Source organism: Aotus nancymaae, unplaced genomic scaffold (assembly GCF_030222135.1).
Source record: "Aotus nancymaae isolate 86718 unplaced genomic scaffold, 86718_ANA_hifiasm-v0.15.2.pri h1tg000039l, whole genome shotgun sequence".
Lineage (NCBI taxonomy): Eukaryota > Metazoa > Chordata > Mammalia > Primates > Aotidae > Aotus > Aotus nancymaae.
This window is the reverse complement of record NW_026988453.1, coordinates 2,123,580-2,267,758: the sequence shown is the minus strand read 5'-3', so window position 1 is coordinate 2,267,758 and position 144,179 is coordinate 2,123,580. Positions and strand designations below refer to the sequence as shown.

The 144,179-nt window shown below is 35.4% G+C and overlaps 2 long non-coding RNA genes and 1 pseudogene across 2 annotated transcripts; all 3 read right to left on the bottom strand.

Annotated features, from left to right (window-relative positions):
- Positions 1-15,829: 15,829 nt before the first annotated feature.
- On the bottom strand, positions 15,830-15,948 carry LOC135268232 (5S ribosomal RNA; annotated as a pseudogene).
- Positions 15,949-26,676: 10,728 nt separating this feature from the next.
- On the bottom strand, positions 26,677-85,587 carry LOC135268212 (uncharacterized). The gene is made up of 3 exons (XR_010336482.1): positions 85,255-85,587; positions 61,677-61,793; positions 26,677-26,869 (listed from the first exon to the last, which is right to left on the bottom strand). It is a non-coding gene; the product is annotated as an uncharacterized LOC135268212 (long non-coding RNA).
- An 11,181-nt stretch (positions 85,588-96,768) lies between these two features.
- Positions 96,769-141,127, bottom strand: LOC105722020 (uncharacterized). The gene is made up of 4 exons (XR_001108466.2): positions 141,033-141,127; positions 128,271-128,436; positions 99,840-99,884; positions 96,769-96,848 (listed from the first exon to the last, which is right to left on the bottom strand). It is a non-coding gene; the product is annotated as an uncharacterized LOC105722020 (long non-coding RNA).
- Positions 141,128-144,179: the final 3,052 nt, after the last annotated feature.

The following is a 144,179-nucleotide window of genomic DNA, read 5'->3' as shown; positions in this document are numbered from 1 at the left end:
TTGTTGAAGCATTTACTCATGTAAATCAAATAAATAATTATTTAATCATAAAATTTTAGAAAGTATAAAATGTAGGTGGGTATTTTTTTTGATAAGGAGTCTTTGATGACTCCTTACTTGCCAACAAACAGACTCAAGTGACAATAAATAACTTGTTACCAATCTTCTTTTTCATTTTGCAAGACTGATAGACAAATTGGGAGGTCAAAAATACCAGTTTAATTGAATGCCAACATTTGTCTTTTAGACTGTGGCTGTGAAGAAATCATTAAAAAATGGAAACAGCATAAATTAGAAAAGCTTATAGGGCTAGATTTGCTTCTGATTTCCCGTCTGATCTTCGAAGGTCTCAGCCAGTTTGTTTCCCAGTTTTCTTTCCTACAAATTGAGAGTATGAGACATGATATCTACGGCCCCCGCCCGTGCTAATTTTATGGAATTCTGCATATTAAAATAATGGAGCATTAACAAAACATGCACAAAATATAGACTAGAAGAATGAATAATACACGTAACTATATGTGCGTAATTATTCTACTAGGAAAATTGTATAAACTGATTAGATTTCTTAGCTGTAAGTTTTTAAATACATTGATCATTTCATATATTGCTCATTTTTTAGAAATATCACTGATCTGTAAAAAAAACAGAATAAAAATATCCATTCAACAGAGAAGTGAAAGTAAAAAATTAAGTTTCTACTCATTCCTTTCACTAGTAATCATATCAGAATCCCAAGATATGCCAAATCTTACATTAATATGCTTGCCCTCAAAATTTACTAATTCTTTCAAAACAGCTTCTTGGATTTGTTTCTTGACTTTATGTGTTTAGACCCTGTGCATTTTCAAAAGAACACAATGCAGATGATGAAAACAGATAGAAAGTAATAAGATAAAAGAAAGTAAAAGTAGAGCAAGTGTGAAATGAGTTTATTGAGCCATTGTAGGAACTTTCTCTATCTTGTACGGCCATTCCGTTTCTCATCACTAAATCTGCAAAAAAACAATGAAAACGATATTCAACAGACATTGAATATTAAGTTTTAACTGTATGTATATTAGGCACTTGGCTAAGAACTTGACACAGGCTACCTTGTTTGGTCCTTATTGTAACAGTAGTAGTTAAATAGTATTATCTCCCCATAATGACTAAACTGAGTTAGAGTATGTATTTTATCTACAGTTCTGAAGCTACAAGAGGCATACTTTAAACTCAGATTTTTCTGATGCCAAAGCTTGCACTCCTAACCTTTTCATATCCTGCTTCTCCTCAAAGTCTCTTATAGACAATGACATCTTATTGCAAACCTCTTTGTGCCTATTGCCCAGTACACGATAAGCACATAGTGAGAAGAGAGAAGCCTAACACAGGATAGGTAGCTTTAGAGATTTAATGTTCTCACTATAAAAAGATAACTAACATTATGACATTTTGGACAAAAACATATGCTAATATGTGTAGTAATTGCTATTTAAAAAGCAGTGCTGTCTGCATGATAGGACATCTCAGCCCTCATTCCTGAAACAATGGATGAAAGGAGTATGCAGACACAGGTATTTTGCCTGTGAGCACGGCTAGGGAGGTTTTGCAAAGCTTTGGGGAAGAATGAGCTGAAGGCAGCTGTTCTTACCTTGAGGCAAATGGCAAAGGGCGGATAACAAGGGAGTACAAAGGAATTTATCTAGATAAGTTTGTTTGTTTCTCTGGAAACCAATCTTTGATCATACTTGTGCAGGACTGCTCCCTACTCCTGGGTGGTGGTTGGGGGGTGGGGTGGTTGACAATGTTAGTTACCCACAAATAGTGTTTGTTCCAGGCCTTTGTCCTTAAATCTGTACTAAATAAATGCGAGGGTTTGGCTTATCAGGAGCACTTTCTCCTTGGTGGACTAAGCCATGCAGTTCCCTAGATTCAGTCACAGGCAAAATATGACAAAGGCCTGTAGCAAACACCATTTGTGAGTAATTAATATTGTTGACCCCTCCCCCTAGAATAGGGTGCAGTCTTGCTCAGGGATGATCAAAAGTTGATTTTCAGAGAAATAGATAAACAAACTTATATAGATAAATTCCTTGCACTCTCTTGTTATCTGCCCTTTACCATTTGCCTCAGGGTAAGAACAGCTGCTTTCGGCTCATTCTTCCCTAAAGCTTTGCAAAACCTCCTGGCCTTCCAAGAAGGTTTGCCTCTTTCCTTATAATTTTTCCCACCACCCTGAGCAATCGCCTACAGTGTCCCATTTGTTTGTGTCATTTTTTTATTTCCTTAATCAACACTCTGTAAGTCTTGTTGTAGAGGTCTTTGACCTGCCTGGTTAGCAGTACTTCTAGGTATTTTATTCTTTTTGTGACTGTTGTGAATAAGGTTGTGTTCTTGCTTCGGCTTTCATCTTGGATCTTGTTGGTGTATACAAATGCTACTGATTTTTGTTGTACATTGATTTCATATCCCGAAAATTTGCTCTATTTGTTTATCAGATCTAGGAACTTTGAAGCAGAAACTATGGGTTTTTCTGGGTATAAAATCATATCATCTGCAAACAGAGGTAGCTTGATTTATATTGCCTTTTATTTATTTTTCTTGCCTGACTGCTCTGGCTAGGAATTCCAGTAATATGTTGAATAGGAATGGTGAGAGTGGGCGTCCTTGTCTTGTTCTGGTTCGCAAGGCGGATGCTTCTAGCTTTTGCCCATTCAGGATGATGTTGGCTATAGGCGTGTCATAGGTTGCTCTTATTATTTTGAGGTGTGTTCCTTCAATGCCTAGTTTGTTGAGGGTTTTTTACTTGAAGGAATGTTGTATTTTATTGAAAGCCTTTTCTACATCTGTTGAGAGCTTCTGCACAGCGAAAGAAACTATCAACAAAGTAAACTGACAAGTTACAGCATGAGAGAAAAATAAATGCAGACTATGTATCTGACAAAGGTCTAATATCCCAAATCTGTAAGAAACTTAAGCAAATTTACAAGCAAAAAACAAATCATCCCATGAAAAAGTGGGCAAAGTCTGTGAACAGACAATTTTCAAAAGAAGACATGCATGTGGCCAACAAGCATATAAAACACTCGACATCACTAAACATTTCATTATAGAAATGCAAATCAAAATCACAGTAAGATACCATCTCACGCCAGTCAAAATGGCTACTATTAAAGAGAAAAAACAAACAAACAAACAAAAAACACACAGATGCTGGTGAGATCGCAGAGAAAAGAGAATACTTATACACTTCTGGTGGGAATATAGATTAGTTCAGTCATTGTGGAAAGCAGTGTGGCAATTTCTCAAAGAACTTAAAAGAAAACTACCATTCAACCCAGCAATCCCATTATTGGGTATATGCATAATGGAATATAAATCATTCTATCATAAAGACATATGCATGTGTATGTTCTTTGCAACACTATTCACAATAGCAATAGCAAAGACATGGAATCAACCTAAATTTCTATCAATGGCACACTGTATAAAGAAAATGTGGTACATATACACCATGGAATACTATGTAGCCATAAAAAAGAATGAGATCATATCCTTTGCAGCAACATGAATGGAGCTGAAGGCCATTATCCTAAGCGAAAGAATTCAGGAACAGAAAGTAAATACTGCATGTTCTCACGTGTAAGTGGGAGTTAACCATTGAGAACACATGGACACAAAGAAAAGGACGACAGGGGCCTACTTGAAGGTGGAGGGTGTCTGATGGGAGAGGATTGAAAAACTGTCTATCAGGTACTATGCTTACGACCTGGGAGATTTAATAATATGTGCACCAAACTCCTGTGACATCCAGTTTACCTGTATAACAAACCTATACATTTACTCTTGAACCTGAAGTAAAGTTAAAATAAAGGAAAGTTGAAGGATGGCAAAGATATTCCACATGAATGGCAACCAAATAGAGTAGGGGTATCCATATTTATATCAGAAAAAATGAATGTTAACTCAAGAGCTGTAATAAAAGACAAAGAAGACATTGTATAATGATGAAAGGATCAATTCAATAGGGATATACAGTTGTGAATATATATGCAGCCGACATTGGAACAGGCTAAATATAAGAAGCAAACACTGATAGAACTGAAGAGAAAAATAGATGGCAACATAATAATAGCAGGAGATTTTAATAACCCATATTCTATAATAGACTGACATCCAGAATTAAGATCAGTAAGAAAAAGGGCTTGAAAATACTAAAAACCAAATAGACTTAACAGACACCTACAGAATATTCTACCCAAGAGCAGCAGAATACATATTCTTCTCAAGTACACATGCAATACTCTACAGGAAACATCATGTTAGGTCCACAAAAGAAGTTCGAAATCATATGAATCCTTTTCTTTCTTTCTTTCTTTCTTTCTTTCTTTCTTTCTTTCTTTCTTTCTTTCTTTCTTTCTCTTTCTTTCTTTCTTTCTTTCTTTCTTTCTTTCTTTCTTTCTTTCTTTCTTTCTTTCTTTTTCTTTCTTCTTTCTTTCTCTCTTTCTTTTTTTTGAGATAGAGTCTTGCTCTGTCACTAGGTGCCAGGGTGGAGTGCAGTGGCACAAGCTTGGCTCACTGCAACCTCCACCTCCTGGATTCAAGCAATGCTCCTTCCTCAGCCTCCCACGTAGCTGGGATTACAGGTGTATGCCACCATGCACAGCTAATTTTTGTATTTTTTAGTAGAGACAGGTTTTCACCATGCTGACCAGGATGGTCTCAATCTCCTGACCTTGTGATCCACCCGCCTCAGCCTCCCAAAGTGCTGGGATTACAGGTGACAGCCGCTGTGCCCGGCCCTGTGAATTCTTTTCTGACCACAGTGGAATGAAATTTGAGTTTAATAGCCAAAGGAATACTTGTAAATTCACAAATAGATGGGAGTTAAACAACACAATCTTGAGAAAGAATGCATCATAGAAGAAAACAAAAGAAAATTTAGAGGACATCTTGAGGCAAATGAAAAAGAAAACACAACATAACAACAAGAACAGCAAAAGCAATCCTAAGAGTGTAGCTTATAGCAATTAACATCTACATTAAAATTAAACACTTCAAGTAAACAACCTAACTTTACAACTCTACAAACTACAAAAAAGACAAGCTAAACTCTTAGTTATCAGAAAGAAGGAAATAATAAAAATCACAGTGGAAATAGCCAAAATAGAAAATAGAGTAAGAATAGAAGAAAACTCAATGAAATAAGTTACTTTAAAAATCAACAAACTGACAAACCTTTCACTATGCTAGGAAATAAAGAAGACTCAAATAAAGTTAGAAATGAAAGAGGTACCAGCAAAATAAAATTGATTATTAGAGCATACTCTGAACCATTATACACCAATAAATTGCATAATAGAGAAGAAATAGATAAATTCCTAGAAACATACAACATACCAAGACTGAATCATAAAAAAATAGCAAATCTGAGCAGTATAACTAGAAAGGAGGTTGAATCCATAATCAAAGCTGCCCAACTAAGAAAAATCAGGACCAGATGGCTTCACTGGTGAATTCTACCAGATATTTAAAAAGGAGTTAACACCAAACCTTTGCAAACACTTTCAAAAATCTTAGAGAAAAGAACAATTGCAAACTCATTTTATGAGGCCAGTATAACCCTCATACCAAAGCCAGAAAAAGACACTTCATAAAAGAAAATTACAGGTTAATATCCCTGATGGGTACAATGCAAAGTCTTTAATAAAATGCTAGCAAACCTAATTCAACAGCACATTAAAATGATCATACACCGTGACAAAGTGGAATTTATCTCTGGAATGCAAGGATGTTTCACCATAAGAAAATCAGTTAATGTGATACATCACATTAACAGATCAAAGGAAAAAAAGCACATGATTGTTTAAATAGGTGCAGCAAAAGCATTTGACACAATTTAACACCCTTTTATAATTAAAAACATTCAGCAAACTTGAAATAGGATGAAAAGCTTGACATAATAAAGGTCACATATAAACAGCCCACAGCTAAAAGCATACTCAATGGTAGAAAACTAAAAGTTTTTCTTCTAAGATCAGGAACAAGAAAAGAATGTGCACATTTGTCATTTCAATTTAACATAACACTGGAAGTCCTAACATGATTAATCAGAGAGAAAAAAAAAGAAGTAAAAGATATCCAAATTAGAAAGGAAAAATTATCTCTGTTCATAGATGACATCATCTGACATGTACAAAACCTTAAAGACTTCATTAAAATACTGTTAGAATTAATAAACAAATTCAGTAAAGTTGCAGGATGCAAAGTTAATATGCAAATTCAGTTATATTTCTACACAATAACAATGAACAATTTGAAAATGAATTTAAGAAAATAATTCCATTTACAATAGCATCAAAATAATAAAATACTTAGGAATAAACTTAACTAAGAAGGTGAAGGTCTTATACACCGAAAATTACAAAACCTTGATCCAATAAATTAAAGAAGACACAAATACATAGAAAGATATTTGTATTCATTGATTGGAAGACTTAAGAGTGTTAAAATCCAATCCCTAGCAATCAAAATCCCAATGGCAATGTTTACAGAAATAGAAAAAAACAAATCTAAAATTTGCATGGACCCACAAAGGACTTCAAATAGCCAAAGCAATCTTGAAAAGAAGAACAAAACTGGAGGCCTCACACTGCCTGGTTTTAAAACATATCACTAAGCTACAGTAATCAAAACATTATGGTACTCACATAAGGATAGACATATAGACAATGGAACAAAGGGCCCAGAAATAAACCCATGCATATATATATATTCATACACACACACATATACATACACTCATAGCAAAACAATCTTTGACAAGGATGCCATGAAAACACAATGGAGAAAGGATCATCTCTCAATAAATGCTGTTGGAAAACATGTAAATAAATGAAATTGGACCTTTATCATAGACCCACACCTAAATCAATTTAAAAATGGCTTAAATGCTTAAATTTCAACCTGAAACTGTAACACTTCTAAAGCAAAATATAGGGAGCAATTTCATGGCATTGGTCTTGACAATGATTTATTGGATATAACACCAAAGCACAGACAACAAAAACAAAGGCAGACAAGTGGAGCTGCATCAAACTAAAACCCTTCTGCACAGCAAGAGAAACAATCAATAGAGTGAAAGGGCAACCTACAAAATAATGCAACATACAAAATATTGCAAAACACATACTTGATTAATAGCCATAATATATAAGTAACTTCTACAGCTCAATAGCAAAATGTCTCCAAATATCTTAATGTTAAAATGAGCAAAGAACTTCAATAGAAGTCCTAAGAAGACTTTGTATGTCCTTCTCCAAAGAAGATATACAAATGGCCAACAAGTATATAAAAAGATTTTCAGGCCAGGTGCAGTGGCTCATGCCTGTAATCCCAGCACTTTGGGAGGCCAAGGCAGGCAGATCCTGAGGTCAGGAGTTCAAGACCAGTCTGGCTAACAGTGAAACCCCATCTCTACTTAAAAAAAAAAAAAAGTAGCCAGGTGTGGTGGCAGGCACCTGTAATCCCAACTACTTGGGAGGCTGAGGTAGGAGAATCACTTGAACCTGGGAGGCAGAGGTTGCAATGAGCCGAGATCATGCCACTGCACTCCAACTCTGGGTGACAGAGCATGACTCTGACTCAATAAATAAATAAATAAATAAATAATTCATCAAGAAATTGCAAATTAAAACTACATTGAAATATCATTTCACACCTGGTAGGATGGCCATTATCACAAAAACAAAAAGAAATCAACCAACCTGAAAATAACGAATGTTATCAAAACTGTAGAGAAACTGGAACCTTTGTACATTGCTGGTGGAAATGTAAAATGATGTGACCGCTATGGAAATAGTATGAAAGTGCCTCAAAAAATAAAAAAATAGAAATATGATATGATCCAATGATCCTGTTTGTGGATATTTATTCAAAAGAATTGAAATCAGGCTCTTGAATAAATATTTACATTCCCATGTTCACTTTAGCATTATTTAAAATAGCTAAGATGTGGAAGCGATGTAAATGTCCATTGATACATGAATGGATAAAGAAAATGTGGTATTCACATAAAATTATGGAGCCTTAAAAATGAAAGAAATCCTATTATCTGTGATTACATGGATGAACCCTGAGGCTATTGTGCTAAGTGAAAGAATCCAGGCACAAAAGGACAAATACTGCACAATTTCATTTATTTGTGTTTGTATGTGTATATTGAAAGCAGTTGATGCCACAGAAGCAGAAAATAGAAGGGTGGTTTCCAGGGGCTGAGGGGAGGAGGAAATGGGGACTTTCTGTTCAATGCATATCAAGTTTCAGTTATGCAAGATGAAATGGTTCTAGAAGGGATCTTTTGTACAACATTGTACATACTGTTAGCAATAATGTACTGTACACTTAAAAATTTTGTCAGGGTGTCCAAGCTTGGTGGCTCATGCCTGTAATCCCAGCACTTTGAGAGGCCAAGGCAGGCAGATTACGAGGTCAAGAGATTCAGATCATCCTGGAAAACATGGTGAAACCCCATCACACTAAAAACACAAAAATTAGCTGAGCCTGGTGGCGCATGCCTGTAGTCCCACCTACTTGGGAGGCTGAGGCAAGAGAATCGCTTGGACCTGGGAGGTGCAGGTTGCAGTGAGCCGAGATTGCGCCACTGCACACACCAGCCTGGCAACAGAGCGAAATTCCGTCTAAAGAAAGAAGATCAGAAGGTCTCATGTTATGACTTTATTACAACAAAAAATGCACATTATTACCTGTAAGCCTTATTCTTTGCAATTTATTCTAAATTTGCCTGTTCTTTGTGAAGTTCAGCTTAACCTGCTTCCTAAGAGTGAACAGTCCTAGAAACTTGGTAGAGGAATGTTATTGTCATTATTAACAAAATGAGGAAACTGTTCTGGTGTGACTGGGCAATAAGCTCGGGAGAGCTTGATTGTATAGAATTTTGTGTGGTTGTTAATTATGATGTTGAAATGTACAAATATCCTCTGTCTTTTTTCATTTTGACCCTTAGACCCTCTGAATTTTCTCTATTTTACTCTCAGTGCCGTGACTAATATCTGGGGCCCATTATTGGATTTTGGCTCTGGATGCACCCCCTGCACTCTGGGCAGAGTTGGGAATTGCTGGAAACTGTTAATTCCTAGACATCTTTGCCAGGTAGTTTACCTTTAATATTTTGCCCATGAAAGGCAGAGGGCAACTGGAAGTCAGAGGAAAGGAACAATGACCCCGTCCCTGCGTTTTAGCTTCTGACAGTGCCCCTCATCGAAATGGCAGGGCCGCTATGGAAATAGGATGAAGGGCATGCAGAGCAGCCACCTCCAGCTGCAGTCTCCAGACTCTTCTGGGTCTCCCGCTGCCCGCCACAAGGAATCCCCTCGTGGGGACTAGCAGTAGTTGGCCTTGGCAGTTGGAGGTGCTGTTGTGGTTTCCCCCTTCTCGGAGATTTGAAATACATTCTACCCGCTCCATAGAGTGTCTCTCCATAGGTCCAAGCGCAGACCCCCCAGATCCATCCTCTAAGCTCCCATGTTCTGGTAATCCCGTTCTTCCCTCAGATTTTATGCTCTTTTGACTCTTCACTACCTGTGTAAACAATTTTCTGTATTAAGTCACTTTCTTTTCTTTCTTTCTTTCTGTTTTTTAATAGTGCAGATGCAGAGAAGGGGGTTCAACATTGACTGAGCCTCCCTTGAAAGGAATTTGTTACACCTTGCCCAACAGGTTATACCCCGATGTGAACAAGGATGCAGCTCCTTGGAACGTGCACACAGAATCCTCCTAATTTGCATCAATGCATTGATTTATATCTAAGGGCAGTATTTATCCAGAAATGATCACCCAATTCCCACCAATTTTCTGGAGCTGAACATTCATGCTCTCACTTATATGTTAAGTCAATTGTGGGAATGGGTTGCAGCGGTATTAAAACCTCTGTAAGAATATCACAGGTATCCACGAGAAAATTTTAAATTGATTTTCCTTTGTGAAGTAAATTGGTTATTTTCCTTTTCAAATGAAACCAGGTAAAAGTTGGCATTGCCTTAATTTGGTAGAGTCACAACATAAATTCTTCCCTAACACAGTCATTCACAAGTCCTAATCATTTCCTCCTATTCTGAATCTAATCAAGTTCACCCACTGTCAAAGGATGTCCATGCTCAACTCAAAGTTCAAAGTTGGCTCATAATTTTTACAAACTTCAAAGCAGAAAGTATGTATTCTTTGGAACTCGATAGATGTAGGGTTAAATCTCTGCTGTTACAGTCAGTAGTTGCTTAATTTCTTTAAGGCCGTTTCTTCATCTGAAGACTGGAGATAAACTGCCTACCTAGTAGGGTCAAGTGAGGATTAAATGAGGTAATGTCCATAATGCATGAGCAGCCTGCTTAACAAAGAACAGAAGAGCTTAAGAAAGCTTATGATAGCTCTTACTATTTTTTCCTCTCTTGTGTGACTTTAAGTGAGTTCTTTAACTTTGCTTTTTACCTTTTAAGACTCAGAGTTGTGCAAATGAAATGAGATACACAAGAGGAACTTTTTTTGGAATGGGTTAAACTGTGTACGTGTAATCATAAACACACCTTATTCATTCTTATCATTGCCTCTTTCGATACATTCTGTTAAAGTTTTCTTCCTTTTCCAAGTCCAGGGCAAATTGCATAGCCATACATAGACTTTCAGATGTCTAGAAAGAGCAGTGCTGAAGGTCCAGTCTTTCAACTGATTTAAATCACTTTTTCTTCTCCGAATTCCTAGAGGCCTCAGGCTGGTGAACTGTAGAGAGGTGGACTGGGAGGGATGATGCTCTGCATCTTCACCTTCTGTCATAGGCTTTGTATTAGTCAGGGTTCTCTAGGGGGACAGAACTAATGGAACATATATATATTCCATTTTATATATATATACACATATATATTCCATTATATATACTCATATACATATTCCATTATGTATATATTCATATATATTCCATTACATATATTCACATATATATTCCATTATATATATATTCATATATATGCTCCATTATATATATATTTATATATATTCCATTATATATATTCATATACATATTCCATTATATATATATTCATATACATATTCCATTATATATTCATATATATTCCATTACATATATTCACATATATATTCCATTATATATATATTCATATATATATTCCATTATATATATTCACATATATTCCATTATATATATATTCATACATATATATTCCATTATATATATATATATTCATATATATAGAGAGAGAGAGAGAGGAGTTTATTAACTCAAATGATCACAAGTTCACACAACAGGCTGTCTGCGGGCTAAGGAGCAAGAAGAGTCAGTCTGAGTTCCTAAACTGAAGAACTTAGAGTCTGATGTTTGAGGGCAGGAAGCATCCAGCACGGGGGAAAGATGTAGACCGGAAGGCTAGGCCACTCTCTCTTTTCACATTTTTCTGCCTGCTTATATTCTAATGGCACTGGCAGCTGATTAGATGGTGCCCACCCAGATGAAGGGTGGGTCTGCCTACCCCAGCCCACTGACTCAAATATTAATCTCCTTTGTCAACACCCTCACAGACACACCGAGGATCAATACTTTGTATCCTTCAGTCCAATCAAGTCGACACTCAGTATTAACAATCACAGACTTCTACTCTGCCTCCTTCCTCGCTTGCAGTCAGGGATGAAAGGATGCCACTGGGCAGTGTAGATGTCATCTGGCTTTTGTATCTTTTGTTGTATGCTCAATTGCATTGCCTTTGCAACTGCCTTACATGAGTAGTTCTGAGGCAAATTAAGAAAGAGAGCAAATTCTATTTGGGGACTAAGATTGGGTTTTAAACGGCCTATGTATCAAGAAGTAGATGGGTTCTTTAGTGCCCTTGTAATCTGCAAAAGTGCTCATCAAGTCATTCTCTCGCCCTGAAGCCTACCATTCAGGAGAAAATAGTGTGCATGCTATGAAACACAACTTAAGCAAAATCTCTAGAGTGGCTTAACACAATGCATATTTATTCTCTTAACGTTCTGAAATCCAGAAGTTCAAAATTATTTTCATCGGCTGAAGCAAACACTGGCAGGGCAGCGACCCTTCTGGAGGCTTTACACAAGTATCCATTTCTTGCCTCTTGAGTTTTTGGTGCTGTGTCATTCCTTGGCTTGTGGTTGAATCACTTCAACCTCTGCCTCTGTGGTCACGTGGCCTTCTCTGCGTGATACTTTCTTTTGCTTCCTTCTTATGAGGACATTTGTGATCCCATTTAGGATTCACCCAGATTATTTAGATAATATTCCCATCTCAAGATCTCTTACTCAATTACATCTGCAAAGACCCTTTTTCCATATAAAGGTAACATTGATGGATTCCGGGGATTAAGACCTGGATATCTTTGGGAATAGTTTTTCATCTCGCCATGAACCTCAAAGGTAATGTGAATACAGTTTATATCAAACTCAGCAATTCCTGCTTCTCTTTGGAACTCGTCTCTAGAGTCATCTGGCTTCAGAGTCCAACCAGAATCAATACTTATGAGAACACCCTTGGTTATTCTGGTCCACACTCATCATACTCTCTTGCATAATCCAGGTCTGGATTTAAATTCCAGTCATTTAGTATCTTCCCAAACTTGGGCTACTTATTGAACTTTATAATCTGTGAAATAGGGCAATGTTACTAGCCTCGCTGGATTATTTTACAGATTAAAAAAGAAAGAATATAGGGAGTTAAGAATTAACTCTTGAATATGATAAGTGCTCAGTGTATTTTGATCTTTTTTCCATATATTAATCAAATAATGCCTCTCATTGCAGACTTCATGAGATCAGTCTGTTTCTGTAAATTATTTTTTATCTTTCCAATATGTGCTTCTTTGTTTTCCCACCATGATAGCACACTGCTGATGTAAAAACATCATTGAGAACCAACTGATGAATATCAGAGCATTATCTCCCCACAAAAGGATAATTCAGAGTTTGTAAACAATGATGTTTATGGAAAATGCTGCTTTGATTACAATTTTTTCCTTTCTGCTTTTTTTTTTTTTAAGCAGGGACCTGTTAAGAAAAATTATTCCAAGTTTTAATATTTCAAATTACATAGGATATTACATAGTTGAATCAAATTACATCTTTGCACATCTTGACTGATTCATTCATTTTGAAATATTACTTTAAAATCATGAAAATACAATAATAATTCTCATTCCAGTTTCTTTGATATTTTATCAAAGTCAATATCTGTTTTCAGTCTGTGGCAGTATTTGATTTTTTTTTATCATGATTTAGTTCTTCTATTTTTAAGGATACATTTATCATCACATCACATTGTCAGAAGCATCATAAGAAACATTGTTAAGAACTGCATGACCGAGTACTTCTTTTAAGATATAATTCCTTCACAGCAAGCTCTAGATTTTAACATCATTTAGTAGAGTTAGCAGTATCTTTTGGCCATTTAATACGGAGGTATAAGATATTTGCACTAACTTACATATTTCGTAGAGGCACCATTCAGTGAATATTTTGAAACCAAACGTGTGTAACATCACCTAAACCAAGAAAGAGGATGTGGCCAGTGTGTCAGAAAACCCCACTTATGCCAACTCCAGTTACTATTCTCCACCCCAAGAGTGACACTTACCATTTCTAAAACCATAGATGTTGCATGCCTCTCACCTTTATCAAAATAAAATTAATCATTGACTAATTTTATTACTTTTAATTGATTTAATTAAAACAAAATGACATATCTATTTTGTTGTGTGTGCCTTCCTGTTCAACATCACGCTTGGTGTATTTAGAACTGTTTTTGCACACGGTTGTAATCAGTTCCTCCTTATTGACATGTATTTCGCTAGAATTATGAACATACTAGTACAGGAATTTTGGTAAACATGTGTGTGCATTTCTATTGGGTATATCCCTAGAATTTGAATTGCTAGGCTGTAAGGTATGCATGTATTTAGCTTTAGAAGACACTGCCAAACAGCTTTCTCTGAGGCTGTACTAAACTACCTCTCATGCCAACAGTGTATGAAACTTGCAATTGCTATAGATCCTCACCAGCACCTGGTATTGCCTGTCTGTTCTCATGATAACAACTCTGGTGAGGAAGTACAAGTATCACATTGTGGTTTTAACCTGCATTTTGTCAATGAGTAATAAATATGAGTAACTTTCTCTGTACTTATTGACAGTTTTAATGTATTTTATGTGAATTGTTTAAGTATTTTGTGCATTTTACCATTAGATTTTCTATCCTTTCCTTATTAGTTTTCAGGTGTCCTTTACAGAGTCTAGATATGATTTTATTTTTTTTGTGGGGTAAATTTTTTGTAGTTATATTCCTTTTTTATTCATTTAATGTTATCATTAGATGAACAGAAGTTATCGATTTTTTTTTTTGCTTTAGTTTAAAGCTATTCATGTTCTGTTTCTGAAATCTTGGGCTAGTGTAAAGTCATGAAGATGATTGCCCATGTTTTCATCTAAAGCCATTATTGTTTTACTTTAACCGCATAGACCACAGTCAATTTTAATTGATTTTTGTGACTTGGATGAGCAGAGATTACGATACTTATTTTTCTCAAGTAATCCATTGATGCAGCAACTTCATTGGAAAAACTACATGTTGCCCACTACACAACAGTGTTACTTTTGTGATAAATTAGGTTGGCATATATATGGGTAAAGAGTGGGGGTTGGGGAGGTTGGAGAGGGAATAATATGGGGAGAAATGCCAGATATAGGTGACGGGGATGGAGGCAGCAAACCACCTTGCCATGTAAGTACCTATGCAACAACCCTGCATGATCTGCACATGTACCCCAGAACCTAAAGTACAATTAAACAAAACTGTTTCTCAGTGAATATATCAAACACACAATAGAAAATTAAAGAGAATAGTATAATAATTCCATACTATCAATCACACAGCTTCAATGATTATCAGCTCATGGACTCTTCATATACAAGCACTCACTTCTCTTCACAATCCCAGAGATCACATTATTTCATCCATTGGTATTTCAGTATATCTTTCTCTCTGAAAGATAAGCTCTTTTTTAATAACATTCTGTAATATTGTATTATCATACCTAAAAACTAACAATCACTTAATATTATAAAATGTCCACTTAGTGTTCAATTTCTGAGTCTCATACATTTGTAAGGAGCTGTTTATTCAAATTAGAATTAAAAATGTTTGTAAGCTGGGGCAACATAGTGAGAGACCCCATCTCTTAAAAAAAAAACTGGCCGGGTATGGTGGCATGCACCTGTGGTCCCTGCTACTCCAGAGGCTGAGGCAGTGGGATCGCTGGAGCCCAGAATTTTGAAGCTGCAGTGAGGTATGACTGAGCCACTGCACTCCAGCCTGGGCTGTTAACAGAGTGAGAGATCCCAGCTCTTAAAAAGAAAATGCTTATACATTGTAATTGGTTAATAGGTCTCTTCACTCTCTTCTAATCACTACATTATTCCCTCCCTTTCTTGGATGTGTGTGTGTGTGTGTGTGTGTGTGTGTTTGTGTTCGTGATGCATTTTTAAGAAGCTGGTTCATTCGTTTAGTAGGGTAGTCCACATTTTGGATTTTGTTGTATTATTCAATGATTGCTTCCTATTGGAATAAGACTTTTTTAAAAAACATATTGATTTCTAGGTACTGAAACAAAGCAACGGTTACTTCATTATCACCAAAGTGGAGTACCAGCTGAAGTTTGTTCTAATAATACCTAATGCTTATGTAGGAAATACACCTATTTTTGTAAACAGTTCATCTAAGTAAAAATCCTTCATGGGTTTGTTTGTTTTTATTTTTTAAAGCCTACAGCACCCAGTATTCCTAGGTGGTCTCCCATCCAACTACTAACCAGGCCAGACCCTGCTTAGCTTCCAAGATCAGACGAGATCGGGCACGTTCAGGGTGGTGTAGCTGTAGACTCCTTAATAGGTTTTGTATACACTGTCCAAGGGCATCTTAACTCTAGCACTATTGACACTTGGGGCTGGCTGATTCTGTGTTGTAGGAGGATGTCCTACACTTGGTAGGATGTTTAACGGTATCCTGGCCTCTTTTTTTTTTTTTTTTTTTTTTTTTTTGAGACAGAGTTTTGCTCTTGGTACCCAGGCTGGAGTGCAATGGCGCGATCTCAGTTCAGGGCAACCTCCACCTCCTGGGTTCAGGCAATTCTCCTGCCTCAGCCTCCTGAGTAGCTGGGATTACAGGCATGCGCCACCGTGCCCAGCTAATTTTTTGTATTTTTAGTAGAGATGGGGTTTCACCATGTTGACCAAGATGGTCTCCATCTCTTGACCTTGTGATCCACCCGCCTCGGCCTCCCAAAATGCTGGGATTACAGGAGTGAGCCACCGCGCCTGGCCCTTGGCCTCTTTACTCTAGATGCCAGTAGCAACCCCCAGTTGTGAACCTATAAAACACTTACTGTCATTCACCCACTGTTTGCCACTTTTCATCCCTGTTCTTTATATTTTCTCACCTTGATCTGTTATAAGTTCCTTGAGAACAGGAGCAGTGTCTTAACGATAGAATTGGGGTTATTGATCATTTTTCTGCCCGCCCCCCCATATGGTGCTTCTGAGGACCAAAAGAGATAATCCTCAAAAAAAATCCCTTTGAGCACTTCGTAGCGCCCTGGTAAAAGTGTTGGACATTTTTAGATCCTAGTATTGGTTTTGCCTCAACATTTCCTGCAGTGTTGTGCTCAGTCTACTGCTATTGACTCCTCCATTTCAAACCAAGCATTTTTGTGTAGTCAGCAATGTTTTCCCATTAATTCTTCTTTCCTTCTTCACACAAATCAACCAACATTTTCCTCTTGACTTAATTCCCACAGTTTCAAGTTACAGCTTTCCCAGCCTCATGTCTCAGCTTCTCACACACTAATCTTTCTGTGTTTCCCACAGTCAACCTCCCTATTTCTACTCCATTTACCTACACTCCCACCATTCTCTCCACAAATACCCTCCCACGCCATTTCTTCTAATTTATGTCTTCCTCTTCTTCTCTATCTTAATAACATTTTCTCTGCTAATTCCTAAAAATCTGTTGATGTATTCCCTTTTGTGTTTCCTAAGCTTATAAGATCATTTTTTTTACTACATTGTTATTTTTAAAATTATTGAGTGTCAAAGCACAAAAAATAAAATTTAAAAAGTTAAATAAAGCATAGGTCCTGCTCTTGAGGATCTTGGGGAAGAGACAATGGATAAAATAACTTCTGTGCCAAGAGGTTTCCTCTAATGGTGTTGTAAGACTCATAGATGAAGCAAAAAATTTTGCTTTGAATAGGTAAATTATTTCAAAAAAGTGGTGCTTCTATTTTGTTTTAAAAGGTGTTAACTGAGGAAGAAATAGGGAAAAGGATTCTAGGCCTGGAAAAGATCACAACTCTCTCTTGGTTTGAAGAGTGTTCCTTAAGATGGATGCATAGAGTCTCTGAAGTTGAGTGCCTAGAATTTTATTCTGTGTATGCTACTTCATTGGTATATTTTAGTCATAAATCTTATACACTCGTCCATTTGGATTGAAATCTCCAACAGAGGTTGGGCTGTAATTGGCATGAAATACCAGACTAATCCATTCACCAATATTTTGAATAAGCATGGCACTGATAACATGCCCCAGGTTCTGAAAGTCCGGCAGGGCAGCACATCACCCTTTTCAGTTGTCTCCAGAAAGAACAAAGAATAGGTCACTTTTCCTGTCCAAAAATAGTCAGCATGCTATCGCGGGCGACTGATTTTAATTTCAAAACAAAAAAGATAGCCACATAGAATTCTCTTTCATACTGGCCATTTTTAATGAAGAAGAGATTTCAATTCAATGAATATATAAGACAGTCTAATTGCCTTTTTCTCCGTGGTTGTGGTCAGCACAAGAGAGAAAATGTCTCCATTTTGTTTATTTCTTGCTACTCTTTCCCTTTCTCTTCCCACTCCTACTCTTCTTCCTCTCTGTTCTCTTTCTTCTTTTCTTCCTCTCTTTTTCTTCCTTCTTTCTTTCCTCATTTTTCCTTTCAAATCAGAGATCCTATCTAGATGACAGTTGAGATCCTCCTGGCTGGAAGGAATTTGTGTGTGTGTGTGTGTGTGTGTGTGTGTGTGTGTGTGTGTGTTGCCTATCATGGTTTGGGAGGAAATGCTGAGAAAACACACTCGAGCCTGTCAGAAAGGCCTGAGTATGCCCTAAGTCTTCTAATTTTTCCATTAATTTCATAATGAAAAATAGACAGCCTTTTATTTATAAGTTGATATGCAAAGGGAGAAACAGTTTGTTTTCATCCGTTTGCTCTTCTCTGCGCGATTAGTAGGGCTGATGTGCCTATTCCTGCTGCAGATGCTTGCTCGATAGCTCCTGAGTGGCTTGGCTGATTTTCAGGAGTTTCGGGGATACTCTTATTCTACCACGAGTGAGTTTACACTGCTAGTTGATTTGAGAAACATACATCACGTTTAAGGGCAGAATAAAACTTCCTCTTTTGTCAAGTTACAAAAGCAGCCAATCCTTACTGGCTGTACTACTCTTTGGGGAGCCAATGCCAGGCAAATGTATTCTTTCTGTCCGTTGTGATAAGTAAATCTACACAGTGAAATGTCCCCAGGAAGATCTGCCCATATTGCACATATTGTATAATTGTCTTCTTTTTTTTTGTGATTCTTTCTTGTTCCTGCTTCTCCCCTTCATATTGGCATTAAGGTTTTCTAACTAATCTCTCTCTCTCTGACTTGGTGTTGGGGTTCATTGCTAACAGAGGGTCATGATCCCCATCCCAGGCTGTTTATCGCCACATGACTTAAACAAATCACTGATAAGTATACTCACAACATTATAATCCCTTACAAAATACTCACAACAAAAATAATTTAAATATTGGATAAAATGTTGAAAGATCATTTTGTATGCTTTCACCAGCTGACTGAGAGACAAAAGTCATAGAGGAGGAAATTCCAAGTCTTGCTAAAGATTACTCTGCAAAAGATAAATCTTTTCTTAAGTCAGAATACAGCATTCTATACTTCGTGAAAAACTCTTACCAAGTTAAAATTCCCAATTCATTTTGTGTGTAGCTTGACCTTCCTTGTTAATGTCACGACAGGCATCTATTACACTAAATTGATAGCTTGAAAAGTTCTGGATCAACATCAGGCAAACAAGAACAGGAATAGACTTTATGTAAGGGCTTGAAGGAGAGACCATCACAGTCTGGCCTTCCCTTTCTCTCCCCAGCAGTTCTAATCACATGGTATAAATACATGACCACAGAATCTAAATACATGACTTGGTAGGAGCATTTCTGTGTAAAGTCTGTGGTCACAGGGACAGATGGCAAAACTTCCAATTGCATCAGCTCTCTCCTTGCTACTCAAGAAAAGGCGCATGTTTCTTGTAAAACATGCTTTCATCCTGCTGGGGCAGAGACTGAAGAATGGCTGGAAATCGCTTTTCCGAGTTGTCAGGGTCCCAAGAATGGCATAGGTAGACTTTTTGCCCTTCTGTGCTTATTGTTAGCACCTAACAAGAATCAAAGTTTGAAAACTTGGCAGCTTCAAAAAATGTCTTAAGTTGCTTTTCAACTCTACTTTCTTTTTCTATGCCTGAAGTGGAAAGAAAGTAGCTGGAAGTAAAATACTGCATTAAAATTTTTATACCTTAGTGAATTTTAATATATTCTACTTATATGGACATTTTTTAAATGAAATGATTATTAGGGAAAATATATGCTGAAACATCTTCAAAACACTTGCACTTACATTTTTTCACATAGATACTAAACTAAAAAAATTTAATATGAATTTGTTGAATACAAACTAAGAGCTGATGTGTTCAGAGATAACACTTGAAACAGTGTCAAGGTTATAGGACATAATCCAGATGTATGTCATCATTTACAAAAGCAACTCCAAAATTATCTTGAAAATTACAAATTTGGTGGGTTATTTTTAGTGTCAGCCAAGAGGAAAACCCAGGGTTTGTACCATAACAGCAGTGCTTAGTTTTCGTGAGTCTGGAATGTAGTCATCAACACAGCTGAAAATAGGCAACAGCATCAGTGTGTGCTAGAACAGAGACGGCATTGCAGTCGGTGTGTGTGGACAAAGACTAATTCTTGGTATTGTTGGAAGGAGTGACTGCCACATCACAAACTGCTACTGTTCAAACTTCTCAGAAGCTGCATGCAAAGGAAAATAAATAAAACAACCACCCAGCAAAAACTGTACACAATACCACTTCAATTTCAATGGCATCCCATCATTTGACCAGGATAAATAGGTTTCATATTTATAAGTGTCCACATTTTTAGATTCAATCTATGAAACCAAATATTCTTTAACTAATAGGATAAGATGATGTCTCTTTAGAGGGGAAAAAAAAACTACTTGAGCTTTTATTTTTACCTGAAAGAAAGCTTTGGAAACTCTGGGAGTAAAGCAAATGAACACAGCACATTGATTTGTTTTCTTGTGAAAGTAAAAGTCAGGGGGACTGAACAGCTACAGCATGGCTGAAGAAAGCCTTTAATCTATTATGGAACTAAGATGTGGTCATGTTTTCTCCTCAGGCAGCTACATTCAGTGAAGCTGGGAATCTTTTTGCTAAGGCAGGAGGAAATAATCTTGAGGGAGTGCATTGTCAATAATCAGAATTCTGTAGGACTAAGAGGCTAGCTATGCGCCGTGGAAACTGAAAATGCCTTTGACTATGATGCCACTTACACATCGAACACCTCCTAACATTCTCCTTTTCCCGAGAAAGAGGGGAGGTCAGCAACACTCAGCTTTAACAAAGGCCTTTTGAAGCAGATGGAGCTGAGGTTGTGGCCACGGACCAGCCCTGGCTGTGATCAAGCCTGTTTTAAATACGCTCGTCTCTTGGAATGCTTGGTTGTTGGAGGTAAAACAGTGAGGTCACAGATATATAAAGAAATATAATAAATATAAAACAGGAATGATTTGATTCTGTTTTGTATCAGTAAAAATGTAAATCTAAATTATGCATAGCGAAAGAGATTATTCTGAGAAAAAATAAAAGAAAATGAGAAAAGAAGAAATTGAGAAAATATAGCTTGGCTTGCAATACACATACCCAGGTTCCTGCTTAGCGCTTTTCAGTACGTTATCTCATTCAGCCACTTAATTGTCATCATATCTTTAATCTAATTATTAAGCCAATATTTAGCAAATAAAAAACTCAGAAAGGCTAAGCAAATGGCCCAAAGTCAGACACATAGATAAATATAATATGAGAAATATAAAACAAAACTATGAATATAAGAAATGAAAGGGTAAAGTTGGCTTCAAATGTCAAAAAAAGGAATATTAGAATTATTATGAATCAAATATACCTCTAAGACATTGAGTAAGGAAAGACTGACTATGTTAAGTTTATGAAGAGAGATTGAATTTAAAATTGGAAAATAGTTGGCAGAATGTTGAGGAAAAGCATGAAAATTTAAGGTAAGACTTTCTAGAACACATAAACCAGGACTCTTCAGAAAGTGACTATTGGTGTCATGCTCAGAAAAGAACTAGTCTCCAGACCCAAGACACAGATGCTACATATGGTATCCCTTAAAATGGAAGAATTTAAAACGTTAAATTCTCCAGTGCCTTTATTGAAGATTTACCTGAAATCTTACCCATTTAACAAAATTGCTATATTATTATCTCTTAATATTTATTTGTAAATGAAAATTGAAATATTTAGTCTTGAGTTTTGTCAAGTAAAATGTGGTGAAACTGGCAGCCCAGTTACTTGTAAACATTTTAAAAATAGCTTGGGAATGGATTTGAAATTGTTAGGTATGCCTTGCTGACTCCTTTCTGGTTATTCCTCCTACTAATTTGGTGCCACTAATTGCTGTAGGCTTCTATTATTAAAATGTGGTTAGTGAAAACGGTTATGAGTTATGTCCACATTTTGCCTTTGAGATTGTAGACAGTGAATCTCAGTAGATTATAAAGGGTAGTTTTAATAATCCGGCTGCTGTCATAGTGAAGCTGTTTCTCATGACTTGCATCCACATGTGGACAGATTTTTTTTTAAAGAATAAGCTGAAAAAACTTAAAATCATTTTCAAGAGTTTCAGAAAGGTTGATAAAATGACAAGAGTGATAAGAATTTGGTAGCTAAACTCTTTCTCTGGTCTGGATACTCATTTCACTACTGCTATGAAATTATCCCTTACTTTCTTGTTCTTTACTTTTATTTGTCCATTATCTTATTTTCTAACTAGTCTGAAATCATTTTAAATGTTTTGTAGGCTGCACCGTGCTTTCTACATAAGTATGTCATCAAATACAAGAAAAAGAATTCTGAAGATTAACGATAGAGTGAAAATGGCTTATTCTCTGTATCCATTTAAAAGGGAATGTTATGATCTATTTCAATGTTATGTACAAAATAATAAACTAAAATTGGAACTTGTTTCAAAATCAGATTATAAAATTTAAAGACTGTGAAAAAGATGCCAAATGCATAAAAGTTTTAAAATTCACAGCAAATTTATAGCTTCATTTTGAAGTCAATGAATTGTGAATCTATGTATGTTGAAATAATGAAGAAATAACTTATTCAAGGAGATGTCTAGAAAATGTCCACTGATTACAAGCTCAGGGTAACTACATGAGAAAATAGAAAAATAAATACAATATAGTAGTCAGAAGAAAATGAAAAACACCAATACTTTGGATGCCTCGGATTCACTTCCTGTTCATATCTCTGTTTTAAAATCAATCTGAGAGCATGGAAAAGTATGCAAAGACTTGCTTTGGTGTGCAAAAGACAAAATCTCAGTGATGTCAGTAACTACCACATACTTAGAGTGAGGACGATAAAGGGTGGGAGGGAAAAATTGGGCTGCAATCAAAATGAACCACTGAAGAGGCTGTACATGCTTCTCAGATTTCAAGTAGTTCTAATTCTGAGGAATGAGATGACACCTAGACTAGTTGTATTGGTAAGTTCAGAATCACTCTACATTTATTATCCATACACCTGTATTTTCAGAAGAGTTCAAAGCTAAAAATTCTAGAAAACAGAAAAGAATGAATGTTATGAAGAGTCAGGAAAATACTGTGCTTTCTGCCACGATGAAAGAATGGCTTAATTAATGACAGAAATTAGCTTTAATTAATCATCTATTAGCTATATTGCAGATTTCAGTTCTGTTTAAATCTCCATGATATAGTGACTGAGGTTAATGCAAGAAAATTGCACATGCTGAACTCCTTTCTTGCAGTAAAGTGATGAAAAGAGATATGAGTCAATTACTGAGAATTTTAAAATTTTGATAAATGGTTATTTGCATCTAATATTGAAATGCAGCAATTTAACCATAAACTGAATATTCAAAGCAAGGAGGCAATTGATCTGAGAACTCAGCAACATACATTGGTTATTTTCAGATTTCTACAGTGTGATAGGGGAAAATGTCTGACTGGTGTTAAAGACAGAATAATGAGGCCTCGGAGTGTACAAATCACTGAAACAAGCAAAAGAATCTTGTATCAAAAAATAGATGGAAACTTGACAGGTAAGCACTAACGAAAATCTGGTTTATATGAGGACAATGTATTTGAGTTCTGCTGGTTTGGCAAATGAGAAAGGTTAAATGGGAATACTTTTAGTTTTTGGCCATCTGATCCAAGTAATGATCATTTTAAAAATCACAGTGATCAACATTCCATAAACAAAAGTCAGTACTAGATCACTAGGCATATTAAAAAATGTAGAATTAGTTCAACTCAGCATCACTACCTAAAAGGTAATCAAATACAGTTAGAATTAAGTTTTCACATTTAAACGAATATGTTATGAGAAAAGAGTGATAGAAGATTGAATAAGAAATAATTTTAAAACTATAAAATTCAATGAATTGTGTAATATTTTTTAAATGGAGTGGCTGAAGCTGAAATTTAAGTGAGGAGTAGTGAGCTTCATTTTATTAACAAATATTTTTAAAAGGCTAATACATGTGCTCAAGAAAATTAGTGATACCAAATGTTCAGTATCCTTAAGCATGTTTTTAGGTGAGAAGTTAATCTTTCAAAAACACTAATGATACTGATTTGCTTGTTAGCTTGAAGAAAATAGATGAATAATGTTCTTTTATCTGTGTATTCCTAGGGGCTTATCCTTTTCACTGAGGAAATTAATTACCAGCACTCATGTCCTGATAAAAATCCCATTCTCTTCTTGAAGTTCTTTTTTTTTTTTTTTTTTTAGTAATAAAATGCAATGTTATTTTTCCAAATTGGGAAGTTGAAATGGGATGGTCATATGTCAAAATCACTTTGAAAAATGAGGTGACAGTAAACCCTGCGGATATCTGATGTCACAAAAATATCATGTTGGAGAGTAGAAATCTAAAGACAAAAGCATAGGTTGATTTGACATCTCATTCAATAATAGTAATAATGCTGGCGTGTGACACTTTCGACAGCACCTTTACCCCTCTTCACAAAATCTAAGAGAAGCAATTTTCTGAACATTTTAACTTCCTCAACCTGTAATAAAAGTTGAAAAGAAAAGATTCTGTATTTCTAATTTTAGTAAGAAATTTAGAGCAGAGTCATATGTTAATAAAGTCACAGAAACTGACTCAATCTATAAAAGTAGAAACAAATTTCTGAAAATGTTAGAATATTTAAGTTAAGTTTATTGAGGTGTAATTCATATGCGTTAAAATTTATCTTTTAAAAAATGTGCAGTAGAGTGAGCTTTGACCAATGTTTACCACAATCAAAACCCAGAACATTTCTATTATCCCACACGTTGTATTATTCAATAAATACCCTGTTCTACCCCTGCTCTGGGCAACAACTGATCTGTGTTCTGTTTGTAGAGTTTCCTGCCACTTAGGTTTTTCCAGAAGATCATATATATGAAAGCATACTGAATGTAGCTTTTTATGTTTGTTTTTGTTTATCTTAGCTTAATGTTTTTGAGCCCCGCCTTGTTGTAACATGTATTAATAGGTTTATCTCTCATTGCTGATTAGTATTCCATCATGTGGATATGCCAAAATTTATGCACCCACTGACAGAAATTGGGGTTATGATGAGTACAGTTGCTGTGAAGAATTGCTTACAGATCTTTGTCTAGACACATAGTTGTATTCTTCTTTGGTAAATATCTAAGACTGGAATTGTTTTGGTAAATAGGAGTGAAATTGGTGTGTTTTTCAGTTTGGGTTACTATGAAAGAAGTTGGTCTAAAAATTTGCTTACAGATTTTTGACTGGACATATACTTTTATTTCTATTTGGTAAATCTTTAGGATTGGAAATATCTAGGTAAGTAAAGTTTTAATTTATAAGAAACTATTAAAGGTTTGCGAAGTGTAGTTGCTCTGTGATCCCGTTGGCACTTTTTTTGTTTTTGTTATTTTAGTAGTTGTTCAGCATTTAATACGACACATTTCCCCAAATTAGGTTTGTCCTAAAAATTCTGACAGATTGTATTTTTGTATTTATCAGTTCAAAACATTTTCTAATTTCCCTTGTGATTTTTTTGACCAATAAGTTACTTACAAATTTGTTGTTTAATTTCCAAATACGATACCCAAAGAGCATACTTTGTATATTTTCAAATCTTTTAAATGTATTGATATTTGCTTTATGGTTCAGAATATGGTCTATATTGGTATTTGATCAACATGTACTTCAAATAATGTGTCTTCTGCTGTTATTAGATAGTGTTCAACAAATGTCATTTATGTCCAATTGGTAACAGTGGTATATATCTTTATCTTTACTGCCTTTTCCCCCCATTTTATATCAATTACTCAGAAAAGAGTGTGCCCTTCAACTATAATTGTGAATTTGTCTGTTTCTCCTTTCAGTTTTTACTTTCTATGTTTTTAAGTTAGCAGTTACATACACATTTAGGGTCATTATATCTATTTGATGGATTGATGTTTTTATCAGTATGCAATATGCCTGATTGCCATTGGTAGTATGTTTTACTCTAAAATCTACTTTGTTGGATATTGAAACAGGAATTCCATGTTTCTTGTATTTGGTATTAGCATGCATAGCTCTCTTGATCCATTTAACCATTCTATATATTTATGTTTAAAATGAATTTCCAACAGGTTTTATATATATACACATATATACATAGATATATAGATATATATATATCCACTATGACAATTTCTGTGTTTCAACTGACTGTAAATGCATCTAACGTAATTATTAAAATGTTCAAGTTTAAATCTCTTATCTTCCAGATTGGTTTTCATTTGTTCTCTCTATCTCTCTTTGGTCTCTTCAAGAGAACAATTTGGAATAATTTAATTGTTTTTTATTATTCAATTTTATCTCCACTGTTTATTTTATTTTATTTTTTTAGTAATTGCTCTAAGATTTACTCTCTGTATCTTTAACTTATCACAGTTTAAAATCAAATAATAATACCCTACTTCACGTACGTTCTAGGAATCTTACAAGTCTTCTCCCACTCCTTTTCTCCATATTGTAAACTCTTCAATACATTGTTGTTACTAGTTTTGCTTTAAAAAGTCAATTATTACTTAATGATTTTAAAACTAACAAAATAAACTCCTTTTATACTTACCTGCATTTTTATAATTTTAAATGCCCTCAAATCCTTTGTGGGAATCCACATTTCCAATTGATATCATATTCCTTCATTTAATCATTTATTGTAGTTTTGTTATCAGCAAAGTCTCTTGGCTTTTTAATATAAGAATGTCTTTTTGTTTTGGTCCTCAGTTTTGAAAGATTTTTATTTTGCTGAGTACAAAAGTCCATGTTGATAGAAGTGGAAGGAGAATCATGTAGGATAAGATGACCAGAGAAGCCTGCTAGTAACCACACTGCGGAGAAATAAAAAGGGTGAACAAAAGTAATAGGATTTGTCAATTAAAACATCATTCATGCTCCACAGGACATTGGCTCTGTATTCTTCAGAATTAAGGAGAAAATACAGATACAGCTGTAGATAGTAGCTGTAGCTTATTTTTGCAAGAAGATTGGTAGGAAAATTAGGAGGCAGAATAACAGGACAGGATAGCATAGGATTTAAACACGCACACACAAAACAAGGGCTAGTTGATAGAGCAAGTTTCAGAATCAAGTAGAGAGAGTTGAATTTTGCAGTATTAGTTTTCTTTTGCTGTGTAACAAATTCTCACAGATACAGCAAGTAAAAAAATCAATGCCCATTTATTAGCTCACCATTCTATAAGTCAGAAGTCTGGAACAAGGTGGCGGGGCTCCTTGCTCAGAGTATTGCAAAGCTGAAATCAAGACTTCAGCTGAACTGACTTCTTATCGTCAGGATCTAGGGGACAATCAGTCTACAAGCCCATTCTTGTTCTTGGCTGAATTCAGTTCCTTCCAGGTGATGTCCTCATTTCCTTGTTGGTGTTAACCAGGGCCTGGTTCAGTGTCCAAGAGGCCACTGCACTTCTGGCCATGTGTCCTCCTCCATCTTTAAGCAAACAATGGTGCTTTGAATCTCTGAAATGCTGTTTTGCAACCATCTGGAGGAACCTCTCTGCTCTTAAAAGAGTTATGTGATGAGGTCAGCCCCACAAGGATAATTTTAATGTCAACTGATTAACACCTAAGACTTTTAATTAGATCAGCAAAATCTCTTCACAGAGATACCTAGATTTGTATTTGATGGAATAACCGAGAGAAATTGTATGTACACCAGGGACCAGGAATCCTAGGATTTCAGGGGATGATGTATTAGAAGTCTGCCTACTACACAGTACAAAATGACTTGACTTAGTTAAAAATAGAGAAAGGTGGCCAGGTGCAGTAGCTTACGCCTGTAATCCCAGCACTTTGGGAGGCCGAGGCAGGTGGATCATGAGGTCAGGAGTTCAAGACCAGCCTGGCCAAAATGGTGAAACCCTGTCTCTACTAAAAAATACAAAACTTAGCTGGACATGGTGGCAGGCACCTGTAATCTCAGCTACTCAGGAGGCTGAGGCAGGGAATTGCTTGAACCCGGGAGGTGGAGGTTTCAGTGAGCCAAGATCGCGCCACTGCACTCCAGTCTGGGCAACAGAGTGAGACTCCAATTCACAAAAAAAAAAAAAAAAAAAAATAGAAAAAGGTATTTCTTTCTCTATTTTAATTGAGATAAGATATGTCATATTTTATTGTATAAAGAATAATGAAACATTAGGAATACTTTTATGAAGAAAAAGAGGAAAGTTGAAAAATTAAAACCACATGGAAAAATTATCAACTGAATATTAGAAAGGCAGGAGTAAAACTGATACTTTGTGCAGTAGAATAGATAATCAACATAAGTTAGCGTAGGAATCCATACTTCTCTAAAGACCTTTTGGAATCTGGCAAGGATGTAGCTTCGAAGAAATTAGAGTTACAATGGAGAACATTCAAGCAATTAAGAGATCCTTAGCTGTTAACAGAAGTTATAGTGAATGGCTGAATATGTAGTTTAGAGTGATAAGTTGGTCAAGCGAAGACAGAAAAGCTCTGAGGTACAGGAAATTGTAGTGTGAAAAATAGGAAATATTATAAATCATAATGAGGAGAAAAATAGAAAGTTCAGATACTAGAAAGTGGTACATGATAAAAAGCTAGAATGCTGATCTTGAATTTAGATCTAGAATCAAAACATTAAAAATACATTTTTTTCATCAAATGACACGAGTTGATAATAATGACAAAATGTGATTATATGTTGATGTGTGACTAGAGATAAAGAACATTACTTAATAGGGTACATAATACATAATATAACATAATAATGTACATGACTAAAACATTCTGAAGCCAGGTGTTTTAGTCAGGGTTCAGTGGAGGGACAGAACTAATAGGATAGATATATATGTTTATTAAATTAACTCACACAATCACAAGATCCCACAACAGGCCACCTGCAAGCTGAGGAGGAAGGAGAGTCAGTCTCAGTCCCAAAACTGAAGAAATTGGAGTCCAGTGTTTAAGGGCAGGAAGCATCCAGCAGGGGAGAAGGATGTAGGCTGGGAGACTAGGCCAGTCTAGTCTTTTTATGTTTTTCTGCCTGCTTTATATTCTAGCTGTGCTGGCAGCTGATTAGATGGTGCCCACTCAGATTAAGGGTGGGTCTGCCTTCCTCAGCCCACTGACTCAAACGTTATCTCTTTTGGCAACACCCTTACAGACACACCCAGGATCAATATTTTGCATCCTTCAATCCAATCAAGTTGACACTCAGTATTAACTATCACAACAGGATAATAGCTTTGATTTTTTACATTTTTTAATGTGCTCTTGTTTTAATCTTTATCCTACTTACTATATATGCAAATACAAAGCTAGAAGAGTCAAGTAGTTTTTTCTTACAACAAAATAGAGAACTTATTGTACCCTCTCTCTCTAATTTGCCTGACTATAGAGGCAACTATTTTCAACTTTTACGCTGATGTTTTAAAGATTTGCTTCCGTATTTCAAAAAGCAGAATTATATTGTTATGTCTTGACTTTTTGTTCAATTTTAGATATTCTCTAATTATTTTCTCCTATAAGAAATGAGGTTTAGCAGTCTTTTACACTCAGCCCTTACCACAATTGTATATCTGTTTTCTTTCTCTCTCTCTTTCTCTGCATCTCTCTCTTTCTCTCTCTCTCTCACACACACACACACACAATCTTCTCTCATGTTATCAATATAGTTATCTCATAAGTTTGATTATATCAGTGTTTACACAATTACATGTATGTAAATACTAGTCTAAGCTATTTTGTGTACTAAAAGTATTTTTCCTTTCTTAATCAAATTTTTCATCCTCTGGAGTTGAAAATTTCCTTATTTTTGCATGTTTTTTCATGTACTGCACACTAACTCAAATCCAAGCTCTTCACCAATTGTCTAAACTTCCTTTTAAGAGACACCATTTAAAGGATAAAATTTATCTTTTGAAGACATCTGTTCTGAGGACTTCTGCATCATTCTGAACTGATGTTCTTTATGCCTGCTATACATCTGTCTTCGTGGAATTTTCACGTTACCATGACCCAAAAGATGCCCTTTACTTTTTCCCATATTTTCTGTATTTCATGCCTCCACCTTTGTTGTTACATAACCTTATTTATCAGTGAAGCTCATTTAGAGTAGTTTCTTGATATAAGTACCTAGTAGATTATTTTGAAAACATTGAACATCTCTACCATAAGATTTATGGTTTGGCTGAGTATCAAGCCCTAGGTCTGATAATTTTCTCTTAAAAATCTTGTGGACAATGCCTCATTGTCTGTAGCTCCAGTGTTGTTCTTAAGCAGCCTGGGGCCTAACTCCTGAGACTTTTCATGTGATTCATTTTTTTCCCTCCCTGGAAGTCATAAAATCTTATCTTTGCCCCCAGCGTTCTAAAATTTCATGTTGATGTACCTTGGTATGGGTCCATTTTTAAGTCTATTTTGCTGAGTGCAGAGTGGGGCTTTCACTCTCACAACCCATGTCCTTCAATTGTAAGAAATATTCTCAGTTATTTAATTGATGGTTTTCTCTCTTCAGTTTTTATTATTCTCTCTCTTTCTGGCACTTCCGTTACTTGGATGCTATACTTCCTTTCCTTTTCCTTTTTTTTAAATACTTTTTACTTAATTTTCCTTTCTTTTTTAATTTTATATTTCTCTGCTTTGATGGAGATTTCCTCAACTTTATATTTGGATATTGCAATGGAATTTTTAAAAATTTTGCTGAATTTTTTTTTTGATAAAAATGTCTTATTTCTCTAAGAATATCCATAAAATGCTTTTATAATGTACTGTCTCAATTTCCAAAATTTCTTATTTTTTCTCTGTTTATTTTGATCCTTATGGTTTTTAACTTGGAAGTCCACAGGTGGTTGGTGATCCTTGAGGGTCTGCTAATATTTAGAATTAGGACATTTAAAAGCTGACTTGGAACATTGAGCCCTCAAATGGAACTTGTAACTGTAATCTTCACTATAGGTTTTGTCCCTTTCTTAAAAAAAAAAAAAAAAAAAGCATATTTATGTTTTTTCTGTTGGCTAAGTAGATTCTCTATATAATGATTTTCAGTAGCCTAGAGATTATAATCTTGGCTGCTGTCATTCTGGAAGGTATGTTGGGGAGAGAGTTACAGGATCAATATTCAGTATTATAAATACTTGTTTAATTATCCTATGTTCAACAGAATACCCGACCTTTAAATGTCCCCTAGTCCAGAAACCTTCCATCTTGCCCACCTCCATTCATTTTTTTTTGGTACAAAATAAATCCTATGGAGACATACAATGATTGAGAAAAACTGAGGTTCTAATTGTTTCTTTGTTCTTTTTTAAATTGCTTTTTTACTTATTGATTTCATTGAGGAATAACAGGCACACAATAAATCCCTTCTATTGAAAGTATACCACCCAATGAATTTTTATAGTTGCATTAGCTCATGACCACACAACCACAATCAATATACAAAATATATCCATCACCCACAAAATATTTCTCACATCTTTTGCAGTCAATTCTTCATTTGGTCCTTACCCCAGGCAACTACTATAGATGATTTTGCAATTGATATAAATAGAATACAGCTTCTAATCTTTTGTGTCTTGCTTCTCTCAGAATAATGATTTTGAGACTTATCTATGTTGTTGCATTCACAATGATTTGCTTCTTTTAATGCTGAGTAGTATTTCATGGCATAAATCTACCTTCTTTATTTTATTCATTTTACTATGAATGGACCCTTGAACTATTTCTAATTTTTGACCATTTTGAATCAAGCTGTTATGAACATTTATGTATAAATCTTTATGTGGACATAGCTTTTGTTTCCATGGCATAAACACTAAGGTGTAAGATTACATTTCTAAGGAACTATCAGTTTTTTGAAGTCCTTGGACCATTTTATCAGTACTCCACATCCTTGTCAAACTTGCTACTATCCATGTTTATAATTTTAGCCATTCTAATGGGTATATGGTTTAACTGTTGCTTAACATTTTAAACTACTCATCCTTGTTTTAATCCACCTTGCCCTCATTTCCTTTTCTTTTTTTTTTTTTGAGATGGAGTTTTGCTCTTGTTACCCAGGCTGGAGTGCAATGGCTCTATCTCAGCTCGCCGCAACCTCCACTTCCTGGGTTCCAGCAATTCTCCTGCCTTAGCCTCCCGAGTAGCTGGGACTACAGGCGCAAGCCACCACGCCCAGCTAATTTTTTGTATTTTTAGTAGAGACGGGGTTTCACCATGTTGACCTGGATGGTCTCTATCTCTTGACCTCGTGATTCACCTGCCTCGGCCTCCCAAAGTGCTGGGATTACAGGCGTGAGCCACCGCACCCGGCCCCAAATTTATATTTTTTAAAAGGTATTCTGTAGCACAGATGGGATTGTTTCTTGGCTTTTTTCTTTTCTTTTGCAATGGGTTAAGAATTCAATTTTTCCAGATTGCTAAATCAATTTCTGTCTATTCATATGCTTTCTGTCTTCCAAAGTACAGTTGTGGTTATATCTCCTCAACTTATCTTTGTCCTTGTGTGTGTTCACATTCAAAAGTCCCTTAATCTTACTGAGATTTTTGGAGGGAATATAAGAAACAAGTTGTATTTAATATATCATCTTCATCCCTCTGGTATTTAACAGGTTTCATCTTCATCCGTCTGGTATTTAACAGGTTTATTTAACATTTAAAATTGTTGTCAGAGCACAGACAAGGTTACAAGTAAAACAATTAATTAGATGTTAAGATACATACAATGAAAATAATGAGAGAAATGGTGTATGATACATAAGTGCAGATTCAAAAAGGCATATATATGAAAAAGGGAATTATTTTTAAAAATTATTCTTATGTTGGCATGATAGTTTGACAGGGTCTTGTGGAAAAATAAGGGGTTAACATATCCTATTTTTCAGAGATCATGGGGAAGTAGTAGGAGAATAAATTTACTGGAGAGAGATACAGAAAACATAAAGTAACTACCCCACTAAAATAGCAGAAGGACTTATTTACATTGAGGCATTTTGATTTTGTTTTAAACATTGAGTGCATTGTTGCACTAACAGCTCCTCAAGGTGTCATATTTGATATGAAATATACATTCAGATATTTTTGGGGATCTTATTCAAATTTTTCATGGGATAGAAAAATAAATTTAAATAATCTGGATGACCTTTTTCACTATTCCATGCTTTCAATGTATTACCTTGAATGAGTGACATGGAAGATGTTCATTTTATTATCACATTATTCTTTGATGTGTCACATTATTTGTCAGTGTGTTGCCACACTGGAATTTAAGTGTTATAGGAACCATATTTTCTTATACTTTAGTAATATTAATGAAAAAATTCAATTACTTTAACATACAGTTCAATTAAAGGAAGAGCTGTATTCCATTGCAAAAGGAAAATGACAAATAATACTTTTTTTCTACAACCTAATCTCCTCTAAAGAGTTTTGACACATAATTCTGAGTTATTATTTATCTAGAGCAGTATAATCAGAATGAAGATATCCTAGAAAAAATGTAATAGAGAAAAGTTTAAAAGTATCAGGATTGTTCAACCTTGAATAAATATTTAAGATGGGCATGATGAATCTATTAGATTACTCCAAAAGTTCTTATGTGAAAGCTGAGATAGATAAAGTCGGTGTACATATGAAGATAATAAGTAATCTTTTTATAGGTGATAATATTCTGACTTGGAAGGGGTGCTGATTATCAGAGCTCTTTCTAACTCTCCAAGAGCTTATTGCTTAAGCTCATAGCATTATAGGCACATTTAGAACAAACTGTCCAGTCTGCAAACTTAATAATGCAGCATAAATGATGGCCTTTGAAAGGTCAGTTTAAGCTACCTGTGTTTGAGAGTGGCTACTTGAAGAAAAATATCAATAAATCAAGGAAGCAGAAACGTAAAATACATGTTACAATTTTCTGATAGTTGAACTTGCTGTCAATGTTTAGTCCTTCATACATTTTTACATATCTATGACAAGAAATTAAGCTAGACAAGCCTAAATTATTCATTACATTTTACATTTGATATGTGGAAAAACCCATGACAATTATGAAGTAATAGAAAGGGTTAAATTTTAAGCTATTTATGCACAAGGTTAATTCTCACCAGGTATCTACTGATGTAAAGATAGGATGATATAGCTTAATCTCACATTCAGTTATACCATGTCACAAACTAGAAAGACTGAAGTGCTTCGGGTAGCCACGTCTTATAATCGTCTCCAAGAGAAGTAATATAGATAGACCAAGCCAAGATTTTAAAATATGTGCTTGATAAACAACCTAGCATTCACTTTTATCTGCTTTATCAAAGTTGATGTTTTAAAAAGGGAGGAAAAACCCTAGTTTCTTCTTTTGTCAAATGTCCAAATGCAACTTGAAGAAGTTGGTAGGAACATTTTAAAGTTAATTTTTTAGAATCTTTTACAAAATGTTTAGAGTGGCAAGATGCAGTCAATATATCCAACTAAGAATTTTAACTACTGTTAAATAATATATAATGTGTGTTTTTAATGGGTTTAAATGTATTTTCCAGCTTTTAAACAATTAAAACATTAAGCATTAAAATTAAACATTAAACATTAAAACAATTAAACATTATAATTTAAATGATAATTATATTTATGTAGAACTAGATAGCAAAAATAATCAAGAGTGGTGAGAAATACAATAAATCAAACCATCAAACTGACATTGTATAATGTGAAGAGTTGGGTGAGACAAAGCAGTATCTTCTTTGGGAGAAATTGTGAGTGGAGCAGTTAACACATGTGGTCTTACCTAGACAATAGGTCAAATAAACTGGCTGCAGTCTTTTGTTTGTAAAAATAATGACATACATCAGCAGTAGACCAGCAGTAAGAGTTTCCTGTTTTTCTTTCAAACTGTTGATTGTTAAAAACACATCTGTAACATAGCTTGCTATTACTGCATTCACTTTTTGTCCATTGAATTTAATACATTAAAATTTCCCAGTTACGAATAAAGATGAAAAACTCTTAACATTTTATTTCAGAAAATGATTCTGGGATTAATACATATATTTCATTGTTGGTTCTGCCCTTAGTCCTTGCAGCTACTAGATTTATTTATCAGGGGTCTCTTCCATAATAGAGACTACTCTGCAACCTGAAGATTATTTACTTAATAAAATTCACATTGCTACCCACCAGACACTAAAACTAAGTAAGCATGCACTGAGCCACCCAGCACCCAGAAGAATTAAATTTATGTTGCACTATTAGTAAAGATTAAAGCACAGTTTTTTTAGTGATCTATAAAATTCTATATTTGAGAGCTTTTCTGAAATACTATAGCAAGGCTTGAAATATTTCCATACTAAAGCGTCTATTTCAACCCTAGAACAAAATGATTAACATGTTACATAAAAATAAAGAGGTAGCAATGGAAATTTATAATACAGACAGTGCCTGAAAATTTATTCTTTTTTAGACCAAATTAAGTGGAGAGCACCTATATACAATTCTTTTCCTTGATTCACTGTAAGACAAAAAGAAAAATCTAACTCAATTTAAAGCTACTTATTTATAGCAAGTAGGCTATCTATTAAAGTGCTTTTCTGAGTTTCATATAGACCCATTATCTATGTCCTATAACATGACAAATTAGTATAAACATATCTCTCATATGCAGTCCAAGTGTACAAAGATTATCCACCTGATCACAGCTGGAGTAGAGGTAACCATTATATAATGATTTAGCTGCAAAGCTAGCCAAAGGCATTTTTAAGAACACAACTAGTCAAATGCTCCTGTAAACTTTTAGAAAAATAAGAATGTTGAAATTATTAATTAAAAATGAAAATCTGAAGCTTATGTATTTACATATAGTTTGAAATAATTTTATTCTCTAAATAGTTTATGCATCTGTAATAAAATGACTTTCATTTTGTTTAAAATATTTTTATTTTATTTAACAAATATTCAGGGATTTTTTTTAGGAGATGAAACATATAATTTTTCTGGATATTAATTTTGAGAAATACCCTATTTGTTAACCAGTTTTATGATCTTGAAGAAATAATTTCACCTTAGGATGTGATAGACGGGAAACTTACTTGTCCTATCCACTAAATATAGAGATTGGACAGATGATTTCTAACTCTTTCCAAATATTACATCAGCTTGAATTCGCAAAATGCATATAGCATTTAATTAAAAACACAGTAGTGTTTGCTAGGAGAAACTACAAACTGAGTGATGATTATGTTTCAGTTTAACAAGGACTATTCAAGGAGGCAGAAATAGCAAGAAGAGTGGAATGGAGGAGATGCTGATTATAAAAAGAGACATCACCTCATCACTCTTTCAAAACTGAACCCCTCCACCACCAACAACATCCTGAAGACTGGAAGTGAACATCCAAACATAAACTAAAAACAATAGCATAAGCAACAAAAGATAATATGCTTTCAATTTCAGAAAAATTGATTATTTACAGAAAAGTCAATATACTCTCTAGAATGGCTGTATAAATAATTTACCATTCTAAATATAATGGATTGTAGTCTCTAGAGTGTTTGTAAATATAGCTATCCCTCATTATATGTAAACCTAAACCGCAGAAAACTCAACCTTAAAAAAACTAAAGAAAGGAACTGATGTGTTTTAAATCCAGTGAAATCATGAAATTAAGAATTTTCAAAGATGTGTGCATTATATGTAGTGCATAGTACTCTTCAGTGAAATAGTCAAATATTCCAAGCCCAGTGCATAATAGAGTAGTATCTGTGATAGAGGATTGAGAGAGAGAAAGAGAACTTCTTAAGATCAAGTAATATCCAGTGATGGATAACATGCCTGTGATCCCAGGGATGGGAAAAGAGACAATTGAAATGCCAGTGTTAAAAAAGATGGTATGTGTTTTAAGGAATGCTTTTAAGTGTGGCAATTTTAGCAAGGAAAAAACTGAGTTATTATTGTAAGACTACATATAGTAGGATGAGAATTATTCTAGTATCATAAAATATTTAACTTTTTCATTATATTTTTCAAATTAGTCTTTGAAAAATTAGTTTTTTTCTATGTTTGAGTAGTCTTCACCATAAAAATAATTATAGCTTTAACAAGTTTGTTGGACTAAACATACAAAAACACTGCAAAATCTGCATGAAAAATAGTCTAAGTCAAAATTCTCTTAGAAATAAATTGGTTGTTTCCATGTGGAGAATTCCAGGGATTGTACAGCATATGGTGAACTGATTCTATACTTTGGACAGAAAGACCTTTAGTGCAATACATATTAAAGATCTCCTCATGAAGAAGTAACAGCTACAATTTCACCAGAGTCCTCAATTTAGTTTGATTCTCACCCTCTGCCCCTCTCTGCCCTCCTACTACCAATCCCCCAACCAATAGTGGATATCAGGAGGCCATGACAAGTAACATAATTTGCAAACAGGCACAAGTGTTTCAATGTGATCTAAGTAAAGCCTTTTTCCTGATAAACTACTTGGTATTGGGGGAAAGTGACTTGTGAATTACTGTTCAGTGGAAGGCTTTCTGTTCATGTAGATATAACATAGCTCATTACTATGTTAGTTTTTGCATTATTGTCTCCAAAATAAGACAAAAGCATTTAGAGGAGCCGCCACCTTCAATCAATTTTCAGTATAGCCTCCATTTTGCAAGCTTCCCTTGACTTTACCTATTAAAATAAGCACACGTATATCTTAAAAAATCCATTTTCCCTGAGGTTGCACTATGATGATCAACAGACATTGCTTTGCCAAGAAAGATAATTTCATCGTTTTATTTTGAGTCATTCTGCCTAAAGTGAAAATTACATTGAGCAAAAAATTCTACTGAAATTGTATATTTTACATTGTTATGACAAAAACTTAAAATATTTCACATAAAATTTTAGTGAAGTGCTTGAAAACAAATGTCATTAGACATTTTTCTCACTTTCAGTTTTAAATAGACAGATGATTTTCTATGTAATGTTTTAATATTTAAGCTATGATGTTCACATAGATCACTAATCAAATACCCATCAAGTACTTACTGGTTCTTTGAAGAGAAAAAGAAAAATACTTAGTGTTCCTTCTTTTAAGTAGTAAAGTTAAATATAGCCCCAACAGAAAGTCTGAAAACACCTAACATAAGCTATGGTTTTTATTTACACCCCTTTCCAAAGAACAGCGAAACATCAGTCTTTTATTTATTCATTTAAATAATTTATCTGAGTGCCCTCAAAAAATAATGAATTTTATTTATTCATTCTATTTATTCATTTAAAAATATATTTGAGTGCCTTCTATGTGCCAGGGATTTTTAAAATTTCAACTTCAAGCTTCTCATAAACTATTTTAATATTCTTACCCATTTTACCAGAATTTAAAATTTTGCTATCTTAAATATTTTAGTTATTACAGTGTTTATAACAAATATACTCTTTTATAAGTTAAATTTGTAATCAAAAGAATCAGAAGACTGATTGTTGCTAAAATTTAATTATTTTTCTTGTTAATCTCCTCTAATATCTCTCATAATTCTTCCTCTGTTCTGAAATACTCACCATGTACAATTCTTATTTTCATTGTAAGAAAAAAAAAATTCTCAGCTTTTACCTCCAATTAACTGTTCAACTTACTGCTATCTGACTTCCCCACCTTTCCACTGAAACTCCTCTCAACGTCATCAACAGCTACCATTTTGCCAAATGCTAAGGATTTACTCTGTCTTTATCTTCAAAGTTTCAGCAGCCCTTCACAAAGCAGATACTGTGTCTTTTCTGAAATACTTCTCTCTGTTGGCTTCCATGAAGCCAGTATCTTCTATTTTTTCTTTCCTCCCTAGTTACTCCTGTTCCTCACTTTTGCCTCTACTCTTCTTCTACCCATAATCTAAATGTTAAGAGTACCTTAGAGCCAAGTGCCAGGCCCCCTCCTCTTTTCTGGCTATGCCATTTCCTAGATGATCTCGTCTAGTAGGTTGGCCAAAATAACACTTATATCAGTGAATTTCATTCCTATTGGACCTAAGCCCTTCTTTTATATAAAATATTTTATAACACTGCCCTCTTTACTATCCCCAAATAAAATTCACAAATACTGTAAATGACTTAGAGATACTATTAGAAAAAAAGTCAATATAGCAGCCTAACTCAAAGATAAAGAAAAAAGGAAATTAATTTACAATAAAATAATATGATTTAACATGTAAATTTTTAGAAATGTCTTTATTAGCAGACATTTGTAGGTAATGTTTGTACCTATTTATATGAATTTATAATGAATTTATAAGTGAAACAATCAAAAGTCATTATATACAAGAAGCAAATAAATATAAAAAAAGTACAGAGAGGTAGAAATGGTCTTGAGAATAAAATCTAGTCTAGAGTGTTGTAATAAATACAATTCATTTGTATATGGTAAGAAAATAACTACAATGGGAATAAGAAAAGTGGCCAGGATAAATTTTGGACTGTTGAAGTGAAACCAATAAAAATTTGATGTTCTATGAAGGATGTTTTTTCTAAGTATACTACCAAAATAATTGTTACATTATTGCATGGTATGAAATAGTGATGAAGTATCTCAAAATCTCAAACGTATTTTCTCTCTTAAAATTCCACCACCAATGGAAGCCTACATTTAGTCCCTAGTGCTCAAGGAGACACATGACTCTACTTCAATAGGCAACAGGAACTAGCGTATAGATAGAAATAGAGGCAGCAAGATAAGATGCTGTAGAGAAGTTGTGTAACACCTCTGGGGGCAGAATGAGACCAACACTGAGAAACAGTAGGCAGCACCTAAACAAATATAACATTTCCATGTCATTTTTACGATAGTTATTTCTTATCTTGGCAGTGATGTATCTTTTTTTAAGTTTTATTAATGAAATTTCTTAATACATGTGCACTATTTTAATTAACATTAGGTTCTGAGTCTGTTGCAAGGCGTTTTGTCTGTTGTATCAGGGCTACATTACAGCACTAAAACTCTTGATTTTTAATAGATGCATTATAGCACTGAAACTCTTTAACACTAAACAGATGGTTGGAAATATGAGACAAATAAACATTTGTATACAATTCATTTCATTATTTTAAGGTAATATATTTGCTTCCTTCTTCTTAACAATCTTTTTGTAAGTTATTGGGCCTCTTATGTATCTGCTTGTTGAATAAAAAAGAATTATCATGCAATTAATTACTACCAATTTATCTTTATGAGGTATTCAGTTGGGGAGAACGTTGAAAAGTTGTGTAGGACATGGGACAATAATTTGTTTTTCCAAACTGTCATACACCACTCCGGATCATCTAGCATTCCCAGATACTGACAGCCAAATGTCGACAGAACCTCTGAAATCACTGTGACGTCTAAGTTATATACACATAAAATTCCCAAACATTCCAGGATGGCAATGCAGTGTTTACTGTGAACCACACATCTCCATGTGGACAACTTTGTGCCCAAACCAGACTTAGATCCAGCTACCTACTTGACAAATACCTAGGTGTTTTCTTTGATATCTTCCTTTCCATGCTCCCTACATCTAATCTGCAACACATCATATTCACTTTAGTTCCAACAGATATTTTAAATACATTCAATTCTTTCTATTTCCACCATCACTTCTCTAGTCCAAGTCTTGATTAGTTCTCACTTCCACCGATGTGGTAGTCTACTAATTGTTTCTTACTATTCCATCATTGTTCTTATTTCAAATACAACCGACAGTATAAACTTTTTAAGACATGCATCAGATCATACCACTCCTTCATGTAAAATCCTTCAATGAATTCCTAATGTTCTAGATTAAATTTCAAGTTTTCCTATGGTTTGCAAGGCTTTTGATGACCCCATCCTATTTCCTTAACCTCACCACATGAATTCTTCCTTTGCTCATTCTGTTTCAGGTACACTGATTCACCCATTTTCTGTTTTTTCATGCAAACTGTTTTTGCACCAGGATATCATTATTATTTTCTTTTCCAAGAATGCCTGTTATGACAGTTTCTATTTGGTGTGCTCATTCTAATTCTACAGGTCTCGGTCCAAATGTTACCTTCTCTGACAGGCTTTCCCTAATCATACCATCTAGTTGGATTCTCTTGATTGTTTGTAATTTTTCTTTCCAAGTGTTTATTATATTGTCATTATTTGTATAATCTTGTGTTTCCATGCTTTTTATTTTTCTTTCATACCAGAACATGTTCCACAAAAGCAGGAAACTTATCTCTCTTGTGCTTCATCCTATCCCTAGTTTTAGTAAATAATAGAGGCTCAATAAAAATGTGTTAAATTAATGAAACATTTAAAAACTCCATCTATAAATCATATAGCAAAAGTATTCTAAATTCTCCAAAATATGGTGTCTTTTAAATCTGTTTGAGTAAAGCTTTAAAGATAAAACCATTTCTTTCTTCTAATGTTGATAATGAGAAGAAAACTAACGTTGACAAATACTTTTGGGGTTGACATTTCGATCTTTTAGTGATGTATAAATCAGGCAGTAAGTTGGCTCAGAGATAACTCCAGGGTCCCACCTGTACATTGTCTCCTATTAATATAACTTCCATTTTGCTTAGCAGGGGTTATAATTCTACAAAAGACTGATTGATAATTTAACTACCAAACAAGGCTTTGAAATGGGGAAAGAAGAATCAAAGTTAGTCCTTTCCGATGAAATCTAGTACCTTCCCTAACTCGAATCACAGCCTACAACTCTAAATATGCCTCAGGCATCGTGAAGCAAATGAGAGAAGAAGAGCATAAGAAATGTATCTGCAGAGTGTGGCAAATCAAAAAGGAAAGGCAATGATACACTTATGTGAATGTATACACTGAGCAGACGTGGGAGAAATATTTAAAATCAACCAACACATTTAAAACACTTTCAAATGACTTCAATCACTTTGTCAAAAGTTTTTAAAATTTTGATTTTAATTTTTAAATGGATTTTAGTTTTCAAAACAGTTTTAGAAGTACAGCAAACTTTTGCAGAAAATCCAGAGTTCCTGTATACCCTCACCACATGTTCAGTATCTCCCACTATTAACATCTTGCACCAGAGCAGTACACTTGTTATCATCAGTGAGCCTGTATTCACACATCATTATTACCCAATGTCCAGAGTTTACGTTAGGGTTCACTGTTGGTGTGAACATTCACCCTAAACATTCTATTGGTTTTAACGTATATAGACAGTATGTATGTATCCACCATTATAGTATTATACAGAATAGTTTCACTGACCTAAAAATCCTTTGTACTCCACCCATTCATCCTTCCCTCTACCCTAATTTCTGACAACTGCTGATACTTTCACTGTTTTCAGAACTTTGCCTTTTTCAGAATGTCACATAGCTGGAATTATACAGTATACAACCTTTTCAGATTGGCTTCTTTATCTTAGTAATATGCATTTAATGTTCCTCTGTGTCTTTTTAGATGGTTTCATACGTCATTTTCTTTTTAGCACTGAATGATATTCTTCCACTGTCTGAATCATAGGATATTTATCCATTGACCTCCTGAAGCACATCTTGCTTCTTTCCAGGTTTTGGCAATTATAAATAAAGCTGTTATCGGCATCCATATGCAAGTTTTTATGTGGACATACATTTTCAACTCATTTAGGTAAATCCCAAGGAGCATGATTCCTGGATCATATGATAAGAGTGTGTTGAGTTTTATAAGAAGCTCTCAAACTGTCTCCTAAAGTGACTGTACCATTTTGCATCATCGCCTGCAATCAATGAGAGTTCCCGTTGCTTCATGTCCTCACCAATATTTGGTGTTATCAGTGTTTAGGATTTTTGCCATTCTAACTCTATTAGATGTATATAATAACTCATTGTTGTTTTAATTTGCAAATTACTGATTATATATGACGTTGAGCATCTTTACATATGCTTATTTTCCATGTGTATATTTTCTTTGGTGAGGTGTCTCTTCAGGTGTTTTGCCCATTTTTTACTAGCTGTTCATTTTTTATTGTTGCGTTTTGAGATTTATTTGTATATTTTAGATAGCCATCTTTTATTAGGAAAAAAGTCAATATTTCTTTTGGATATGACTTTTGCAAACATTTTCTCACAAACTGTAACAAATTTTCTCATTCTCTTCACAGTGTCTTCTGCAGAACAAAAAATTTTAATTTAAGTGAAGTCCAACTTATCAATCCTTTCTTTCATGGATTATGCTTTCGATATTGTATCTGTAAAGTCATTGCTTTATCTGAAGTCATGTAGTTTTCTCCTATTATATTCTAAAAGTTTCATAGTTTTGAATTTTACATTTAGGTGTATAATCCATTTTGAGTTAATTTTTATGAAGGGTGTAAGGTCTGTGTCTAGATTTAATTATTTATATGTAGATGTCCAATTGTTGCAGCAACATTTGTTGAAAAGATTATTTTTTCTCCATTATGTTGCTTTTGCTCCTTTGTTGAAGGTCAGTTCACTATATAAACATGAGTCTGTTTCTGGGCTCTGTATTCTGTTCTGTTGATCTATTTGTCTATTTTTTCATCAATATCATACTGCCTTGAATATAATGGCTTTACTGTAAGTCTTGGAGTTGGGTAATGTCAGTCCTCCAATTTTGTTCTCCTTCAATATTGTGTCAGCTGTTCTGGGTCTTTTCCCTCTCTGTATCAACTTTAATAACCAGTGCCCTTTTTTAAACTACACCTTCAGATCTAGTGACATTAAATATATGTAGATCAACATATATTACATATGTATATGATAGATATACTCTCAAAATTACTGTGCGATAGATTTTAATAAATGGTATCTATTTTAAACATCAAGACAAATGACTTCTGAGTAGAAGTGCTCAATAAACAAAACTATCATAAAATTACCATCATCATTATTATTAACAGCAACAATCATTTCCACCAAGGTTAGAAACTCTGGTTAAGTGACTTGCCCAATATGATAGCTGGCAAGCCTAAGAGGGTCCAAATCCAAGTCAACTGATTTCAAGCTTAGTGTTATTTCCACTCCTGTATGCTATGCATGTTGAGGCAGTAAATGCACTCTGAAATCATTTTTTCCATTTTTTAACCAGATGAAACTTTTATGACGCCATGCAGAATGCAGTAGAAAATAGACTTTGCAATTAACTGAAATCCAGCTCCTAAAGATGACATTATTTAGCCCTATGTTTTCTCAAGCATATAGATCTTCTCATCCTGAAGAAAAGTTGAAGAAAGTATGGCCTAAATAATATTATCATGTAGTTGAGATACTTTTTCCATGGAATTTTCTCAACATTTGGGAGTTTTCAATAGAGAGTCAGCCTGACGTACTAGAGGAAAGAATCATAGATTTTGGCTCAATGTTTTTTTTTTTTGAAATTCACTTGGTTGTCCTGAGACTCCAATAAAATATTGGATGAGAAAATTCTCTCAAACTATAAAGTACAAGTATACAGGTATACTACTTTATAATTATCAACGTGTCACTTTCTAAATTATAACTGTATAATACTGGAAACCTAATAGCCTATCAATAAATAGTTGAATAATGAATGAATGTGATAAATTCATAACAAATTAATAATCTTTAATAGTTATTATTTTTAATATTATCTAAATAGATGAGCCATTCAAACTGTTAAAAATACAAAGAGATAAAATGATTTCTGTAGGAGAATTAATAACCAATTTGCAATTTTTTCATATTAAGTAAACTATAAATTTATTTCATATTTGATTACATAATAGAAGGTATTTTCATTTCATTGATTATATTTATAAAATATTACTATTTTAAATGTTTATAATATGCTTAATGTATATATATAATGCATTAATTTTTATAGTAAGATAATTTCAGAGTTACAGGATAATAAAACAATGCAATAGAATTTATCTAAGAGAGATGTTTAGGTTTTTACTGGAGTGTCAAGTGTTAATAGTCTTTCTCAACTTCAATGGTAGGAAAACAGTTGTACAAATGAACACTACTTAATATAGTCCTTTTCTTCTATATTGAATTATATTTCAGTTAAAACTTAAAATTTGATATAGTTGAAAGAAGAAAAAGGAATTAAATACATTTCAAACTAATTTTAAAAATTTATTGGAATCATTTTTGATATGAAAATATCTTATTATTTTTACAAGCCAAATTATAATAAATGGGATGTCTGGAGATCCACTGGGGAAATAATACATGTTAAAATAAAGCATAAGACAAAATTTCTGCACATGAACTATACTATTTTAGAATAAACCTATGCAATTTACAAGGTAACCTTTATAAAGGCAGATGAATATTAGTCAAATGTTGAGTTGATTTATTTGCAGACGACATTCTACCTAATTCTCTTCTAGCTGTCCAGATGCTAGAAAACTTTCAATACAACCTGTACATTTTTCCCATAGGTTATTGGGGTACAGGTGGTGTCTGGTTACATAAGTTCTTTAGTTGTGATTTGTGAGATTTTGGTGCATCCATTACCCAAGCAGCACACACTGCACCCTATTTGTAGTCTTTTATCCCTCGCCCCCTACTCGCCCTTCCCTCCAAGTCCCCAAAGTCCATTGTATCATTCTTATGCCCTTGCATCTTCATGGCTTAGTACTTTTTAAAGTCCCACTGTCACCATGGCCTGACCAAAGAAAGGAGGAGATCACTGAGCCATAAGCAAAAAAACCTCACTGTTGACTTGCTTGTCTTGGAGATTTCAAGGGCCTACCAAAGGCAGGGGTGAGAAATTCTGGCTGTTACTCTAACCTGTGAGAATGCTCCAGAAGACACAGTTTTCCTTCCATAGAAAAAAAAGAAAAAAATAATACAGAGAGAAATGTTAGAAGCTGGGGGAGGGTTTGCACTAGAATGGAAGGGAATAAAGAAATGTTTTTGATTGGGAGTTGACACTCCCACTCCAGCTGCTGATTTCTAATCTGGAAAATGCCCATTACGCTCTTACTCCTTAAGTAACCCAAGAAGTATGCAGCTTTTGGGAGGAAACACATGTATTCACATGCAGATACTCATATTTATAATTAATTATACTTACATTTATAATTAAATATAAATACATTACCTTGTCATTTTTCCTTCACTTTAACATGTAAATAATTTCCTTCCAGTAATTTCTATAAGTCTAATTTGCACTTCCTTCCTGAAAACTTAGGACCAATGTTTATTTTACTGGGAAAGAGAAAAATCAGCTATCGTTTGACAATAGACAGTTTGCACATTTTTTCTAGTAACTCCTTTCTCTCCTTTTTCTAAGCTTGGCAGTGACAAGCAAATATTAACAAAATAAACTCCTTAACAGCATGAAGGTTTAGTAGTCATTGTAAAAGCACAGTTCTACCTAGGAGCGTCGCCAATTGCAGTGGAGAATGTCAGTGCTCGCCAGTGTTTCTCTTCTTCCTGGGCATGCTGTAGGACTCACTTTTCAGAGTCTTTGCAGGTAAGTGAGTACGAGTAGAAATGATATTCCCCGTTTCCAGATCTGACCTTTAGACCCACTCATGCTGTGTTTCATACTCTTTCTCTTTGCTCATTTACTCAGCCAGGTGCAGAGGATTCCACTGAGAACTTTGAGGCTTTAGGAGAGAGACATATGAAAGAAGCCTGGGCCCCTGAATAGCAGTGCACAGAGAGCCTTTTACCCCATTTACCTCGCGGGACTTTGACAGAAGCAAGAAATAGATCTTTATTGTGTTAAATCAAGATGCTTAACTAGTACAGAAATTCAGGAAGAACCAGTGTTTGCCATGATCTGGATAGTTTGGGTCTCTGCGCTACCTTAGCAAAAGAAAGTTCTGATATATAAGAAATCGGACTGTGAAAGATGTTTGCAGCTCTCTTCAGGCTCTCTTGAAGTCTAAGTCATTTATTGCCATCAGTTCCGGAATAATCACTTTCCATATCTAGAAATCAGGACACATAATTAGATAACTCACAATTCAGAGAATGTGTCTATTCCTTCAGTCTAATTCCTTGTTTCATCACGTATTGATTTATACTTTTCAAATACCCTTTGAGTCATGTTATGTGCTAGACACTGTACCAAGTGGTAGAGGATACAATGGATCACAGGCTGTAGTACCCTGCATAGTGTTCTACAGACTGTAGGCACTCAACAAATAATTTAGTGGTGTGAGAAACAAGGAGGTGCTCCCCATTCCCCTTAACCCTTGATGTAGAAAGGACACCTTGACACAAGAAATGCAGAAAAGACTTCTATAGCCAGCTCTCTCTATGTAAATGCTTTCTTATGATGTGAGACACTTTCTGGGGCTGAGTGACACCAGAGATACGCAACCAGCCAACGTGTAGCTAACCTGATCCCGCCATCTCTGATTAACCACTAGATACACACACACACACAAACACACACACACACACACACACTTTCTCTCTCTCTCTCTGTCTCTCTCTCTTCCCTGTATGATTAATTTTAAATAGGTTAATTGAAGCTCTCTGGGTGTTTTCCTTCCTGATATTAACAACATAGTCAACTTGTCCACCTTATTTTGCCTTTGAATGAAATATTGATTTTTAAAGCTCTAAAAATTACAAAATTATTAGGTTATAAAGTTTAATTTGTTTATTACAAAGTATTTTTATTACAAATCATACAAGACTAAAATTTCTTGATGATGTTTCTATTTTTAGATGGTGAGATGTCCAAACAGTATTTCATTGCGTTTAAATATCTAGGAGGCAACAATTACCAAGCTTGTGACAAAGATAGAGAATGCATTCTAAGCCAAGCTCAAAAATAAGAAGGTGCTACTGCATGTTTTTAACAGGAGGAATTAAATTCCTAATTTTCATCTTTTTTAAAAAAGTTAATTCCTTGTGTAAGCATTTTGCACAATATAAGTACAGAATATTTATAAAGACTTTGGAGAAATCTAGCTAAAATATACATATTTGCACATTTTCCCTTTGACATATGTACATATGCATATATATTTATTGGTGTAAATATTGCAGAAAACTACTCTATGAAAACTGAATGCAGGATTTGTAATTTAATTTCTTTATTTGCATGTGCATTTTTAATACCTGAAAAATAATCAAAAAATAATTTAAATATAAGTTCTATATAATACATTTTTATGCATGGGTAATTTTGGCAAATATTAACTGAGGCATATGTATGCAAAGGCCAAGCTAATTTTTTTCACATTATCTCATTCTTCCACAAATATACTAAACAGCAGTGTTTATAGTTACTGCCATGAAGTATTTTTGAATCTTCAAGAGTGCCTTTGGGTTTTTTATCTGTAGGAAGGCTTTGATTGCCAAAAGTAGTTTCATCAACAGTGGAAATTAAAAGTAACCTTCAAGAGCCTTTTAGACATGAGTAGGCTTTCTGGGGCAACTCTGTAGGAAAACTGACTGAAAAAGATGGGCTATTCACCAGACACTGAGCTGAATAATTTAAGTGTGGTGAGCTCAGTCTTCTTTTATACTATTTTCTCATTGAATATTGATTGAAATGTCATTAAAAATAATGAATAGCTAAATATATGTTACCCAAATTATTTCAATGCCTATTATCTAAAATGATCAAAGGATTTTCATAATGGATCCCATTATGAAAGACTCAGTTTTTTGCTGTTGCCTGTTCTTGCTATTCCTGTTGTGATAACTCAAGGCACACTCATCAGACTCCATGTGAATTGGCTGGAGTGACAGTTGGTGAATCAGCAGTTGGTCAAATGATGAACTAGAGCATAGTCTGTCATTCACATGTTTCTCTAGTGAGGACTAATCTTATCCCAGGAATGATGTAAACTTTTCTAATGTTATTATCAAGGGTTGAATTGAGCATTCAGGAAATACTCCACATGCTATAATTTGGTATTCTGAAAATTAGATTCCATGCTTTGTGTAATTCATCTTTAAATATTTTGGCAACAAACAAAGTATCTTTCAAACCCTTTCTCTCTATCCTCTGAAAATCATTCGAAATGCTGGCATGATTTGGCCCAAACATACTATTTCAGTGCTTGTCTCTATGGTGGCATATTCTAATGATCTCAGTAGATTCCCAGAACTTTCCATTAGTGTTCACTTCATCCCTGCAGATGATCCATCAATTTTATTTTCTAATGATATACATGCAATGACACTCTTTCTTATAGTATATGTTTCTAAGTACAGAATTCTTTCTAGCTCAGTGCTCTCATCTTGTGTTACCAAAAATTTAATTTTGAAATGCTTTGGCTGATGAATAAAAATTGAGTTTAGTATGGCAATCTGTTTAAAGAAAACTCATTATGTATTTCCTTTTGCCCCTGTATCTTAACAACCTGGAAAATTTGAAGTAATATCATGATCATCGTCACCAAAAGCAGTAACTCAGCATAACCACAATTTACATTAAAATGTCTAAGAAATATTATGATTTATATTGGACCTAGTCTGTTAGAATCACATCTGTTGAATTCTTGACCGAGATCTACTTATGGTGTATTTATTTGTGTATTCTGGGAAGTAACAGACTCAAAATTAGTTACTACAATCTCAGACTACATGATCTATCTCCTCACAAAAGCAAATTCGTATTTTCTATCTCTACCAGTAGATGAAGATTTATTCATATCTCAATGAAAACTAAAAGATTATTTAAAATAAATGAAAACATGGTCAAATGCAGTCCAATGTTTGGAATAGAAAGGATCTTATTTGAAATGATATTTTTATTTAAAATACCATTTTTACAAATGTTAACATTTTGTGGAATTAATATGCTAAAATTGTATGAACAGTTTGCACCATCCAAAATGTAACTCAATCACGGAATAGAATGCAAACCCTAACTAAATGTAAAAGGGAGACAGCTTTAGGATTGTAATAATATAACACTGCAAATATAAAGCAGTTTTAAATAAATGTTAGTAAGACAAATGAGTTAAAAGAAACAAATGTGTATACCTATGCTACTAGAAAAAATGTGTTTTTATTTATAGCAGCAATTATTTATTGATCTTTTAGGACTAACAGATAACTTGTATATATAATATTATTTAACTGGAGATATATATATACACATATACATATATATATGATTTCAGTAGATACATACATATATATACATACATACATATATATATATATATATATATATATATATATGATAATAAATTCCCAGGACTTTCCTGGGAATATATTCCCAGAAAGATTGTTATATGTATATCTATCTGATTTGATATTGGGTCTTGCTAGGTTGCCCAGGCTGGAGTACAGCAGTGTGATCATAACACACTGTAGCTCAAACTCCTGGGTTCAAGGGATCCTGCCACGTCATCTTCTTGAGTAGCTAGGACTACAGGTTCATAACACTACATTGGGCTAATTAATTTCTTTTTTATTTTGTAGAAATGAGGTCTTACTAGGTTGCCCAGGTTGGTCTCAAACTCCTGTCCTCAAGTGATCCTCCAACCTCAGCCTCCCAAAGCACTAGGATCAGAGGCATAAACCACTGTGCTGGCCTTATTTTATGTATTCATTTATTTCATTTTTTTTAGAGACAGGGTCTCACTCTGATGTCTAGGCTGAAGTGCAGTGATGCAATCATAGCTTACTGTAACCTCAAACTCCTTGGATGAGGCAATCAGCCCCCTGTGTAGCTGGGACCACAGGCGTGTGCCACCATACCTAGCTAATTAGCTAAAATATTTCATATTTGGCACTCTACCTTCATTTTCAAAACTTAAAAGACAGATATTCCGTGATGTTTTGATAAGTATTCTGGGTATTTTTTTGAATGTGATCTTTGTTTAATCCTGATAGTTGTTAATGGTTATCTGGAGTTCTGCAATGCTATGCACTTGTTTTTCTTTTTCTCTCTTTTCTTAAAATTTCAGCTTTTATTTTAGATACATGGTGCACATGCAGGTTTGTTACATGTGTATACTGCACCCAGGTAGAAACATAACACCTGATAGGTAGCTTTTCAACCCATGCCCCCTCCCCACTTCTCCCCTTAGTAGTCTGTGGTGTCAGTTGTTCCCATGTGTATGTTTCTGTGGGCTTAATTTTTAGGTCCCACTAATATGTGAGAACCTAGGGTATTTGATTTTCTGTTCCTGTGTTATTTCACTTAGGATTATGGAGTCTAGGTCCATCTATGTTGCTGCAAAGGACATGATTTCATTCCTTTTTATTTCTATGCAATATTCTATCGTGTAGGTACATTTTTGTAATCCAGTCCACTATGGATGGGCACCTAGTTTGAGTCCGTGGTCTTTACTATTGTGAATAGTGCTGTGATCATGGTCTTTGGGGTTTAATGATCTATTTTCCTTTGGGTATATACCCAGAGATGGTGTTGCTGGGTCAAAGCCTTCCCTTTTTTCCACAGTCTTGTCAGTATCTGTTGCTTTTTTTTTTAACTTTCTAATACTAGCCATTCTGACTGGTGTGAGTTGGTATTTATTTCACTGTTGTTTTAATTTGTATTTCATGATGATGATGAGCATTTTTTCCTATTTTTTGGCCACTCGTATGTGATTTTTTGAGAAGGGTCTGTTCATGACCTTTTCCCATTTTTAAAATCAGGTTATCCGTTTTTTGCTTGTTGATTTGTTTAAATGTCTTATAGATTCTGGATATTAGACCTTTGTTGGATGCATCATTTGTAGATATTTTCCCCCATTCTGTATGTTGTCTCTTTACTCTGTTGATGGTTTCTTTGCTGTAGAGAAACTCTTTCATTTAATTATATTCCACTTACCAATTTTTGTCTTTGTTGCAATTGCTTTTGGGGACTTAGCCAAAAATTCTTTGCCAAGGCTGATGTTTTATTCTAGGTTTTTTGGTTTTGAGGTCTTATTCTTAAATCTTTATTGCATCTTGCATTAATTTTGGTATATGGTGAAAGGTAAAGGTACAGTTTCATTCTTGTGCATACGGCTAGCCAGTTACCCCAGCACCATTTATTGAACAGAAAGTCCTTTCTCCATTGCTAGTTTTTGTCAGCCTTTGTAATGGTTGTAGGTGTGTGGCTTTACTTATTATTATTATTATTTATTTATTCATTTTTTTCTGAGATGGAGTCTCGCTTTTTCTGTCCCCAGGCTGGAGTGCAGTGGCGTGATCTCGGCTCATTGCAACCTCCACCTCTCGGGTTCAAGCAGTTCTCCTGTCTCAGCCTCTCAAGCAGCTGAGTAGCTGGGACTATAGGCTCAGGCCACCACGCCCAGCTAATTTTTGTATTTTTAGCAGAAACGGGGTTTCACCATGTTGTCCAGGATGGTCTTGATCTCTTGACCTCATGATCTGCCCACCTCGGCCTCCCAAAGTGCTGAGATTACAGGCGTTTCACTGCATCTGGCCTGCTTTATTTATTATTAATGAGCTTTCTATTCTGTTCCATGTGTGTCTATTTTTGTACCAGTACCGTGATGCTTTGGTTACTATAGCCTTGTAAGTTTAGCTTGAAGTCAGGTAGTGATGCTGCTGGGTTTGTTCTTTTTTGCTTAGGATTACTTTGGCTATTTGGACTTTTTGTTTGTTTGTTTGTTTGTTTCTTATGAATTTCAGAATATTTTTCTGATTTTTCCAATCTATGAGCATGGACTGTTTTTTCATTTATTTGTGTTTTCTCTGCTTTCTTTCAGCAGTGTTTTGTAGTCTCCTTGTAGACAACCTTCACCTCCTTGGTTAGTTGTGTTTCTGAGTATTTCATTTTTTGTGTGACTATTATAAATGGAATTGGGTTCTTGATTTGACTAACAGCCTGGACATAATTGTTGTGTAGAAACGCTACTGATTTTTATACACTGATTTTGCATCTTGAACCTTTCTAAAATCATTTATCCGTTCTAGTAGCCTTTGATTGAGTCTTTAGCGTTTTTAAAATATAGAATAATATTGTCATCAAAAAGATAGTTTCACTTCCTGCCTTTCTATTTGGATTTTTTTTTAATTGCATTTTAGGTTTTGGGGTACATGTGAAGAACATGCAAGATTGTTGCATAGGTGCATACGTGGCAGTGTGATTTTGCTGCCTTCCTCCCCTTCACCTATATGTGGCATTTCTCCCCATGCTATCTCTCCCCAACTCCCCACCCCCCGCTGTCCTCCCCTATTTCCCCCCAACAGACCCCAGTGTGTAGTGCTCCCCTCCCTGTGTCCATGTGTTCTCATTGTTCAACACCCGCCTATGAGTGAGAATATGCGGTGTTTGATTTTGTGTTCTTGTGTCAGTTTGCTGAGAATGATGATTTCCAGGTTTTTTTTGTTTCTTTCTCTTGCCTGATTGCTCTGGCCAGGAATTCCGGTACTATGTTGAACAGGAGAGGTGGGAGTGGACTTCTTGTATTGTTCCGGTTCTCAAGGACAATGGTTCTAGCTTTTGCCTATTCAGTATTTATATTGGCTGTGGGTTTGTCACTGGTGGCTCTTATTATTTTGAAGTGTGTTACTTTGATGCCTAGTGTCTTGAGAGATTTTATCATGAAAGGATGTTGGATTTTATCAAAAACCTTTTCTGTGTCGACTGAGATGATCATGTGGTTTTTGCTTTTAACTGTGTTTATGTGGTGAATCACACTTATTGATTTGCATTTGTTGAACCAACCTTGCATCCCAGGAATAAAGCTTACTTAATTGTGGTGAATTATCTTTTTGATGTGCTGCTAGATTTGGTTTGCTAATATTTTGATGAGGATATACATATATATATATATGTAGCCATGTCTCTGCCAGATTTTGGTGTTAGGGTAATGCTGTCTTCCTAGAATAAATTAGGAAGAAATGCCTCCTCCTCAATTTTTTGGAATAGTTTCAGTAGAATCAGTACCAGTTCTTTATATATCTAGTAGAATTCGGCTGTGAATCCATCTGATCCAGGGCTTTTTTTGGTTGCTGGGTTTTTATTACTGATTCATTTTTAGAGCTTGTTATTGGTTTATTCACATTTTCAATATCTTCCTGATTCAATCTTGGAAGATTATGTTTTTCTAAGAATTTACCCATTTCCTCTAGATTTTCCAGTTTGTGTGCAGAGTTGTTTATACTATTGTCTAGGGAATCTCTTGTTCTTTAGGAACAGTTATAATGTTCCTATAATGTTGTTTCTGATTTTACTTATTTGAATCCTCCTTTTTTCTCTTAATCTGGCTAGCGTCTATCAATCTTGTTTATTTGTTTTGAAAAACTAACTCTTGATTTCACTGATCTTTTGCATGAACATTTGCATCTCAATTTTTTTAAGTTCTCTAATTGTAGTTATTTCTTTTCTTCTGCTAGCTTTAGGGTTGGTTTTATTTTTTTATCTTTTCTAGCTCCATTAGGTTCAACGTTTGATTGTTAATTTGAGATCTTTCTAACTTCTTGATGAAGATGTTTAGGGTCGTAAATGCTTCTATTAACACTGCAGTAACTGCATTCCAGAGATTTGGGTATATTTTGTTCTTGTTTTCATTAATTTCACAGATTCTAAAAATTTCTGCTTTAATTTTGACGTTCACCCGTAAGTTATTCAGAAGCATGTTGTTTAATTTCTATATATTTGTGTTGTTTTGAGAGATCTTGATATTGATTTCTATTTATCTTGCACTGTGGTCTGAGAGTTTGCTTGGTGTGATTTCATTTTTTTAATGTATTGAGACTTGCTTTATGATGAAGCATGTGGTCGATCTTAGAATATATTCTGTGTACAGATGAAAAAAATATATACTCTGTGGTTGTTGGGTAACGTGTTCTGTAGATGTCTATTAGGTCCAGTTGGCCAAGTGTCATGTTTAAATCCATAGTTTCTTTGTTAGTTTTCTACCTTCATAATCTAATGCTGTCAGTGGGGTATTCAATTCTCCCACTATTATTCTGTGGTTGTCTAAATCTTTTAAGTCTTTTCATAGGACAGGAACTTATTTTATGAGTCTGGGTGCTCCAGTGTTGGGTGCATATATATTTAGAATAGTTAAGTCATCTTGTTGAAATGTACCCTTTATCATTGTGTAATGTCCTTCATTGTCCTTATTAATTTTTATTGGTTTAAAATTTAAAAATTCGTGGACTGTATCATCAAATATATTTTCCAAGTTGCTTATTCTCTCTCATGAGTACAAAGGAGTTATAGATTTTGTCTTTTTATGTAATCTCATATTTCTTGGAGGTTTTGTTCATTTCTTTAAACTTCTTTTTCTTTTTTTTTTTTTTTTTTTTTTTTGTCTGACTGAATTGATTTAAAGAACCAGTCTTCAAGTTCTGATATTTTTTCCTCAGCTTGGTCTTTTCTGCACTTAATATGTCTCACTGTATTATGAGATTCTTGTAGTGAATTTTTCAGCTCTAGAATTTCCATTATTTTTTTCTTAAAATGATTGTTGCTCTGGGATTATTTTATAAGATTCCTTGAATTCACTGGATTGGTTTTTAGTACTCTTCTGCATCTTGATGAGTTTCCTTGCCATCCAGATTCTGAATTCTAGTCAGTCATTTCAGTCATTTCAGACTGGTTAAGAACCATTGTTGGGGAGGTAGTGGACTCGTTTGGAGATTAGGGGACATGCTGGCCTTACGAATTAGCAGAGTTATGCTGATTCTCATTTTGAAGGGTTTGTGTTCATTTAACTATATCAGTTGAGTATAGTCACTTGGCTTCATTTCTGGATGCTTTCAGAGGACCAGGGCTCTGCATAGGATCTTTATGTGTGGGTGAATTCTTGTGCTTGGTTTTACAAGCATATATATTATTAACAGGATAATTTTTGATGTTGTAGTTTGGGCTGTGATATAATAGGCGGTGCTTAAGAGTAATGACTGATCATTACTCTTAGACTAAAACCCAACTGCATCACTTTTTTGTACTTCCTTCAGTTTGTGGACATGCTCTGCGGCTGAGGGGAGAGAGATTACTCCCTCACCAGGTCTGCTTATGGCCCATGGAGAAGCCCCCCTTCAATCACTGGCACCATGTCCACATTTCTTTTGTTAGGTGCTCTGGGCCATGGGGCTTCCTTAGGGTAAGGCTGCAGCAGGGAGATATGCCACAGTCTTTCTGGAATGGCCCTTCCTAAGGAAGCACACCCCACTTCCAGCCTGGCCCAAGAACCTGTTCATCTCACCTGTTGCAGTACTCTTAAGATGGGGGCTCCTTCCCTGCTCAAGTGTAGGTCACAGATCTTGGTTCCTTCTCCCAAGCTGTGTGCTGCAGGCTGGGGGCACCCTATGGCTCAGGGTTGGATTCTGGCTGTGCTGAGGGATCTGATGTGCTCTTGGGTTACCAGGAAAGTACTCAAGTGGAATAACACACTCAGGCTGGACTGCAGAGGCTGCACTGTGCACCTATTTCTGCAGAACAGTTAGGCATGGACCCTATGAAGGACCAGTGGGCAGGAGGGCTCATGGAATAGATACACTCTAGTCCCACAGGGAAACCAGCCCTACTCTCTCTTAGCTCGGAGGTCAGCTAAGGGCAGTCCTCCCAGAGGTGCATGGGGATCCCTGGGGCATGGGCATCTATGACTCTCTCTGCTGGAGCTGCCCAGTGAACACAAGCACCTGGACTCCATGCTGTCTGAAGGCTTGTCTCTGCCCGCTCCCTGGGGAGCTCCCCCAGACAACTCAAAAGTCTATGGGGATGTGGGGTCTCCTGTAGCTAGGATCCCAGAGGTCCATGACAAGGGTGAATCATCCTTCACTCACTTCTTTCCCAGGAACCATTCAGGACCAGGAGCTAGCCCTAGCATTCAGGTACCCTGCATAGGGTTCCCAGCTTCCTCCCTGTTCAGTCTCAATTTCAGTACCACCTCTTCATTGAATCTAGGCATTTTCTCTCTGAAGACATTCCCGAATTATGGTGGTTTACTTGATAATTTGGTTTCTCTGAGTAGGAGTGATACCTCCTGGCTACCTCTAATCAGCCATCTTGTGGCCCCTTCCCTATGTCCTGCACTTTTAAGGATGTCTAAAATGATCAACATTATACAAGAAATTGACTGAGCAATAATGCAATATAAGTATTTTGTAAAAGTAAGAATGCAATATACGTTAATCTGAGTGACAAAATAATACCAGATTCAATTTGTAGGAAATTATTTTGGTCATATTTAATATGACCAAAGATAAGAGAAATAGCAGCAATAATGATCCTTTATTATTTCTTAGTACAATCATATTTTAGACTTGTGGTTTGTTCTTTCGTGTCTTTTATTATATATATGAATATATAGATAGATACAGGTATTTTATTTTGTGCTTCCAGAATAGTCAGTCTGCTAAACTTATTTTTTCCCAATATTCTTACATTTTGCCTAACAGACTTGCACTTCTTTAAATTTGTGTTTCCTTCTTATTCTTTTTTAGCCTTTCCCCAATTTGTTCTTATTCTATTTTTAACATATTTGATTTCTTTTTTAAATTCTAGAACTTATTTTTTAAAAATCTGAATAACATTCTCTTTGTCCTCTGCTATTTTTCCCTATTCAGTCTGTAAGAACTACTCATTTCCACCATATTTTAGCTTTACTACTCCAATGTCCCTGTTCTCAGCCTGGTGTCTATAAAGCCAGCGAACAATAGCAAATTCAAAACATCTTTCCAGAACACACATTGGGACCAAGAATGTATGTTTTAAGACGTATAGTACAAAAATTATTACTTGTGAATAGAGTATTGAATGTGATCAGTGATCAGAAGATTTTGTGTGGGTCTTTTATGTATGAGTGTGTGTGCACATGCACGTGCATGTGTGCTGTATTAATTTTAATTTAACAAGAGATGAATTAAAATTGGTGGGTGGAAGCAAGCTACTCATTCAAAGTGTATCAGGATAGAGATAAGTAAATACATATAGTGAAAGATAAAACACCTAGCTGTGTAGATGTAGGAATGCAAAGCAAGAGTATGAAAATACAAATGGCAAATTAACTTCCTTAACAAACATAGCCTACATCATTCTGCTTGTGTGTTTTAAATTTCATCATGGATTTAATGAAAGGCGCAGAAGAAACTGCAAGGCAAGGTTAGAAAGCAGACCACATTAAGGATTCAGAAACTATGAACTATGAACTATTTGAACCTAGTTAAGATATTTGATTGAAGAGATTTTATCTACAAGGGGAAGAGAAAGATTATGATGCTTGGTGAATTTGAAATATATGACCCAAGGCTCTTTGCCAGCTCTTCTCCGGCTTGTTCTAGACTAGACAAAGAACTTCATTTAAAATCCAGCATGAAAAATGATTCTGACGAAAGGATTTGTTAAATGCTGTTACAGAAGTCAAGTGCAAGGTCCTCAAAGTCATTAATTATAGAATTTATATTTACTTATTCAGGGTCATGTCTGCTTAGTCCTCCCTGTAACTTCAGTTTATTCCATTTTAGTGATTTCATGTAATTTACTCTAGAAAAATTGCCTTAATGATCCAACTGGACCAAAATAATATGATAATTTTAAAAAGCCATTAAAATTACATTCAAAATCTGAAATTGAGTGAATCAGTAATCATGAGGTCATTCAAATATTGCATCTCAGTCCTCATCAAATCCATTGATACCATGTTTTTCTCAAAAACAGCAATATTTAGGCCAAAATGGTTCAAGCTATTTTGATCATTTATTTTTTATCTGGTCTGGGACCCTGAGTCCAATACTTTACTGAGTAGAAATCAATTGCTAGTAGTTATACCAAATTAAATACACAATATTAGAAATCAGAAAACAGCCTGACACTTGATCCAATCTTCAATGCACTTATGGTGCTGAGTCTTACTTTCCTTAGCTATAAAATAAGAGGATTAGACTAGATTCCTACAAATAGTTGCTCCCATTTTAATGCTTTAATCCTAGGAATCTATTATATTTAAAACTCCAAAAGAGCTATATTAAAGGACAGTGTGACAATGTGAATATGGATGTTGTAAGAGTTTTAGATAAGACTTAAATATTTACAATATAGCCATCTTGCTATATAAAAGTTTTTCTCCCAGAGGATATTTCTAAATTATTCTTTGGCCTGTCTTGGCTCTGCAGATAGACCAAAAAAGCATCGTCCATGAATTGTGCATGCTTGTAAAGCACACAGAAATATATTAGAAAGCAGTCTTTAACCTAAATAGAAAATCAGTAAAACAACATTTTAAATTATCTTGTAGCCTGATGAAAATTTAATTGCAGTATGACATAGAAATATTTAGGAACTGAAGAAGTTTTCTAAGTACTTTAAAAAAGGAAAGAGAGATAGACTCTTCATATGTTCATGAAGTAATTGGGAGAGTTAGGCGAATTGTAAGAGGACTCAGACATGAAATGAACTAGGTTTCGTGTAAATGAAAGATGGAATGATGGCTAAAACACGTGCAAATGAGATAGCACCTTCCTGAAGTACTTAGGCCAGGGAAAAGAAGGAAAAGAAAGAAGATAGCATGCAAAACTTTTGCTTAGATTTTGGATGGAAGGTGAAATGTCAACTAGGCTAGCTTTCTTGCTGGACTGGGCACATAGCAAAAGGGATCCCATGAAATAGGCAAAAAGAATTAAAGAACATGCACATCAACTATTTGTATGTGCACATGGTCTCCAGTTAGTGATTGATACATCAGAGTGTTTGCCTTTGAGATGTGTTTCCCCAGCAGTACCTAGAAATTTAGCATAAAGAAATTACCAGACGATTTCTCAAGGATCTAGAAATAGAAATTCCATTTGACCCAGCAATCCCACTATTGGGTATATAAGCAAAGAACAATAAATCGTTCTACTATAAAGACACATGCACATGTATGTTCATTGCAGCCCTGTGTACAATAGCAAAGACCTGGAACCAACCCAAATGCCCATCAATGATAGACGGGACAAAGAAAATGTGGTACAGGCCGGGCGCGGTGGCTCAAGCCTGTAATCCCAGCACTTTGGGAGGCCGAGGCGGGTGGATCACGAAGTCAAGAGATCGAGACCATCCTGGTCAACATTGTGAAACCCCGTCTCTACTAATACAAAAAAATTAGCTGGGCATGGTGGCGCGTGCCTGTAATCCCAGCTACTCAGGAGGCTGAGGCAGGAGAATTGCCTGAACCCAGGAGGCGGAGGTTGCGGTGAGCCGAGATCGCGCCATTGCACTCCAGCCTGGGTAACAAGAGCGAAACTCCGTCTCAAAAAAAAAAAAAGAAAATGTGGTACATATACACCATGGAATACTACACAGCCATAAAAAACGATGAATTCGTGTCCTTTGTAGGGACTTGGATGAATCTGGAAACCATTATTCTCAGCAAACTGACCCAAGAACAGAAAGCCAAGCACCTATGTTCTCACTCATAGGTGGGTGTTGAACAACGAGAACACGGGGACTCAGGGAGAGGAGCATCACACACAGGGGACAGTTGCGGGGGGTAGGGGAGAGACAACGGGGGGTGGGGAGGGATAACATGGGGAGAAATGCCAGATATAGTATGCACCTAAAGTAAAATAAATAAATTTAAAAAAAAATTACCCACATAGTTAAAATCTTATAAATTCACTAGATGAATAGAAGATAATGAAAGACCAATGAATTATGTTTTTAATGAGCTTATTTCAACTTTGTCATCATTTTCTACTTCACCCTTCTTTTTTCCACATACATTTTATAGCAAAACCACACAATTATTTCCGTGTGGGTGAGAATTTGTGTTATAGCCACAATATTATTGTTGAAGCATGTTTAGTTTCAAAGTGTTTACAATAAAATGACTCTGGTAGTATGTTGCAATATTGTGAAAGAACAATAAGAATGATCATTAAAACCAGAGTAATAAGCAAAACCAGAAGCCACAAAGAAACCTTTCCATGAGAGCATTTCCAACATTTTCTTTAAGAATAAATATAGTCTTATATTTCCTTATAGGGAGAATAATATATATGACATGCTGGAAGAAGAATAAGATAATTAAAAAAGAGAGAACTAACCACACACAGAATGTAATTATTTTTGTTACTCTTCAAATTATTATGACAGGCGTTGCACAATAACGTTTACTAAGCACAAGCTTCAGACTTCATCACATGGGGTTTAAAACCTGAGTCCTAGGAGCTTGGTCAAAAGCCTCGATCTCTGTGAATTTGTTTGCTCATCTATAATATGCGGATGATAGTTCTGAGCTTATAGAATTTTCATTACAATTAAGTGAAATCACAAAGCCAAATCAGTTCCTCTTAAGTGAGAAAAAGTGGCAAACTTTATTGTTACTATTTTAATATTTGCTATGAATATTTGTACTTATTACCTTTTTTAATATCTATAATAAGAAAATATAAATATTTCCATTTCAAGGCATTCAGTAATAGCTATGTTAGCTTATAAATGCTTCCTTCAGTTTCTTTTGGTTTGGTAAACCTTTTTTTTTTAACCTTAATTGAGATTGCTCTGGTTTTCAATATGATAAAGTGTAGGTCTCTATTTTAAACATCTTTTCTGGGAAGATCTGCTGCTATGTGATTTGCAAAATGCACAGTTTGTAGGTCTTGTAACTTTAAAATATTTCCCTTCCACTCTGCCTGCAGCTCTTCACCTCTCCGTTTCTTGGTCACCAGTTGAATACAAACTCTCTGGTTTTAAAATGTTATCTATGTAAATTCTTCTGCCGCAGCTGGACAAGATGCATTCAAGAGTTTTTCTGTTTCCTGTGTGGTGAAGCAGCTTTCCCCTAACGACTATTTCCCATCAGTACCCACAAAGACCTACCTTCTTAACCACTGTTTCAACGGTTTCTTACCACTTCCACCTTTCTATAGAACATTTCATTTGGAAGGAGGGTCACAAATACTTGTTCACTGGGCTGTTTAGACTGATAACATCTCTTGGGACTTAAACATTGATGCACAATTCTCATCTGGGAAAAAAAATGCAACTGTCAAACATTGGCAAATAATACCAAAAATGAAAACAGCCTCTTTTCTGTCTCAATGTCCCATAATATAATTTGTTTTGCTCTCTTAGAGGATAGAATTCTTTACCTTTTTTTCTAAAAGTAAAGGCAAAAACATTTCTTTATCTGTTTAGTTTGCTTTAGCAAAAATTTTAATATATTTGGATTCTAATCATGTGTTTTACTGATAAATGTATTAAATTTTTAGTAGAAACTTCAGATCTAAGAATAAAAAATCAAATTGGATTAACAAACATGGTGACATAGGTTTGATTTTCTATAAGGAATTAGAGAATTTTAGTACTTTATGCTAATAAAATAAGTAATATCAAGACTTCTTTTTACATGTTTAAGATTTTTCATCTAAAAAAAAGCCTATGTGTTAATTATTAACTGCAAATTAATAAAAACAAATTAAAAGCATTATGTCTACATTTCTTATAAGGAAATAATATCCTAATACAGCCTTTAAAAGTCATAATTATTTTACTTGCTCATTTGTAAAATACTGAATTTATTTGAATGATTTTTCATGAATTAAGGAATTATAAAAGTTTGTCATTTATATATCATGTCTTGATCTTATCACTGATTTTTATTTGCTGATTTTATGGTCTTTGCTGTTATGGTTTTCATTCTATTATATGTTTCCAAGATACTTCCAAATAGAGTTTTAATTGAGTGATGGTAGACGAGAACGTTTTCTAATTCACAATATTTGATGATTCAAAATTATGTTATGACTCAAAATTGCCCCCTCCCCTCAATAAGCACCACTGATAAACAATGACGTGTGTGGAATAAAAATGACAAGAAAGTATGGCTGTGTCACAACACAGGCAGAACTGAGAGCTCGTGTTTATTACTGCTTTCAGCGGCAGAAAGTGTATATAAAGAATACTAGGTTTTTAGACTATGAATAGGTGTTCCACATATAACTACCAACGTGCCAGTATCTGCTGGAATAAATTGGATAATATCTGGATGAAATCAAGTTAAATAGGAGTTTTTACACAGGTCTTCTCATAGACTGTGATGTGTTAACACCGTGAGCATCCCAGAGGAGGATATGGTGCAGAGCTCTTGAAGCACCTCCTAAAACTATGAAAGAGCCTTCGGCTCTAACAAATATTGGCAGCTTGTTAATTAAGAATCTGCTTACGCTATTTTTCTGTACATTTAAATAACCACAAATTGTGTTTTTTCTTTCACAATATGTGACTTCCTTTCCTTTCTCAATGCCACCACCCTAGTCTGGGCTTTTACCTCTCTCTGCCCACCTTTAGTTTCTCTTGTTCCATCCTATGAATTTCATCATATTAATCTTAATGCAGCTCTAACAAGACCACAAATTTCTTTGAGTATTTGCCACGGCTTCCTTTATGAATCGCAAAAATCCTTCAAAATGTAATCTGATATGCAAGGGTATCTATAATGCATTCCCAACCAACTTTCTAACATTTTTTTCAAATGACGTTATTTCTTGGCCCACCTGTTTGATGAATTGACCAGATCACCAGTCATGTCAGAGATTTCTTTTCTCTGATCTCTTGATCACATTAGTCCTTTGTCTGGAATTTGCTCAACCAGCTTGTTCCTATTGAGATCCAGCGTAGTCCATTCCTTAGTTCAAATTTAAATGAAATTTCTAGCATGGAACTCTCAGATCCTCCCAACAGGACACAGCCTTCCCCTCATCTGAAACTCCATAAATGTTTCTTACAAAACTTTTGAGGTTTACACCATATCTGTATCTAGTTGCCTCAGTTGCCTGTCTAAACTGTAAAATGGTTTAGGATAGGAGATAGAACACTGGGGAGAGATTTCTGCTAGGAATTCCATAGCTTTAGTCAGTGGTCTTTTATATATGTAGTGGGTACAGGGGCATTCATCTGATGAGTTTATTATTCTGATAAAGTAAATGCTTAAAAAAAATTCAGAATCCCTTCTTTAAGAGCGATAAGATGCTCATATTACCTTCAGCAAAACAGCTTTTATTATTTTATCCTCTTATAGTTTATTGGCTACACCAAATTTAGAGTGTATTTTTCAAATATTTTATATACCTTCATATTTGCTTTTATTGAATGGAAGACAGTAAAAAAGATTCCTATGTCCAGAAGAGTACATCTTCTTCTCCTGTTACTAGTGTTATTGCAGTTCTTCAAGAACCTAAACTATGGAGCCCTGCCAGGACTGGAAGACCGTCTTACCTCTAGGATAATCTGGTCATTACGGTAGATTCCCAACAACTAGAATCCTTTCTTGGAATGCGTAATGGAAAGAAAAGATCCACTTTCAAACCTTCCTCTCACCTTTTACCTTAGGTTCACAATAGACATGATTTTAATGGAACTAATGTGTCCATATCCAAGATTCTTTTCCTGTCCTTAATTCAAAGCAGTTTTGATAAAAGTAAAGGTGAGTTAGCTATATGGATTTTGGCTCATATAAGTGAAGGTTGACTTCAGAGCTACAATTTACATGTGGTAAGGCTTTATTACTTCTGGTCCATTTACTGTCATGTAACTGACAGGTGGTAGGTTAATGTATATAGAACACACACGTATATGTGCTTCCTGCTAAGGTGCATGTAGATTATTTAGACATGTGGAATCAATTTAACAATTGTGTGAGCTTTATGTAATAGCCATTATGTGACTTAATGATTTTAGTGGTTGCAGTTGCCAGGGTTGTCAATGGTCCTGGCATAGGAAATTTGAATTGAAGAAGATTACTTCCCTTTGGGCTCTTTGACTAGAAGAGCAGTTTGAATCAAAGAGAAAAATACCTGCTCAAACTCATTATCAAAACGGGATAATGGTAAATGGCAGCCTGTGGGAAATCTAAGGACGATTTAATTTATTTCTTTAATGAAGGGACAAGCGTTATTATTTAAAATTAGCCCCTTATCTTACTTATACCTATTATCTAGGCAAATATTTTAGAATGAATCATAAGCCATTTCTTTTTAAATTTATACTATTTGTCACTCACGATTGCTGCCCTGAGTGACTTGTATAATATAAACAATTTGGAGGTAAAACCAAGGAATGATATGGTTTAGACAGGCTTCTAATTTAATAAAAATAATCCTTTGACGTCTAAAAAATTTTTTATACTATGCTGATGAAATAGAGTATGGGAAAATATTGCCTCTGTTTATTATAGCCCTAACCAATTATACAAAAATATCAAGCAGGCTTGACTATTTTCATTTTTGGACAATTAAATGTCACTTAATCTCAATTTTTTTAAAACATAGCTAAGAAGAGAAAGAATGTTGCTAAAATAAGTGAGTTGAAATTCAGATGGAATTTTGATTCTACATAATGAATAACCATTAATTTTAAAATTTAGAAAGTGCAAATAATTTAGGGGGAAGATAATAGTGAGTCTCAACAAATGACATTTTATTCAGCCAGCAAGAGCAGCTATAAATGTAGAAATTGTAAATATTGTTAGAATTCTGCAAGAATAATCATTAAGCAGAAATGTACTGATTACTAAACAATTTATTCTCCTTGGGTCCTGTAAAAAATTATCCAAATTTTGGATTTTTTAAAGAAATTGGGATCCAATTATATTGCCTTGTTATATAACAACAAACTTCTTGCTTAAAAATAAAGGTAACACCAAGAAAAGGCCTCTAACTCCCCAAACTATTTAAATACTATTATTTAATGACTTTCTCTTTCATGCGAAATTATTTTCTTAATTATATATTTAGATAATATTCTCTCGGAATGAACTCCTAGTATTGTTTATGCTATCTTTTCAAAATGGAAACCCAAATTATAGCCTTCTCTTTTCTATTTCTCAAATACAGTTATCAGCCTTCAAACAAATTGTTGACCAGGATTCTCAGTCTAGCAAACTCTGAGAGAAATGGGACCAGACACAGTGGCTCACAGTTGTAATTCAGGGAGCTCAGGAGGCAAAGGTGGGAGGGTCAATTGAGCCCAAAGTTTGAGACCAACCTGGGCAACATAGTCAGGTCCCTGTCTCTACAAAAAAAAATTTAAAATTAACTGCATATGGTGGTGTGCACCTGCAGTTCCAGCTAATAAGGAGGCTAAGGCAGAATGATTGCTTGAGCCCAGGAATTCAAGGTTGCAGTGAGCTGTGATCACACCACTACACTTCAGCCTGGGCAACAGAGTGAGGTCCCATCTGTATTACAGAGAGACAGAGAGAGAGAGAGAGAATTTTATGCATATATAAACTATTGAAACCTAATAGAGAAAAGGAATAAGCAAAGAAATTCCTTATTAATCTCTCACTAAACATATTAGTTCATAGTTTAAAACTGCCTTTGGTGCAAACCATCCTTTTAATTTTAGATCCCAGGTCAGTAATATTTTCTTAAAGCCTATACCACAACATACCACCAAAATTAGAGTGCATAAGAACGGTTCAGAACAAATACATTTCAATTTAAAATGGTGAAAAATAATATGTTATCCTGGGGCTTACTTATTTCAATTCTAATTTATTTGATATAGCTGTTGTATTAAATGAAATGAACTAAAAGAATATAAAGTCAAATATTCATCTATACACCAATAGCATAGATTCATTTTCAGGCTCTAGCACGTAGCTTTACAAAGCTAATACATTTGTTGCATAAGTAATATTTTAAAATGGGGAGAAAATATTTGCTACTTAAGTTGACACATATTTCATACCTAACATGCAAATACATGAAGCATTGCTCAGAATCAACCTTTCTACATATAAAGTAAAAATAACCAGTATTAGTGAATGTCACCTATGTGGCAATTTAACTTGATAATTTATCATTTAGAGAAAAACTGAGGCTAGAAGAAATTAGCCTGAATATAGGTCAGACTTTTTACATTAGACTCAACCCTGCTTGCTCCATGTATTTCAATGGCAAATTGAGCAAAAGGAGGAGGCTTCTCTCAGATAAAGGTGGTAGCCAAGGGGCTCTTGCCACCCACGGCGCTGAGAAGATCAATACATGGCACTCATAGACCCATTTGCAGTGAACCAGCAGGGAGTGTGGCCTACAGTACATTAATCTCTATTCTTCAACACAGTAGTCACATTTTAGACGTTTGTCAGAGAGTTCAACAATAAAATGACCCACTTGAGATATCTAACACTTCAAAGATGCAGTCTAAAAATGAACCCGTTTCTCATTTTGAAATCAAAGCTTTAGTCCTGTTTTAAGCTTGAGCTTTCATTCATTTAATTTCTTTTCAGCCCCACTCTGAAGCATAGTGCTGAACCTAAGAATGCTTTCAATCTAGATATGCAATGGGCATTCCTTCAACACATTAACTCTGTATTTATTTATAGTGCTCCTGCTAGGTTCCAGGCATGGCTTTAAAGTTACAGCAGAAAACAAAGCAAGTCCCTGACCTCAGGAAGCTACATTCTAGTGAGAGACACCTGTTTCCCTCTCCATATAGTCACTTGATTTTCCCTAATAAACCAGTAAGCACGATGAGGCACACATAACAGAACAATATTACATAACAACAAGCAGGCTTTGCTACCCACCCATCCTATCTACCCCTGCAACACATACACACATTTTCTTTCAACCCACCGATGCTCTCCTTCCCCACTCCTTTGCTGCTATAGGGCTTTACACTCTCATTGCCCCAAGGGAGACATGCTATGACAGAGCCAGAACATTATCATGACAGAAAACTATTGGCTTTATGAAAATATTAATGTCCAAGGTTCAAGATAGAAGAACTGGAAAAGTGCAAAGCAGTTTCCTCTGCTCTTAAAATTTTAAAGGCCGGGCGCGGTGGCGCACACCTGTAATCCCAGCACTTTGGGAGGCCGAGGCGGGTGGATCATGAGGTCAAGAGATCGAGACCATCCTGGTCAACATGGAGAAACCCTGTCTCTACTGAAAATACAAAAATCAGCTGGGCATGGTGGCGCGTGCCTGTAATCCCAGCTACTCGGGAGGCTGAGGCAGGAGAATTGCTTGAACCCAGGAGGCAGAGGTTGAAGTGAGCCGAGATCGTGCCATTGCACTCCAGCCTGGGTAACAAGAGCGAAACTCTGTCACACACACACACACACACACACACACACACACACACAAATTAAAAAGGATAAAAAGAAAAAAGAACTCTGAAAACTTAGAGAGAAAGAGAACGGGAAAAGAAAGCAAGAAAGTCAGATTTGGGTGAGGGTCTCTTGAAAAAGCTGAGGCATCAGCTCTAGAAGATGAAGGGTAGAATGCCAGGAGACAGCTAAGGAATTCGAAGCAGAAAAGACCTTGCCGTCTTCTGAAAGGGAAGAGATATGTGAGAAATGCTTTAGATAATCCTGAACCATGGTAATAGTTGACATGCAATATCAGCATACTGTATCCAGGCAAAAGCTGATCCAGCTCCCTGGTCTCTGATTTTGCAGAGTGTGCAGAGCATCTCAGAATGTCTTCTGCCTTTTAAAGAGGTGAGAAATATAGGGAGAGAGAAATTAGACTAAGAAAGCGGAGAAGGTGTGGACTGATAGCAACTTGGCCAACTCAGTGGAGGCAGAAGGGGGCAGATGAGCCTGGGGGCCAGCGAGCCTGGGGGCCGGCCGAGAGCACATGCTCCCTGTGGACACCAACAGATGTTTGGTGACTGAGGACTCAGTGTTCTCTCACCCATCCCTCAACAACATCCCTAAGCTTTAGGACCCAATATCCCTAAATTAGATGCGTTCAAGGGAGAAGTGGTTTAAGGAAAATCTGAAATGACTGAGTTTAAACCTCTATTTCCTAAACTTACTCAAAATTGACTACTATTACATCTTCTGATATAAACCTCAGAGGGTCTTTAAAGAGAGATTTGGTTGAATTATATAAAAATTTAAAAATTATATTTTATGCCTAAATGCGCCATTAGATGTATTGTCCGTGTTACGAATACAAAGCAGTAGGCGTTGCGCAGAATATTATCATTAAAGTTGAAGTTTAGATGACAGAGTCAAAAGGCTTCCGTCAATATTTATGCTTTGCTTTCCAAATAAACTGACTATCCTCTTATTTCACTGACAAAAGTCAGTATACGTTATTAGTCTTATTTCAACGTGATAACATTAAATATATTGGCTTCCTGCATGGTTCATAACAATACTTTAATTTAAATTTCAATATTTCGCTTAGGAAAAGGTGGATAAAAACTTTTCTTATATCAACTCTATAGTCTTTGAAAATTTTAACTAATAAAATATTTTCAATTTGTATTTTCATAGAAGATCTAAAATGATTCTCCTTGTGAACAAGGGACACTTAAGGAAAATAAGATAAAATTCCCACTTTATTTTTAGTGTCCTTTTTGAGCTACTTACTAACATCATGTAGAAATAAGCTATTAATTATTGATAAAATAAATTATGCTTTGAAATAAAATTATTTCACAGATTTAACACAGGCCTGTGACTATAATGGGGTAAGTCATAGATCGATAGACACCCAGACAGAGTTAACTGAGAAACATTCAAACAAAATTTCTACCGCAGATTGCTTATATAGCCAAACAGTGGAAAGAATAAAAGTGTTTCTGGGGGTTATATCTTTTGGCTCAATGGGTAACATATTTAGGTACTAAACAAAGAAATGCAAATCTTTGAGGTTTTTGGAAAAAAAGGCAGTGGATCATTTTAGATTAACAAAAACAAAGAGGATTAATGGTATTTTTAATCAGAAAGAAAATTCAGCTTTACCAGACTCTCCTTACTACAGAAAATTCAGACCACTTCAGACTGAACTAAACACGATTAAAAATAAATCACTCCTTTTCTTCCTGGCTGTTTACTAATGTGTTGTATCAAACAAATAAACACGCACATAAATAAAATGCTTACTTCCTCTAGGTGAAAAAAACTCAATGTCAGTTTTAACAAATACTCTATTTCTGTCATGATATCCAGATTTTCGCTCAGATGGTCCCATGATTAATGTTCTTTAGTTTGCGAAGGTGCTGCCCAGCACTGGATACGCTATTAAAGAAGTGGTCTGATCATTGCAGAACAAAATACAACAAAAGCCTGTCTCAGTCTGAATGCCTCCTGTCCACTGATGCAATTTAAGACTGAATTAGCTTTTTATGAAGTCAAATCACATTTTAGAGACGTATTGTTGCCAAAAAACCAGTGTCTCTCACATGTCTGCCTTGTCCATCCTGCACTAATACAAACAATTTCTGTTTGTTTGTTTTGGACTAAATATAGGACTCCTCATTGATAAGCACAGTTTTTATTATCTATTCAGAATTTAGCAAATTAAAAATCAATTTGGAGGCATAATATGGAGGCTATCTAAGGATAGTGCTGGGTGAGAATAACCAAGGCGTAGTCACATAGCACTGGAAAAACGGGCCAGAATTCTATCCTGGCTCTGTTACAAGCAAGCTGAGTGGCCCCATGTCAGTCATTTCACCTTCTGGGCCTTAGTTTCCTCAGCTATACAATCGGCGGTTTGAAAGTGCATAATCTTGGCTTCAATAAAATTCTAACATGGTGTTCTTCTCTAAGTTTCATCATATGAATTTTGTACCATGACTAATGATATGCTTTGGCCCTGTGTCCTCAGCCTGATCTCATCTCAAATTGTACTCCCATAATTTTCACATGTAGGAGGGACCGAGTGAGAGACAATTTGAGTCATGTGGGCTGTTCCCCCATACTGTTCTCACGGTAGTGAATAAGTCTTATGAGATCTGATGGTTTTCATCAAGGGTTTCCTCTCTTGCATCTTCCTGGTTTCCTCTTACTATCACCATGTAAGAAGTGCCTTTCATATCCCACCATGATTCTGAGGCCTCCCCAGCCATGTGGACTGTAAGTTCATTTAAACTTCTTTTTCTTCCAAGTCTTGAGTATGTATTTATCAGCAGCATGAAAACAGACTAATACAGTAAATTGGTACCAGGAGTGAGGTGTTGCTGAAAAGATACCCAAAAATATGGAAGTGACTTTGGAACTGGGTAACAGACAGAGGTTGGAACAGTTTGGAGGGTTCAGAAGAAGATAGAAAAATGTGGCAAAGTTTGGAACTTCCTAGATACCTGTTGAATGACTTTGACCAAAATCCTGACAGCAAAATGGACAATAAAGTCCAGGCTGAAGTGGTCTCAGATGGAGATGAGGAACTTGTTGGGAACTGGAGCAAAAGTGACTCTTGTTATGTTTTAGCAAACAGACTGGCAGCATTTTGCCCCTGTCCTAGGGGTTTGTGGATCTTTGAGCTTAAGAGAGATGATTTAGGGTATCTGGTGGAAGAAATTTCTAAGCAACAAAGCATTCCAGATATGACTTGGATGCTGTTAAAGGCATTCAGTTTTAAAAGGAAAGTAGAGAGTAAAAGTTCAGAAAATTGTAGCTTAACAATGTGATAGAAAAGAAAATCCCATTTTCTGAGGAGAAATTCAATCCTGCTGTAGATATTTGCATAAGCAATGATGAGCTGAATTTTGTTGTTTTTTTTTTGAGACAGAGTTTTGCTCTTTTTACCCAGGCTGGAGTGCAATGGTGCGATCTCGGCTCACCGCAACCTCCACCTCCTGGGTTCAAGCAATTCTCCCACCTCAGCCCCCCAAGTAGCTGGGACTACAGGCACACGCCACCATGCCCAGCTAATTTTTGTATTTTTAGTAGAGACGGGGTTTCACCATGTTGACCAGGATGGTCTCGATCTCTTGACTTCGTGATCCACCTTGGCCTCCTAAAGTGCTGGGATTATAGGCGTGAGCCACCGCCCCCTGGTCTGATGAGTTGAATGTTAATCCCCAAGACAATGGAGAAAATGTCTCCAGGGTCTGTCAGAGACCTTTGTGGCAGCCTCTTCCATCACAGACCTGGAGGCCTAAGAGGAAAAATGGTTTTGTGGGAAGGGCCCAGACACCCCATGCTGTGAGCAGTCTAGAGACTTGGTGTCCTGCATCCCAGCCACTTCTGCCATTGTTGAAATGGGCTAACATAGAGCTCAGGCCATGGCTTCAGAGGGTGCAAGCCCCAAGCCTTAGCAGCTTCCACATGGTGTTGAGCCTGTAGGTGCACAGAAGTCAAGAATTGAGGTTTGAGAACCTCTGTGTAGATTTCAGAAGATGTATGGAAATGCCTGGATGCCCAGGCAGAAGTTTGTTGCAGGGGCGGGGCACTCATGGAGAATCTCTGCTAAGGCAGTGTAGAGAGAAATGTGGGGGTTGAAGCCCTCACACAGAGTCTCTACTGGGGCACCACCTAGTGGAGGTGTGAGAAGAGTGCTGCCATCCCCCAGACCCCAGAATGGTATATCCAGTGGCAGTTTGCACCATGCACCTGGAAAAACCACAGACACTCGACACCAGCCCATGAAAGCAGCTGGGAGGGGGGCTGTACCCCACAAAGCCACAAGGGCAGAGCTGCTCAAGACCACAGGAACCCGTCTCTTGCATCGGTGTGACCTGGGTGTGAGACCTGAAGTCAAAAGGGATCATTTTGGAGCTTTAAAATTTGACTGCCCTATTGGATTTCGGACTTGCATGGGCCCTGCGACCCCTTTGTTTTGGCCAATTTCTCCCATCTGGAATGGTTGTATTTACCCTATACCTGAACTCCCATTGTATCTAGGAAGTAACTAGCTTGCTTTTGATTTTATAGGCCCATAGGTAGAAGGGACTTGCCTTGTCTCAGATGAGACTATGGACTTTTGGGTTAATGCTAAGATGAGTTAAGCCTTTTGGGGACTGTTGGGAAGGCATGATTGCTTTTGAAATGTGAGGATATGAGATTTGATGGGGCCAGAGGTGGAATGATACAGTTTGGGTGTGTCCCTACCCAAATCTCATCTTGAATTGTACTCCCATAATTCCCACGTGTTGTGGCAGGAACCCAGTGGGAGATAATTTTAATCATGGGAGTGGTTTTCCCCATACTGTTCTCGGGGTAGTAAATAAGTCTCATGAGATCTGATGGTTTTATCAGGGGTTTCCACTCTTGCGGCTTCCTCATTTTCTCTTGCTGCACCATGTAAGAAGTGCCTTTCACCACCTGCCATGATTCTGAGGCCTCTCCAGATATTTGAAACTTTAAGTCCAATTAAACCTCTTTTTCTTCCCGGTCTCAGGTATGTCTTTGTCAGCAGCATGAAAACGGATTAATACAACTTTATTTTTAAATCTTAGCATTTTTCATCTGACTTTGCTTTTATAGTATACCTTTATGTTTAACCAAGCCATTGATTAAAGTGTTGAATAAGACAGTATCTCATGCATGTCACAAGAAACCTAACTCAAGGTTGACAGTGATTCAAAGCTTGGTATTCTTTGGATGTGGTTATTCATAACTGGAATAATAACTTTATTATTATTCATTCAACATTCACTCATTTTATCTGCGGGAATACTATGGAAAACTGACTAAATGCCTTTTAGAAATCAGGATATATTCTGACAGCTAAAGTCAGTGTGCATGTTCAGATCTCTGAACATGAGGAAGCAGAGAAAGTTACACTTTATCTCAGTGTTAGGTTATAGTAAATGGGTGAGTCAGAAGGCGCTCTATAGAAGGAAAAAATATATTTGAGATAGAGATCTTTTTGCCCCAGAATCTTCCCCTTCACACACACACACACACGCACACACACACACACACACACACTCCTGTTTATTCTTACCCCTGGTGTAGTTACAAGAAGAACACTCTATCAGTGAGTCAGTTGTTGTAGAGATGAAGTGACTGTTAGCAGGTGAAACTGTCATGCACTGTGGAATCTGAGACTGGTCAAACTCAAGCAACACACCATGTTAGTAGAAACACATCATGTTAGTGAGAAATCTAAGAGTAGGCCGGGCGCGGTGACTCAAGCCTGTAATCCCAGCACTTTGGGAAGCCGAGGCGGTTGGATCACGAGGTCAAGAGATCGAGACCATCCTGGTCAACATGGTGAAACCCCGTCTCTACTAACACAAAAAATTAGCTGGGCATGGTGGCGCATGCCTGTAATCCCAGCTACTCAGGAGGCTGAGGCAGGAGAATTGCCTGAACCCAGGAGGCGGAGGTTGCGGTGAGCCGAGATCGCGCCATTGCACTCCAGCCTGGGTAACGAGCAAAACTCGGTCTCAAAAAAAAAAAAAAAAAAAAGAAATCTAAGAGTAGAGAAACTCCCAAGGGCAATGCCAGATCAATTCTTCTCAGTAGGTAAGAAGAGGCTGCAGTGTCTAGAACTAGTGTGGGCACTTTGAAGTTATTTCCAGGTGAACAAGATGCATTTTTGCAGCTGAGGTCTAGGGGAACTAGCTAATGTTAACCACTCAACAGATGAAGACACAAATGAGATCACATATTTCCAAATGTGTTCATCATACCTGTGATGTTCTCCTGCTACACAGTCAAGCTCAATCTGTACAAGCCACGAAAACCACAGAGGGATGAACAGGGATATAAGAGCAGCTGCTTCAATAAGGAGTCACAGTTTCTTTCCTGTTGCAGAAATTGAAGCAGTTTTCAGTCCAGGAACCCACTGATGGGAGGAGAGGCAAACTCCTCAGGAGAAGGACCCTACATTACCATGAAAAGTGTATAGGTAACAATTATCCAGTTCTTCCCAAAAAGGTCTGTGGTCATTTGCTTAGGTAATTATTCACTGGGGAGAAGGGAACACTGAAATAGTTCAAGGACTGTTTCATGTAGGATTCAAGCTGACCTAGATAAATAGGGCTGGAAGCAATATCATGCCCACTATATTAGATTAGGTGTGAATGGGTGCTGAGTAATAAACGCAAGCTCTGGAGGAGGTCCAGCTCACTCTGGGTCTACTAGGGCTATGCATGATCATTTTCGTGGTCCTCAATATAAAATTAAAGTAGGCACACTTTATGGTTGGGAAAAAATCCCACTCTGGTTCCTTGGCCTGTGAGGTAGAGGATACTCTAAGAAGAAATGCCAAATGGAAGCCTCTGAAATTTCCCTTATACTCTAGAGTCAAGAGAGTAAATCAAAAACAATACCTCATTCTGGAAAAACAGCCACAATTAGTTCCATTATTAAAGACCTAAGGATGCATGAGAGGTAGTCCCAATGATATTGCTGTTTATTCACCAACATAAAAATGTCAGATGAATCTTTAAGCATAGGAGTGAGCTACCATAACTCAAGTAAATTTAAGCCTTAATTGTAGACTTTGTGTCATATATGATATCTTTGCAGGAGCAGTGTATTAGCTCAGTCTTGCATTGCTTTAAAGAAATACCTAAAACTGGGTAATTTATAAGAAAAGAGGTTTAACTGGCTCACAGTCCTGCAGGCTGTACAGGAAACAGGGGCATCTGCTTCTGAGGAGGCAGCAGGAAGCTTCCAATCACGGCAGAAGGCAAAGGGAGCGCAGGCCTGTCACATGTAAGCATGAGCAGGAGAATGGGGGTGGGGGGAGGTGCCACACATTTTCAAAAGACCAGATCTCACGAGAACTCACCAGTAGGATTTGATCAGCTCACTCTGTGAATGTTCCAGAAAATAGATACCATGAGCAGAGATTCTGGCAGCACCTGGGCCACATTCTTTTTTTTTTTTTTTTTTTTTTTATCAACTCCTATTCCAAGCTATTTGACTCTGTTAACCAAGGAGACTTTGGAACTCATGGAAAACTGGTATAATTGGAATATGACATCTGTTAAAGTCACAGCAGAAAGAACTGTGGCAAGGCAAGCTATGGGAGTAAAGCATTAGTGCCCGGGAAAAAGGAGAATAAAGAAGTCGATTGTAGGACGACTGTAGCTTTCACAGATTTGTGGACTCATAGGAAGAAGCTTTATATCTTCTGGACCTATCCTACAATTATTTTCACTTGTGTCATAATTGCCATCTTCTTATATTTTGGAAAACCTTAAGAAGAAGGATGACATTCTTCTGAGTGAACATACACGGTGCCTCTGGCCCCTAGAAGATTGAGAAGGGCATGATGAATGAGTTCTCTTCCTAGAGGCTGAAAGAGTTCAGGGGAACTAGAGAGTGAAGAGAATTCCTCCAGGTGCTTTGGCAAGAAGCAGGCAACCCTCTAAACTGTGGGTGTCAGAACTATTCTGCTTTTCTTACCAATGACATTCTAACCACTTTGGAAGCTCCAACCTTTAGATCTGAGCTGCATGAGACAAGAAGTCAGAAATAAAATTTCCCAGCAGTCAGAAAGGACGATCAGGAAGAATAATCAGAGCATATTTGCCGTGAAATAAAACTGCTTGTGGGGAGAGATAAAAATATAAAACATAGCATTCAGAACACTTGAGTTTAAAGAAAATCTGTCTTGTGCTAAAACAATAGCAAAAGCAAAATAAAACAAAAATCATTATTTTAGGGTAATCAATGTAATAGCTGGATTGAAAGAGAATGGCCAATATAGAAATCATATTAAGTAACTTAAGAGGTCAAGCACAAGTAACATTTCTAATGATAAAGCAAAAATATAGAGAGATGGCTATCGTGAGGTAAAAGATAAAAGGACCAAAGACTAGATTCGTGAGATACAATGTAAATGTCAGAATTTTCAGAAGGAGAAAAAAACAGAAATGGGAGAGATAATAACTGAATAAATTATTTAAGAAAATTCCCCGTACATGAAGAAAAAACTAAAGTCTGTACAGCAAACAGACTTTAAGAGTTCTAAACTGAATTGATGGATAAGGAAACAAATCTAACATTTTATCCTGGTGAAATTCCTAAAGTCAAGTTTTTTAAATACAGAAGCCTCCAAACAGAAATGAAAGTTGTCTACAAGGATTGTGAGAAGGTGCGTTTGGCATGGTATTTCTTTTTTTATTTTATTTTATTTTCATTTATTTATTTTTTTATTGCATTTTAGGTTTTGGGGTGCATGAGAAGAACATGCAATATTGTTGCATAGGTGCATACGTGGCAGTGTGATTTGCTGCCTTCCTCCCCTTCACCTGTATCTGGCATTTCTCCCCATGCTATCTCTCCCCAACTCCCCACCCCTCACTGTCCCTCCCCTATTTCCCCTCAACAGACCCCAGTGTGTAGTGCTCCCCTCCCTGTGTCCATGTGTTCTCATTGTTCAACACCGGCCTATGGTATTTCTGATTAGTAATAGTTGACTAGAAAAGGGGGAAAGGATTTATAACTCGAGAATTCAATAACGATTTGAGATATTATTTATTTTAAAATACACAAGAGTTTAGAATACGTACCACACAAATACCTTCCATGAAAAAAATTACTCGAAAAAAGCCTCGTACCAGTCAAAAGGGAATAAAGAAAGAATAGGAAGAAGGAAGATAGTGATCTATATACCTAACCACCTAACCGTTCATTCATTTGGTTACCTACTTACATATTCATTATCTAGTTTTCAATCTATTTTTTCTATCTTAATAAATAAAATCTAATAGTAGGTTATTTAATGCTAAATTTAAAAATCCTGAGGCCAGGCATAGTGACTCACATCTGTAATGCCAATACTGTGGGAGGCTGAGGTGGGAGAATCACCTGAGCCTAACAGTTCGAGGATGCAGCGAGCTATGATTGTGCCACTGCATTCTGTCTTTTAAAAAATATCTTAAAATTGAAATGGCATCTTGCAAAGAATGCAGAGACCTAATATAATTATTTCTAAGGTTTTCATCTTCCTTTGTTATTGTTTTGAGGAATGTGAGAAAGATCAGAGAACACTGAGTGTTGATTAACACTGTGTGTCTATCTCAATTGGGAGCATAGTTGCTCTTCCTAAAATAATAGTAGAGTCATAAATATCTAATTAGAAGAGCAAGAAAAGGGAAAAACATTAAGAGAATGGAAAACTATAATTGAAACAAAACAAACAAAAGAAAAAGTAAAATAAATAGCAATTTGCTCAAATAAAACAATAAGAGAAAGAAAAAAAGAAAATTAAAAATTTAAGCCAATAATCAATGTGAGATATACTAATCTCTACTCTAAATGAGAATGGAATGAATTTTGCCATTAAAGGTAGACTCTCACATTGAGTAAACATAACACCAATGTACATAATGTTTACAAAGTCACGCTTAGAACAGTTGGTAAGGAGAATTAGACAGTCAAGGAGTAAACAAAAAGATAAGAAAAAATATAAAGAAAAAGAAAGTGGAAGACTCAATGTGAATATCAGAAAAGGCGGCATTTAAGGCTAAAAGAAATATAAGAAACATGGATGGCCGTGATATAATAATAAAAGCTACTATAAATCGCAAAGTTCCAACAGTCTCGAGTAGAGAGCATTACATTGTGTACCAGCATGAACAAAGTCATTAACTGTAATTACAAAGAAGTGTTACAGAGCAGGCCTCGAGCATGGGCAAACTCTTGTCTTGATGGTGTGGAATCTCCAACCGCCTTGATGAAAGGTTTAAGGCAACAAAGTAAGTTATTTTAACTAGCGTACTCATTGTCTATATGCAAACGTGGAATGAAAATATGTTAAAACAAATCTTATTTACACATGTCTAGTTGAGGCATGTCCAAAGAAAATGTGTCATGAAAACCTAAGAAGAAAGACCATGTTAAGGGCCAGCCTCAGACAAAATGACAAAATAACAGAACTCACAAATATATACTTTTTTGTCACTTCTGCCTCCTCTAGTTCAGTGCTTCTTTCTACGCTCCACCCAGATGCCCAGTAAACCACCTACTACTCAAAGAGCCAGCAGCTCTGTGAATGTTCTGCAAATAATCTTATCTTCGTTCTATTTACTAGAAAGGGAAATGGAAGAGGACTGACTGACTCCGTTCAGAGCACTAATTTATCTTAAGTCTTACAAATAATCAGATAACATAACTGCAATTGCCTTTTTGCCTACACATAAAGCTAACCTATTCGAACTGAAGAGGCAACATTGATTCTCTTTTCCTTCTTAAGTTAGGCTAAAATAAAACCATCTTAATCCATTCCGTTAATTGTTTAATGTATAACATATAATATGCTTATTGACTCTTGTTCTTAAGGAAGAAAACTCTGAAGATTAAAAATGGGGAAGAAAACCAAAATGATTTATCGGGAACACACAATTGACTAAGAGATAAACGTATAGAGAAAGATAGATTAAACAACTTCTATTATAGCTAATCTATGAGACAGCATGTTTATGTAAAACAAGCATATTTAACTTCATGTTAACTTTTAAAATCATACTTAAAGTATATCCTCAGTTTCCATGTGCCTGAGTGGTATAACAGGAAGAAAATAGTACCTGTTATATTAACAAAATGCTTTTAATTTTAAGTTTTACTTGAAATTTTGAAGTGATATAAAAAACACAACATGAAAACAGTGCATTTCATTATGTATGTTTCTGAGATACTCATTTGTTATTTGTTAAAACTTTTAAGTGGAAGAGAAAAATACAACAGATTTTCAAAGGGGAGGAAGAAGATGAATTCTTATATGGGTCAGAATATACTTGAACTGAAAGTAAAAATCAATCCAGATTACCACTGTCTTCACTTTCATTATAATTCTTCATAGTTATAATTTCTAGAGAAAATAAAGAAAAAGTGGTTGGTAACAAAATACTCAAGATGTATATACCTTTTCCATTATTGCAAGATGTCAAGTGGTCAAGGGCAAGGGTGTCGTTCTTAGTGGAAAGAGATGTGAATTGCATGCCATTTTCCATTGCCAATTTGCCGAGCGGTCTTGGGTGAGCAAATTTATCTCACTAAGCCTCAGTTTCTTCGACTGTGAAATGATAGGGTTGGACTAGAGAAAAACTATAGTTCATTTCAGTCCTAAAATAATTGTGGTTATAGTGTCATAGCTAAGTAGAGATATTGGGGCAGCCTTTAATTATTGGTGGTGTTACTAGTGCTTAAGCCATATGGAACTTCTTTAACCTTGGCTATATCTCTAATAGAACAATAGCTTGCCACTTAAAAGAAAAACTTTCCAAAATATTTCTCATGTTTGGTCTTCAAGTTTATTTCCAAAGGGGACCAAAAGCCATTTTCCATAATTTTATTAGTAACAAACAAACTGTACATTTTCTTTAAGGAATAGTAATAAGGGTGACACAGAATGAGAAAGAGATTCCCCAAAGGGAAGATTCTTCCCAAATATTACCATAAGAGTTGGATCATGAAATGATTAGAAGTGGAAATTATACCTATATTGTGAGTTTGGGCTTCTCTTGAAAATTGAATTCCAACAATTCCGTGGTTTTATTTTAATTTGGGGAAAAATGATTGCAGAAACTTAATGAGACATGTAGTCCTCCTCTTTGATTAAAATTACGCAAGATATTAGAACTACAAGCACAAATCCTTCCATTCATCTTTCATTTTCTTGTTTTCTAAGAAGAGAATGCCAACAACATGAATTTCTCCCCCCGTCCTTCTCTTATGCACTACACGAAAGAATCTGGTGCTATCTAGCTATTTCCTCAGCCTAAGCAATAATAACAATGAGCATTTGTTGAATACTTATAATGTAAGTTCTAACCTAAGTATCACACAAGTGTTACTTAATTTATTCCTTATAACAATCTAGAAGGTAGATATCCTTACAACCTTCCATGCGTAGATGAGGGAACTGAAGGTCAGAGAGGGCCCAGTGTTGCATGGATAGGATGCAATGTGGCTGGCTTTAGAGCAATGCATGCTTACCCACCGCAGGATACTTCCTCTCCACCCTACAGCACACATGAAAGCAAAGAGGTGAAAATCTTAAAATGAAGTTCAGTTGAATTATATAGATCCTTATTGTAAGTTCTAAATAAAATTCTGGTGGTAAGCTTTTTAAAGTTCCAATTCCAAGTACAGAGATGTTCATGGAAGGTTTTATATAGTATGTGTAGAACCTGTCCATGGCTGGGTTTTCTTTTGTTCAGTTTTGTGTCTCGGCACCTGGAAGACTACCCAGCATATGGTGAGTAATCTCTGTGTATTTATTCCATAAATTTAACACAGCATTGGAATGCAAGTTTTAATCTGAATAAATCTATGTTTTAGACCTCAGTTTTGTATACTCGTTTAATTTGATACTTTTGAAGCATCTCACTCTGTGTAATTTAAATAGTATGAACTGAATTAACACTGTTTTTTAAACTGTGTGAGAAGACACAAAACTATTAGAGATTGTTAATAACAATTATAACAAATTCAGTTTGTTCATTATTTGATCTTCTTTTCAATGAAGCCTTTCATGTTTTATTTGAGGAGAAAAGAAGAATTCCAAAACCCATGTGGGTTCCCTCTTCAGTCTAACATGTACTTTTCTGAAATAACAAATGTAACTGAGAAGCTTGCCTGGGTGGCATAAAAGAGTCAGTTAATTGGTAGTCAGCCTTTCTTTTTATAGTTGACTATATGTCTAAATGTTGATTTAGGAGAAAGATACGTTTTTACTAAAGAAAGCCCTATATGCTATATTAAAAGTGTGATGACTTTGCTTTTTTAAAGAATCCACAAGCCACACCCATCTTCTCTGAAAAGTTCAGGCTACCACGTGGCTTTCTAGTGTACAAAACTTCTTTCTTATTATATCTCTTTCCTAAGTTGATATTTGCACGTTGACCCAAACAGATTGGTCTAGCTTATACATCAGTGACAGTAACCTGTCATTTTCTTAGAATATTGTAACTTCATTGATTCTTATAACTTTTCTTCCTTTAACTCTGAAGTTTTTCTAAAAGCCCCTTTTTCTGGATTTTTCAGCTTAAAAGCCAACTTTTTGAATGAAGATTTAGGGACCATATTTCCAATAATGTTGCAAAACAGAGGCTCTTATAGCAGCATAAATTATAAATGTGAGATAATCAAATTTTCTAGAGAAACAAAATTCAGTATTTATAAAAATACCAATTCTCACATATTAGTTATATTTTAAAACTCTTAAAAAGTAATATTTTCTTTCATTAAATAATATTTATCATCAGCCCACCAGTCACTTGATTTTTAAAAATACCTTGATTTTCAATACTCTATTAAGCAATAAAAGTAATGGAGCATTTGAATCACATGCTTTCATTAAAACACAGACAATGTAAAATAAAATCTGTAATTGTAAAATTAAGGTGGTGGTCATGAAGTACTTTTGAAACTTCATGTGTTTCTGTATTGATTTTTTTATATTTGCAATAAAATACAGACCCATTTTAAGGAGAAAAATTACTAACGAGTTGAGAAAATTATTTTTAAATACAAATATAACTTTTGATGTTTCTTTTATCATTCACAACTTTATTGTTTCTCATGTGTTAGTTTTAAATTATTCATAAATGGCATAAAATATCAGCTTCAAAAATATAATGTATTGAAGATGAGACTCTCTCTCTCTCCATATATATACATATATATGTGTATATATGTATACACACACACACATATATGACACTTAAATAGCTGCTAATTCTGCCAATACAAAGATAGTTTTTCTCTAGTCTATCTTCTGTGTATAAATCAACAAATTATATATGGAATACATAATATCTCTTTATTATTCAAAAATCCTCATGGAATAGATATGACAATTTTATTTCTACTGATGAGGAAATAGGCTTAGAGAGTTTGAGTAATTGCCTAAAGTCACCTAGCAAATGAGAGAAAAAGTCAAAATGTTAGAGTTAGGAATTAAGCTACAGCAAGCCCTCTGTATCTTAACGTTCCACTCATTCCTCCAAAACATCTACTAAATGCCAGGCACTATATCTAAGCTGCTTACTTTTGGTTGGATGTGGCTGATACTCAACCAAAATAAATATACGTACACCTACATACACAAAGGATGACAGCTCAGATGAAAATTAAGCAGGGTGACATTATGGGTAATGACTGGAAGATGGCAACTACTTTCTGGTTGGTGACCAACAAATACTCCTCTAATAAGGTGATATTTAAGCTAAGATTTGCATGTCAAGAAGGAAATAAGCATAAGAAGATAGAGGGGGAGCAGCTGTGACCATAATGCAGAGGTAAATCTTCAGCTATTCAAGGACATTCAAGGACCAGAACGTTACTAGTATAGTGATCACACCCTGAGTTAGGGAAGAATGATCGGCATTAACATTACAGAGGTCGAGGCAGGAACCAATCAAGTAGAGTGTTGAGCAGCCAAGTAATTTGGTTTATCCTAAGTGTTGTGGAGAGATATTGGAGTGTTTTAAGTAGAAGAATGGCATAATCTGGGTTTCATTTTAAGTGGATGACTCTAGCTGTTCTGCTGGAAAGTGGATGTAGGAGGGGAAAGGAGATCAAATCTATATTCATAAGAATTACATGTGGATACTTATACGTGTAGATTCACAGAAAACTATAGGCATATTGAATTTAAGGCATTTACATTTTAAAGAATATACTCATTATAATGATAATCTTGAAATTATCACCTTGCAGAAAAGCACAAAATTAGAGTATATGCTTTAAAAATGTCCCATTCAATGAAAAGCTATTGAAAACAAATTTGTAGATTTTTTAAAGTATTTTAGCAAACAGCATTATGAAAAGTATGTTTACAATAATGTAGAATTCAATGTGTTGCTTTAAATAACGTGTGTTATGACTTTTTTGACAATAGCACTTCACAGGGTTTATGACTCATGCTTTAAAGTAATATTCCAAAATGACAACACAAATTCTAGCGAGTGAATATGTTTTTGATGTAGACTGATTCGATAGCAGTTTCTGAATGCTAATGGAATGTTTTACACTTAAAGGAAGCATATTAGGTACTAAAGCATTAATTTGTTCTGAAGCTTTTATTCCTTCTTTTATTTTTGATATTTTTAAGATAGAATACCACTTTTAAATCTCTGATCACAAAAGATCATTTTCATCCTATTCTTAGCACTTTAGAGGCATTTATCAAACACATTTGATGTGATACTTGGTCCTGCCAGGGTTATATAGTACAGATCTTAAAATGTTCTTTTTTAAAACCACAATTCTGCAAATAAATGATATTTAAATAAATGAAAATTTAGAAAAGTGTCCTGAGTCTTCATTACAACTGAGCAATTTTCAGAACAATTTTATATCTTTGATACACTGGTACTTACTGCTATTAGGAAATTAGTTAATTAGCATAGAACAAGGATAGAATAATCATAATTTCTCAATATAGACTGAACTAGTATATAAAGACACATTCCTAGAAGAAAACATGTATGTATAAATCTGCTTATATTATAATGGTATTACCATGTGTAATATTAAACATTATTCCACTCTCTTTACCGTTTAGCAATTCTTGTGAAAATACTGTTACGTTTCACATACAGCATGGATGTTCCACAAAGCATGAACACAGCCCTAGACTATCTTCCTGTTAATAGAAAATTCCTTTCATTTCACTTACTATTTTTATAGATTTTTTTAAGAATTAAACAAGGTTAAATTTTTTTGTGTGCTTTTATGTGTGTTAATGAAAATCATTCTGCCAATACAAGCGACACTTGTGAGTGTAGTAGATAGAATGTTCATTACTAATAGAAGACAAATATTGTAGACCCCGGAGAAGTAAAGCTAAGCAGCTTTTCTTTTATTTTAATAATAAGGCCCTCATAAAACCTTTAGAAAACTATTATCATTTACATAAAAATTAATTTCTAATTTTTTTCTAATATTATGTATTTGTATCATTCCTTTTGAATAACTTCTTACATTTCACAGCGTAAAGGAGTTGGAGCAGATTTTGAAAAAACAAATAATTAGAAGTTTGAGTCTATTTGTCTGCAGTGTTTACTAGTCTGATCAATTGCCCACTAAGCTTGTTATTTTATGAAACAGAAAGTTAGCATATATTTTAATTTTCCCAGCATTGAAATATTTAGGCTCAAATATTTTATAAAATTTTATTCAGTAAAAGTGTTTACTGAGTTATTAACATATTCAAATCAATGTGTTGGATCCCTTGTTATTAAAGATGAATAGAATACAAATTCTGCCTTTTAGAAGGTTATGGTCTAAATGAGAAGATAAGCACCCAAAACAAAAATGGGACAGAAGTACATTCTTAGGAGCAGATCTAGTAAGGTGATGTTGGAGTTGAGAGATGGGACAGATTGCTTCCCAAGACATGAGGAAACATCTTAGAGTAATTGGCGTTGAGTTATAATAATATGTGGTAGAATTAAAATATATGATCACGTCAAGACCATCCTGGTCAACATGGTGAAACCCCATCTCTACTAAAAATACAAAAAAATTAGCTGGGCATGGTGGCGCGTGCCTGTAATCCCAGCTACTCAGGAGGCTGAGGCAGGAGAATTGCCTGAACCCAGGAGGCGGAGGTTGCGGTGAGCCGAGATCGCGCCATTGCATTCCAGACTGGGTAACAAGAGCAAAACTCCATCTCAAAAAAAAAATATATATATATATATATATATATGACCACATAGAGAAAGACTTCAGGGATAACGCAAAAGCAGAATGTACGTAGTAGTTTTCTATTGCAGAGTAAGAAATTATCACCAATTTGCAGCTTAATATAACACATATTTGTTACCTCAAACTTTCTGTGGATCTGGATGGAACCTGGGAAGGGCTTAGCTGAGTTCTCTGAGGTGAACAAGATTGCAATAAGGATTTGTCTGGAAGTGTAGTCTCATCTAAACCTCAACTGGAGAAGGATTCGTTTTTGTTGGCAAAATTTAGTTCCTTGCAGTTGAAGGACTGAGAACTTCAGAGTCTGGTTGATATTCCACTGGAGACCATCCTCAGCTTTCAGAGGCCACCCTAAGTTCCTTGTCACAATGGTCATCCAGCATACAGCCTACAACATGGCAGTATAGTTCTTTAAGTCCAGACAGGAAAAAAATAAACTTTATAAGATGATTACACGATCTTCTCTATGTAATCATTAACATGTAATCACATTACTCCTATCTTATCTGCTGTATCCTATTGGTTAGAAACAAGCCACAGGTCATGGTCATACTCAGGGACAGTACTATTCAAGGCCGTAAATATCAGGAGATGGGGATAATGGGGGCCACGATAGAGCCTATCCACCACAGGGTGGAAGGTCAAAGTTTTGGTTTAGCTGAAGGACACATGTGTCCTGTGACGCATGTACACAGGACATTCAGGTTGGAAAGGCAGTTCGGGTTCAGGTTGTGGAAAGAATTGCATGCCCTACACTGGAGTTGAACATTATATTTTACATACAAAAGGAAAGCATTGTTACATTTTTGAATGGTAGAGGAAACTTAATGGAAAGAGGCTTCAGAAAGTTTAATCTGGAAGTGAATCATAAAACGAATAAGGAAAACATAATTGGTTTAGGAATAAAAGTTAATGTATTAACTTGTGAAAGAATGAATTTAATAATGAGTGTTGTTGTAGAAAACATGACTGTAGAATTAGAATTTAAAATGAAACTTTTGTTTCTTAAACTGAATTACAAAAAGGAAGGGTGATCAGTAACTCACCAGTTCCTTACTAGGTCAAAATTACAGACTTCCCTTTATACACACGTGAAATGTAAGATGTTGTTTGGGAATGTCTATATAAGAAGGAAAGGTGGGTCCGTGAGACACTCGGGTGTGGAAAATGAGACTTCATACTCATCAAGGGGAAGAAAGGTGAACCTTGTAAACATAAGTTACCGTCTTTAAAAGATTATATATTTAAAAAGAATAACAGTGGTATGTCTAGGAAAATATTGGGTATGTATTATTTTGTGTACTTTAAAAAATTTCACTCTATTTACAGCACCATCAAATTAAAGAAAAGCTGATTTTTTTTCATTAGCTTCATATAAGGGAAGTGGAAATCAGGATAAAGAAATATGACAGATGGAAATAAATAAAGTTCACAATAAAGAGACACCAGAGAGAGATAATAGTAATAACCGACATTTTTAATCGAGGCAATTAGGAGGTTAGTAATAACCAGAAAGATATGTTGGAGAAAGAGTAGGTTTTAGGACCACAAGAAAAATATTAGTTTATATATGCTAAGTGTAAATGGTTTCCAGAATTGCTGCTGAAGATGTACAAAGCATGCCAGAACCCACAGGCAGTCAGGAGGAGAAAGGTGGATTCTTGGAAGTCATTAGGTAAAGGTGACAATTAAGAGAATTAGATTGAGCAAAGTTACCAAGGAAGTGAGTGTAGTGAGGGAAAAAAACAAAGACTATGAACAAATCTTTACAAAGTATCTGTATCTCAAAGATGGGATGAGAAAGCAGAATTGGAAGAACTTGAGAGAGAAAAACAGAAACAGTGATTCTAAAGGTATTTACAAATAACAGAGAAAGAGGAGAGTAGTAGCTCAAAGGAGAGAATCGTCTAAGTAAGAGTTGCAAAGGTGAATCTTTTGAGCGATCAGGCAACTATTGCAGCAAGCAAGTCTAAAGTAATAAGAAGACATGGGACAAACGCAAAGTGAAATGCATGTGACACACATAAATAACTGACTTTAAAAGACATACATATTTAAAAAACAATATTCTTATGGAAATACACTGCAGTCTTGAATTGGTCCACAGGTACCAGTTTGTGATCTCTAGTCCATAGTAACATATAATCCAGAGAAGATCAGTAGAATTAAGTTGAAGAAAACCACTGTTTTGCAAGTAAGAGTTTCTTGATCATCTCTTTGTGAGAGCTGTTTTATTAAATGGTGGAAGCAGAAACTGAAGTGTAAGATATAAGGAAAAAGAGGGTGATCAGGGAACAAAACCCTTGTCTGATTTTACTCTGTCACGTTGTCATGAAAACAGCCATGAGAAGGTTATGGCTGGTCACAGGCAACAGGGGGAATGACAAGGCGAATACAACAATCAGAACTGAGAGTGGGGTCAGCAGCGGTGGCCAAGGAAGCAGCAGTCCAGCCAAACCTATTGGATTGTATCTTGCTGGATTGTATCTTGCTGGTTTGCAGGCTACTTCAAAACCACTAACCATTCCACCTCACCAGCTTCCCCACAAGTTTCAAATACCATACAGATTTTCAGTGAATAATTTACCTTGGGAAGGCGAAGGGAAGTTATTAAAGGGTCAGTGGCTTGATCAGCTACTTGGATGCTGGAGGTTTGATTTTTTTTTTTTAGACAGAGTGTCGCTGTTGCTCAGGCTGGAGTGCAGTGGCACAATCTTGCTCACTGCAACCTCTGCCTCCTGGGTTCAAGCGATTCTCCTGTCTCAGCCTCCCCATTAGCTGGGACTACAGGCACCTACCACCACGCCTGGCTAATTTTTGTATTTTTTTAGTAAAGACGGGGTTTCACCATGTTGGCCAGGATGGTCTCCATCTCCTGACTTCACGATCCACCTGCCTCGGCCTTCCAGAGAAAGTGCTGGGATTACAGGCATGAGCCACCGCACCCAGCCTGACTTTTTATTCTTAGAAGACATGAGTCATGCACAGTTGTGGAATGGATGGGGACAGCCATGGTAAGGAATTGTATTCCAGAAACAAGAGGGCAGCTTGGTGGAATCAGGCCCTGGAGCAGGACCACAGGGACTGGATCCCAGGCATAGGTAGAGACATGAGCTTTTGAGATAGAAAATGGCACTCTGCCGTCGACAAAATTCAACAGCCCTTTATGCTAAAAACTCTCAATAAACTAGGTATTGATGGAACATATCTCAAAATAATAAAAGCTATTTATGACAAACCCACAGCCAATATCATACTGAACGGACAAAAACTACAATCATTCCTTTTAAAAACGCACTAGACAAGGATGCCCTCTCTCTCTACTCCTATTCAATATAGTATTGAAATTTCTAGCCAGAGCAATTAGGCAAGAAAAAGAAATAAAGGGCATTTAATTAGGAAAAGAAGAAGTCAAATTGTCCCTTTTTGTAGATGACATGATCGTATATTTAGAAGACCCCATCGTCTCAGTCCAAAACCTCCTTAAGCTGATAAGTAACTTTGGCAGAGTCTCAGGATACAAAATCAATGTGCAGAAATCACAAGCATTCCTATACACCAACAACGGACAAACAGAGAGCCAAATCATGAGTGAAATCCCATTCACAATTGCTACAAAGAGAATAAAATACCTAGGAATACAACTAACAAAGGATGTAAAGATCTCTTCAAGGAGAACTACACACCACTGATCAAGGAAATAAGAAAGGACACAAACAGACGGAAAAACATTCCATGCTCATGGTTAGGAAGAATCAATATTGTGCCATACTGCCCAAAGTAATTTATAGATTCAACGCTATCCCCATCAAGCTATCTCTGACCCTCTTCACAGAGCTGGATAAAAACCACCTTAAACTTCACATGGAACTGAAAGAGAGCCCACATAGCCAAGACAATCCTAAGCAAAAAGAACAAACCTGGAGGCATCGTGCTACCTGACTTCAAACTATACTACAAGGCTACAGTAATCAAAACAGCATGGTACTGGTATCAAAATAGAGATATAGACCAATGGAACAGAACAGAGGCCTCAGAAACAATGCCACACATCTACAACCATCTGATCTTTGACAAACCAGACAAAAACAAGCAATTAGGAAAGGATTCCCTGTTTAATAAATGGTGTTGGGTAAACTGGCTACCCGTATGCATGAAGCTGAAACTGAACTCCTTTCTGACACCTTACACTAAAATTAACTCCAGATGGATTAAAGACTTAAACATAAGACCTAACACCATAAAAACCCTAAAAGAAAACCTAGGCAAAACCATTCAGGACATAGGCATAGGCAAGGACTTCATGACTAAAACACCAAAAGCAATGGCAACAAAAGCCAAAATAGATAAATGGGATCTGATCAAACATAAGAGCTTCTGCACAGCAAAAGAAACTATCATTGGAGTGAACTGACAACCAACAGAATGGGAAAAAATTTTTGCAATCTACCTATCTGACAATTGGCTAATATCCAGAATCTACAAAGAACTAAAACAGATTTACAAGAAAAAAAACAAACAAACCCATTCAAAAGTGGGTGAAGAATATGAACAGACACTTTTCAAAAGAAAACATATATATGGCCAACAAACATATGAATAAATGCTCATCATCATTGGTCATTAGATAAATGCAAATCAAAACCACATTGAGATACCATCTTATGCGAGTTAGAATGGCAATCATTAAAAAATCTGGAGACAACAGATGCTGGAGAGGATGTGGAGGAAAAGGAACACGTTTACACTGCTGGTGGGAGTGTAAATTAGTTCCACCATTATGGAAGACAGTGTGACGATTCCTCAAGGATCTAGAAATAGAAATTCCATTTGACCCAGCAATCCCATTACTGGGTATATACCCAAAAGATTATAAATCATTCAGTTATAAAGACACATGCATACGTATGTTTGTTGTGGCGCTGTTTACCATAGCAAAGACGTGGAACCAACCCAAATGCCTGTCAATGATAGACTAGACGAAGAAAATGTGGCACATATACACCATGGAATACTATGCAGCCCTAAAAAACGACGAGTTCATGTCCTTTATAGAGATATGAATGAATCTAGAAACCATCATTCTCAGCAAACTGACACAAGAACAGAAAACCAAACACTGCATGTTCTCACTCATAGGCAGGTGATGAAAAATGAGAACACTTGGGCACAAGGAAGAGAACAACACTCACTGGGCTAGGTGGCGGGGTGGAGGAGAGGGGAGAGGAGGGGCAGCGTGGTGGGGCACGGGGAGGATGGGGAGGCTTAACACCGGGAGAAATGCCTGATGTAGGTGACAGGCGGGTGGGTGGGGGTTGGAGACAGCAAAGCACCATGGCATGTATGTACCTATGCAACAATCCTGCAGGATGCAGCATGTGCACATGTACCCTGGAGCCCAATAATAAATAGAAAGAAAAACCAAAAAAAAAAAAAAAAAGAAAGAAAGAAAATGACACTTCTTTTTCTAAGTCTGTAGAAGAAGGAAAGTGAATACCTGGAGTTAGGGATTCACCTGAAGTGGAGTGGAGATATATCAAATAAGCTCCCACTGGAAAGTTCTGGTCTGTAGTATCAGTATAATGACAGGAAACAGTGGGAAGAGCACTGACACAGGTGACCTGCGCATGCCTGTGTTAGGCGTTCAGTTTTATCCTGATGAAAAAGGTGTGGTCTTCAGGCTGCTAAAGAACAGTGGCTCATGTTTCACAGTCCACATGACTAATTTCATGCTCTTTGCTTGGGTTCAATCACTCCACAAATATTTACAGAGGTTCAATAATATGCTATTTCACATAGTTGTTCTAAAAATACTTTATTGTTTATTTTTCTGATTAGAAAAGTAATATTTTCTCTTTGTAAAGACCTATACAGAAGAAAAATGAATATAATATTATTTAATCGGTATTTCTTGAGCATGTACCATGGGTCAAACCCCATATGAGCAGTTAGACACACAATAGAAAACAAAACAGGCAGGATTTTGCTGTGTAAAACTTAAAATCTAATGGAAGAAACTAAATTCTATCCAGCTTCTCCCATCACACCCTCTCCAGGTAAACCCAATTTCATTTTGTGTATATTCTGCCAAATATTTTTCATATTTGATACACTTCAAATAGTGTTTATTACATTCTATAAACTATATTTTTCCTTTCTGCTGTGTAAAGATTAGGGTAGCTTCATGTGCATTCAGATACTAATTCTGAAGTTTTAGACAAGATGACCCAAAAAGGATGGCAAAGAAGGAACTTAGAGCTGGAACGGATTTCAAACAGGATCCATCTCTTTACAATCTCTCTTTGAAATCTTCTTACTCAAAGCTATATAATCATATAGGTGCATTTACATGAAGTAACACACATTAAGTAATTTAATAAATTTTGAGTGCCCGCTTTAAGCAAGATGATATTCTAAACATGGTTTGCTCACTAAAGCAAATTTCCAAGAAAACGTAATTTTTCTGAAACAAACAAAACCTGTAGAGAAGAGCAAAGAATAAGTACTTTTGCAAAATTCATATTCTCCAGTTTATAAAATAAGAATTCAAAAAAGAAAAAAGAAGAGAAAAATTTTCAAGCTAATCTGGAGTATCGGGAGGCAGATTTCTTGATTTTTCTGGCTGCGGTCATATATACTAACATTTTAGTTTTATTCGTCTAGATTATTGGAATAGTGGCTGTTTTAAAGGTACATAAGCATTTATATTCTCTGTCAGCTATCTCTGTAGGGAAAAAAGAATGTACACACTAGAGCACATGAAAAAATGCGTGCATGATGATAGAGTTTTACAAATTTATTTATTTTGGGTTGTTATAATCCTTTCACCCTTTATACTCGTTCAAACTCCCATTTTTTAAAAACATTCCTTCTACAGAGAACTGCACAGAAAATGTGACATTGGTGATTCTGCTTACTCTGCTACAGAAGAATGTAAGAAATAGTTATAGTGCATGTCACTATAATTTATGACGGGGCAGTGACAATAACGTAAAGACACAGAATAGAATCCAACTACCTAGCGTTAAGTAGTGGATGAGCTTGGAGCATATCATTTTGTTGATATTTCTATCTCCAACACTCAACAAATTATTGCCCCTGCAATTCCCTGCATTTTTCACTTCCTAGAAATGTCACATATAATCCAACATAAAATGGAGACCATTGGTGCACTTTTCACTCAGTTTGTTATTATAAGAAAGAGGTTTTAAGGTAAGAGCTAAAATATTCAACCCAATTCAACATTTATTGAATATCCAATATTATGGCTGCACTATAAGAAGGTACAGTAAATGCTGTAAGCAAGGTCTTAAATATATTAAAAAAAAAAAAAAATCAGAAAGAAAATGACTGCCTCTTTATGGGGAAGGGTGGTTGGGATTGAACAATTTCTTTCCCATAGGGCTCACAAGTCTCTTGCCTCTGTAGCATCCTTATGAGGGAAACCTAAGAGTCATAAATTAAGACTAAAATAACAAAGGAAAATAGGATTTAGGAAATTTTACCCCTAAGGTCCACCCTGCTGTAAAACAGTAAATATATCTAAATGTTCTGTTTTGTTTGCTGCCAGTGGAGAGGCTCATAGAGTTGGAGATGTTATCCCAAAGTGTTTTCAGATAGGATCTTGGTGGCATTTCAGTTTAATCCTCCCAATTCTTTAGAGGACCAACTCCAAATGTATCTTACAAGGCGTCAGTAAACATAAAGATTACTCCTCTGGGCCTTCCCTAACCAGATTTTCAGTTATTCTCAGACAGAAGGAAAAGTGGATCTGCCTTCAGAAGTCTGTCTGAAATTCAAAATTCTCTCCTGTTTGTGTTTAAAGAGTCATCTCTTAGGAACAGCAGCTCTCTCTGTTACAGCAATTCCTTTATTTATTCATTTGCTTACAACCAGCATTTGCTAACTGTGCATGAGGCCTACAGAAGACATCAAGGTATACAGGGCAATGTTACAGAGAATATTAGGAGGATGAACACATAAACTAGGAATGCCCAGACTAGACTTGAGCCATCAAGGAAGGAAAAACATGCTGAGACTGGAAACACAAAGAATCATGTCAAGTGTGTGTGTGTGTTTTCCCAGAAAGTTCCAAGCAGGTTGACAGAATATGCAGTTTCAGAGACAAGCGAAATTCCTTTAGAAAACTTGTAGTAACTTACAACCTTGTGTTATGCCACAATTTAAACATGAGGTGTGGCAGGTTTTACATAAGCTTTCTGCACGTGCGTCTAAAGAATGAATGCACAAGTTGAGGAATAACAAACCTTTGCTTCATAAACACGGGCTAATTTGCTTGATGTGGACAGAATGAGGGGGAAACTTGGATCCCTGAACATTGTTGTTTTTAGATTTCATCCTACTGAGACACTGACCCTGGCTTTTCCTGTGCAACTTCCTGTGTTACTGTCTGTGTGACATTTAGAAAGTTAGTTCACCATTGGAGCCTCAGTCTTGTCGTGTGTAAATTGGGAACAATAATCGTTCCTATCTTAAAGGGTGGTTGTGTTAAATGAATTAATACATATAAAGAGCTTAGGACATTGCCTGATATGTCTCCTTGTAAATGTTCTTTTTCTTTTTCTTTTGTTTTTGAGATGGAGTCTCATTCTGTCGCCCAGGCTGAAGCGCAACGAGGCGATCAGGGCTTACTGCAACTTCTGCCTCCCGGGCTCAAACGATTCTCCTGTGTCACCCTCTTGAGTAGCTGGGACTACAGGCATGTGCCACCACACCTGGCTAATTTTTGTATTTTCACTAGAGATAGGGTTTCACCATGTTGGCCAGGCTGGTTTCAAATTCCTGACCTCAAGTGATCCACCCGCCTTGGCGTCCCAAAGTGCTGGGATTCCAGGCATGAGCCACTGCACCCAGCCATGAATGTTAATTTTCATTATCATCATATATTAAAATTCCTGCAAAAGCGTGAAAAAGAAAAATTAACCCACTGACTTTGAGGGATGTATATTCTGATTATCCTTTACACTATGGAAAATAAGTTGTCTTTAATGAAACATAAAATGGTTCAACAAGAGCCTTCTTAGTAACACCAAACCAATGGTAACACAACGGACAGAGTTCGCTTTAAGTTTCCGAGATAAATTAAATCAAGTCCATTTTAAAATAACTAAAATGGATCTCTCTCTTTTTTGAAATAATACCATTCCCTAAGCCCAAAGGCCTAATTCTGCTTGAGAGCTGTTTTAAAATATGACCTATTTCTTTCAAGTTTCTCATTTTATTATTTATCCTCTTGGAGCTCCCAACTTTCAAATAAAAGTGAATGTATTTCTTTTAAATAAGAGGAGGTCTGTGCAGTGCACACGTCTAGATTCTGATAGTGCCAAGAGAATATTTTTTTTCAAAGCAACAGTTCATGTTCAGCCAGCGCCAAAACGGAACTTAAAGCTCAAAGGGTTTGACTAAATTTAGAAACCACGATGTTCAAGTGGTTCTAAATTTGACAAAGCCAACTAGAAGCTAACCAAAATCGTACATAAAATGATCTTTTTTATTATGACAACGGATTGGACACGATGTTATTATCCTAAATTTAGAAAAATCAGACCAATAACTAAAGATGAACAACTTAAGACTGAAAATGAAACAAATGTATTCTCATTCCGGAATAAGGAATTATAACATCTTCATGAATATTTTGAATGACTTTTCTGATATTATGAAGTTGAAAATATCAAAAGTACTGATCACATTAAAAAGAAAAAGAGAAAACTGTTCCTATCAAGTGTGTGGTCTCTATGGCAAAGCTTCCAATCTGAGTTTCGGTATTATCAAGAACAGCTGGTGTCTGGCATAGTTCGTAAAATGAATTTGAGTTGTCCACCTGGTTTTTCATCCCAAGCCTATATATTTCATACATAACATTACACAGTGATATGTTAAGCAAAATTGACTTAGTCCTTTTTCTGTGTCTGATTATTTTAATTGTGTGACATTTCTCATTCTTAAAGCATTGTGTTTTATTCCTAGAACATGCCTTTGCTTCATTCATGAGGCTACCATCAGGTACACTGATAAAAACCTGCTGAATTGTTTTTCCAGGGCAGAAATTTTAGGTTGAATCAGGAAAGGCAAGATTAACTGCTAACTTACTACAGTTGTACTTTGAAATTATAGTGAAATTATTCTTTTAAGAAATAGTGAAACAATTAAATGCATATGATGAAATTTTCTACTTTATTGTAAAATAAAGTATAGAATATAGTACATATTAAGTTTTAGCAATAGTGCTTTAAAAATAATAGTAATACGAGATTTTTACTAATGTCAAAGTTATCACTGGAAGTTAACTTTGAGTCAAGTTAAAGGTGAAAATCTTGCATTTTCTGAGAGAAAGAAAATTTCCATTTTTTCAAAATCACTTCATAGTCCAAATCGAAGTTTAAGAGAACTACTCCAGTTTCACTGGGTGTTCCACAGCCCTTCTACTGGCCTTTAGTGCAACTACCTAGATTTCCTAAGGTTCTCTATTAAAGTAAGAGCATTTTCATTTCGGACTTCCTGTGAGCGGGTCCACATAAACAGATAGCAATAGAAGCTAAATTTTAAAATGTTGAACCTTTTTCAATTAGATGACTTCTGATCAATACAGTCTCCGATTGTCATAAGACCTCAACTAAAATTCAAATTCAGATGTCAAAAAGGCTTAAGTAACCCTCTCTCCAGTCTCTGTAAGTATATATTAGACGTGGAAACCAAGAAAGTTTTAGATGAGGAAGATTATTCCATGTAACGGGAAAGCTGAAACCCTAATACTTCTATTGCGTATCTGCCTTACTTCGGAAAACAATTTCTTGCCATGTTCCATGAACATGAAAGCATCGGTAAATTACTTTGGATCATGAATTTGTACTGCAAACAGTAACAAGGCTCTGGTTTTCTGTTGGTTATTTATCTCCAAGTTCATCACACGGTATTTGAACAAGGCCCCAAGAGACTAAATTAAATCATATTGAGTAATTGAAGGTAATTGCAGATCATACTATACTGTCTACAGATAAATAAAAAAATTTTATTCGGGGATTAACCAAAGTAAGTTGATAGTTCTCTTTTCAGAAATATATATTTTTATTGTAAGGACTTAAAATATGCAGATAAGCAATGTATGACAATATGTCCAAAAATAACTAACATTAATATGATCTGGGGGTGTAATAATTTTATACATGTTTATAATTTGATTTATATTTATCCAACAAATCAGTTAGGATCCAATCAAGAGAGGAAAACCACAGGGTCATTTGAAGAAAGGAGTTTAGGAGATTTTTTTTTTTAACTGTAACAGAGGTTTGGAGTAATGGGGAAGTTGCAACAGGCAGTAAAATAATTTTAAGAAATATAGGAATAACAGATATATGGACTAGCCACTATCCCTGGAGTACAGCTAGAGATGGGCCAAGGGGCCAAGTGAGCACGCTGTGACCACCGGCACTCTGCTATTGCCCAAGGGAGGGAGCAACAGGGAAGTGGCTCGTTTCCATGAACGGCAGGAGCCATGTGCAAGAGAAGCCACAGGCTCCCAAGAGTGAGATTGGATGAGTGACTGAGTAAATGAATGAGTCTCATCTTACTTACCTGACATTTTTTATCAACCTTTAATTGATGATTTTCCTTTCCTCTTAGTGTTGTCTTCCAGGTCTTCTTCCCACTCTATACTCTCTCTGGGAATCTCTTTACATCCCACAGCCATTGAATCTTAAAAATAATACAGGAAACAATTGAATGAAATTTCCAAGAACTTAAGGATATAGATCGCTTTTTTCCCTAACATCTAGAACAGTACCCACCATAGTGACAATACCCAATAATATTTGCTAAATAAATAAAGAAAAATGGCACTGAAGAATCAACATAATAAATAAATATAAACATATTTAAAAGTATATCATTCTGAAATTATAGGACAATCCATATAAATATTTGATGCTAAAAACTTCTACAAAGAAAAAGAGGATCACATATGGGAGTTATAATGTTTAGACTTCTGAAAGAAGACTAACTCCAACCTAGAATTCTATGCTCCATTTAAAAAATTAATCAGAAGACAAAGATTAAGTAAAGCAACTTACAGACATGTTAGATCTAAAAATATGTATTTGTGATTCACCCTTCTGTGGGAAGATACACATCACCAAAATAATGGAATAAGTAAACAAGACATACGATTAATGGTAAATGATTACAACACAGGAGAGGTTGAAAAGAATTCAAAGAATTCCTGGAATAATGATGAAGGGAAATCCGAATACGTCAGCTATTCTGCAAGTCTAGAAAGCCCAAGGCTTTTGAGAGCATGAAGACAAAAAGCATGAATATCTCCAGGAAACACAAAAGGAACCAATGAATTCATGACATGTTACCCAGTGACGCTGACCAGAAGCAAACATAAACAAAACAATTTTTATAGGTGTTTTAGCGTTTGTAGCAATCTATGAAAAAGGAAAGAAAAAGGGTTATTTAGGTAAGGGTACAAATCTTAGTAAATGACTTGGTTCATAAGTGAACAATACAACACAACTTTTACAAAGTTGAGTGCTGAACACTGAAGTGGTCATTTAAATACAAATTCTGATATAATTTTATTGAGAGGAGGGAGAGAGGAGTGAAGGGCATTTGGTATCATGGTGCAAAAGTGCTAATTTTAATGTTATATAATAAGTGCTAATTTTAATGTTATATAATAAGTCATTGATAGCAGTAATACATACTATTTAGTAATAAGAAGGCTGAAGAAAGACAAAGGAATCTTTTTCTATTTTATTTTGGTAGATATTTTTATTTCTATTATCTCCCTCCTTTCAATAAACTTATATCCGAATTTGTATTTACATTACACTTCAGTATCTCCTCTCCCTCTTTTGTCCCTAGGGGTCAGAGTTTTTGTTATTATTTTGAGTTATTGATTTTTAAACAACTAACACATATTAGCTTTGGGGAGTTTTTTTCTTGTTGTTTTTGGGTTATTTTATTGAAAAAAATGGGATTAAGGAGCAGAGGATTTTCTATCTGAGACGATAACATGAGCAAATAAAAAAATATTTTGAAATACACAATTACTGGTTTCTAGGACTCGGATTCTGTCACTAACTGAACTATCGCAATATGAGTTCCTGCTGATTTTTCTATCATCAATCTCTCCCTTTAATCCTATCTTTCACAGAGTTTCCAAAATTATCTCCTAATCACAGATCTGCTCATTCACTTCCTTGTTCAAAAGCCTAAAACAACTACTGACTGACCATGTTAAACTCCTCCGTGTGACGTTTAAGGCTCTATCTAGTCTAACTCCAACCTAACTAGGGATAATTTCTTTATTAATCAATGTTATAAAGCTACATCCTAGCCGTAAAAGGTTATTTTCTCATCTCTAAATAAGACAATCCTTTGACATTTCCATCCATTTCTCTTTTGTTAATTTCGATAGGTTTTTGGGGCACAGGTGGTGTTTGGTTACATGAATAAGTTCTTTAGTGATGGTTTCTGAAATTTTGGTGCACCCATCACCCAAGCAGTGTACACTCTACCCAGTATGTAGTCTTTTATCCCTCAACCCTCCCCACCCTTTCCCCCACAAGTCCCCAAAATCCATTTCTTGGCCCAGAGTTCCTATCTTTTGCTCTTCCCTCTTTCACCTACCTTCTTTTCTATTTTTTTAATACACAAGATGGAAAGGCCCAGGAAAACTTCTCCAGTCACCTGAATTGACATATTATCTTTCCTCCTGTGTTCCCACAGTGCATTATGTTATTATTATAACACTAGCAACATTTTGTTTTGGGTCACATATGTACCTTACACCTATCTGATGCACAAGACAAAATTCCCTCTTTCCTTGAGGGGAGAATCCCTGTGTCTTACTCAGAGGCATGCTTCTGTGAATGTTTGTCACAATGCATACAAAGAGTAAGTATGCAAGAATTGCTTGTTGAATTTTAAGCAAATATTTTAAAATTGCATAAATATGGATGCATATTACTGCTAATATGCATAATGAGTCTGTCAAAGGTGTGGCCAAAATGTTCTAAATATAAAATATTTTTATGCTTTGCCATTTATAAGGAGAAATTCATGACTCAGCAACCAATTTTGTAAGGGCTTCCAATGACTCATAAAACTATTCCAAAAGTTCTAGAAAACTTATGTTTGAAATAATTTATACAAAAATTGTTAGGAAAGCCCTAATTGGTACCTCCCAGAGATGTTGAAATTAAATGCAGTAAGAAAATTCAAAGTCTTATAGGTGTTATTAACAGTGGCATTTTTATTAGCAAGATAATCTGTTCAATTCTATGGAAGATACAAAACTGAGAAAGTCTTAATAATTGTAAGCTAGAGACCTAAGATTTTAATGCTTGACTTTTTTTCCATGAATGCTCATTCAGTCATTCTTTATTTATTTATTTACTCTTCAGTTTTTAAAAAATGTCTATATAGTTCAGGAGAGATGTCAATCTACAAAGAAGGAAACTTGGCTAGGTTTTTTCCCGCCATCTACTCATTCTCTTTGTCCTCTAACAATTTATGAGTTGGTCGAGTATATCAGCTTTCAGATTTGAGCATGAGTGCTTTCTTGCAATAGTCCCATTAGCCTTGTAAGGCTGAACATGTGAATAAGAGGAAGCTGAGTGTATTTTGCAGCAGGGTTTTCAAGCATCTCTCCACAGCAACTGTGTCAAGTATACTCACAGCAGATGTGAACAGTGCATGTGGTGCTGTTTCCGAAGGCTCTATCTGCAAATCAAAAATACTTATGATTAGAGACATAACAATTTTTACTCCACTTATTTTAATATCTTTTACAAACTTAATGAAACAACTCCAGCGGCGACAGGTCAATGCTGAAAAAAGAAATTAAGTGTGCAATGAGTGTTGCTCTTAAAACTTAGAAGCTCCCAAATTATACGTAACTCAACATTTCTTGAAGGACTTTTACCACCCTGCTAAGTATGAGTAAATTGTGGCAACACTTTCATAAATGCCAGGTTATGAAATGATTTGGGATTTAAAAATATTTGAATTCCAAAAATTAAAAAGTGAGCAACAAATAATATCAAGATAAATTATTTATCAATAGTCATTTTAAATGTCTCTGCAATCATTTTCCTATTTTATAAACATCTATACTGCATACCATCTGCTGATGCTTATTTTAATTCATAAAAAGGCTATGTTTAAATCAAAATGTAAGTGACAGAATCAGAACAAAAGGGAAAGGGCAGGAGAATAAAGTGAATAAATTCCAAATATGACTTCTAAAGGCAGACAATATAAAAGCTATAATCTTAGTTTAAGCCTTACACTCCTTAAACACAGTAATTACAAGACATCTGCTGGGAACACAGCTTTGCTATTGGATAACCTTAATTGCCCTGTAATATTTCCTGACACTCCCCAAAATATGCCCCATTGCTAATAATTCATTCACATTTCAGCACCATTATTAGCTACTAATTCAAACAATCAAGACAAAGACAATAAATGGATGACCTTGAACAATTACCCACTCAGTGAACAGAATTTATTTTGTGCTTTTCAAAGATGTGAATGCTTTCCTGCGACTGTGAATAGCACTCCAAAATCAGGCAAATGCAGACAAGAGAAAAAAAATCATGGCATAAATGCAATGTTCCTTCTCTGATATTCTTAGAGGAATAGTGTTAAAACTTACCCACATATTATGTTTTCTCTAAGAAAAATAAAAGGAAGTATGAAGTTCTAGCAAGAAAAAAATTCTCCTTATAATAAATAGAGATAATTTAGTCATGAATAGTCAAGTATACATTCAGTTATTTCCTTTTTGTTTCAACCTGTGAGAACATTTAAGAATCACATAAATTCGGAGCCAGGAAAAACATTCACTACTCACAGCAAAATGGTGGGAGTTTAATGGACAGCTCCTCAGGGGGCTCCTCTTGCAAAATATTTTAAACACAGTCTGCCAAGTTAACACTCCCTCCCCCTCACCACCTCCTTGTTTCTCAAGAAATTTGAATTTTTAAAGAAATGTTGTACGCTTGGCCTTTTCTAATATGGAATGCATTAAGAGAAAACCCATAAATAAATGCTTACATATGTTTGTGAGAAATAAAGCAGACACCTCAAATTGATCTATTTGCCAACAGAGCAGAGGGGGAACAGGCACGACTGAAATTAAGGCCAGGGAAGTAAGAAACGGTACGGGGAACCTATGTTATGTTTCTCGGATGTGTTGTGGGGCATAATCTGGTTTGGTGTGATCCAGTTATAAACGCAAGAAGAAATGATGTAGGAAAATGGGTTAAGCAGAGGCATTTCAGTCGGGAAAGAGCTTTAGCATTTTTTTCATGGTCTGAAAAATCCCAGCAAAAATATTGAGTTCTTAAATACACAATCAAACGAAGAAAAGGCAGGTTTTAAATTCTCTTGATAACACGTGATCCTATAAAACAATTGTCATAACATTACAGAAATGAGTAAAATATATATGTATAAATATATATATCAATCATATATTTTGTATATGAAAGCCTCTAATTCCTTCTCTGCCTTTTCCTCCTCCTCTTTTTCTTTGTCCTTTTCTTTTAAAATTTTACTCTTACGGAGTTCATTATACTTAAAATGTATAATATTATAATTTTTCCCAGTGTTTAGAGAAAAGGTCTTAGAAGACAATTATTTCTAATTGTGTCACATTCCCCGTCCACCCCAATGAATGTTTGCCAAGCGTTTGAAAAGTTCTATGATAATTTTTCACATAGGAAAAAAACAAAAATATTACTTATGTAAGCATTTTATATACATTTAATTCAGATTTTTTATTTTAATTATTTCTGCTTAATTACAGATAAAATAGAATTTACCCATATAAACTTTACCACATTCATTTGTTTTGGAAACTTTCTGTGTTCAAGACTTTTTTATTACAGCATTACAGACATCTATATTAGACCATATATTATGTAATACAGAAGAAACATTATTTGATTGTATACAAGCAAAAAGAAACTCAACCAAAATGATAAAGAGACAGGTTAAAAAGCTGAGGGTGAGAGGTTGGAAGAACCTGAAACATTTCTTCTTCAACACTTGATAAGAGGTGTACAAAATACACAGCAAAAGAATCAGCCAGAAGAAAGCCAAAGATGATAACATATCACTGGGAGATTCATCTAAGTCCAAAGGCGGTTTCAGGATCACTAATTATGCAAAGCACAGAGTGGGAAAATAATGATCAATTATCTACATGTTGGGCCATATACTAGAGGCTTTTCATAAAATAGGTTTCCCTTTGAAGACATTACACTTAGAATGACAAAATTATACCCAGTATAACCCAAGTTTTCTTTACAAGCCTCAAGGTAGGTGTTAATAGGGTCACTGTTGAATGTGTACACATGTATGTGCATCTACAAGAAGAATTTCAGCTTGCTTCCCTCAAGTTTTCAACTTGCTATTTCTGGAAAACCCAGAGGAGAGTCTTCTGTGTACTTCACACTAATGTATTTTCATTCCTTCCCTTCTTCCTCCACATTTCCTTTTGGTACTTAAAGTCCCTGGAAGGTGCAATCTTCCTCTCATCAACAGCCTCTGCTCTCAGTGAGAAAAGCCAATGTGCACACCAAGGGCATGATCACCCTCTGCTCCCTGACTATCCAGCCTTGAGATTCCCAAGAGTTTCTGGGCCTTCCTATCGCCCTCCCCACTTTAGAGCAATGAGTACATTCTTCTGTCCTCCAACTCATGCTGCATATTGCTCTACACAAAACTGAGCGAACCCTGTGTTTTTACAAACTGCCTCCTGGAACTGGTGTCTTCCTGTAGGGTCTAGACCTGAGTTCATTCCACAGCTCAGAGACTAGGCCACAGGCTATCTTTTTCATGTTTTTTTTCTCTCCCTGTGGCTCCATGCAAACATTTTCACTTCATGCAAATGTCCTCGTGTAAATAACATTGCATGCTTATTGCTTTGAGCTTCTTTACCTATGGTTTCTCATTTGATCCACAAAAGAAGGTGATGATGCAGCTGCTCCCATTATCCCCAATTTGCAGACGTAAACTGTAGTTTATCAAAGTTGAATGACTTGGCCAAAACCACTAGGTAGTAAGTAGTTGTGTATGGCCTCAAATCATGCCAATTCCATAGGCTAGTCCTAGAGTCGTCTGGATTCCTAAAATAGTCACAATTTGGGGTATGTTGGAATGTCTGCTACACATTTGAAATTATGGAAAGTAGTGTAAAAGATTGTGCTGATCATAAGCGGCCATATAAGAAGGGGTCAATGCAAGGAAAAGACAGCCCCAGAAAAGGCTCATGAATCCTGAATTTATTAAATCCTTGCTACTTGTTTTCCTTGGAATTACTAAACTTTTCAGCATGCTCAGGTCAAATGAACACCTCCACACTGCTGAGTAGAATCTATGAGGCTCTTATTGTAATCCCTTCACTAAAGAAGCAAATTTGGGTACCATTAACCTAATCTAAGAATTAGATTCATGTAACCTGCTCATGGCCATATAGAAGTTAAGTGATGGCCAGGTGCGGTGGCTCACGCCTGTAATCCCAGCACTTTGGGAGGCTGAGGTGGGTGGATCACGAGGTCAAGAGATCGAGACCATCCTGGCCAACATGGTGAAACCCCGTCTCTACTAAAAATACAAAAAAAATTAGCTGGGTGTGGTGGCATGTGCCTGTAGTCCCAGCTACCCAGGAGGCTGAAGAAGGAGAATTGCTTGAACCTGGGGGGTGGAGGTTGCAGTGAGCAGAGATCGCGCCACTGCACTCCATCCTGGTGCCTGATGACAGAGCAAGACTCTGTCTCAAAAAAAAAAAAAAAAAAGAAGTGGCAAAGCTGAGTTTCAAACCCAGGCAGTGAGGCCTTCTCAAAAGGAGTACCCAGGCAGCTAACTTAGTGACATTGCACAGTAATTTATTAAGAAAAAGAGACATAAGCCTAATTGATTGTGTGTGGTACATAATTTTCCAATGTATTGTTTCTCAAAAGAGTAACATCCTAATATCTCTACAATAAGCTTCAGATTATTTCAAAACAAGGGCCATGGTCAGAATAATTTAGTAGAGAAACTTGATTCTTCTATAAGAAGTCATGTGGGGAACATTAAATGCTTAGCATACAAATATTATTTAAAGTAGGCAAATGCATATCTTAAAGTGACCTTTAAATGGATATTAATATTTTTCTCCAGCACTTCTTTCGGGAAAGCCTGACTGCCTGGGTTTGAAACTCAGCTCTGCCACTTAACGTCTATATGGCCATGAGCAAGTTACTTAACCCTTCCTTCTCTGTAAAATGGGTTGTATAATGCTACTTTCGTCATATACTTGGTAGGAAACTTGAACAAGTTCACATGTGTAAAGTATTTAGAGCAGTATCTAGGCCATGACAAAGTCTCTTTAAGTTGATTTTTTTTAATTAATGTAAGAAAAATGACCCTAGGCTGCTCAGTTGAATCAGACCAGCAGGTGTCCCTGATTTTTCTGGAGTCTAATCCAGTTCTGCCCTCAATAAGTGTCTAGAGTGAAACTTCCGACATAATGGATACAGAATAAGGAGTAGGAATGAATTTCAGACCACAACTGTAATTTATTTATATCTTTGGAACTCACTAAATCTCATTCCTTACTCACAAAACTCTTGATGTTTGATTTCCATTCAATTTTGGCGAAATGTGCATTTCCCCATACAAAGAAAAAGGTCCAGGATAGATAACTGGCTATCAAATATCCAGCTCTTGCTAAATAATATTTTGATGAGACGAAGGTAAATTAATCAGATTCATAGTGATTAAATCTCTTTAAAAATGCACACATACACATAAAGGGAAAAGTGAACGAAGGCATTGTAGAAATCCGTTTCAGCAAAATCCTAAATATCACTCCACAAGCTCATGAAATGTCTTGGACTTGTTTAAAATGGATGCGTTGTTGAGCTACACAATTCTTTTTCACTTTAGAGACACTCAAATACATTTATATATAAATTGCTTTTTCTATAATTTTTTTAAAAGAAGAAACCCTAAGTGAGTTTCTTTTTAATTTGTATAACAAAAAATATTTATATCCACTTAAAGGTCAATTTTAGATATGCATTTGTCTACTTTAAATATTTGTATGCCAAGCATTTCATATCCCCAACATAATTCCTTATAGAAGAATCAAAGAAGTTTTTCTACTACATTATTCTGACCATGGCCCTTGTTTGGAAATAATCCAAAGTTTATTCTATAGATTTTAGGATCTTACTGTTTTGAAAAATAACACACTGGAAAATTATATACCACAGTCCATGAGGCTTATTCGTTTTTCTTAAAAAATTGTTGGGCCATGTTATGAAGTTAGCTGCATGAGTATAAAGACAAGGGGCATCTCTCTTCTAGGATGAATAAAATCCCTGGAAAGATAATGAATTGTCCTTCTTATTTGTTTTCTTCTTCATCATCTTTAATTTTTTAAATAATTGTTTAAACTGAAATTGTGTAGATTAAATTATTTTTGCTTACTTGCAGTTTTGACATTTTCTTTTCAGAATACCCCAAAGTTTTCAGCTAAAGTTTAGGTTCTAAGGTTCTAGTTTTAACTGCATACTTTTGTTTTTCTCATATTTCATTTCAGATCCTGGGCCAAGCTCGAATTAGATTCATGTTTTCTCTGCTTTTTTGAAAAAAGTATTCCACAATTTCTATACAGCTATGGATTATGTATGTTCAGAAAGATTTGGTGAGACTAAAAAGACATGCTGTACAATATGAACCTCGTAATTTATGCTACAAAATTCTCTGTAAATTGTTGCCATTTTTAAAAAGTAAAGTAAAAATAAAATGCATCAAGCCTAGCATGAGGATAAATGAATTTATTTAAATAACAAGGACTTTAAAGAAAACATGACTTCAAGCAAAATTACCATTCTGCATGACAGATCTCATTATTGCTGCATATTCAGTGTGTTTGACCAACCTTCAGTAGTGTAAAATGCAAAGAAAGGCTTGTGCAATCACTTTATGAAATATTTATTTAGGAAATGAAAGCCCAGTTCCATTTATTAATTGTATTTTTTAAGTAAATCATTTGGAAATATCCAAATGTTATTATTTTATCCAACAAATAGTGCTGTTCTTTGATCTCACATCTTAAACTCTGCCTACATGAAATACAGAATGCTTTGGATACTACCGTGTCACAAGGCTCATGCTCAAAAGTATGTTTGCATGGATCTTAGAGATATCAGATTCCTATTTCTCACTTTGGAACCTAATGTTGCCAGATATCAAATGAGTAAGCTCAGGCAATACCACACATGGGAGCTTGTCAACACTCCAGAGAACTGTAGAACAATCAGATGGGTCACTTGGAAAAACAACTAATAGAAGGAAGCTGTGACGTCAAAAAGGCAAGATCTAGGTTCCAATTCCAGCTCTACCATTCATTGTTCTTACCCACGTTACAGAGTATTAAGAATTATTGTCATTTTAGGTCTGGATACTAGAGTAAAACTTTCTTTACAAGGCTCAACAAAGAGTAAATCTATGTCTATGTGTGAGAAGGTAAGGTCATGTGAGGCCACCTGGGTCTTATGACAGGGCTTAGGAACACTCTGGTCTGGATGCCATGCAGAAGATGAGAAGTGAAAGCATTGATCCTGACCAAATGAGGGAGTTCAGAGAATGAGGTAAATAGCAGCTAATGAGAATGTAGCAAAAGCTTGTTTTGAAATAGAAACCCATCAAGTTTTGACAAAGTCTACAAAGAAGACAGATGGATACAAACATCTTTGCAAAGAAAGCATCTAAAAGTTAGCAATAAGTAGTTCTAGTTTCTAAAATAATGTAAGAATTCTCACCTAATTAAATTGAATGTTGGCAGGGATAAATCTTATGAACTATTATTGATGTATAAATTTAAAAGTAGATTATAGAACAAATTTTATTCCTGTGCATTAGGACAAAGCATGCTCACTTCATAGTGCCAAAATTTGCAAATAAACATATATAACATATACATTATAGATTATATTTGTGTATGTTATATATGTATATATGTTTGGAACATATATATATATTTTCAAATAAACATATGTAACATATACATTACATTTGTATATGTTATATATGTATATACATATGTGTACATGTTATATATGTTTATTTGCAAATTTATATGTAGTGTGTGCATGTGGTTTTATTTTTCTAAAGTTACTTATTATTGATTTAGCTTTGCATATACTTGTGTCTGTGTTTACTGTAATACTTATCTATTCAGTAGATACTATGCTGGGCACTGTGTTAAATATTAGGAATCCCAAAATCATGTCTGCTCTTGAGGAGCTCTCAGAATGTTTAGTAAAGACTTCATCAACACACATAGACTTAAACTATCATGCACCAGGTTTTCTAATAGATTTATGTACAAAGCACTATGGAAAAACAAATGAGGAAATACTTCTGGTTGAGAAAGAGGAGGACCCATTTTTAAAGATACACAGAGAAGATCTGTGATTGGGGCATTGAGGAATACAGAATATTCCATGCATTCTAAAAATTTTAAAATACTGTTAAAAAGACTTTAGCAATTATTTAGTTCAATTGCTTAATTTTAAACATGACTGAAATGAGAGTTGGAGCTGTTAAGTAAGGTGTTGAACGGCACCAAAAATAAAAGGCAAAGAGAAATAAAATACAAGGATTTCCTTGGTTTTCAGGTCACCGGACTTTCTGTTTCACATAGGGACTCTATCCCTGATCAGTGGCCCTGCCTTCACAAATCCTACCCGTAAGTCCAGTTGAGATCAGTTAATATAAGTACAATTTAAGCCAATTAATACATGTCCATTAGTGAGTAGGAAAACACTTAAACTCAAATCTCAATTTAAAGAAGACAATAATTCAAACAAACACCTACAAGTAATATTTTTAGTTGTTGTTTCAAGATGTTCCCATTTACTTCACTTGCTAGGAAATAAAATGTTTGTCTCTATACTATTTACTTTGGCATAGAAGAAGTATAGTACGATTTCTTTTTTATTAAAATGCCAGAAATCCTTAAATGACAAGTGTTATTTATTATTTAGAATACCCCTTGAAACCCATAGCCATCTGAAAACTACTTGCTAGGATCTGGCAACTTTGAATTGGGCCTTTTGCCATTTTGACAGATGGTCAGAAATATAAGAAGCCAAAATACCATATATGTGCACTGATTGTGAAAGTTTTGGGTGTGATTCTCAGCTTAATCACCCACATGGCTTTCAATGCTGATTTACATGACCATGATTAAAGAGAAGAGCATGGAAAAAAAAAACAGCTCTTCATTTGGTAGTTAGATATAGATGCTCAAGTTCTTCTGCTGTCTTGTAGTTCTCTTAATAGATAGTCCATATTCATTTTTAAAGCTACAGAAGGGTGCATTTTGAATATTTGTAGACTTCTGTATATTTCAAGCATATGCTTTTATTTGGATGTACCTTAATCCCAGAGCAGCCAGACAACAAATTTGGCACTCAAGTATGGAATGTTATGCTCTCAGATGGTATGAGCAGAACATTTATTGATTTAGATTTAATATCTTTCTTATAAAAATATATTTTGTTGCAAGTTTAAATGTTGGTTACATGGTTACTCCAATTTGTACTTAGGGTTTTAACAGAATAACAAATAGCTCTTTATGTTATTTTGGTCACTTGGAATAACTAAATTAGTTTGGCCATATGGTGAACAAATGCCAATTATTAACTGCTCATTGATTAGCTATTACAATAACACAAATATAATCATATTTGGGTCAATTTAATTAAGTTATATGAACTCTACCTCTGCATTATACCACCTATATGATCTTTTTTAAGAAGCCAGTGATTGAGCTCAATTAATTATCACTTTCAATATAACTAAGATGAATACAGTTAGTTTGTTAACTAAATGCTGATACGGTTATTAGTATCAGTAGAAACCTTTTACCACATATTGATTATATATAGCATATTAATATAATTTTAATACATGCTAAAATGTATTCAGTATTTCTATCATGAAAATTGTCAACTTCTACAAATTTTTTTGATTTCCATTAAGTGTGATTCTTCATTTTTTTCTTTTCAATCATTAAATGAAAAAAAGCTTAACATTTCAACAATTATTCTAATATAGAGCAAAAAAAAATACCTATTTTTGCCTTTAATTTTAGCACACTGATTATGATTCAATGTTAATGTTAAAGTTTGAAATATTAAAGGATCAGATGATAAATAAAATGTAGTATCTTATTTTCTTATTTATTTTTATTAAATGAGAAAGTATATAGTTTTATGGGGCATAGTACTACAGAATCTCACTAGATAATATATGGTACACATTTAAATAAATGAAAATAATCATTAAAACTTCCTGTAAAATTACTACACACCAAATAAGATAACCATACTGACTGATCTTTTCCTTTGGGGAAATGAAATAGGAAAGATGATTGGCCTGGCTATTTTCCTGTCTTCATCCAAATATCAGGAGTATAATCATCTCCCAACTCCTCCGTTCTTTCTCCAATTTGAAAAATCGCATGTGGGGGAAGATCTGGCATATCATGTGAAATATAAGTTATATTTACTAATTTTTCTTCCCACCCACTTGCCCTTCATAATGAGACATTACTTGATTGGTTATTTGAGGATAGTGGTAATTGAAATGCAAATAGAGATCCTCTTTTGCACTTGAACTGACAATGATGTACCTCAGAGCTTAATAAATAAGTCACAATGTAAATTCTTTAGAACTAAACAAAGGAAAGCATAAACAATCTAGATTTTTTCATATATGACTCAAATTTTTACAAGTCTATAAAAGTTCGACCTCCCATTAGTTGGGTGGGATGCAGAATTAGAGAAAGGTAGTTTAATTTTTTCAGTCTTTTCACTTTTGGCTCAGTAATGGCTAAACTGGAAAGAAAAATGGAAGGGAGCAGTTCTTAAGTTGATTTGTCTAGTAGATTTTTCTTCTTAACCTAATCCCTACCTATATCGTCTAAAATAACAGTGCATCATATCAAAAGAACTTCAAAGATTATCTAGGTTATTTTCAGAGGAAGTAGGTGCTTTGTCACTATATATATATATATATATATATATAATGTTTATAACAATCTGTATGTTAATGTTAATTGTATATAATGTTAATTTATAAGTATATAGTCTTCATAGTTTGGTAGTACTGCTTTGGCATATAATAGCATAAAATATGTAGACATATTGATGAAGTTTTAAATCCGATCAAGGAAACTTAGATGACTTTTGCTAATAAATGGTGGGGCAGAGTTAATGATATATCCTTGTGGGGAAGTTAATACATATAAATAAAATCATAGAAACAGAGAAGGAACTATCATAGTAGATTATTATAATACTGTACATTATTTTATGAAGTTTTCAAGCAGATAAACATCATCTAGTTTCTTTACAGACAAAAAAGAAAGTTCAAACCTTGTATTAGATACTGAATGTAACAGAAAAGAGAGGAATTTTTAATATGAAAATCTTCTATTTATTTCCAGACGATCTCTGTGGGCTAAAATTCATTCTTTATCTTACAGAGAAAAAGAATAAAGTTTAGGATTTTCAAAGGTCATGGCTTCTAATAGCCCAATGAATACAGTTATAAAACCTACATACAGAATTAGCATCTATGTGAAGTTACATCAGAGTACAAGAAGAAAATGTGTTAAATATTGTTCTTTAAAAAAGTCATTCTATTATAATTTATGATTCTCACATCCATTAGTATTACAGAAATGTCACTCAATAATTTTATGTTTTAATCACAAAAATGTTAAGCTTAGAATAAGATTTTTTTCTAACTGGTGAATTGTTTTTTCTCTATTTCCTCATGCTAGGGAAAACCTTAGATTGCTGATGTTAATACATAAGACAGGATTGATATTACTATGAATACCTAAAACAGCTGATCTTTGATTTAAAATGCTTATGATGTTTCTATAATTTAGCCCTAAGAGGAAAAAATACACACACACACACACACACACACACACACACACACACACACACAGAGGCTCTCTTGAGTTTTACCAAGTCTTCTACTTGAAAATAGGTAGAAAGACAACTGGAAGGGGACTGCAAAATATTAAAAGCAAAACTACCCTCTGTTCTCTTGATATCATCCAAGGCATCTTTATTCCTTGGCTACTCACATTTTATAACTTAACATGGCAGATCTTCCTTTGCTGTCTCAGTAAGAGAAGAAAGGTACCAAGTTTTAAAGTAATGAATAAATCTACAACTTTTAACAAAGAAAACACTAGTATGTTAATTAATATCTTACTGTATTCCCCTGAAGTCAAGAGATGAGTCATTTTTCCTATAACGTTAGGCCTTATCTGATAATCAAAGTGACACAATGTGTGGTCTGTTTCACTGAAGATTCATTCAGCATGTTCTTATTTAGAACTCCGTTTCAGTGTATAATCTCGTTTCAGGTCATGTAGTTCCCACATTGTACTATGGCTTACTATTACGCATGTTAGTCTTCTGGTAATTGATATTTCATCGAGGTTGGCTGAGCTCACAAATGGGCACTAAACTTTAGAGGTCATGAATTTTGCTCTTTGAAAATACTCATTTGCATTAGTTTGTATTTTCATCCATTTTTTACTTGCTTAGCTTGAGTTTCTCCTGAGCACCAATATTCCTTTTTTCTACTTTTTTTAATATGCCACTTTGGGTGAAGTATATTTGCTTATGTGAATTAGCTTTTCAACATCCTCAGTAATGAATTTTTTGCATTGTTTGTGTTTTCTTCAATTCTTTGCCAAAATATGATGCAATTTGTACGCTTGAGTTTACTAATTATTCACTACATTGCCAAATGGGTCTATCATTCCAAATTTTATTATATATTTATGAAGTAATAGAGCTCTATATAGACAACTAAGGCACAATAGTGCAAAGAAATTATCAATTCAGTTGCTGATTTCCCTTTTTTCCAAATTTGTTATGTATCAAGAAAATGTTTAAAAATAGTTACTTATTGCTTTTAAATTGTTCCTTAAAAAGCCCACTTAGCATCATGGGTGCAGGATGAATTTTATTTCTTCTTTCACTTGTTACTGTGTCCTGTGTTACAAGTGCTTATGCTAGAAGCAAAATTTCTTCAAGGTAGCATTAAAGAGGTCGTGATATTTTAAGTTTAGATTCAGGAAGCACCCTGATGTCCTTGGAAGTGTGTTGCTGTAAGAATTGGCAAACATAACTTACAGATGTAATTCACTTTAATAAATGCATTTTGAAAATAAAATGAGTTAATTAACTTTTTACTAGTCTACTGTGCTTCTCAGGCACTAGATATTTCTGCTTTAATGAGATCGTTTGAATTGAACTCCAAACATAAAACTATGTTTGCTTCTTTTATTATTGCTACGCTATTCATTGGATGATGTGATGGTAAATAGACACTTTCTTTCAGAAGCTGGTATCATTTTTGTGCGAATTTATAGGATTAATAAATGAAGATGAGTCTTGGAAATGCCAGATATAGGTGATGGGGAGGAAGGCAGCAGATCACACTGCCATGTGTGTACCTGTGCAACAATCTTGCATGTCCTTCACATGTACCTGAAAACCTAAAATGCAATTAAAAAAAAAAAAAAGATGAATCTTTAAATTTTTGCATAGCATTTCAGAGGTATTTCTATAGTTTTAAACTCTCTCCTGGAGACTTGGTTTCAAAATCACGTTGAGAATTAGCCAGACTACTCTGTCACCTCCTCTTTCTCAGCTCTGCATGTAATACTTGGTTCTTTCTCATTGTCCTTGAGGGACGTGGAGGCACCCATGTACATTCTGATGCAGCTTACATCAAAAACATACAGTAGAATACATGTGTAGGAACACATTTGGCATGAATGTTTATGTACCTATAAGGCATACGTTTGTAATTTAACCTTCATTAGCACAGTTTTCAAATGTGAAAAAAAATTCCTGTAAAATTGAATTTAAAGCAAACATGGTTTCACTTGTATTAATACTTCTTTTTCCATCAGTGGGAGGAAAAACCCACATATCAGAGAATTAAACTGTAGAAAGGATTCATATCACTACTAAATTTAATCTTCTCTCAAAAGGTCTAACGGGAGTGAAGGATGTTCACAGAAGCAGAGGAAATAACATGACAGGTTATAAGGCACTAAAGTGCTCGGCAGGCCTCCTGGAAACACTTTGCTTTACTCTTTCTTAGAAAGCAAAGGATGATATTTAAATTTTCTTTGTTTCAGCATTTTTTTTTCTATTCAAAAAGTGCTGTGCAATATCTATAACTATAATTTCTTGAGTCCCCATCATGTAACCCTTGGTCATCCACCATGCAAAGGAAGCTTTGTTATCCCTATTTTACAGATGAGAAAATGTCAAGGTTGGGATTTTTTCCATGCTTTGGGCATGTAATATATTAAACAAAACACATATTTAGGAACCAAAGGCAGCTTAACTGGCTTTAGAGCAATGTTTGATTCTTTTCTTCGTAACGACTGCTTAATAACTGTTGTTTAAACTTGTGTTTCCAACCTCATCTATGGTGATCTTCCAAATCACCTATTTTGTTGTTATTGTTTAGAATCTCTCAAGTCACTCATTTATTCATTGGACATATAATGATTGAGCTCCTGGTATATGCCAGACACTGTGCTGGACCTGCTCTTCTGGCCTGAAAAATATCTTTCGTATTTAAATATTTCGTATTTACAAATACCAGTGATGATATGGCTTGGCTGTGTCCCCACCCAAATCACATCTTGAATTGTAGTTCCCACAATCCCCACACAATGTTGCGTTGTGGAAGGGACCTGGTGGGAGGTAAATGAATCATGGGGGCAGTTTCTCCCATGCTGCTGTTCTTGTAATAGTGAGTGAGTTCTCACTAAATCGAGTTTATAAGGGGCTTTTCCCCCTTTTGCTTGGCGCTTCTCTTTACTGCTGCCATGTGAAGAAGGCCATCTTTTCTTCCCCTTCTGCCATTATTGTAAGTTTCCTGAGGCCTTCCTAGCCATGTTGAACTGTGAGTCAATTAAACTTCTTTCCTTTATAAATTACCCAATCTCAGGTATGTCTTTATTAACAGTGTTAGAATGGACTAACACAAGAGAATACTAAACTTAACTTTTGAGAGCCACAAACTCCTGTTCTTTCATTATTTTTTGTTATGTAGCAATAAAATATAATAGATAAGCTAAGAACTCTCTGAATATTTACCACAAAATCTGAAAAGAGTACATTTTGCATTTCTAGGTTGTTCAATTGTTATGCCATAAATCAAATTACATCAAATACTTTAGCCATAAAAAGGGACATATTTATGTCTTTAAGAAGGTATCTTGTTTCTTCTAATAGATTGATTCTGACAATTTCATTGTGAGTGTAGTTACATAAATGAATCTTCTTTTCCTTTTTCTATTAATAAAGTGCTTTTAGAAATAAATTACTTCAATTTGTGAATAATGGATAGGGACATTAAACACAAGAGTGTGAACTGTTAATAATGACTGCAAGTCACTTATTTTTGCCCAGGAATTATCTCATAAATTTTGAAATTGGGAACTGACTACTAAGTTTCTCTGTATTTCTCAAGGTAAACCAATAATAAATTGATGTATTATACTAAATTGAATAATGAAAGATTCATGATTTGAGGGCTCTCCAACAATTTTATAGTGTTTAATTCCAACTGATACTCTGCTTATTCCCAGAATTAAATCAGACTATGGGTCTTGTTTCAATAAAGGAAGTAAAAATGTCTCTAAGTATTTTTGTGCAGACAGGGATTTAGGAAACTGTTGGTTTTTGTAAAAGTTCTTACAAAACTGCAGCAAATATTGTAACAGTGAGCTCTATGATGGCCTTTCTAGAATGATCGACAGAACACTGTGGTACTCATTTGCCAGGTGAACTACTACTTTCTAACACGGAGAGGAAGATTGAGAATCAGGAGTTTAAACTGCAACTGTTGAACGCGAGAATATGTTAACTTGGCTGTGATGCAGGGGTCAGGAAGCCCGAATCAGGCTCCCTACCTGAGAGAAGCTTCTACCCTGGAAACAGAGTCTGGTCACAGTTAAAATGCCATTAACATCCAAGACAGTAGAGACTGGACTCTGGTCTGCCAGGACTTGTGACCACCCTCGGGGTCTCTCAACTTCCACAAGGCTGACTCTGGCATCTCCATGACTTGACAACAGAGAACAGCCATTAATGGTAAGTTGTTTTCAGCCCTTTGGTACATCTAATTGAAGAAACTAAATTTACATTGCTAATCACGATTACAAGGGAAACTGAAAGTATACTTTTTAACTTTCCATACTCTGCAGAAGGGACAGGTACACAAAAATGTAGAGTACTAATTAACCACAGCTAGCAGAGTTTCTGTAGTGAATAAAATCATTTTTCAACAATAATTAGAACAGAGTAAGGGAGAAATAGTGTTACAAAGTATCAGGAAACTTAGTGACCTAGACTCTGAAAGGTAGCCACAAGTTTTTAAACTGTATGTAGACGTTTTGTGGTGACTTTTGATTTTTTAAATTTAAGAATGGTGTGAAAACAATGAGCATTCAGTAGACACTACACTTTCAGTGAAAAATATTCAATAAATGATGTAAGACATTCAACCCCTTATTATAAAATAGGCTTTCTGCTAAAAGGGTTTTTGTCCAACTATAGGCTAATGTAAGTGTTCTGCGCATGTTTAAGGTAGGTGGGCTAAGCTGTGATGTTTGGTAGGTGCATTAAATATATTTTCAAGTTATGGTATTTTCAATGTACGGTGAGTTAATCAGGATGTAACCCCAATCTAGGCCGAGGGGCATCTGTATGTGATTTGGAGAATGCATACTTCATACATCATTAAGCTGTACTAGCAAGCTGGAGTTTATTTAAAACCATTACAGTTTATTTTAAGCTTTTTTCTATGAGACATGACTACTAGAATGGAACTTTAAAATTTTTTTCTTTGGAACCACAGAATTTGCTACTATCTTGCTACCAGGTTTTCTTCTGTCTCTACATTTCTTTCCCCAGGTTCCATACCTCTTGCTTTAAATAACAGTATTTTAACTCCAAAATGAATATATCCAGATCCCAGATCTCTCCTTTGCATGCCAAACTTGTGGTCACAAATTCAGATACAGCCTCTCCTCTTAAATGCCTCATGAATATGCCTTGGAAATAGAGATCTGATAATCCTACCAATTAGAGTAAGAACTAATCTGTTTCTTTCTTATTCCCCATCGCAGTAAATCATGCCACCATTCATCCAATTACAAAAGATAGAAACTTGAATTTCCGTTTTGGACGTCACGTTACATCACCAAGGCACTAGCCCAATCTGGTTGAAAGGGTACCTTTGATTTACTCTTTCGAGCACAGTTCTTCCCAAATTTTCCTCATCCCAATAAATGTAGGTGCCTTCACCATCTACCTGATTGCTCAGGCTAAAAGTTTTGGAGTCTCTCCTGCTGCTTCTCTTTTCCTTATAACATGCATCTAATCTATAAGCAAGTCCTGAAGTTCAGTCCTCAGAATATACTTCGAATTCACCCACTCTTCTGCATCCCCAATGCTATTCCTTCATTCAAGCAATCATCATCTCCTCCCTGCTTTACAGAAATGGACTCCAAATTCATTTTCTACCTTCTACTTGTCACTCATCTAATCTATTCTCCATGAAGCCAATAGAAAACCCTGGCTACTGCATGAAGATTAATTGCAAAACCTGTTTAATGACTGAAAAGCCTATTATAATTCATTCCTGTCTATCTCTCACACCTCGTCTCATTCAACTCTTCCCCTCATTCACTACACCACAGTCATATTGGAGTTAGACAGCTCCTTACAATAAAATTTCCTCTTTTTTAACTCAAAAACCTTCATTCCTACTGTTCCGTGACTCATGGCATCTAATCTTTTAGAAGAGCCATAACATCGGTTCTTTGAAAGATTTTGTGTCCATCATGTCTAAATGAGCTTCCTCATTAAACTCTTTGATTTCCTTCTGATTATTTTCTCCTTCTGAACTATTCTCCATCTTTCTTCCTCATTTGACTTTATGAGTGCACATGGGAAACTGTGTAATATTATTGTTTCAGTATGTATCCTCAGTATCTAATAGAGTGCCTAGCATGTAGCAAGTGATTAATAATTATTTATTACACATTCTTCCAAAGGGAAATGCTAACATCTCAAAGTGTAAGATTTCTACTGATTTTCATATATACACATATATATACAATGTATATGTGGATTAATATTTTATATATACACATATTAATTTAAAGAGTTAGAAAAGCATTAAGCTTTCTAAATATTTGTGTTGGCATGATTTATCACACTCTGACAGGTAACTCCATGCCTTCTCTGGTCAGTGACATACTGCAAGGGAAAGTGAGTGAGAATTTCACAATGGAAAGTGATTGCAGTGGTTTCTGTGTGCCTGATGATAGGGACTTACTAATTATATTTTCAAATTTTAAAAGTAAAAATGCTCAAAAAATTGATAAGTGATCAAAAAAGATGCTTGGAATCAAATATGGATTAAAGATACCACAAAATAGATGTGAAACAAATGAGAAAGTGGCAGAGCTAACCCCTATTTTCTTTAGAGCTACTCATTGGTCATGTTAAGAAGCAAAAGTAATGACACTCTAGTAAATTCTAAACAGAGGCTAGTCAAGCATTTGAAATGATCATGAAGACAATTTTTTTACAATATGACAAGGCTGAATTTGGGCATTTTGAATATACATTATCCACCTTTGAGCCTTATAACATTGTATTCAGTTATGCAGTTATTTAAGCCATCTTGATTAATATATAATAATGTTTCTTATTATAAAATAAGTGCCTTTTATCAGAAAATATAAGATATTGATAAACAAATAGAATAACTGAAAATTATCTGCAATCGTGCCGTCTAAAGATGACTTATATTTGTCACCACTATCTTCATACATACAGTTAAAGGTATTTAACCAAAATGGGATGACTTCAAATTGACCAATAAATGTTCATGAACACCTGACATATTTGTCTAAAAAGCAAGAAAAAAAAATCACAAATAAAATATTTCCATTTTAAATAATTGATATTTATTAAGATGCATAATTTTTAAAAATGCTTATAATGAGCAGGCATTTTGTGCTAAAATGTCGATAAACATTTTCCCATTTAATACTTAAATAAATCCATGAAGTTCCTGTTTTTGGTTATTCTTATTTCACAGTGAAGAGACTGAGGCTAGGAGTATTAAAGGAGTTTGATGAAATCATTGGGAAGTTGAAAAATGTCAACCTTCCTACCTAAATGCAACGTTTTAGTATTCTCAATTAGAATTTTTTAAAATATATGTGACCCCCAGTTGCACTTTCTTCAATGATAGGGATTTTAATTGTTAAGAGTCTCAGATTCTAGGTCTTCTCACAAAATTTCTTTAAAAGATAAAGGTCGTTTTAGCCTTCTGTGGTTGAAGTCTTTCATCTGTAAAATAGCATAATAGTGTTTATATTTATAATGTTATTGTAAGGATGCGGTAATACATATGAGAGCATCTAGGAATAAATATAAAAGTCACAAAATATAGTTTTTTTATGTTAAGAAACAGGAAAAAAAGTATTCATTGTGTGCCCATGATACAAAAAAATTGTCTTAGGTGCTATGCTTATTCTTTGATTTTCAAAACAAGTGTGGTGTGTGAAGTATGATTTAGTTGCTGCATTTTATAAATGAGGAAATCAAGACTTAGAAAAGGAGGCGGTACATAGTCAAATGCTAAAAATAAAAATAAAACAACAAAATAACAGAACCAGATTCAACCCAGGTCCAGCTGACTTTGAGCTGAAGAAATACCTGAGGTTAATGTGTTGTCTCAACCTGAAATTGTTTATTTCCATCAAAGAAATGGCTGAAGATCTGCTTTTCTCTGGGGATAGTATAATGAGAGATCTTTTGAAAAAATTAACCAAATAACCAAATAATTACTGTTAATATGCATACTTAAAACACGCAAATGTAGACATGTACACACACCAGCTCTGCTAAGCTGTATATGTATGTAAACTATGTTTTTTCAGTATACATATATTCAAAATTTGAGCTACCTCATAAGTTTTACATTTTAAAAAGTTTTAAAAAATTTATCAGTATAGACTTTTTCTACTACAGTAAAACAAAAGCAAAAACCCTATTTTATATGAAGTTTCACAGCGCTGTGATTCTCATAATCGCTGTGATGTGTCACATGTACCTTCCTAGAGAGTGACATTACCTCATTGTGTTTCGAAACACTGCTTATAAAACAAACACAAATACTATGAACTGGAGTGCAAAATTAATATATATTTTGGATACCACAAGACTTTAAAGAACTTCCAGGTTTCTGATACTCCAGTTTAAGTTATGACCTTGTGGGGAGGGGTACACATTACTTGCTTTTGTGGTTAAGGGATTGTATTAGATTTCTTCGGGTCATGCTACATTACAAATAAGCTAAAATTACTGAGTGTTTACAACTATTTATTATTCACATAAATAAATTGTTAACAGATACCAGCAGCTACAGGTCAGCTGCTGTCTTTGCTTCCGGTTGTGTGTCAGGTTTGGATTTACTTCCCCTAACTTTTTATTCTGAGAGTTAGGCTGCAGGAATAGACATTGCCTGGGACACAGTAGAGGGGACATGAACAAGAACATGGGCACAGACTTATGCTTTTACAAGGTTTGCCACTAAGTACCTATGTATGAAGAGTATATCACATACACTCCCATTTCATTGACCAAAATAAGTCACCTATGCCAATGGGAAAGGGATGTGTAATCCTCGTATGGAAAGAAGGGAATAAGTTGAGAAAAATAATTCAATCCATCACAGCACTTTGTAGGAAAGTTCTTGGAAGTAGTATAACATACATCCTTTTATATTCATGGGGAGCCAGTGATGCTCAGCTTATTCATTCCTGTTTAACGAATCAAGGAACTGAGTCTCAAGTATGTTAAGCAGTAGGCTAAATGTCAGTCTCCTACTTTGTATATTCCATCTCCGTAAGAATGTTCTTTCATTACTTCTCTGACTTTTGGCCAAGATCAAGTGAAGAATCTTCTTTCCATTACCACCACAGAGTAGATAGGATACTCATTTTTGTATTTCTTTAATGTGTAACACAGTTGATTGCTTATGGTATTGATTCAATTTGGTGACATACAGTTCATTCATTCATTTATTCATCAAATATTTATTGACCATTTCTCTTGAGTCAGGTACTACACTAGACACCGAGGATAAATCTATGAGTAAGACAGAAACACTCTGCTTCCATTGAGTTTGCATGAAGTGGGAAATATTCCATTCTTTAAAATACAGGATTTGATTGCTTATTTTCTCACGATTTAAAATCTCCCTATGAATTTATGTTAACATAAGTCTATTTACAAATGGAAATGACTACAAAAGTCATATGCAATTTCATCATAGAGAATGATAAAATAGGATAAGAGCAGAATAGAGAATATAAAAAGAGGATCATATTCTGGGATCCTTGGGGTTCATCCTGCAAAATCATTGTTTTAATTTATAGTTTTTCCCCGTCATTCCAGCCCCTTCTGTGCGAACCTTTAAGGTTTTAATATTTCCAGGAAAAGGTGATTAGTATTTACTTTCAGATCCTTACACTTAAAATGGAAGATTAATGATCAATAAAGTAGTCAAATGTGGGCTGCGGTTTTCCTAGAAATATCTTGGTGTCCTGGGGGAGGCAGCCTGAATCAATGGCTAAAAGCAAAGTAGAAACTCAGGTACTAATCATCGCCTTGTCACAAACGTGCCTCAGGGTCAGTGGCTTCATTGTGAAATCTTTAAATTGGGAGGTACGATTAATCTTTAAATTGCATGGAGCATTTGTTAAAAGTTCCTAGCTATTATTCTAAGGATTAGAAATAAAATGTTTCTATCATTTTCTACCACTTTTGCTGTTTCTTTGTACCACATACTCTTCACATTTATGCATTTCATTTTACTATACACTTGACTCCACATTTTTTACATATATTACTTTTCCCTGTCTTCTTGTCTAACTTAAAAAGCTGTCAAGACACTGTTTCCTACCTTGGGAGAAGACACTGCTTCCTAGCTCAGGAATGGAGCAAATATTTATTGATCATCAATAACAGCTAGACAATCCAGAAGACATAGGTCAGCCATAATAGACACTGCTAGGCTCATACTCTCATTTGATGTGCTTTATTTGTCTCTATGCTGCTTTACAATTTTGCCTATTATAAAGTTTACATATACGTTAATTATTAATGAATCAATATATTTGTATGTATATTAATTATGTAGATATATAAATTATTACAACTACATTTCATTCTGATAGCCATTAGTTAAATTAGTCATTTCAAAACATTTGGTAGGAATATTTCTAATAAATATTCAAACTAAAGTAAAATGACTGACAAAGAAAAAAATCACCTTTCACAATAGCAAAGACCTGGAACCAACCCAAATGCCCATCGATGATAGACTGGACAGGGAAAATGTGGCACATATACACCATGGAATATTATGCAGCCATCAAAAACGATGAGTTCGTGTCCTTTGTAGGGACATGGATGAACCTGGAAACCATCATTCTCAGCAAACTGGCACAAGAACAGAAAATCAAACACCGAATGTTCTCACTCATAGGCGGGTGTTGAACAATGAGAACACATGGACACAGGGAGGGGAGCATCACACACTGGGGTCTGTTGGGGGGAAATAGCGGAGGGACAGCAGGGGGTGGGGAGGTGAGGAGAGATAGCATGGGGAGAAATGCCAGATATAGGTGAAGGGGAGGAAGGCAGCAAATCACACTGCCACGTGTGTACCTATGCAACATTTTTGCATGTTCTTCACATGTACCTCAAAACCTAAAATACAATAAAAAAATTTTTTAAAAAAATCACCTTTCAAATGGGAGAGATAAATTCTGTATTATATCTAAAAATCTGAATTTCAGGCAAACTTGAATTGGTTAGGGGGGATTTGGAAAAGAGGAAAGGGCAATAAGAAAGCCTGAAATTGCATTGTCCAAGTGTTCCCTATGGCATCGGCATATATCTGCATCCACTCTCATCCCTCTCTCCTTTCTTTTTTTTCTTATCTTGTCTTAGAGGCAGCATTTCCTCTTCCCATATGCAAGCTTAACCCCTCGGTGCTCATGCCATACTAGCAACTCCATGTGGACCATTAATACTTTCTCTTTGCACAAGCCATTCTCTTTAATATGACCAAATTGTTATAATTAACACAGACACACACACACACACACACACACACACACAAGGAAATTTCAATTCTGTCTACACGTCGTTCTCATTATATTCCCTTTACAGCCAATCCTCTCCATCACATTTTGTCTGGCCTCTTGCCTTGCACTCCTCTGGAACAGAGTTAACTAATGCCAGCAATTATTTCCCACTCCAGAGCCCTCCGTCTTTCTCACAGAAGTATACAGAGGAAGATGTGAATGGTCAGATACTCTCAGATTGGAAGAGAGCGCCTGGAGCTATCTTGCTGTAAGACTGAAGGTTTTTATGCTATATATTTTACCTGAGAAATAAATGGAACATTTTACTCACACATATACATATATCTTTATTTACTTAGATAAAAAGATGATTCATAGCTGTCTTTTTGGACAATGAAAAAAATGCTATTTGAATATATTCGCCATATCTAAAAACATATTTTGAGGGCCTACTCAGAGCACTCCACTGGGCTTAAATAAAAAACAGAAACAAACCAGGTTTTTGTCTTCATGAAGCTTCTATTCAATAGAGGACATCGAAATTAATTAACCATACAAATCTAAAATTAAAGCTTTCTTAAGTACATGAAGGAAAAGCATTATAGATCAAAATTTTAATGTCCTCAGTGAGAGATTATGTGCACAAAAATGAACTAATTGATACTATTTTTTAAAATATGTAATATGATGTTAGTTATTCCTTGTATTTTTAAGGTCAGTTTTCCAATTTTATTTTATTTATAAATCTAGCTAATTTTAAAAGTAACTTTAAATAGAGCCCAGATGAATGTTGGTTTCACTTATAAATTTAATTAATTAAACTCACCTAAATATTTTAAGCTCGATATTTAAGTGTATTATGTTCTACTTCCTTTTAGAATATTTCAATTATATAAACAACAAAACCACGAGCAAAATCTATAAGCATTTTAATGATTTATAAGAAGTAGACAGAGAGCTTATAACTTGTGAACCTTATGTCTTCCTAAATGTTTTGATTTTCAATACATACTTAATACAATTTAATCTTAAAATCATGAGTCTAAATTAATATTCAAGAATACTTAAAAAATTGGTGCCCCGAGTCTGACCTATTACACTAATAAGGTACACATTCTGAAATATTTTAAGTACATAAAAATACACCTGTAATCCAGCACTTTGAGAGGTGGAGGCAGGTGAGTAGCTCGAGCCCAGGAGTTTAAGACCAGCCTGGGCAACATGGCAACAGGCTATCTCTACGAAAAAATTACAGAAATTAGCCAAGCATGGTGACATGTGCCTGTAGTACCAGCTCCTCGCGATGCTAAGGTGGGAGGATGGCACGTGCCCGGGAGGCGAAGGTTGCAGTGGGCCGACATCGCACCACTGCACCACTACACTCAAGCCTCGGCAACACAGCGAGACCCTGTCTCAAAAAAGAAAAGCCTGTATGTTCTTGTTTAAATAGCATATAATACTTTGTTGCCAAAAATTAATAAAATAGTTATAATTAATATCATTGTAACTATATTGATCTAAGGCTCTGACAATTACAGAGGAAAAATCACCCCTGCAAGTAGCTGAATCCTTTCATATGACAGAACTAACAATATAACTGTTAGGCTTCATCATTCCTTCAGTCTCCGGCTCTTTGCCTACTTTGTAACAAACACACCCGAAACCTCACCTATCCATATTTCCTTCTTTATTGTATGATGTCTATATTTGCATATTTGAATTTTCTGTTTCTTTCTTAACCTTTTCTGCTCAAAACTTTATAACTGTGCTGGCAGCGATTGCCTTTATACTTCGATGTGTATTTTGCAGAGTACTGAGGCAGTATATTAACAGAAAAAGAAAAATCACGTTGTTAAAATGGATGGAGACTGCAGACAAGTACCATGATCCAGAAATCTGCCTAGGGGTCCCCTACTTTTTTTGTTCAGATATTAACTGTGCACGAACAGGGGAAGTTAAGATGAGATCTGGAAAAGGACAACTAGTAAGGGGTCTACGAGCAGAACGAAGATCCTAGTGTTGGGAGATGTAAGATTTCCAATGATCCAGAGTAGAGAGAACACAGTGAATAACTCAGGTATTTAAGTGAGTCCTCAGAATGGTTACATATTAGAAACAAGTAGTCTTAGAACTAAAAGTCCACTCTAGAAAAAAACTAACAAGCCTCCAAAGGGTCCAACTCATCTGCCAGTACAATAACTGCCTTTCAGAACTAAATTCAACACTCCTGTTATCTTGAAAGGAAGAAAATAGTAGACTCATTACAATATAGACACGATACCAGAAAAGAGTTAAAAATTATTAGGCATGAGTGGGAAAAGTAAAGTGCGAGCCTCTAGCAGGCAAAAGCATTAAAACATTTGTTATCATTTGTTTAAAATATAAAGAAAAAGATGAACATAGTGAAAAGATGAGAAATCTAAATCGAGTCGTGAAAACTATTAAAATGAGCCAAATGAAGATTCTAGAATGAAAAACACAGTAAGTGAAATAAAAACTTCATGAGGTATGCTTGAAGGCAGATTGGTACTGCGGAAGAAAAAATCACAATAGTGATTGTGCAGCACGGTGGTAATTATTCAAATTGAAACTCAGTGAGAAAAAGAAGCTAAAATAATGAGCAGAGCCTCAATAACCTGGGGGACTGACAAGCAATCTAACACATGTATAAAGGAGAGGAAAGAGAAATTGGGGCGGAAAATATTTGAAATATGCCACATTTGCAATAGAAGTTGCAATAAGTCACTTGCCAGCTTCTCTTTTGTATCCATTCCTTCCCAGAATGTAATCACTCTTTCCCTCCAGTAAAAAGCTTTCTTTCTAGTTATTTTGGATTAAAAAGGAATCAGACAATGAAGTAGATTTTTCCTCTTTCCCTTTTTCATTTATTTATGGCCCAGGTCCTCACCTCTGGCTCATTTGATAATCCTTACTCGATTCCTGTTTTAATTCATTTAAAACCAACATTTGGAATAGCAACTGTCATTGCAGTCACTATCTGATTAAACTGAAAATAATCCATAATCTGCTGCCACTCTCTGAAATTCATCTGTCTCTTGCACTGGTTAAACTGCAGTGTTTAATGGCGATGTAATAGGAATCCCCACCCGAGAGTTTTTTAAGTCTTTGATGGTGGCATTAATCTCTGTGTTATCCCTAGGTACATAGAATTGCACTTGGTTTAATATTTTGGTAATGACTAGGAGTTTTAGGTGATTCTCCTTCGTCTTGCCTGACATAATAGCCTTTAATCTATCCGCCAGAGAACCAATATGAGGATTCTGTCACTTGCTGAAAATCATCTATTTCAACTACACACTCGAGAATTGAGTATGAAGTCCTTAAATGAGTTTGAGAACTCAATGAGCTTACTATGATGTGAGCTCAAATCAAAAGTCTATCACTAAATCATGCTCAGAAGTACTGCCATCTGACTGAGAGCCTGTGGAAGCATTCTGGATTTGTAGGAATTAATACTAACTCAGTCCAAGGCCCAATAATATCTGAAAAAATCGAGGTGTTTTCCTTTTCTCAATGGAGAATTCTCAGGTAAATTACAGCCAGTCTGGGGGTGGTTTGTTGGAAAAATCTAGAATATGCTCTTTGAACTATGATTGCAGGGCCTTTCTTTAAGTATTTGATTCAAGTGGCTCTGCCCTGTGAATTGGCTAGCTGCAAATCAGGAAATGGGGTAACAATTCTCTATTTTGATGCATCATCTCAGGTCTCTTTTACAAAGTGAATTTTCTCTTAATAAAACACAGAAGATTCTTGTGGATTGCCCGTCTCTTCTGACTCTAGAGACTCTCTAACCAATATTTATACATTAATCAGGCCAATCTGTGGAGCAGGCTTATGTGGCGGCCTATCATAGTTACCTCTCTCACCTGGAACTAACATTTTACCACCACTACTTGATATGACCAACATCTCTCATTCTTCTTAAAATCAACTGTGGAGTCCACTGCCAGCATGCTTACTCTATAAAATGTTTCCACAAAATTACTTTTCAAAAAAGGCAATGTATCCCTCACCAATTATCTTTTCTTAATGCTTGGATGAAGGGAGGGATATTTATGTTTTTAAGACTGCGCAACCTCTAAAGTCTCTGGATTCCTTCTCTACATTATAACAATAACTATCTGCTGTCTCAACTGTATTGAGTGTGGGTCACTTTTGAAGCAAACCAAACTAGCAAATAATTCAAACTACTCATAACTGTTTGTGGCCAGATTCCCTGGTAAGTGCATCCAAGCTGATAAGTTCAGCTTGATTTAAAATTATTTCTCCTTCGTTGTTTTATCACCTCAGAATTAATTCTCATATGTATTCTCCAGAGATTTGACTATATAAATCAGCGAATTCTTGCATTTCTCTTCTAAGAAGAGCTATAGATCTGACACTTACTATTAGGTTAGTAACCACACAATTTCTCTTCTTTGTCTTAAAGTCACAATGTGTCAAAACACTCAGATTTATACAAATATGTAGCTATAAATGGCAACCATGTTCTTTTCACAGTTTTATGTGCTTTGTCTGGATACCCAAGGAATCATGCTGTAACCATTGCCAAATACATGATCTGGTGCAATGTTTATAGCTTCATCTTTATAAATATTAATTAAATATTTGACCTTGTCATTGTAAAGTATTTGTAAGAAGCATTACTTATAATTACGTAAACAATATAATTGCCGTTTCTATTTTTTTCATGTTCTTGTTTCCCTAAGAGTAAAAAACAAGTTAATTTTGAATTAAATTGTTCCAACATTTTCTTGATTAGAAGGCAAAGTCTATCTGACCAGCAGAGCAAGTTTTTTTTTTTTTTTTTTTGAAGTTTTGCTCTGTTGCCCAGGCCGGAGTGAAATGGCGCCATCTCAGCTCACTGCAACCTCCGCCTTCCAGGTTGAAGCAATTCTCTTGCCTAAGCCTCCCAAGTAGCTAGTATCACAGGCATGAGCCACCACGCCTGGATAATTTTTGTATTTTTAGTAGAGACAGGGTTTCACCATGTTGATCAAGCTGGAAGGTCTCAAACTCCTGACCTCAGGTGATCCATGCGCCTTGGCCTCCCAAAGTGCTGGGATTGCAGGTGTGAGCCACCACGCCCGGTCAGAGCAAGTTTTCAAAGGGATTAGTTCTCCCCTCATTCCCAGATTTTAGAGTTTCTCCATTTCTTCTCTTAAAGTATAAAATCCAAGACTGTTTTCAAGACACATGAGGCTAGTTATTCCGAGAAGAATGCCTTTCTCCAAATCAGTATCACATCACTTTCTTACCTGGTACTCCCATATATAGAGCTGCTTGCTGTTTTAAAGAAGCATCATGCTGTTTCCTGCTTCTCTCTCACCTTTGCTCATGCCACCTCAGCCTTCTGGGGACAGTGGACACCTGTCCACCTTTAATGGCCTCACTTCATGACATCCATTGACTGCTTCTTAATGGGCAAGCAGCGGCGAGCACTCACTCCTCTGTGTGATGCCATACTATGTTTCAATAATTTTGTTTGTATCTTTGTCCACTCCCAGGTTAGTGGTTATGAGTTTCTCAGAATATAGGCAATGACTCAAATGAGGTGGGAAAAAATGAGGATTAAGCATAATTACATCAAAAATGAGACTTAAACTCCTTGATATTGTAACATTATTATAATAAAATACTTCTTTTTAGAACTCAAGTTGAGTTTACTAAAGTACTAACTTTCAAATCTTGAGAAGCGTTTCAGTCTTGCTTCTGGGCATAATTCAGTGAGATGTAGGTTCATTACTAAGGTCTTATTATTATGTTATTCTACTTACTCTGTTTGCCGTATCTCCAGAATCAAACTCTTTCCTTCTCTGTCCTCTTCAGGGCCTCAGGAGGTTGATCTTCATGGATTGCATTGAGTTCCCTTGTTGGCTTATTCTTGTGGGATTTGGCTAGTGGGATTCACTGGTGGTGGATTTGGGGTCCACTGGTGAGAGACTGCAGAGGAAAGAAGGAAGAGATCAGATCAGAATATGTCCTTACCTCTTTCTTTTTTTTTTTTTGAGACGGAGTTTCGCTCTTGTTACCCAGGCTGGAGTGCAATGGCACGATCTCGGCTCACTGCAACCTCCGCCTCCTGGGTTCAGGCAATTCTCCTGCCTCAGCCTCCTGAGTAGCTGGGACTACAGGCACGCACCACCATGCCCAGCTAATTTTTTGTATTTTTAGTAGAGACGGGGTTTCACCGTGTTGACCAGGATGGTCTCGATCTCTTGACCTCGTGATCCACCCGCCTCGGCCTCCCAAAGTGCTGGGATTACAGGCGTGAGCCACCGCGCCCGGCCTGTCCTTACCTCTTTCTTCCTGCTCTAGGCCACATTTCCAGCAACAGCTCAATCCTCCAGGACTGTAACTCCTGTCTGTTAGTCCCTGTTTTCCACACTAGAGTTCTCTGGGCTTTATTAACACATCCTCTCCTTAACCCTTCAGGCCAAGAAGTCATAAAGACTTCTCATATTTGCTCATCTCTGGCTGCTTCAACACACTTTTTGTTTTGTTTTATTTTAACTCTCTTCAAGCCCTTCATTAGAGTCTCTTGAACCATCTCAGTGTGTTCTGTTTCCAGCACAGTCCCTGATTATATAGAATGTTTCTGGTCTGCTTCCTGGCTTGTGGTTCATCTTAGGCCAATAGAAGCCTTTATGTTTACCGTTTTAATACTAAAATGTATTATTAATTTATCCTCCTCTATCATGGGAGCAAATCTTAATGCAATTCATTTATTTATGATCTGCAGAGATATGATAATAATTTATAGCTTTTCCCAAAAAATCATGACATCCTCTTGGGATGAGAGAAAATACGAATGAGTCTTTTTTTTCAAAATAATAAATTATAACTTTAGCACATATCTTCTAATCTTAAATTATACATCATAAATTACTTCTTTCAGTGTAGAATTACAGTATGTTATATATGACTGGTGAAAACTCCGTATGCTTTATTATTCCCACAATGTTGACCAGTAGCAGAGTCAATGAATGGTCATTTGAAAAGCTCACGTCAGTGATTATCTTTAATTTTAGGCTATTAAAAAGTTTCAAGGCATATCAAAACTGTAGGCCTTTTTATTACATAAACATGATTACAGGTAATTTAGAAACTGCATAGTACCTGTTAGCTGGTAAAATGTATTGAACTGGATTGGTGTTCACTCATATAAAGTAAATAAGTTAGTATAAGCAGTCCTTGCTTTTCACAGTAGTGCAGGACTTTTAAAAGACATGCAAGCTGGCAGTACAAAGTGATCTCATTAACAATGAGAAAATTACTATTGTTCTGATTTTTAAAGTTTGCTTTCCAGAACCTTAAGGCCTCTCCTGATACTACTAGTAATAAATGTAGGAGAAATGAAAACAAATAATACAATTAATATTCTTAGAACACTATAATTTAAATCATTTAGAAGCATTGAGAATTTGTGTAGTATTTCACTGTAAAAATCTCATTGAGAGTGGTTTGAATCTCCTTCTTGTCATGTAGTATCAAAGAGTAAGTGTCTTTTCTATGCCTTAACAAAATGACATACTCTTTCCAAGTTTAGATAAGCTTTTAACATTTCATCTTTTGAATTTTTGAAGGCATGAATTATTGTCGAGAATCCCCTTAAAACACACACACACACCACAGATATCGCTGGCATCACTTCCTCTGGGACATTGTCATCATTTTATTCTTATCCTTTCATTATACTGATAAGCTTATCCTCATTAAATTTCTCTAACTACACGCATACAGTAGTCAACATTCCTTCTCGTAGTCAGCCATGCCTTCTATACCTCCATCTATTCAAATTTCACTTCCAGTATCATCACTTTTCATTTCTTGGCTAAAATTTCATCTTCCTTGTCCGATTCACCCTTTCGATTGTTTGTTTTACAAACTGTCACATGGATTTGTGACTAGAAGACAAGAAGACAACACAATGACCTGCTTAACTGTCTGTGTGTGCACTGAGCAACAGATGCATTGTGACCAAACACCCACCTATTCTGGAAGAAATGACGTGATTGGTCACTGAACATGAGTTGCATGTGTTATTTACATAGTAATTTCTGGACTGAAGAGCTATCAGCAAATTTTGTACCTTGTGCAATTATTCACATGGTAATAAATTTGAACAATGGTAAATAAATTTGAACAATGTTGTTTAGATACTGATGGCATAGACTTACAGTGTGGTAACCAAAATCACTATATAAAAAACTGTGTGCAATGAAGCCTACTTAGATTACTATTTAAATTTTAACATGCCATGACTTTTTTTCATTATTTAATGTTGTCTAGGTCCCTGTTGTATATCTGAACTATCTTGCCATGTGCAAAAGTCATGATGATTTGTGATTTTAGACAAAATTTATATTGAAATGAAAATGTATTTTTTCTTCTCTAGACCACAGCTTTTAGCAGGGTTTTCAACTTTTCAATAAATATTATCAATACCAGAGCAAAACACTGCCTTCATTTCCTAAATCATTTCTTTTGGACATTAATATAAATGTTGTGTAAAAAATGGGTTTAAAAACTGATCATAGAGTTTGAGATCTGTTGTCCAGACATAACTTACTTTGTTTTTTAGCAATAATCTCAGACTCAGGTTAGGATTATCCAGTAATTTGCTAGAATAAAGAGAAGAAATAAGTTTTCTAAGTTTTAGATGGAGTCAAGAAATTTAGTAAGTTGTAAAATTAAAATCACATTTTATCTGATGTCAACTAATTAAATAGTCTTTATGGCTTGGTTGAACAAGAAGTATATAAAAATAGAATCCAATATCTAGATCGATTGAGGCAAAATTTTATTAACTATACATACGAATATAATCTAAAATCTACAACTCTATTTTAAAATCTAGAACAGTACCAAAAAGGCTCTAAATCAAGTATCTAAAATATTGAAATCCAAGAACAGATGTTGTAATAATATTTTACTTACTGGAGTATGACTATTAACAACTTTTTGTAAGTTCACATGGCGTAGAAAGATGTTGATAGCCTGAACTCTACTATTGTTACTGATGGCTTATGTTCATGTACTAAAAAGCTAGATGCTAATGAGACGTTTTCTCATTCGTTTATTAATTTGTGTACTTGTTCACTCATTAATTCATTCATTTATCCTTGTGTTTATTCATTTTCTTAGTAAGTATTGCTAATATTAATATCCTATATGCCAAATACCAGGGGCCTGATAATGAATCAAAAGCCATAATTTTTGTCCTTGTGCAGTTTATAGTCTAATGAACAAGCAGATGTTTAGTAAGTAAATATATACTAGCAAATATATAATCACTAACTTATGTGGGAAAATAGGGAAACTGTTTTAAATAAGGTGTTCAGAAAGTTCCCTTCAAGAAGATGGTGACAGTTACGCTGAAACTTGAAGGAAAAACAGGGCCTGCCTAAAGAGTGAAGTGCCTTTGGTTGGGTGCAGTGGCTCACTTCTGCAATCCCAGCACTTTGGGAGGCTGAGGCAGGTGGCTCACTTGAGGTCAAGAGTTCGAGATGAGCTCGGCCAACATGGTGAAACCCTGTCTCTACTAAAAATACAAAAATTAGCCAGGTGTGGTGGTGGGCACCTGTAATCTTAGCTAGTCAGGAGGTTGAGGTGGGAGAGTTGCTTGAACCAGGGAAGCCGATGTTGCAGTGAGTTGAGTTAGTGCCACTTCACTCCAGCCTGTTGATAGAGAGAGACCTTGTCTCAAAAAAAAAAAAAAAAAAAAAAGGTGAAATGCCTCCTGTGCAAGAAGTGAGTAAGTAAAATTACCAAGGTGAGATTTTACTGCATCTAAGAATATGAAAGTCCAATCGGCCAGAGAGTGATAAATAGGAGAGAGCAGTCTGAGGAGGAAAATGGGGTCAAAGACCTGAATACTGAGATCCCTCGAAGTCATAGATATTATTGTAAGTGCAAATGGAAGCCCTTGGGAGGGTTTCATAAAAATAACGATATGAACTGATTTACATTTAAGTTATTAATTTGAGTGATTGGTAGAATGGAACAAGAAGTACAACAAGAATGTCCTTAATGAAGAAAGAGGAGACAATAAAATAGACAGAGATGTGATATACATGGGGCAAATAAAGAATTTAACATGCTAATGTGATGTCAGTAAGGAGAACGGTACTAGCTTACTTCCTATCTAGAGAAGAGGGTAACTCAAAGATTGACTCCTTCTATGTATCTATAGCTTTACAAGTCATCAAATTTAACATTTCTTACTGCACTCCACCAATTACAACGTATCATGATGCTGTTACACACACCTGATCCTCATTTGTTGATTGGTCCTTGTATTAGTGCATGGTTGTGTGTGCCTGGTAGACTAAATTTCTTACTTACCACAGCTGCATCGGTGTCTCCTAGTACCAGCCCTATCCGTGGGCCACTTTTACTGCCCTTAACTCTTCAATCTGTTCAGTCTTGCCAAACAGTGTCTGAAATAGTAGAATCGACTTGTTCTACATCCATTCAGAACTGTCTGAATCAGAGGCTCAGTTCTTGTTATTAAATTATGTGGGCAAAATTTTATGTCCTACTCTACGATTAAACTCCTATAGGAGAAATGTATGTTAATGTTGTTTCTATCTTTTTATAGGTCAATCTCCATTTTTGTCTCTTTCTAAACTCTCTCAGATAGATCTATTTTTTGTTGCCTTAAATACTCTGTAAATATAGAGATTTCTTCATTTTTTCTTCCAGCCAAGCTAATTCTTCTAAGTGCCAGACTCATGTATCTCACTTGACATATCCTCATAAATGCCTCATAAGCATCTAAAAATTCACATGTTCATATTGGATCTAGTCTCCCTCCGGCAACAACTTGTTCCTTTCTGAATTTTCTATTTCAGAAAAGGACAGTAGCTTAAGTTTAGCTGTTGAGCAGTCAATTCTGACTCCTTTGCCTTCAAGGCCCACATAAGAAAAAATAGAAAATTCTTTTGACGATATCTTCAGAAATTATCTAGAATGTATCCACTTTTCTTTTCACATTGCTTTATCCTATAGTCTTCATTGCTTCTTACTTTGCTCCTACTCTAACTTACTAATTGATTTACCTGATTATACCTTTGCTTCTCTCCATTCGTGTCAAAGAAGAGCATATCCACCGTGCCTACCTCCAGAGACACAACAATGAAACACAGCAAGATTTATATTTACATGTAGCACTTTCCTCTAGCGGATTCCAAATTTATTAAATTCTGCTATACATTCAAGGAGGAACTGGCCACAATAAACTGATTTTGATATTTCAACCAAGTAGAAAGCATCCTGTGTTCCTATGAACATGAAAATATGTGTGTGTGTGTGTTTATCTTGTTTTGTTTTGTTTTAAATTTTAAGTTCAGATATACAAGTACAGGTTTGTTGCATAGGTAAGCTTGTGTCATGGGAGTTTATTGTACACATTATTTCATCACCTGGGTATTAAGTCTGGTACCCACTATTAAATTTTTTGATTCTCCCTCCTCCCATTCTTCACCCTCTGATAGGCCCCAGTGTGTGTCCTTCCCCTCTATGTGTATAGAAAAAAAATACAGTATTTGGTTTTCTGTTCCTGTGTTGGTTTACCAAGGATAATGGCCTCCAGCTCCATCCATGTACCTGCAAAAGACGTGATCTTGTTCTTTTTTATGGCTGCATAGTATTTCACAGGGCACATATGTACCACATTTTCTTTATCCACTCTATCATTCAAGGGAAATTAAGTAGATTCCACGTCTTTTCTATGGTGAAGAGTGCTGCAATGAGCATACACATGCTTGTTTTTTTTTCTTTTCTTTTTTTTTTTTTGAGAGCCTTCAGTACTACCTCAAACTTCAATCCAAAACATAAAAAAGTTCTTATAATTACTGCATTTCAACACTACATTTTTGTGTATTTTGGGACACGTAAGTGAAATTATTTTCAAAATTCCTTTGTATGAAGAAATAACAGTCTTTATACAAATAGCCAGTAATCTGATTTAAAAGGATTTTATGTTAAAGCATCCTTTGCAAAGATCTAAAAACTCAACTATGTATTTCTTATCTGCTAAATCATAATCTAAACTTAATAAATTTAAAATCTTGTCATCAAAGCTAAATACGATTTTAAAGGACAAATTGTATTTGGTTTAAAAATTAGATAAAAGGAAGTGCTTGTGGAGATAGAAGAAAGAAGCATGAGCTGAATAACTTAGAAATCATCTTCCTCATATGACACCACATGGGAAATTTTGTGGCGGGGGGTCCAGCAATGGTTTTTGTTTTTATTTTACAACATAAAAGTGACAGTGCTAAACTTATGCTTAAACTCCAAGTGACTGAGTACCAATTACTTTTATAGCCTCTTACATTTACAAATAGCTCAAATAATTAGAAAATCCATCCCTTTTTTTGCCCTAACATTTTGGCCCATGATCTGCTCTTTGGAACCATAGTCCAGTCTGATTTCTCTTTCATCAAACTTTTCAAGACATTTAAGGAAGCTCTTTGTGTCTTATCAGACAACTTTTCTACTTTAATCTAAGTTACGGTTCTTTTCCATCTTTCTTCGTGTGATTCTTTGTCACTGTTTGATTGTTTCAAGCATTCATTCTGGGCTATGATTTTGAATGCACATCAAATTTGCAAGTCTATATTACTCAGAATCTTTCTGTTATTTAGCCTTCATAAAATCATAAAATCCTGTAGAATTTTGTTTCATAATTTATGTGGAAACATTTCTACTGTTTCTAAATTTTCTAAGTTTATGGAGTCATACTTAAAAGTTATTTCAGCGACTTTATATTTAATGATTTTGATCACAAAAATTATAACTTAATTACAAGAAGAAGAAATTTCTTTCTTGTCATAATACAATGTGAGTTCCAATTTTCTTCTAATGATATTCAACAGCCATTTCCTAATTAAAGATTAGCCTAGATGGATGAGAATCTGAAAACACACAAAAAACTCAAACAAACAAAACAAAACTCCTTTTTTTCAGAATCACTGTCCAAGTGCCTTTTGCCCAGCTGAAATTTAAAATATCCAGATGATTTTTTTTCTATTATTTTATGAGATGCTTTGCTAATTTGTCCTGCATGAAAATTACATGAGAATTTTGGAGTTCTCCAAGTAAAGCTGATCAGATTACATACATATTTTTCTCTCCAGAAACAAATGGTCGGATTTCACAAAATGCATAGCCAGATTTTCAAGTAGTTTAAATCAATCCATATTTACATGGTCTTAACTGTATAGCACTAATTGAAAAAAAAAAGAAAAGAGATATGAAATACATATTAATCTGTAATTTGTGACCCTTTCCCATATCCCACATCAGTAAAAACCTTATTTTCTCACATGCTTGCAAGAGGTAAAGGAAGTGGCACCCCAGCAACAAAGGCTCACAGTGAATGTTTCATGTCACTGGTTCGTAATACTACACATTAAATTCAACCACCTCCTCATCTTGGTGCAGTTACTGTGTGATAGAGTTTCAACAGCTTTTTTTTTCCCCTCCTCATTATGAAACAGATATTACAAGGGCTAAAAGGGGTCATACATTAACTGGATGAGATCCAATTATGGGAAAAACCAGAGCAGTACTCTTGGGCAAACTGAAAGCTGTACTAAAGTGATCACATGACTCCATATTAAGAAGCATGAAAATGTTCATTTTTTCCAAGATAATTTAATATATGTATGTCAGTAAAATTATGATTAAAGGATCCACTCAGTCAGATATAGATACAAAGTGACTAGGATTCCTAGAGAAAGAAGTAATTTATTCCATTTAAAAAGCCATTTTATATTTGATATTTGTTAGTATGATGCTTATTTAAATCGTTCTAGAAGCGTACATTTGGGAAATGTACAATTGAATTATTTATTTGAAAGTAGCTGAAGAATTCTTTTTGGCTTTACACCTGCATTTAAAATATTTTTCAATTGAAGTTACTATTATGAGTATTACAAGAGAACCATGACCTCATACAAATTGTTAAATAACTTGAATTCACAGGTTTTGAATATAAAAATTTTATTTTTAAAAGAAATTATCATTATCTGAGTGGCAAATGATATACTCAAAAATATATTGATGCAAATACATATCTACTTGTAGCAGAAACCAAGCATTTTTTTTTTTTAGATGGAGTTTCACTCTTGTTGTCCAGGCTGGAGTGCAACAGTGTGATCTCAGCTCACTGCAACCTCTGCCTCCCGGGTTCAAGCAATTCTTCTGCCTCAGCCTCCCGAGTAGCTGGGATTACAGATGCCCACCACCACGCCCAGGTAATTTTTTGCATTTTTAGTAGAGATGGGGTTTCACTATGTTGGCCAGACTGGTCTCGAACTCCTGACCTCAGGCAATACACCTGCCTCAGCCTCCCACAGTGCTGGACTTATAGGCATGAGCCACTGTGCCCAGCCAAGCCAAGCATTTTTTTATGTTTCACTTTTGAAGATTGTGTGGAAGCTTAGCTGCCACTTTCACTTTGAACATCAGTAACAGCCTAAACATACAAATACATAAATCCAGGAGTTAATAAGGTTAATGGACTACTTTGTATCTGCTCAAGAGGACACAAAACAAAGAGACCTGACAGCTCTTTCCTTATGTCTGAAATTCTCAACTCTGGTGAAGTGGCATTAGGATCATGGAGGACAGGAGGCAGGACTAGATTGCCACTCTGGACAGAGCAGCATGCGGAGGCTTGCATTGTGAATTTTAGCTCCAGATCAACTGCAGGAACAAACCAGCAATCCCAAGAGGATCCACAGACACTCTGAAGGAAGCAGACTGCTCCTGCAAGACCTGGGAGACACCCCAAATACTCTGGGAGGTGGATAGCCTCAGGCAAGTTTTCAAGCCCCTCTCGCCCTCCGCCTGGAAACAGACTCCAGGCTGTTGGTGGGGACATGGTAGAAGTGAGACTGGCCCTTCAGTTTGCATGGGAACTGGGTAAGGTCTGTAATTGCCGGTTTTCCCCCACTTCCTTGACAACCTGCATGACTCAGCAGAGGCAGCCATAATCCTCCTATGTATACAATTCCAGTTACCTGGGAATTTCACCCCATCTGCCACAACAGCTGCAGCAAGACCTGCCCAAGGAGAGTTCTAAGTTCAGACATGTCTAGCCCCACCCTGACCTGATGGTCCTTCTCTACCCACCTTAATAGTAGAAGACAAAGGGTACATAATCTTGGGAGTTCTTGGGAGCTGATCCTGCTCCACACTACTATAGCTGATGCTTTCTGGAAAACGCCACCTCCCAGCAGGATAACAACCAGCACAAAAATAGAGCATTCAACCACCAAAGCTAAGGACCCTCATGGAGTTCCTTGTACCCATTCCCTCAACCACCTCTACTGGAACAGGTGCTGGTATTTGCCCCTCAGAGAGTCATAGATGGTTCACATCACAGGACTCTGTGCAGTCAACCTCCAGTACCAGCCCGGAGCTGGGTAGATTAGCTGGCTGGGTAGGCCCAGAAGAGAGACAACATTCACTACAGTTTGGCTCACAGGAAGCCATATCCATAGGAAAAAGGGGAGAGTATTACATCAAGGGAACATCCCATGAGACTAAAGAATCTGAACAATAGCCTTTAGCCCTAGACCTTTCCTCCGACAGAGCCTACCCAAATAAGAAGGAAGCAGAAAATCAACCTTGGTAATGTGACAAAACAAGGCTCTTCAACAGTCCCCCAAAATCACACTAGTTCACCAGCAATGGATCCAAACCAAGAAAAAATCCCTGATTTATCTGAAAAAGAATTCAGGAGATAAGTTATTAAGCTAACCTTAATTAAAGATGAAACCTAATGCAAGGAAATCCAAAAAATGATACATGAAGTGAAGGGAGAAATATTCATGGAAACAGATAGCTTAAAGAAAAAACAATCAAAAATTCGGGAAACTTTGGACACACTTTCAGAAATGCAAAATGATCTGGAAAATCTCAGCAATATAACTGAACAAGTAGAAGAAAGAAATTCAGAGCTTGAAGACAAGGTCTTTGAATTAACCCAATCCAGCAAAGACAAGCAAAGAAAGAATAAGAAAATACGAGCAAAGCTTCTAAGAAGTCTGGGATTATGTTAAGTTACCAAACTTAAGAATAATCAATACACCCGAGGGAGAAGAGAATTCTAAAAGCCTGGAAAACATATTTGGGGGAATAATTGAGGAAAACTACCCTGGCCTTGCGAGAGACTTAGACAGCCAAATATAAGAAGCACAAAGAACACCTGGGAAATTCATCACATAAAGATCTTTGCAAAGGCACATTGTCATCAATTTATCCAAAGTTAAGATGGAGGAAAGAATCTTAAGAGACATGAGATAGAAACACCAGGTAACCTATAAAGGAAAACCTATCAGATTAACAGCAGATTTCACAGCAGAAACCCTGCAAGCTACAAGGTATTGGGGACCTATCTTCAGCCTCCTCAAAGAAAACAAAGATCAGCCAAGAGTTTTGTATCCAGCAAAACTAAGCATTGTATATGAAGGAAAGATAAGTGGTTTTTTTCATACAAACAAATTGTGAGAGAATTCATCATTACCAAACCACCACTATAAGAACTGCTAAGGCATTCTAAATCTTGAAACAAATCCTGGAAACACATCAAAACAGAATCTCTTTAAAGTATAAATCACATAGAATCTAAAAAAAAATGCAAGTTTAAAAGCAAAAACAAAAAAAACCCCAAAATACACAGGCAGCAAAAAGCACAATGAAGCAATGGTACCTCACATTTCAATACTAACATTGAATGTAAATGGTCTAAATGCTCCACTGAAAAGATAAAGAACTGCAGAATGGATAAGAACTCAGCAACCAACTATCTGCTGCCTTCAGGAGACTCAACACATAAGGACTCACATAAACTTAAAAGGTTAGAAAAAGTCATTTCATGCAAATGGACACCAATAGCAAGCAGGGGTAGCTATTCTTACATCAGAAAAAACAAATTTTAAAGCAAAAGCAGTTAAAAGAGACAGAGACAGTATATAAGGGTAAAAGACCTTGTCCAGCAGGAAAATATCACAATCCTAAACATATGCACTTAACATTGCAGCTCCCAAATTTATAAAACAATTACTGCTAGACCTAAGAAATGAGATAGACAGCCACACAATAACAGTGTGGGACTTCAGTACTCCACTGATAGCACTAGACAAGTCATCAAGACAGAAAGTCAACAGAGAAACAATGGATTTAAACTATATCTTGGAACAAATGGACTTAATAGATATGTACAGAACATTTCATCCAACAGCCTCAGTAGACACATTCTATTAAACAGTGCATGGAACTTTCTCCAAGATAGACCATTTGACAGGCCATAAAATGGGCCTCAATAAATTTAAGAAAATTGAAATTATAACAAGCACTCTCTCAGACCACAGTGGAATAAAACTGAAAATCAACTCCAAAAGGAACCTTCAAAACCATGCAAATACATGGAAATTAAATAACCTGCTCCTGAATGAGCATTGGGTCAAAAATGAAATCAAGATGAAAATTAAAAAATTATTTGAACTGAGTTACAAGAATGACAAAACCATCAAAACCTCTGGGATATAGCAAAGGCAATGCTAACAGGAAAGTTCATCCCCTAAACACCTACAACAAAAAGTCTGAAATTGCACAAACAGACAATCTAAGGCCATACCTCAAGAAACTAGAGAAAAAAGAACAAACAAAACCCAAATCCAACAGAAGAAAGAAAATAACCAAGATCAAAACAGAACTAAATGAGGAAACAAACAAAAAATACAAAAGATAAATGAAATGAAAGCTAGTTCTTTGAAAAGATAAATAATATTGATAGAACATTAGCAAGATTAACCAAGAAAAGAAGAGAGAAAATCCAAATAACCTCAGTAAGAAATGAAATAGAAGATATTACAACTGATGCCCCTGATATACAAAAGACCATCCAAGCAGCTGTACACACATAAACTAGAAAACCTAGAAGAGATGGATAAATTCCTGCAAGAATACAACCCTCCTAGCTTAAATCAGGAAGAATTAGATACCCTGAACAGACCAATAACAAACAGTGAGAATGAAATGTTAACTTAAAAGACTACCAACAAATAAAAGTCCAGGACCAGATGGATTCACAGCAGAATTCTAGCAAACATTCAAAGAAGAATTAGTACCAATGCTTTTGACACTATTTCACAAGAAAAAGAAAGGAGCAACCCTATCTAATTCATTCTATGAAGCCAGCATCAGCCTAATACCAAAACCAAGAAAGGACATAACCAAAAAAGAGAACTATAGGCTGATGGATGCTAAAATCTTTAACAAAATACTAAGTAACTGAATCCAACAACATATCACAAAGATAATCCACCATGATCAAGTGGGTTTCATACCAGGGATGCAGTGATAGTTTAACATACACAGGTCAATATGATACATCACAAAAACATAATTAAAAACAAAAATCACATTATTGTCTCCATATATACAGAAAAAGCATTCAACAAAATCTAGCATCCTTTATGATTAAAATTCTCAGCAAAATCGGCATACAAGGGACATACCTTAATGTAACAAAAGCCATCTATGACAGATCCACAGCCAACATAGTACTGAATGGGGAAAAGTTGAAAGCATTCCCTCTGAGAACTGGAACAAAATAAGGATGTCCACTCTCACCACTTCTCTTCTATAAAAGAAAGAAAGAAAGGGCATCTAAATTGGTAAAGAAGAAGTCAGGTTGTCACTGTTTGGTGACAGTATGATTGTTTACCTTGAAAATTCTTAAGAACTCATCTAGAAAGCTCCTAGAACTGATAAAAGAATTCAGCAAAGTTTCTGGATACAAGATTAATGTAAACAAATTGGTAGCTATACACCAACAGCAAGCAAGTAAAGAATCAAATCAAGAACTAAACCCCTTTTACAATAGCTGCAAAATAATAATAATAATAATAAAATACTTGGGAATATACCTAACAAAGGAGTCAAAAGACCTCTACAAGGAAAACTACAAAACCCTGGTGAAAGAAATGATAGATGACACAAACAAATGGAAACACATCCCATGCTCATTGATGGGTAGAGTCAATATTGTGAAAATGATCATACTGCCAAAAACAATCCACAAATTCCTTGCAATCCCCATCAGAATACCACCATCGTTCTTCACAGAATCATAAAAAACAATTCTAAAATTCATATGGAACCAAAAAATAGCCCACATAGCCAAAGCAAGACTAAGCAAAAAGAACAAATCTGGAAGCATCAGACTACCCGATTTGAAACTATACTATAAGGCCATAGTCACTAAAACAGCATGGTACCTGTATAAAAATAGCACGTAGACCAATGTAACAGAGTAAAGAACCCAGAAATAAACCCAAGTACTTACAGTCAACTGATCTTCACCAAAACAAACAAAAACATAAAGTGAGGAAAGGACACCCTATTCAACAAATGGTGCTGGGGTAACTGGCTAGCCACATGTAGGAGAATGAAACTGGATCCTCATCTCTCACCTTATACAAAAATCAACTCAAGATGGATTAAGGACTTAAACCTAAGACCTGAAACTGTAAAAATTTTAGAAGATAACATTGGAAAAACACTTCTAGATATTGGCTTAGGCAAAGATTTCATGACCAAGAACCCAAAAGCAAATGCAATAAAAACAAAGAATAAAGAGCTGGGATCTAATTAAACTAAAGAGTTCTTGCACAGCAAAAGGAACAGTCAGCAGAGTAAACAGACAACCACAGCATGGGAGAAAATCTTCACAATCTATACATCTAACAAAGGACCAATATCCAGAATCTACAACGAATTCAAACAAATCTGTAAGAAAAAAACAACCCCATCAAAAAGCGGGCTAAGGACATGAATAGACAATTCTCAAAAGAAGACATACAAATGGCCAACAAACATATGAAAATATGCTTAACATCACCAATGATCAGGGAAATGCAAATCAAAACCACAATGCGATACCACCTCACTCCTGCAAGAATGGCCATAATAAAACAATCAAAAAACAGTAGATGTTGGCATTGATGCAGTGAACAGAGAACACTTCTGCGCTGCTGGTGGGAATGTAAACTAGTACAGCCACTACGGTAAACGGTGTGGAGATTCCTTAAAGAACTAAAAGTAGAACTACCATTTGATCCAGCAATCCCACGACTGGGTATCTACTCAGAGAAAATAAGTCATTATTTAAAAACCATACTTGCACACAAATGTTTATAGCAGCACAGTTCACAATTGCAAAATTGTGGCACCAACCCAAATACCCATCAACCAACAATCATACATATATATACACATACACACACACACTCCACACCATACATATATACACCACACCATATACATATATACCACACATATATATATCATATAGATACCACACCATATGTATATACCACATCGTATATATATGTATATACCACATCGTGTATATATATATACACACACACATACATACATACATATATATAATGAAATACTATGCATTCATAAAAAGGAATGGATTAACAGTATTTTCAGTGACCTAGATGAGATTGGAGATTATTATCCTAAGTGATGTAACTCAGGAATTGAAAAACCAAAATCACATATTCTCACTGATATGTGGGAGCTAAGCTATGGGGAGGCAGAGACATAAGAATGATAAATGGAGTTTGGGGACCTGGGGGGAATAGAGGGAGGGGATTGAGGAATAAAAGATTACAAATAGGGTGCAGTATATACTGCTCAGGTGATGGGTACACCAAAATCTCACAAATTACCACCAAATAACTTACTCATGTAACCGAATACCACCTGTTCCCCAATAACTTATGAAAAAATAAAATAAAAATTAAATAATAAACAATAAATAAAAACTATTGCTTTCATTTGCAAAAAGATAATATATGTGGAACATATTATTTCAAGTATAACCTTTCTGTACTAAAATATTACTTTTAAAAATCTCAACAAGAGGTAATTTGTGCTTTACAAAATCCTGTTGGAATCCTTTTATTATCCTTCACAATTCAAAATTGTTTTCAGAGTTTTAAATTCAATTGCATAAAATAGTTGTAAGTAGATACTTACTGGCAGATTATAAAAAGCTTTATTTTCAGTACTGATTTTTTTGTATGCCAGAGTACAGGCACATCTTGTTTTATGGCTCTTCATTCATTTTACTGCATTGTGCAGATATTGCATTTTTAACAAACTGAAGCTTTGTGACAGCCCTGCTTTAAGCAAGCCTATCAGTGCAATTTTTCCAATAGTACTCACTTCACGTCTCTGTGTCACGTTCTTGTCATTCTCTCACTACTTCTAACTTCCTCATTATTATTTCATGTGTTTTGGTGACATGTGATCAATGCTCTTTGCTGTTACTGTTGTAATTCTTGTGAGGAACCATGAACCACACCCATATAAGATGACAAACTTAATCCATAAATGTTGTATGTTTTCTGACTGCTCCGCCAACCAGCCATTTGCCATTTCTCTTCCTCTCCTTAGGCCTGCCTATTTGATGAGACAAAAAAATATTGAAATTAGGTCAGTTAATAACCCTACAATGACCTCTAAGTGTTCAAGTGAAAAAAAGAGTAGTCACACAGCTTTCACATTAAATCAGAAGTTAGAAGTGATTAAGCCAAGTGAGGAAAACTTGTCAAAAGCACAGATAGACAAAGACCTAGGCCCCTATG